Below are 144,179 nucleotides of genomic sequence, written 5' to 3'. Positions count from 1 at the left end.
TGGAAGACATGAACGGAGAAGTACTCAAAGGAACGTTTTATTTGCCCGAGTTACAACGTGTCACCAAAAAAGAAGACGACGTGTACGACATCGAAAGCATTCTCGAACGCAGAACCCGTAAAGTGGGCAAACGACGTGTCAAAGAAGTCAAAGTACGTTGGAAAGGATATCCACCCAGTTTCGATTCTTGGATCGACGCTTCGCAAGTCATCGACTATAAAAAGAAGAAGTGACCATCATGCCCTTTCACACAGCAGACGCAGCTACGTCGACCACTCCTCCTTCACCCAGTTCTTCTGTGCAAGATTTACAAAAACAACCCTTGTGGGTGTGGTGTGGAGAACGTGTGCCTAAAACGCAAATCGTCTTTTTCTGCCAAATCTTCGTGGTGTATTGTGTCATCGGGGCAGCCATCGCCAATTTGAGTTTGCAACAAGGAGACAAACAATTGTGGACCATTTTATTGAGCAGTTGCATCGGTTACCTGCTTCCCAATCCCTCCCTGAAATTCTCCTCGAACGGGAACGTTGTGTCCAGTGCCAGTGTCGGTGCCAGTCACCACTCCAACAACCACAACCAGAACCCCATTTTGGGCGGAGACACGCCTCTGATATCCAGTAATATCCCCTCGGACAGCCACAGAACTCTGGAATTATGAGTCACCAAAACCAATTTTACTTAACCTTACCCAGTGACAGTTCCATGGAGGTGTTTCCCAACAACACGTTGTGCTGTTACACGGCCAAATTACCTCAAGCCATCCAGTTAGATCACGAAGCCCATTGGGAAGTGGCTTTAGTAGAAATGATTCACCCGACCCAAGTCCACAATATCACTGCCCAGCAAAATTGGTTTAAGGTGGAAGTTCATGACAAACAATTGCAAGAGGAGTTGGATAAGATTGGCACATCTACCAATAAAACCTATGATGACAAAACTAAAACGTCCACCTACAACTTGTTCATTCTCCCAGGCTATTATTTCAGTGGTCATCATTTGGTCAGCGCCATAGCCTCCAGGTTTAATGGCGTGTTCCATAAAGCTTTGAGTAATGTCCAAAAAAGTGTCACCCTGGAATACCACAAAATAGCTCGTCGCTTTCTGATGAAATTTTCTGAGGGGTCCAAAAAATTCATGTCTTTCTTATTTTGTCCTGAATTGTTTGACATATTGGGCGGTGACACGGAGATGAGAATGGTCATGATGAAGAAAAACGAATTGCCAGTCATTTCCGACAACGATATTTTTGCGAGGTATTTTCGTTTCCCGGTAGAACTGAACCAAGGACTGAATTTGATCTTTGTGTATTCCGATGTGGTGGAATACAACGTGGTGGGACACACCTCCGTGCCGTTACTGCGTGTCATTCCTTTCAAAGTGGATTCTGCCACAAACGCTGACGAGGAAGGTGGAAACACTTATCACGTTCACCGCGAATTTGTCCATCCTCACTATTTGCCGGTCAGCAAGTCGTATTTGGACACGGTCAACATTACTATAAAAGGAGATTTGGGACAAAATATTCCATTCACCAAAGGAAAAGTCACGGTGAAACTCCATTTTCGAAAACGGTTCTCTCACGACTCGTAAGTCATGTATCCAGTGTACCGAGGGGTGGCTCAGCAGCGAGGACACGGTTTAGGAGACATGTTAAAATCGGCCTTTCGTTCGGTGGCCCCGGTGTTGAAACCGATGGTAACACGAGGATTGCACGCCTTGAAAGATGCGGCACTGACACAAGGCAAAGAATTTCTCCAAAATGTCATCATCGACAAACAAAACCCTAAAGAAGCCTTCATGAGGGCAGGCAAAAATGTCTTGCTGCAAACGGGTAAAGACATTTTAGGCCGACGAGACACACCTATAAATGCCCTGCACGCAACCGAATCAGGCATTCAGCAAGGACAAGGCAGAAAGAGACGACGCAGAAAACACCCTTTCACCAGACTTCAAGCGAGAAAGGCCAAGAAAAGAAGAACCGTTCGAGACTTAGACGTTTTCGATTCTTGAGGAAGAACAAAAAAATGATGCACCGAGAGTCTTGTGCTTGTTCCAAGACGGAACTGGATATGTTTGCCATGCCCCCCACCATGATGACGATGCAAGAATCCCAGTGGGTGGAATTTCACCCGGTCTCCTCATTGACCGATTCCGCTCCCATCGAGTTTGAAATCAAAGGACAGACCGAAGATTACATCGATCTGAATAGCAGTTACCTGTATTTGAAAGTCAAAGTGATCAAAACTGACAACACCAATCCTGGAGCCAATGATAGGGTAGCGCCCGTCAACAATTTCATGCATTCCTTGTTCAGCGAAGTGGACTTGTACTTGAATAACAAACTGGTCAGTAGCAGCATGGATACTTACCCGTATCGCGCCTACTTGGAAAATCTCTTGACGTACGGAAAAGAAGCCAAGAACACTCATCTGGATGCTTGCGTGGTATGGAAACCTGACACGGCAGGTGAGAACACGTTTAGCGATACAGCCCTGACAGCAGATGACAATCTTCACAATGTGGGGTTTAACACACGTAGAACTAAAATTCTGCAAGGGCGAAGTTTAGAACTGATGGATCGTTTGCATTTGGACATGTGGTTACAAGAAAAGTATTTGCTGAACGGTGTGGATATCCGCCTGAGACTGAATCGTAGCAGTGCCGCTTTCCATTTGATGACCCATGCCAATGAATACAAAACTGTTATCCAAGAAGCCAAGCTCTACGTGCGTCGCGTAGAAGTGTTACCTAAAGTGGGAAACGATATCAGTCAAACGTTAAGCAGAACAACTGCCAAGTATCCCATACGACGCGTAGAAGTGAAAACGTTCACCATTCCTGCTGGACAGCGATCCATGATCGAAGATCATCTGTTCCAAGGACAGTTACCCAAGCGTTTGATTGTTGGTATCGTCAAGAATACAGCCTTCAACGGAGTCCACAACGAAAATCCTTTTGAGTTTAAGCATTACAATGTGTCCAAGATCGAAGTCAGTCGCGATGGCAAGACCTTGTGTACCCGACCTTTCGAGCCTAACTTTGCCCAGAAGAATTACTTGAGATCGTACTTGTCCCTGTACGAAGCCACCGGTCAGTTAGGAACCAACACCAGTCACGGCATTACGTACGACGATTATGACGGAGGCTATGCTTTGTGGGCTTTCGATTTCACTCCAGACCAAGGCAGCGACGAGGGACATTTCCACCCTATAAAATCTGGCCAGATTCGAGTGGAAATTCAGTTTGCGAGTGCACTGGAAGCAGGGAACACAGTGAACGTCATCCTGTATGCAGAATTTGATAATACGATAGAAATCAACAGTTTAAGAGAAGTCATCCTAGATTACTAGAAGCCATGGAAGACTGTTATCCCTCTTTACCTAGTGGAGAAACTTTGGACATGAAATGTGAGGAGACTGTGGAAGAAGAAGTGATCATGATGAAGTCGAGATGGCCAGAACAAGAAGCCCATTTAGTCTCCTGTTTTGCCAAACACTTGGTCGACAAAATGACGGAATTGATCAAGAAAAATTGTTATGGATGTCAAAACGATCATCCCAGTCAAATTCAACATGATAAATGCCTGATGTTAAGTCAAGAAGAAAAATTGGACGAGTATCTGGACGAAGCTTGGAGCCTCATCTCGAACAAAGACGTGTTGTACCAGTGGTATAAAGACTTGCGTGAACATTCTTGTCCACCATTAACCACTCAAGAGATCCATCGTATCGAAGCTCTCCTGAATCAGAGTGAGGAAACAGAACGAATAACCGTTTATTCGTCAGACATTTTCAAGCAAAAAGTCAGAATCGAATTGACAACTTATTATTACCTGTGAAGAAAAAAAACACACAGACGCAAATCAATGGATACCTGGGAACTGTATTACCTTTTGAACCACAGTTCGTATACGGCTTCTTGGAATCCTGTCGTCTGTGCTAAAGATGAACTCCCTCATCGCAAACCTAAAGACCATCAAGCTTACGTGATCAACACGGACGAAAGTCATCTCCCAGGAACCCACTGGGTAGCCGTCTACTTTCCTCAAGAAGGATGTGTGGAATATTTCGATTCGTACGGATTGCCCCCTTTGGAAGACGATATCATCGACTTTATGAGAAGAAATGCTCAGACTACCCGATTCAATAACGTGAAATTACAAGGCACAGATTCCTTGGTGTGTGGACAATATTGTGTGTATTTTCTGCATCATCGCAGCCTGGGCTATTCCTTAGAACATTTAGTGACTCATTTTGATCCTCGTTCTTCTGCTAGAAACGATGTGAAAGTAGATCGATGGTTTTGTGACCATTATGCTTATCTTTTGTCTCAAGCTAGGAAACGTAGTGTCCATCAATGGCCTAATGATTTCCAACAGTGGAAATCACAATTTCATTCACAACGTTGTCAGCCCTGTTCAAAGTAGTTAGTAATTGAAGAAAAAAATGTTTGTGATTTGAAAAAAATTGATTGATGTTATAGTTTTGGATTATTGTTAAAAATGTTGTTGTTTAGTGTTAAGTGATTTTTGAATAAAAATGTTGTGTTTAGAAAAAATGCCTTTGTCTTTTGTTTAGCTAGAAGAATGTTGGATTGATGCTCTTTCATTTCTTACTATCCCTCTCATGAACGTTGCGGCTCAAAAACCGTGTGGGGATGTTTTCCTTCACGTCCGCGCTTTAACTTTAAGAACAGGGTTGTTCCCAGTCTAGCCATCCATTGTCGACTCATCCTCCTAAGAAGATGTGCTCCAAACTAGCTAAGCTCAACGAAGCCTACGTGAATCTGCATAGGGTCAGACACAGTCTGATACCGAAACCAGAAGAAATAGAGAACGTGAGAATGTTAAAAATCACTGAAGACCTGATAGAAGAGCTCTTCAGAGAAGAAATGAACAGGGAAAAAGAAGAATGGACAGAGAAGTACAGACTTCAGAGACAGCAGCAACAGCAGCAACAACAGCAACAGCAGCAGCAGCAACCTGAAGCTGACAGAGGCTTTGTCGATTGTCGTATCGACACCAAAGAATTCTTCTTCTCTTTCCGAAGAAGCAGACCTATCGCCAGAAAGTCTATCCTCAGAGGACATCGCATTCTTAGAAACTAAAAAAGAATGCCATAGCAAAACAAAAAAAACAGCCCTTTTCAGGGCTACCCAATACTCTAGAAAAGAAATAACGATCGATTTGCCAATGTGTGTAGATAGAGTAGTGTGAAAATAAACACTAACTCTTTTTTAAAAAAATATGAGGGTATGTGTTTGTGTGATTGTGTTTGTAAGTGAAAAAAATAGGTTGGTGTGGATAGTAGATTAAAATGATGTTTGTTTTTTTGGGCTGTTAGAGGTATATATTTGGGGTTAGATTGGATTGCTTTGCGTATGTGGATAGTCTATTGAAGTGATTTATAAAAATTTTACAATAGTGATGGGTAGCATAAAAAAGTGAGTGAGTGTTTCTTTTAGGTCCGCGCGTTGTTGTTTCTTGGTCATGATCTAGGTAAGATGAATTTTATGTTTTTAGGGGGATGTTTTCCTTCACGTCCGCGCTTTCAGTATAAATTGAAACTCGTTCGGCAGTCCAGCTACCCTTGTTGATTGATCAACACAGACAGAAGAATGACTAGCAGAATAGTGAAACTGTTAGAACTCCAGATGCACCTGGAATATGCCAGGCGGATAGTAAACGAACTATCAGCGGAGGCTATAGTAGAAGAAGCAAGAATAAAGAAGGAAGAAGAGGAGAGAAGACAGAGGGAAGAGGAGGAAAAGAAAAGAGAAGAGATGATGTCGTTTAATATTCCTGAAACAGAGGATTGGGGTGCTGAAGCGAATCATCCTCCCTCTGCGCTCCCCAGAAGAAAGGTGAAAGAAGACTGGGGAAGAAGATGCGTGTGCGGCGCCAGGCCAGGAAGGTGCAACCATTAGATAGGTGCGTCTGGAGTTTAAAAAAACAGCCCTTTTCAGGGCTACCCAATACTCTAGAAAAGAAATAACGATATATTTGCCAATGTGTGTAGGTAGAGTAGTGTGTATATAAACACTAACTCTTTTTTAAGATAGTGTGAGGGTATGAGTTTGTGTGTTGGTGTGTTTGTGTTTGTAAGAGCTCAGGTATGTTTGTGTGAATAGTAGATTATGGGTTTCTTAGCGTATGTGAAGAGTAAAGTTAGGGTTTTATTATATGAAATGAGAAAGTAGGGGGATGTTTTCCTTCACGTCCGCGCGTTGTTGGGTCATGATCTAGGTAAGATCCATTTTATGTTTTAGGGGGATGTTTTCCTTCACGTTCGCGCTTTTCGTATAAGAACCCACAGTATTAGTTGTTCAAACCATTCTGCAAAGAATACAAAGAAGATGGCGTCAAACCAAATGGACAAATTACAAACCTTGCAAGACGTTTTAGACAACTTAGGAATAATGGAACAGATGCTATTAAGACTGGTTGAAGACCATTATTCCTATAGTCCCCATCGTGTGAAGATGGAAATTAATAACTTAAGGAAAGCAAAGGACAAAATTAGTGGTGTCATGAAAGAGATCAAGGAGGAGAAGGAGGATGAAGAGGAAAGAATAAGAATACGCAATTGGAACGAAAAAATTGAAAAAGAAGAAGAAAATGAAAAGAAGAAGAAAGAAGAGGAGGAAGAGAAGAAAGAAGAGGAGAAGAAAAAAAAGAAAGAGAAGAAGAGTGTAGGAGATAAAATAAGAACTTGGTGGAGGAAAAGAAGAAATTAGAAGAAGAAAACTCAAAGGCCCTTTTCAGGGCCAGCCATATTTCTCGAAAAGAGATAGTCTTTGAATTGCCTACCCCTTTTTTTAAAAAAATTTTTTTAAAAATTTAAAAAAAAAAATCCCATGTTAAATTCCCCTTGTCCGTAGATTGTCCCACGATTTATTCCCATGTTAAATTCCCCTTGTCCGTAGATTGTCCCACGATTTTTCGCCATGTTAAATTTCCATTGTCCGTAGAGTGTCCCAGGGGTGTTTTGACTGGAATTTCCATTGTCCGTAGGGTATCCCACTTCACTACTTACCCGTCTTCTCGTCAGGCTTCATATACCCACTGGTGACTCACTGGGCTTGGTGGCCTGGAGGATTGCTTGTCCAGGGAATGGACTACGGAGGCGAAATTGGGCGGATGGGATACCAGGTTAGTTATAAAACTAGCTCCAGGTGGAGAAATTTCTTTAAAGGCAAAGGGAATTTGTAATTATGGCAACACGGTCGTTATGATTCCAACGCACGTGAGTCTTAATATTTTTATTATTTGATTTGTTTGTATTGTTTAATTTTGCATTTTATATTTTAGTAAATATTCATGATGAAATTCATTCTTCATTCCCTTCTGTTACTCTCTGAAAAACGGAACAATTGCCATTTGAAGGAGTACTGAGTCACGCAGTTGCATGTTCAGTTAAACATGTGCCTGTTTGGGTCATTACAATATTATTTCAGATGAGCAAAGCAGAAACTATACCATGTAATTAATTAAACTATACATTGTAATTAATTAAACTATACCCTGTAATTAATTATACTATACATTGTAATTATTGACCTGTACATTGTAATTAAACTATACATTATAATTGTTAAAAAATACATTGTAATTAATTAAACTATACATTGTAATTATTAAACTATACAGTGTAATTATTAAACTATACAGTGTAATTATTAAACTATATATTGTAATGACTAAACTATACATTGTAATTAATTAAACTATATATTTTTATATACATTATAATTATTAAAAGTGATAACTTTTCCAATGTTACACTATTTTAACTACAACAATCACACTCTGAACATGAGTGCTGAATGATTTTGTTTCGGTTTACATTTTGCCCATTTTGTCCCCTAATGGGTACAGCGGATTACATCTTGTTCTTTATTTCTCACTGGGTACAGCAAATTGGTCCATTAGACGCATTGTGTCAGTTTGCATTGTGCTTATTATTCACCTGTTACGACTCTATGTCAAAAACTGAGTAACAAAATGAAAAGAAACCAACAATTTAAGTAAAATCAACAAGTTCTTGATTGTTCTAAGTTAAAATGTGTAAATATAGGAAACGCTAACAATATTGTGAAATAAATCCTAGAAACAATTCCTAAATGTCCTCTCATAAGTCCCAAAGTATAGAATATTCTCAATGAATTCCAATAGTCTCGAATGTCCTGCTGTACCACGATGATGTAATCCAGAATGTCTTTGAATCAGTTCTCAACAATCCCAAAATAATGTCTTAATCAAGTGAATAAGCTCTTTATTAGTTCTAATGAGTGATGGACTAGATAATTACTCTCGAATTATATCTGAACAAAAACTGCAAACGGTGATGATAGATTCCCAAGGACTGATATGAAACAGGAATGACTAAATTTGTCTGTAAAGTCTCTATTTGTTTACTTTATACTTAACTTAAGACGCAATATGAATGTTCTGGAATTCCCCTGATTTGAGTCATTTCTAACTGGAAATTTCCATCAAATTGTAAAAAAGTTGTTTCTATATTATTCTGAACTCCAACAGCTATGTCAACATCTTATTTGCAACTTACAGTCATACGCAAAAGTTAGCTATGTAAATATGCTGTTTACCGTGACCATTATCTTAAAGTAGAGTATACAGTCATGGACGAAAGATAAGTACACACTATATATATCCATAACACCTCCCCTCAAAATAAAGAAAGATTTATATAATAAACCTCCTCTTTTACATAATAATGAAATACATGATAGTGTAGTAATTAAAATTACATAGAAAGATCTTTTATGAATGGCACAAATTATACATAAAGAACTACAGTACTTCTACACACATGAGAGTGCATCTGCAGTCATATTATCTTTTCCCTTGATGTGCCTAATGTCAATGTTGTATTCATGCTACATCAAACTATACCTCAACAATCTCTGATTTTTGTTTCTCTTTTGGTGAATAGTAAACGGTTGGGATCACTGGAAACTATAATCAGAGAAGTAGCTGAACTAAAATACACTTCAAAGTGTTACAAAGTCAATATCAAAGGCAAAACTTCCTTCTCGATTGTGGAATGATTTCTCTAGTACTTGTTTTTTTTTTTTAAACAGTAGCACACTGGATCATCTACACCCTTTTTATTGACTTCAATCAGTACTCCCCAAACTCCTATATCACTGGCATGAAATGTAGAATTGAGCGATCGGGTGCACCTTTAAGTATCTTGAATATGTCCTGTAATTTATCAAAATAATCCTGACTTTTATCAGACCAATGAAACCTAGATTTCTTACACAACAAATTTATCAGTCTCAGAAATTTTGGAGAAATTTGAACAATATTTCCGATAATAACCAGCAATACTCCAAAATCGCATCAGTTGCTTTTTACTAACAGGCATTGGGAATTCAGAAATATCTCTGACCTTAACCTCGACATGTTTAAATGTGACACAAACACAGCAAAACTCACTTACCTAAGTTAACTGTCAGATTTGCATCATTGAGCCGATCAAAGAATTTCCGAATGGTTTCGAAGTGATTTTTCCAGGGATCGTTGTAGATGACAACGTCATCGATATATGCATTACAGTTGTCTAGACTAGATGTTATCATGTTCATTAAACACTGGAATGTTGACGGATAATTTTTTATACCAAATGGCAACACAAGACTGATAAAGTCCATATAGAGTTGCGAATGCTGAAATGTCTTTTGTTCTTTCCGTGAGAGGAATTTTGCCAGAATCCTTTTGAAATTTCAGACTTGTGATTTATTTTGCACTTCCAATTTTGTCAATACAGTCATCTATTAATGACATAGAAAATGATACCTTTTTGGTGACACTGTCGATTTTTGCACAGTAAGTATACATGAGGAATGTATTATCTGGTTTCGGCACAAGAAATATATGGAGAACTCCAGTTACTTTTACTCGGTTCTATAAAATCATTCTCCACTAAATACTGAATATCGTTATTGTTTTTTTTCTTCAAACATTTCTGCCAGAGAGGATTCATCCTGTACAAACATAGAATAATAACTTTTTTTAAAAAAAATGGATCATGGTATGGCTCCAGGATACATGTGGGTTTTGATTCTGCCAAGTTTCAGGAGGTAAGTAATATACAATTTCGTGATAGAACAAGCTTCCAAACATGACAGATCTATACCAAAGTTCATTTTTACCAAAGTCTTTTGCAGAAAGGAATCTTCTCCCTGTGGAAGTTGGAAACAACCCTTCGTTGCACTCTTTTAAATCATACCTAAAAAATGAATTGAGGAATAGCACAAAATATGCACACAAGACTTCAACTTCGCTGTAGTTTATTAAACGAAAATCGTTTCTAAAGTCACCTAGAAACTGAAACTGCAAATAATTTTGTGTTAGACTATATACAAACTAGGTTACTCTCAGAAACCAAACAATAGGAAAATTGTCCCATTTCACAGATATAACATGGTTATTAACAGGTAGCCCCTTCCTTTGTTGATTTCAACGAGATGTTCAAGGCGGCCCATAAGTGCGTAATTACATCTAAAAGATGTGTTAAATCATTAATGATGTCTTCGCGTTAAGCTCTTATATCCAGGGTATAAACATATAGCTCTCGACCTAAAGTTATAAGTCCTGTATCTAACCTCCTCATTCTGTAAGTGCAAGCATCCTTATAATGTTATTTTTTCTTTGTTGATTTGCATGCATACAGTAACACGCAAACAATTGTTAGTTATTGTCCAACATTATTATAATACCGTATTTACAATTTGTTACTTTAATATCTTTATTATCATGATACTGTTCCGTCGTATTCACATTAGCCACATCATAACAATCAATATTGGTAGTGAGAGGAGGGCTGGAAATAAGATTTTGATTGTTGCTCAGTCCTCTATATCTCTTGTTTAATTTGATGTACATTCTATGATGGCATTTTTGGTAAATAAATATTGTTTAAACCTATCTCAGATAGAACTTATTCTTTCGTGTCAGTAGATCAGGAAAAAGTGCTCATATTCTCATAATAACTGTTATAATTCATTATTATCCTGTGCTTGTTGATATAAGGACCCTAATTTGCACTAAATTATAAACTGAGAAATGTGTGGCTTCAGTTTCGGTTCAATTTCTGTCCAGTTTCCTCTGATTCCTAGACCTGTCCATATGCCTTAGGCATCAACTCATAGTATTCAATTTCTGTCCAGTTTCCTCTGATTCCTAGACCTGTCCATATGCCTTAGGCATCAACTCATAGTATTAAGATATATTTCTTAACCACATCATAATTATCAATTTGTTGTACCGACAGTGAAGTGCAGAATTCAAGAAATTTTCGAATAAGTACACTTTGTAAAATTAAAGTCCAATGTTCTCTTGACCATTCCAAATTTCAACAGTTTTCTAATAGTTAGGAAAATATTGAACTGCATAATTTTCTTTAAAAAGGGGTACTAACCTAATATTAATTGGTAACATCAAAACTTGAACTTGTTTGCTAACTGGAAGAGTGTTCTGCCCCTGCCAGTTCTAACTCTTTAAATCTTAATTGCAGTTCCCTTTCTTCCAATCGCATTTGCAGTTCTCTTTCTTCTTTCTTTCTCTCTCTTTCTCTCACTCTTTATTTCCTTTATCATTATAACTACCAAGATTGTTAATCAGTCAAAGTGCAGCGAATATATAGCCAGTCTAACAGTCGCTTCATATATTTGACAGGACTTTTCGGGAAGTGGGGTGGTGCACACTGTAGGGGGCATGGCTGCATTTGTTGGGGCGGCAATACTTGGACCACGAATTGGCAGATTTGATCCTGTTACTGGAAAAGCAGTCCTTATCAGAGGGCATTCTATTCCTGTAAGTTCTCAATTTATTCTAGTCCGGTAAGTTCTCTCAGTTAACACATTCGTAGTTTTGAGTTGGATCCCCGGGAAGATCTCAAAACTACTAAACAATATTTTTGCAATGTGTTACACAAAAGGACACAGATAGACTAAACCTAGTATTATTTACAGGTATGGCTGATTCATTGCTTTCAACTGTTCATATTAAATCACTTTTATTTGCCACGTTAATCGACCCTTACGTAACTAACTTATCTGCATGCATACAAAGATGTGCATGTTTTTAATAACAAACATGTCATTTGTATTGCAGCTTTCAACTTTAGGTGGTTTTATTTTGTTTTTCGGCTTCCTGACTTTTAACGGTGCCTCCCAGATGTCCCTTAGTAAGGCGGGTGACGGCGAAGCCATTAGTCTCGCCATCGTCAACACCATGATCACAGCAACCTTCGCCTCCTTTACAGCGACATTCGTCTACCGTATTCCCAGGTTTGGATCTGGTGCCTGGTGTATTACTGTTGCCAGTAACGGCGCAATTACCGGAATGGTAAGATTCAAAACTTGGTTGATGCTCAGTTTATCTTCATGTTTGCTTATTTGTGCATTTGATGTTTTTTCCATATAACCATCAATAACCCATTTTTTCTGTCTAATTTATTCTACTATTTTCTTCTTTACTATTCATTTCCATTCTTTAATTTCAGATATATATTCATTCATTCGTCCAAATATCACTTTACTTATCTCTCTCTCTCTCTCTCTCTCTCTCTCTCTCTCTCTCTCTCTGTTATAAGCTGCTACCCTCTCCCTTCGGTTATACCTTATCTGCCTCAATATGTATGTATGTATGTATGTATGTATGTATGTATGTATGTATGTATGTATGTATGTATGCATGCATGTACGTGATTGATGGGTATAAAACGTTCAAAGTTAGATAGGTCTGTGCGTTTAAGTGGGCATAGGCCAAAGAAATTTATAGTCAAATACATATTGTGCGATAAAGGCTGTGAAACGAAAGTAACTTTAAATAATATATTTCCTTACAGGTTGCATCTTGTGCCGGATGTAATGTTTTCTATCCGTGGGGTTCATGCGTATTGGGTATCATAGCAGGCATCACCTACCTCGTCTGGTGCTGGATTGTCCGCATAGTCCGTGTAGATGACCCAGTCGATGCAGTGGCCAGTAAGAATATTTGACAAAATCAAACTTCATCATTGCAAGTATTAATATTATTAAGTAAGCTTTCTGTTAAGAAACCCCACTCATTTTTATTAAACATTACTGTCACCGTTTCCTCAGTCGGATGTAATAGGTCCATATTTACAAGTATTTGCTTTTATAACGAATTCGTTATACAATCTTGATGACATAATATTGATCAGAATTTGTAGTGTTACAGGGTCATTTGTTAAATTTAGCCTGAATAACATTGGCTGGAGACATCACTTTTCGACAAAGTTTAATGTTTTCACGTGTTCTTTAAATTGTTGCATTTGCTTTGAATAAATATGTATCTGTGCATTTGGTTTTAGAAGTGCAACTCGTCGTCATCAAAATCGGGTTTAAATAAATCGTTTTTCAAGCTGCAGTGATTCCGCCAAACCTTTGGCTTTTCATTTCAGTCTGATGACTTCTTTGGCCATAGTTGACACGTTCACTCGTCATGTGGATGAACAATCGAATTCATGATACATAGTCACGGTGACTTGTCATTAGGTCCCTAAAACATATACTTTTGGGATTATCTTAAAGCAGGCGACTGATGTCATTGTTTCTTGGAACTCTTGGTGAATACCTACACAGAATGCTGTCACCAAGAAATCTCTTTCCAAAATGCTTAAGAAACTTTGTACAGACTTTAGCTGCAGAATCAATTCGTTTCAAAACGAATGTCAATGCTTTTAATGTCTGATATTTTTACAATTTCAGTGAATTTAGGCGGAGGAACACTAGGCGTGATTGCCGTCGGCTTTTTGGACCGGAATAAAGGCATCCTCCTTAAATGGAATCGGCAGTCAGGACTGGTTTGTTTATTTATTTATTTTATTTACTCATCATAATTTTCACAAAGGAAGTTCGGAGATTATCTCTGGAAAGACATATTGACATATGAGCTTCAGATTTTTTAAAAACCAAAACAAACGCATTATTTGTACCTAGCTACGATTTGCGCTTTACGGAAAAACAAAATATTTCTACGAAGCAATTTGCTTGTAAAGGTGTGTTTCTGAAATACTGAAGCGAGCAATAGGACTTTCAAAGTAGGAGTAGCCATTTAATCATGACCGTCTCAAGTGTTTTGTATTTCTTTATTTAAGTAAAGAGTACACATCATTGTAGCTGTGCAACTAAGACTAGTAAAATGGACAAAGAAATGGAAAACATACATGTATGCGTAAGCAATTCAATTCATGCATGCACGGATCTGAGAGTGTACAAGAAAGGAAATGATATAGTGTTAGAATGACAAACGAGGTCTTCATTTTAAGGTTTTGTATTAGACGGATTTTCCTCTTCTCGATAACAGTTAAGACTCTGACTGATTCATTTATTTATTTATTTATTTAATTATTTATTTATTTATTTATTTTTTAATGTTCTTAAAATGCATTTTGATTTCAGTGCCTGGCCTGGCAGTTGGCCGGTATGGCTCTCATTATGTGCTGGACTGCCTTTTGGAGTGTGATTTCGTTTGGAATAATGAAATGGATGAAGATCCTAAGGGTACCAGAGGATATCGAACTCAAAGGTGAGGCTCTCGATATTGTACAAATAATTTTTTTTAATTTTTTTTTTTTATATAAAATAAAATGCACATGTCTTTCTTTGATTCAAAATTATATGAAGCAACACCCGTTTTTGAAAACTTTTTTAGGTAAAAACTTCAAATCAGCCAACACGTTCCATCAATGTCACATACAATGGTCAAAAATGAAACATGATTTTGTTGTTTTCTTATTCAATTAAAATAAAGACAGAACAAAGTATATAAGAGTCTAGCTAACTAACTTTAAAATTTGGAGTCTTGTTTATTTATTTATTTATCTTGATACTCAAAAAAGCATCTGCGCTGAAATTGGCGAAACATTCAGGAAGAAATCAAGGTCCAGAAATAAATACCGATGCGCATTACGTTTGCCTTCCCTTGTAATATTGTTCTATTAATCTCAGCACACACCTCGCATCAAAAATAAGAAAATGTTTATGTGTGTAATGTCAATGACGTTGTATATGTCTCACATCTTGTCGAAATAAGTTATATTAAAATGTTGGTAATTTTGTAATTGTCGAATATGAAATTTGTAACATCAACAATTATGGTTAATATTTTATGAATATGTTAAATTCCGTCATTTTCTTCGTTGAAAATTTTCACTCTTTGTCTTTAGGTAACTTCAAAACTGTAGCTTGAAACACACACACACACACACACACACACACACACACACATTGTAAAGAGAGTTTAAACTTTTTCCTTATTCTTCACAGATTTACAGTGAGTTTAGTCGTTCAAAACTGAAATATGACGAATTGTGCATTGTTTAAACACTGCATATGTACCAAATAAAGTGACTTATATGTCTGATCAAGTTGCAAACGAAATAGACACCGACCTGCCATCGTATAATGTGCTGGCAGATCAGGATATAAATTTTTATGCTGATTTTCCTAACAGTTCGCATAGAATCAGATCTCCCGACCTACGCAGTTTGCACTCTGACCCGACTTATGAGCTAGTTTGTAACGTGTCAATATATTTTTGTTATATCACAACACAAAGACTTTTTCATTCACATCCTTTACCTCAAACAATAAATATCAGCAACACCAACATTAAATTCACACAGTCAGTACGAAACCTAGGTGTTACTCTGGACAGTACTCTCACATTGCACCAACATGTCATGAACATATGCAAGGCTGCATATATTGAACTGAGACGCATCAGCTCCATTCGCAAATATCTTTCAGATGATGCCACTAAAACACGTGTGTGTTCATTAGTACTTTCAAGACTGGACTATTGTAACTCATTTCTGTCTGGTTCATCTCAATATCTACTCCAGAAACTTCAAAATGTTCAAAACACAGCTGCTCGGATCATATTTAGAGTACCACGTTCAGAGCACACCTCCCCGCTGCTCTGTACCCTACACTGGCTATCCATTCGATCCAGAATCAAACACAAAATTTGTTCTCTGTGCTACGTTTCATTGACGGACTCCAGTCCAACATACCTATCCAACCTCACCCATGTGTACACACCAGCAAGATACTTACGCTCCTCGTCTGACGATCGTATACTCATTATCCCCACTATGAAAATGAAGTCATATGGACAACGTTCTTTTGCATACCAGGGACCAGCAACGTGGAATGACTTGCCCACTGAACTTAGACACAAAGACACAGTGATCACATTCAAGAGTGCTCGTAAAACTCACTTATTTCGACTGCAAGAACAAATTTAAAGACCTAATAATGTTTCCTACTTTAAATATTTTCAGCATATCTTTTTATTTATAATTTCATGGTGTTTGTTTTTGTAATCATATCATTATATATGTTTCTTATGTTATAGGTGTTGTCTAATGTTGTAAAGCGCTTAGAGCTTCTAAAGATTAAGCGCTATAGAAGGTCCCCATTATATATATATATATATATATATATATATATATATATATATATATATATATATATATATATATATATATATATATATATATATATTGTACGCTTGTTTATCTGACATTGTTGCTTCTACTTTCAAGAACCTTAATATGTCCATGTATACAGATGGGTACTACACAGCAATATAGAAGATGACAACGTGATCAACGTTTTCAGGCTCGCTGGATTGCTTCAGTCATTTTATAATTACGAGCAAGTTCAAACATATGATGTCCGCGTAGTATCTTCGATAGGTCTCGTGTTTCTATTTTTTCTTTTTTATCTTCAGTCTTAATATTATCTAAGAAACAATTATAGAGTTTCTGCAGACAGTAAGAGTAAATTTATATGAGCCACGTTTAACTCCCTGTTGCCTAATTAATAGAATACCATTTGGTCTTCACAAAAATTTTCTCTTAAACATTAATACTCTGTCACGTTTGCTCAGCTCCAGTTCGTAAGTCGTGTATAAACTAAGGTATTATTACAAACCAAGTTTTACGTCGGAACATTGCCGCAGGCTAGAGTTAATCTCTTACGCAAGATTACCGTGACCAGAGAGAAGATACGTCATCTTGAATCGGCACAGGCGTTAGATAGCGTAACTTCACACCTAGGTGTTACAGCTTTGTCCTAGATCAGAGGAACCGCGAGGGAAAGGGGCATGTTCTATATCTGTCCCCACGTGGACAGACAGTGAGAAGGACATTTTCCGCTAAGTTTGATTGGATCGGGTCAAAGCGACATCCAATTGGAATTAGGATAGAGGGTGTGGTAACAATTTCGATCCGAATTATAACTTCTAGCTAGCAAGCGAAAATTTAGCTTCGCCATGGAAGATTGGTGTGCAATATAGGGTTATTCGGAGAGAGCCACTCGTAATTTGGCGGTAAAACTTAGAGAGGCAAGACAAAGAAAAGACAAAGCTTCGTAAAGGTCAGTTAGTTATTTGCTCGATTTTGGCAGAATATTACGGCATTGTAATTGTAATTTTGTGTAGTATGTATACTTATTTACTAGGATCGTTTAGTACGTAGAATTACCTTTGCATTGTTAATTTACATGCGTATTTGAGAAATGAACTTTGAATATTATGTAGAGAATTGTGTAGATTGTTAGCTTGTGGTCAGAATTAATTTTGCCATTCGCTAATACGTTACTTCTTAGTAAACTAGTTAATTTATTCATGTGATACATTAGATTTTACACATGCTTGAATTGTGAATTTGGAAAATGGTTGAAGTGTGTAAGTTTAGTTCATATGGATGTATGGATATATCAGAGTATGGATATTTCAATATTTGTGTACTTTGTATGAGTTGTAATGTAAAGAAAACCGTCTGATTGTTGTGATATTGTTTAGCATAATGGGAATAGGAATATGTACTGTTATTAAATGCTCATTTATTTCCCCGTTAACTTTAAATTGTCAGAATCGTGCAATATTACCCGATATTGAACCCGCGCGACAATACACATATAGCATTCACGTGCATAAAGGAACTATTTTCTATTGTAAACAAACAATGGACGCAGACGCCAACACTTTTGATTTGTACACAAATAATGTACACTCGCGTAAGATGCTCTTTACGGTGTGGTTGTTTAAATTTATTTCTGAATGAACTAAAACAGATGTTTCGTGGACTGCCACAGACCAGCTGCTTTGGCATATTCCGCGTTGATACAATGTTTCGGATTTAGGCTAGCTACAGTATATAAAAGACGCAAGATAAGGTCCTTACAAATAACATACAAGTGACAAGTCATATACTCTCTTCTTTAGCTGGTGATAAGAATGGCAAAATAAAATATACCTACAGTTTTACACCCTGAATTTCCTCAAAATTTATTTTCTTAATTCTGCAAATCCGAATTACATGAGCCATGTCATAGGTTCTCAATCTGGATTACACATTTCGAAACTGTACTGTAATTTCGATAAGTGCAATTACATCCTCCTTATTGTACTCAAAATGAAATAAGCATTAAATTCCATAGCGTCTTTTTGATAATTGCAATTGAAAGACTTCATATTTTTCCCACATTATGATTTCAAACATTCAATGACAGAAACAGAAACACATTTGCAGATGTCAACACGCTTCTCCCTAGCTTCTTCAATCTGATGTATTGCATGTGGAACTGTCACATACAAATCCAGTCCATAATCATGAAATTTCCTAGAATCGAGAAAAATACCAAAATCTATTCATTCCAGATCAAATGGAAAAGTTGTTGCAATGCACATTCATTCACAATATGACTCCAAATTTCAATTTTAACAAGACACGCCATTTTCTTTCGAAAGTTATGTCGAGCGCGCGACTACGTTCAAATTTATCTGGGCAGAGTTATGTGCGCAGTAATAATGTTGATTTGTGTAATGATGAATATGCGCTTGTGTATTTAGTTTGGCATGCGACATACATTCATTTACGTTGTTTATTGTAGTGTATTTTGTTTATACAATTAAGCCTTAGGTAGAAAAAAAATGAGCATATAATGAAAAGGTTACTGCATTTGTATGGGAAAATATGAACTCGTTTTGTCGGAAGAATATACTTCACTCCCAAGGTCGTGCAGTATTCCATCCAAAAAACTCGTTCATATTTTCCCATACAAATGCAGTAACCTATAAATATGACGCAATTTATTGATGTATGTACGAAAAGTAATTGATACCGTGCTTTTATTACGACGTTGTTTTACCGTACAAGAACGAATGAGTCTTTTGATGTGAATGAATACGTGACTGAACAAATTTAATAGCCGTTATCTGATGATAGGCTGGGTGTAGTGTGAGATGAGAGGGATGAGAAAAATATTGTATCGTCCTTGTGTTTTCGCAGGAAGCTTTTTGGGGGACAGAACTTCCGGTTCAAGTTATGTCCCAAGTCTCTATGAGGGGAGATGGAAGTGAAACTATCAGAGCAGTCGGAGTCGAAAAGTCTAGTCGGTAGAGAGAGTCGATGAAGAGGAGGAAAAGGAGTCGAGGAGGAGAAAGTGGAGAAGCAGGAGGAATATAGAGAAGAGGAGGATTAGAAGGAATTTGGAGAAAGTCGCGAGGGAGAGGAGAAGGAATTGGAGGAATAGGATAGAAGAGTACACAGATGAGTAGAATACAAGGACAGGTGGAAAGCTATCTCACACTATAAATCAAATGATGCAATAGGCTGTCACAGGGTCGAGCGGAAGGAGAGTACTTGTGAAATTTAATCAGTTGACTATTGAATTGTCATTAAATTGTTATTCGTTGAATTTCACTTTTTTTTGTATATTCAATCATTTAACCGTCTACATTGCTGACTGGGGGCTCGGAGCTTTTGATCTATCTTTCACTCATTTAACTTCCAACCAAAATCAAGCCTGGGTGGGTCTTCTACAATAATCTAAATAGAATATTGGGAGCACCCCACCCCAACCATAACACCTACCATTAGTGGTGGCATAACAACCCCCACGCCACATCCTCAATTCAGTGGATTTGTAACTTGTTTCTTTTGGTTCCAAGTGTTAGATATTTTCTTTGTGAGCAAACATGGCTAAAACAGAAACTAATGTAGAAATCATACCATTAGGCGATATACGAGAGTAATGATTGATTTCCATTAGGATTGTACTTACATGAGAAATCATACTATTAGTCGACATACGAGAGTAATGATTGATTTCCATTAGGATTGTACTTACATGAGAAATCATACTATTAGTCGACATACGAGAGTAATGATTGATTTCCATTAGGATAGTACTTACATGAGAAATCATACTATTAGTCGACATACGAGAGTAATGATTGATTTCCATTAGGATTGTACTTACATGAGAAATCATACTATTAGTCGACATACGAGAGTAATGATTGATTTCCATTAGGATTGTACTTACATGAGAAATCATACTATTAGTCGACATACGAGAGTAATGATTGATTTCCATTAGGATAGTACTTACATGAGAAATCATACTATTAGTCGACATACGAGAGTAATGATTGATTTCCATTAGGATTGTACTTACATGAGAAATCATACTATTAGTCGACATACGAGAGTAATGATTGATTTCCATTAGGATTGTACTTACATGAGAAATCATACTATTAGTCGACATACGAGAGTAATGATTGATTTCCATTAGGATAGTACTTACATGAGAAATCATACTATTAGTCGACATACGAGAGTAATGATTGATTTCCATTAGGATTGTACTTACATGAGAAATCATACTATTAGTCGACATACGAGAGTAATGATTGATTTCCATTAGGATTGTACTTACATGAGAAATCATACTATTAGTCGACATACGAGAGTAATGATTGATTTCCATTAGGATTGTACTTACATGAGAAATCATACTATTAGTCGACATACGAGAGTAATGATTGATTTCCATTAGGATTGTACTTACATGAGAAATCATACTATTAGTCGACATACGAGAGTAATGATTGATTTCCATTAGGATTGTACTTACATGAGGATGCTTTAGCGCTTACTGCCAGTTTTTCACTTCTTGATTTGGTCGTTTGGCGTTACAACTAAGGTCCATAATGTTATTAAAGTATGCAGTATTCAGTTTAACATGCAATTCAAAAATAAATATTTAAAACGTGTGATTTTCTTCCTGTCCTTTTGTAGGCTTGGACATCCCAAGACACAATGAGCCTGGCTACCCAGTTGAGTCCTACGGACACGGTCATGTCGAGAGGATTATACAAATACTCGAGAGTACACCAATGGAGGTCTTTCAGGGTAAGTCAAAACTATAGGGATATGCCATGATAAACCTGGATGTTTCACCTGGTCAGCTAAGTAAATACAACAATTTAATCCGTTGTGTCAACAACAGCCAACTTTCTCTAGACCTAGTAACAATTACGATTTTATATCAACCTCTGTGTACAACTCATTCGCCGGTTACCTCACTTTCAATTATTTAGCGTCACCCTAGAAACAATGAAGTCACAAAGAGAAGAATTCCATATAAATTCAAAACATGTATATCTATTTGAATATTTACGATATTTGCACTTAATACATTAATATGTTCAATTGTTAGGACTCTATGTTCTTAAACAAAGTAACAAAAAAACAGCGAAAACAAGTTTAACAATATTTAACAAATAAGTTATTTCCCCCAATACACAGTGAAAAGTTGAAAGGAATTTACAGTACTATGCGTTAAATGCTACCAAAAATATAGAGTTCTCTGAATTAATTCAACGTGTTGATGTGCCAATAGTATTGAATGTGACAATTTACTGATAGTCTTCATGTCTCTCCATTATATAGGCCAGAAAGTCCTTGAATGAGTTCAAAATAATTCCAAAAATAGTGAATTAGTTCAAAAGTTTTGCTGAGCATCTTGTAGTTCAAATGAATCATTTAAATAAAAATAAAGCAGTAAAAATTATGATCGAACACAGCTAAAAAGTTGATTCGACTAGACAGATGCTAAAATAGGAATAAATAATTCTGTTGATCACGACCTTTATATATAAACCGAAGACGCAATAAGAGGACCTGGACGAGAGTCAAAAGTTAATTTCCAGAACATTCTAAGTAGTAAACAAGAGCAGGTTTTTACTTAAATTTTCGCAAATGACATGACAAACATCAGGTAGACCAGGAATTTCTAAGCTGAAACCTAATCTCCTAATCTCAGATCCAAGAAAACATATTTACAAATATTATCTTAAGATTTAGTTTAAACTCATGGAGAATAGTTAATTATATAATATGTTGTTTAAAATATCAACCATACAATCTACACGCATGGACAAAAATTTAACACACAATATAGATCTACATTAGACAAAAACAATTGAGTCTTTTAAAATTATACAAATGTTAGAATGTCAGTGTTTGCTTCAGGAGATATTTTCTCACTCCATTCCTCAATTACTGATACAGTTAGATGTATATATCATCACTTTTTCACAGGTGTTTCTTTTTCTATTTACCCCATGTATACATTATTATGCGACTACTAACGCTTTTTATTCTAGGCTTTTGTCATTTTATAGCCCTGTAATACATTCCTGTACATAATGCCTCATTCATTACATTACTGTTATGACTCTATGGTCTTAAACCAAGTCACAGACAAGAGTTAAAACAATTAAGTTTAGTAAAATTCAACAAATAATTTATTTCTGTAGAATACAAAATGAAAATTTAAAAAGAACTTACAGTATTGTGAACTAAATCCCAATAGTCCTAAAAGTTCTATTACAAGTCCAAAAGATCATTCCAAATGAATTCCAATGGTATTCTGAATAAATTCAAATATAGAATTTGCTATGTTCTAATAGCCTGGAATATTGTTGATGTGTTAAAAGTCTTGATATATCACAATGATATCATCCAAAATGTCTCTAAATGAATTTACAGTCATCCCATAACAGTGATTTAGACCGAAAGTATTAATGAGAACTTTGTATTTCCAAAGAATAATTTAAATAAAACAAACTCTGAACACAACTAAAAGAATGATTCCACTAGACAGATGTTATGATAGGAATAAATAAATCTGATGTAAACAACCTTAATATAATAACTTAAGACACAATAAGAGGACCAGGATAATGGTCAAGACTTCATTTCCAAAACATTCTACTTCGTAAACAAGGTTAGGTCTTTCTCTTAAAGTTTAGTGAAGAACATGACAAACATCAGGTGGACCAGGAATTCCGGAGGGGAAAACCAATGTACTGAACTGAAATTCAAGTAAACATGATTACCTGCAAATAATGATAATAATAAAATGTAATTTACAATCAGAGACACAAAATTAAGATTGTAATATGTTGTTTACAAAATTACCTTTACAACCTATATTCATGGACAAAACCCAACACATGATACATATTAAATATGCATAACAATTACAATATACTCGTGATTCACTCTTTGCTAAAAGACTTTTATTACTTCAATAAAACGATACATAAATCCAATATACCTTAACGCCCAATGCCGCCGTTACGTGCAAGAAGTCGTGAGCATTCCTTATCATGGTGACAGGTTCCAATGATTACACATATACAAATGTATATATCGCTCGATTAAATTATCAATTGCTATTTGATAGAAATACTAAACCACTTCCTACATGTGCCAGGATCTTTATATTTCCCCACTCAACAAAAACACTATGGGTCTACCACAACGGCAAGGTAGAGAAAGCCATTGTTTGGGACAACCACACGGCGAATCCCGAGTTTATCGTATCCCAGCCAGTTGTCGTGTCCATATAGCTTAGGAGCTATACTTGTCAATCAAATGGTTAGCTCATCAGATGATTAATTACCAGCAGTTTTTAATTGGTTACAAAAGGCAAACATGAGTAAAAAGGAAAGTATATTGTTTTGCGTGTGCGTGCACAAGAAATAGCCACAGATTTGCACTGCAATTTTCAATTACAGAGAATCATTAAATACTGTTACAGATCATTCCAATATTTCTGGCATTTACTGTGAGATGCTATTCAACCCTTGAATAAATTATACATCAGTCAGTCAGACACAGTGGGCAAGTTTAGGACTGTACGCGACATAATTGGTGTAGCACAAAAATAGACTTAAATAAAATCGGATATAGTGGATAAAGCTGTCCCTTCGGTAAATATGGAGTCAGTACACAAACACGGTATTTACATGAAATTACATATATAATTTAAAACAGCAGACAAAACGCCTGACTAAAGGTGACCAAAACTGTGACAAGTTTTGTGGCACATTTTTACACGCAGTGATAAAGATATGACGAAGGTGGTAAATAATATAGATGTATTTGACAATTTATCCAACCAAAGTTTTCTATATTTAGGGTAATGTCATAACATTCTTTAATCACCTGTTATCTATTCTAGCATTTCCTTAATTGACCTCAACAACTTTGTCTAAATAAAGTTTGAAAATATAACAATATGTGTAGTTCCTGATAAGCAACAAAAATGATTGGTTAAGAAATAAGTCAGCTGAAGAAATATAAATAAGCGATACTAGATTTTATTTAATTTTAGTTGCTGCCGTTGAAACGTAAACACATAAGAAAAGCTGCTATGCTGAAAAATTTACACAAATTTAGTAACACATGAATCATTTGTCAATTTTCCTTGTATCAAATTGATCGTGCAAAGTTTTGAAGAAAAGAGTCTTCCGATATATATATATATATATATATATATATATATATATATATATATATATATATATATATATATATATATATATATATATGTATGTATATATACTAATTGTCTGTGAACCTAAAAATCTCTGAGAATTTTATTGACAAAAATTGTGTCGATGATTTATATTTGCATCGCGAATATCATTTCTGAATAGTGGAAACAATATAAATATTCGATTTAAATATGAAACATTTTTGGATTCACTAGACATTATTGTATTAAATTATACTTTCCATTCACAATAAATGTCAAAATGTAATTATGTATTTGCCATCAGGCTACCTATTATTACGTAAATTAGAAAAGCTAAATAAGATTCTATATCACTGCAATATAAGTCATCATGATGAAACACGAAAAGTCTACTTTATTGAAATTGATCCCCTAATTAATTATAAACAGTCTGTTCTAATTCTTTGTAATGAATGATGCCTTTAAACACGTGATATTACCCTGGTGATACATTATACTTTCAGATTTGTAAATACTAATTTTAATATTCCATTTAAATATAAAACATTTTTGGATTAAACTAGAAATGACTATTAGATTACACTTTCTGTTCACAATAAATGTCATAATATATATATATATATATATATATATATATATATATATATATATATATATATATATATATATATATATATATATATATATATATATATATATATTTGTATTTGCCATTAGGCTTTCTAATTATAAACAATTTCAATTTGTTCTAATTCTCTGCAATGAATCATGCCTCTACTCATGTGACATTACTGTAGCGATGCATTATACTTTCAGATTTGTAAATACTAATATTTTGCTGATGGTTAACTTTTTGAACGTGCGAAATGCAAATTGTATTATGCTACCTAATTTAATTAGCTTCGGTAGGGCTTGATCTATTGATTCATTATAATTTTTCGTAATGAATCATGCCTTTCACTGCTAAAATTTATCTTCGTCAAATATTCATTTTAATTGTTGCATATAACTATTTTTCGTCGTCTAAATTTCATAATTTTCTTTTGCATGAAAATACAATTACCTTTCATTATAAGGCAACATTATTATTGTTATTATTATTATTATTATTATTATTAACGACAACATTTTTTTGTTTTTTTTGTTTTTGTTTTAGGTTACACAAATATGGCGATGACATTCCAAGAATTGAATGACAAGGGTCCATATGAACACCCAGAAATTGCATCAGAAAGTAGAAAGAACAGCATTGTCAAACGTGACAAACATAGGGATTCACTAGTAAGAAAGAACAGCATGTCCATTCATGAGCTAAACGAGAAGGGTTCATACGAGCATCCAGAATGGAGACCACCGCTTAGTCATCTACCGAACCATACCATAACTGAATTGGATCAAAACAGTTTAAACGACTTAGACTTCAGAATGATACATACAAGGAAAGGAGGTATTACCTATGAACTTGATGTTTCCTTCGAAAATCCTGAAGAAAAAGGGAAAATGACAGAAAACGGCAATGTTAAAATGAACGACTGCAAGACAACCAATAAGCGGACTGGAAATGTGAAAGAACTGGATTGCAAAGATTTATATCAGAACTCGGGATTGAAGCCAATTATATCACCTAACACAATAATTAAGTTTTAGATTGATTCTGATAGCCTTATTTTACCAATCCAGATCTTTTAGATGGATTCTGATAGACCGATTCAACCAATCAAAATACTTTTTAATGACAATGTTATTATTTGCAATACGAATATCTAATGAATGGAATGTTTGTTAACAAAACGTGAATACAAGATTCTTTGGGGTCTTCTTCTCGCTCCCATTTTTGTAAATTTAAGTTTTTTGTTGCACATATTCATGCGTATAGGTACGTTTGATGTAACAAGAGATATTGCAAATGTCGTGATTGCTATTGCGTCCTAAAACAGCCAGTAGCCGATTGACTGGCCATGACATTTGGATATATTTTACACAGTCTATATGGGATAGTACAGTATATATGGCATGTGATTTTTAAATTGAAATAAATAGTTTAAATCATAAAACTTTGTTATATTATGCCATTTTTAGCCATCTAACACAAATTACAGTCAAAGGACAGAAGTCGGAGGCTTTGATGATGCTATAAAATCGCCTTCAACACTTGAATAGGGCATTGGTTTGAGTCGCGTTGCAATTATTGACGTAACATACAACAGAGTAACCCGTTTTAAGCACTCAGTCATTTTCTCTAGTGTACCACAGCCATGGTGAAGGGTCTTCATCTCAATCTCAACAGTATGATGCCATGTTACCTAAAGTCTCCCACGCTTCCGTCTTCCCTTGTGTGTCCGTGCAGTTCTGTCCTTAAACCTGCTAATCTGCCTTCTTTCTCATAATATGCCCGAGCATCTCCAGCATCTTCTCATGACGATAGTGGCCTTTTTTCTTGGTGACATCGAGCAAGCAGGCCATCGTTGGAATTTGTCCACGGCCAAAAGATATGTTGTATCCTGCAAAGGCCAGTGGTGTGGAAAGATGAGAGCTTGGCAAGATCATAAAGATTATAAACCAGCACTCTGAGCAATACAGTAACGTTGGTAAGACACAGCTTTGGTACAGATTAAGCTTGGTGTGGGTACAATACTGTTTTGATTTCCATACACAGTTCATACTTCTGAATAAATTTCTAGCCTTGCTTAGTCTGCTCTGGACGTCGTTCTTGGAACCTCCATCTTGTCGGATGTTGATTCCCTGGTATGCAAAACTGTTAGTTCTGGGTAAGTCTACATCATCTGTCCTGATTGTTGTTGTTGAGTCTATGTTGATATATATCACCTATGTCTTCTGGCTTTCTCTCAGTCCCACCTTTTGTACACAAGCACAGAGGCGTTGTGTCTCATCTTCATTTGCCACACCCATCAGCCAATAGTATGTGTATTATTTTCATAAAAGTAGTAGTTTCAAGGGACATTTATTTAATGACATTTCAGTGCTAATATCCTATGGATGGGTTTGTACTGTGAGATGAGTCATGTATAATGGGTTCATGGATCTCATTCATAAGTTTAAGCTTAAGTCGTACTGTTAAGGAAACATCACGTGATCCAACAAGGACATGAGTTCTTGAGAATGGTGGTAGTGACTCATGACCTATTTTATCGATTAGCCTGGGTAAATCAGCTATGTAAGGAGTGTTTCAAAATACGTCGATGATTCATTCAAATCCTATGTGGTGCATTTTCGTTATTGCGCATTGTCGTTCTATGTAAGTAAGCTGTAGCTGTATTGGAATTAACATGAATTTGTTTAAAGACAAATAAGGGGCATGTCAGTGGTTTATTCTGTTCTGTTGACACATTGGTACAGTAGTAACATCATTAAAAATAACTTTGGAACTTTTTCGGATTACTCGGAACTATTGAATTGATTGAACATCTAGGAATTTGTTCACTATACTTTAAATTATTGTTAATTCTTTCACTTTGTATTTTAGGGAAATAAAAAATATTCAAATGTTACAAAAAAATTTGGTGGATATTTGCTATTTTTGTTGCTTTGTTTATGACCCTACCATCTTAACAAAAGAGCTGAGGTTAATCGTTTTTGGATTCGAAATTCTTTTAATGTTTCAGAAATTTGAATTTGATTTGAATATTTGAGAGGTTAGAATTTATCTGAATAGTTTCGAGAGTTGGATATTTTCGAGAGTTGAATATTTCGAGATTTCAATAGTTCAGATTGATTACAATTGTTTTGAAATTTTAGTTTCACTATGGTTTGAAATTTTAGTTTCACTATGGTTTGAAATTTCCTTAGTCTCTGATATTTTAAATTTAGCAACAGCTTTCACCATCACATATAAAGTTGAGAACATTATTGCAGATCTTACCCAGGAGGGGTTCGAGTCCTTAAAAAAGGAGTTGTTTGATGTTACTAGACATATTAGGATAGTATCCCAGAAAAGAAAGTGGATTAAGAATTTTTTCATTTTCAGAAAGTTGCTTTTGGTATGAAATGGCCAAGGAGGTACTGGACTGTTATTATAAAGTGTATATATTGGTTGAGCTAGCGATCTGGATGTCATTCCTTTATCTGATACATTTATGGGTCAGTCTTGTAATGACGTCGGTTTCTCTCCTAGTGTGGATCAGTCAAGATGTATTGATCACAGTGATCCTCCTTTTACTTCTTATTCTTTAATTCCAATCATGTTTATAAAAGACAATCACTAGTTGGATCTTGGGAAGCAGATCATGAGATCTAATGAGTGTTTCACATGGCTATTAGTGAAACTGGAACCCCACAAGTACCAACTTGTTATTTTGTGCAAAATGTGGTCCTTATGAGGAAATGGAGGCCACCTGAGGTAATCGCTGGTAATGAGTGCTCAGTAAGTTATCAAACTGTTGTTACTAGATCGTATCGACAGGAGATTCTTAGTTTAGCCCATGAGCCTCCACTGTCTGTTCATTTAGAAGTCAGTAAGACTGATTACAAAATCTTAAATCAATATTATTAGCCGATAATTAAAAGTGATGTGCCTAAGTACTGTAGATCTTGTCCTACTAGTCAAATGGTGCGAAAACCAAATTAGAAGATACCTAATGCTCATCTGCAACCTATTCCTGCATTTGACGATCCATTTAGTAGAATAATGGTAGATTGTGTTGGCCCCTTACCCATGACCAGGTTTCGATTTTCTTTCTATCAATGGAATAACATGCACTGTTAAACAACGCCATATAAACCGTTGTTGACAAATCACACTTGGGCATTGGCACCAAAATTGGTATCGTCAGCCCATATCAGTTTCACCTCAGCTTGCCTAACATGAAAAAAAAACCTAGACGTGTCCTGTACTAACAATTCCATTTTTACTTAATTGGGATCTCTGGCCAGATACTATTGATACTGAAAATCTCGTTTACTTCGATCAATCAGCACAGATGCTCCGATGTCAAATGCTAGATCACATATATCTTTGAACTGAAATATAATGAGACTTTAATTTCCACTTATACATTATTGATTTTCTTTAATACTGTTGCGTGACAGCTTGCTATCCAAATACATTCCGCATTGCAAGACCTGCAATCATTGAATATTACATTTTCGTATTTGAGCTGCTTTACTAAAGAATTTACGAACCGCAGACGGCATAGTTTATGCTGATGGTAACACTACTGATTGTGATGGTGCTCTTGTCACTTATCGTCGTACTCGATCTCCAAGCGATTGAGTCGTCTGCAATCCCTGTTGTTTCATTAGATCTACAGAGGTATTTTTGATGCTATTATAGGCTAGTATTGTAATTTGCTTGGCGATTAGTGCATGGTGCAATGATAAGGCTGAGAGGACCTTAGATGCGTCCGTGAACGATCCACGAACAACATCATCGAGGCCAGTTCAGTAATATGTCACATATACCGGGTTTATCTTGTTAACAACACGCACGGGTCTTATATGTCAACGTACGACTGTCCTTATTAATTTTCATTGTCAGGGCGATTTTTAATGAACTATTTTATCGTAAATTTTACTGCGCAGATCCAGAATAATGTATCAGCCAGTTATTTTTGGCATGGAAGATGCACAGGTGCTGCGGGCGTAATCTATATCAAATCACCTGGTTCCACGGTTTGCGAAAAACAAATAGAGTATAAAACCCTGAACAACAAGGTGTTTCGTTTCAGACCTGCTTTCATAACTACAAACAAATTGCGTTGCAAGTTAAATTGACTTGCGTTGTTGATGTAATCCTAACAATGTCATGATATGAAATCGAGGCCCATTAGGCCCTGCTCTCAAAATTTGGTTATTTTTTTTTTACATCATTGTTGGGCCAACCAAGAACTGTTCTCAACGCCGATGTTAGATCAATATTGCGGCGATTCAATGAAGATAACGTAGCTGAGTGTGGGTTCATGTTCACGTATAGAAATGTTTGAGCCCTTGCCAGCCAACCTCGAAACTCTTCGTCGTATCTCATCATTGATTGAAGTAATATCGTAAAAATGTAGGAAGTTCTATAATACCTGAAGCTGATTAACAATCTGATTAAAACACAAATGTTTTTTTCGCAGTCAGACCATCAAACAGTTTTGATTGGTTATTAATCACCTGTAACACACTCGCAACGACGCTAGTTTGATCTCAAGTTTACGCGATTCACCAACGGTAACATGAGCAGAAAAAGTCACACTGAGGTTTGGTTTCGTTGATAAGATGGTGATCATCGCGGTAACGCTTCGTGTTGTATTTACAACAACCTGTTGCATCGCAGCATAAATTTCGCATAGCACACGCGCCGTCTCAATTTTTTTCATCGGTGTTGTCGTATACATCATGAATATCTGCAATAAGTTGAAGCATCAGCGCACAGTATGAATCTCTCTCCATGATGTCGTTGGTGAGCAACCGCTGACAAATCGATGCGGCCTGATTAATGACTTTGAGTGCATTGTTGCCAGCACAAACTGATCCACTAGTGTTCCAGTCGATCAGAAAGGTCATTAGGGTCATACAATCCACCAAGGCCTTCTCCTTGCTTTGTGGGTGTACGTCTTGTAATCGGCTGCTGTGCCAACCTTTGTACCTACTCGTCTATCTATTGTTCTTAATGTGTTTTTGCAAGTCTCTTTCGTTTACTTTTTACTGATTGAGGTACAAGTTTTGGTTGAGGTGCGGATGCTTGATCCGAATATCCTTAGCCTCAGTTTCATGATCAACTACTGGTTGGTCCAATTATTCTTCTGTCGTGTTTTCAAATGTTTGTCGATACGAATATTCTGTCTCAGTTTTATAGACTGGCTGATATATTCTCCTCTATGAAGTAGTCTCATAAAACATTGTATCGCTTGAGCTGCTTCATTGCTTTTTCCAGCTTTCATCGAAGCAAGTACTTTATTATAAGAATCAAACACCCCACCTGAGTATTTTAGACCAAGTAAATTCCCCGTATATCCACTTGACCCAAACATTTGTTATGTCCTTTGATGGTTCTTTGATTACTATATCTTTCTAGCTGGTTTTTAATTTACGACTGACACGAAAGCGGTCTTTGATCATCCACTGGCGACCTTCTTCATTAAAATTGTGTTTCTGTTAATGCATCAATGATCGGTATCTAGGTGGAGTGGAAATGTTTCTTTGATGATTCGCTCTTTAAGTTCACTGACTTCTTCTTTTGTTAATTCAGCCACCATCTCTGGCAATAACCTCTGCATTTGCATGTGTTGATTTTTTGATAGCCTTGGTTCTTCGTCTGTTTCAGAAAGCACTGCCACTTGTTCCATTGTGGCCTTTGTTGCCTATTAAATATCCTCAGCATGTTCGCCAGTTTCCTTCTGAGTTTATTCAACGGTGAAAATGTTTGTTCAATACCGACTATGAGGTCTTCTCGCGCAGTCTGTCGCAACTGTAACATATATTGGACCTTTAAGTGGCCTTGTATAACAGACCGCTCCGGTGGCCTAGTGTTTAGAGCATCCGCCTTGGATGCAGGAGGTCGCGGGTTAGAACCCCGGCCGAGTCATACCAAAGACTGAAAAAAATAGTACTCGCAGCTGCCTAGCTTGGCGTTCAGCATTAAAAGGCTAGTGATAAGACTAGTCGACCTGGTGTCAGGTTAATATGACTGGTTGAGATATGATGCTACATGTCTGTGGCACGATGCCCCAGTGCTAAACGTCACTGTAACTCTAACACTGCAGACATCGTAGCGATATGACATCACTGACCGATATTTTATATAATTGTGTTTTTTAAATGTTAAAATGGCACGTGAGACACATCCTTGTCAAAACTCGCGCGATGTTTACCCCTGCAAGTTCCAGTCAAATCAATTGTGAGAAAACTACTTGGATCCTTCGTGATAGGAGCAAACATTTCACGAAATTCACCCCACATGTTGTCGGCGGCACACAAAATCCAGTGAATGTTTCAACGACCATGCGCTTCAATACCTAGAAATATCAACATATTACAGTTGTCGTTGATTACGTTTGGTACACTGGGTATCGCTGAGTCAAATAGATGACATCAGTGTTTTTGTTTCGGCCTCGTGAAAATATTTTTGCGGGACTCACTTGGTTTTAAAGCATCACATCGTCTTTCATGATTAGATTGTTTTTATTAGCATGTTTTTATTAGCATCCAAATCGTCAATGGTAGGTGCTTCGTTGTGTGTGGAAAAGAAATCTAAATCAAAACATCATAAGACGGTTGATCATCAGCCGATGGCGCAATCATGTACAACCGACCCAATGTTAACCATAGTAAAACCATATTTAACAACAGTTACATTTTTCCTGATCCAGCAGGGTCAATGATTACAGTTTTGAAACAGTTCTATGACTATGCTTGGACGGTTTAGGTGTTGCTTGTGAAGGAAAATCAGTGACGTCGAAAGCAGAGCTTTTCAAATCTTCGTTTTTACCTAAAGCATCTGTTAATTTCCTTTGTCGTGATGCCATTGAATAATGCACGTATTATTCATACGATCATGTCTTCATATTGTGTGCGATGTGGCGCCAAAACACGTATTGCACATCCAACTCGAACTCAGCAAGCTATTATTGGTACTTGCGTTCGATGTGGAGTAAAGAAGTTCGCGTTCACCGGGAAATCCACAGGGTTTATAAAGAAAATGCTGGCGGCGGCGATATCATGGCTGCATTAACAAAGTTGCCAGGAACACCACTGAGTAAATATCCTGGTGAAAAACACCTTCCATGATACAATTACAGCGGGTTTGGTACACCACTTGATATACGACTCGATTCTAACAACCATCCAAAGCCTATTGAGACACCTATCCACCGCGTTGATGGTGCGTGTTAATGACATGGCCTTGCTTGTAAAGCATCCAATGATATCCGTTCACGTCAAAGCAATCACATGGATCTCGTTCACGGTTTGAATGCTATTAATCCAACACTGGGAGAACGAATCGCAAGATCAGTCGTCCAAGGAGGTATGAAAGCCAAGATTGCACTTGGTGGTGGGCTAAATTCCACTCGTTAAAAGTAAATTATATTGGTATAAACAACAAACAAACAATGCAAACCAAAAGATGGACATTAGCCAAAATATCCTACAGCCGTCGTGGTTATTTGGAGAGGTGAAAATGCCGTGGAAAAGTTACCAGCATAGAAAAGGTCACCCATGTGAATGCTCGAACATGGTTGGCCAAACAGGCGAAGTGGCAAATTTACCTACCAGTGCCAAGAAATATTTCACGTGGTTGCTTCGATGTCTAAATACCTAATCAGGTCCATCAGGCTGATATGTTGTTTCTTCCACATGGTCATGTCCGTGATCGACAAGGTAAATTACGCCTAAGCAAGTACGCGTTAACTGTTATCGATGTTGCCAGAAAATACAAAGACTCGGAGCATGTGTCGCAGATGCACTCGATTGCATTTATGCACGCAGGTCACTCACATTGCCTTTATTGTTACAAGTGGATCCTGGTAAAGAATTTCTCGAATCTGTTACTGCGCTGTTGACAAAATACCGTGTGCGAATACGTGTCGGACGTGTCAATGTACACCGTGACCAAGCTATTGTTGAACGAATTAATCGTAATTCTGCAGAACGGTTATTGGGTCATCAGTTCGCGATGGAATTGTTCATGAGATCAGGGCAGTCTCAGGAATCGGTAACATAACTTCCTTTAATTACAACAGCACTGAACAATGAAGTTACACTCACGACTGAATTAAAACCCGCCAATGCGATCCGACAAAAGACTGTCAGGAGATGCCCGGCTCCAATCATAAAATGATTTCGCAGCCACCAGCACCATTGAAGTCAGTCGGAGACACGTTTGTTCGGTATCCGTATGCACCTGGAGAGTTAGAAAATGGACACTGTCGAGCTAATGACCTGGTATGGTCCGTGGACATGGTTAAGATTTCGGAACGGACAGATCCACAACCATCCAACACGTTACCACATGGGGCCGTCACCATGTGGTCTAATACCTACCAGCCGAGCATTTGTGTGAGAGGAATTACAAGTCGTTCTAGCAAGAAACGGAACTGCCACCATAATTTGTGTTACTGCACTAACCTATTAATTGTACGTTGGTTCACAACAGCACGTGCTGTTTGTGATTCCGTTGGAGGGTGTCCATCACTTGGTATCAAGCGGGTACGAACTCAACTTGGTGCATCGACAGACACCCATGCGATGTTTTTGACATTGCAAATTCACGTCAGTCTCGAAGGCATTCCATATACAGTTCGTGTTTGAGACTTTTCTGCACAATCACCCGTGAATATTCAATATTTTGAAGCTACCAACCACAAACGAGTACATTTTAGATCGCAGTCCCACATACTCTTCGATTATTTTACCCGACCCTTGGTCTTTGAACTTACCAACATCCTTTCTATGAGTGTTGCTTAACAACTGATGTTCTTTCGGATACTCGTCTGTTTCAAATTTGTTGACCAAACTTGGTTGTACACATCATCGGTGGTGATATGCATTGGTAACGTGTCAGTGTCGGTGTTAAGCATCCTGATCTTGTTAAAACAGAAGTCATACATGAGCAGCTCCGACAATTCCAACACGAACAATCCAACAGAGATTTGTTTTTGTCAACATTCACGAAGTCCGCCATCAAATATTTGTCTGAATTCAAAGGACGGGTCAGCGATGAGCCTTTATAGTTTGTCTTGCTTACGCGGATTCGTTTGCGCGGATTCGCCAGTTTAAAAAAAAAAACAGCATTGTTCATGAGTTTGAAAAAATGACTTTTCAAAGTCATCTGAAAATACAGTGTCATCCAAGTTTGCTGGCGAAATTTAAGCAGTCGATGGATCTTAGTTACACGCATACCCAATCGCAGATACAACTGGACGTTTCGCACGTGCAGTACATAATTGAGTTTGGTCGTAAGTCTTGGTACCAGTTTGGTGCATTCAGAGTATTTATGTCGGATTCATCAACGATTCCGCACTGATATGGGGACAGCCACACACCGGGCACTGACAGCGATCCCCAGCAGTTTTGTTGAAATCGGTCAAAAACTGTACGAGACATCTTGAAAACAATTAACAAGAGCACCGCCTAACAGGGCATTATATGTCAACGAATACCAACATTCAGCATAATTGGTATCTAAAACCTTGAATCACTTTTCAGTTTTGAGTGGCTAAAGATATCAATCATAACCAATAGTTTCACATGTTGCATTTCAGTCACAGATCAATATAAAACATGACCCAATTGCATGTCACTCTATCAATGGTACTCTTAGGTCATGCTTTTAAGTGTTAAGTGGTGCACACAAAAAAGTGAAATAAACAAAGAATGTAATTAAGAGTTATCATGTGAGATTTACCTGGTTAATTACATGTTAGAATTTCCAGGTTAATTACATGTGAGAATTACCTGGTTAATTACATGTAAGAATTTCCAGGTTAATTACATGTAAGAATTACCTTGTTAATTACATATTATTTGACAGTTTACAAAATATTGAAGGAAGAATGCAATGAAAAAATAGTATGTGGTCTGGATGACCACATAAATTCAAAAGGCAAATTCTCTGATTGTTCTCTGATTTCCCTGACTGAAATACTTTTCCCTGGTTAAATTATTAGGGATATACGACCTCCATCCACACCGTAAAGCGGCACCATCTCCATCAATAAATCCAAGTACACGATTAGTATTCTACAGGAAATAAACTATTTTTATTTTGATAGTAAATTTAATAGCTAATAAAGCACATTACATATAATAAAAATAACAGAAACTAATCTATTTGTTACAACTGTTTCAGCAATAAGTGTGGGTTTTGCTTTCTAAGTTTCAAACCGTATTACTGGAAATAAAAACCCTTTTTAGACGTTACATAAATGATTACTTAACATGTACACAGATGGTTTTGACTGGTGTGACTTTACATGTTTCAACTATTGTTTTGCTGGGTAGATACACAAATCTTTACAGTAAGTTCATTTATGTAACAGCTAGATGTACTGAGAAGAAAAAAGAGATGTTTTTCACAGAGCAACAGATTTGTCAAATGCAAATATTCAAAGTCACATTGTTAACTCTTAACTTCACTCACTCTTAGCTTGATCTAATTTTCAGTTCCTCAACTTACTTGGCCTGTTTCTTTACTCAGCCTAATTTTCAGTTCCTCAACTCACTTGGCCTGTTTCTTCACTCAACCTAATTTTCAGTTCCTCAACTCACTTGGCCTGTTTCTTCACTCAACCTAATTTTCAGTTCCTCAACTCACTTGGCCTGTTTCTTCACTCAACCTAATTTTCAGTTCCTCAACTTGGCCTGTTTCTTCACTCAACCTATTTTTCAGTTCCTCATCTTACTTGGCCTGTTTCTTCACTCAACCTAATTTTCAGTTCATCGACTGACTTGGTCTGTTTCTTCATTCATAACGCAAGCTTCTTTGATGATACAGTACATTAGTTTTGACAAAGTTAGGCTATATTACTTTCCTTATGTACAATAATGTGAGTCCCAAGCAAGATGTAAACATAAAACGTGCATGGCCGAGCTCCGGGACAATGGTTGCTCATTTCCATTTTGCCTTCTCATGCAGTTTTTTCATTCTGAATTTGAAGAGTGACGGGGTTGGGGGGTTTGGTTGGGGTTCTTTTTTTGTGTGTGTTCTTGTTGTTGAATTGTGAATACTCAACTCAACCAGTAATTGATTTGCATTATCATCCAGAAGAAACAACCAGTAGGTATTTACCATAATAAGTAATAAAATAAATATATGTTGGATTGATCATTATGTACTCTCTATATAAATGAAATTTAGGACAAACGTTATTTGGCTCTGTGAAAAATTCCGTTTTTTTTACATTTTTTTTCCCGTCAGATTCTATGATTTTTTTCAGACAGGGTTATTCTTGCCAAATTTCCTCTTTTTCCAGATTGTGTGGCCACATTGTATAATCTGGTGGAGGGGAGGGGGCGAAACCAGCCTCATAATTCAGTACATTGGAATGTTTACTAAAAAGTAAAAGAACCGTATGATATTAACTGTATCGGGGATTAGATGCTCGAAGTAATTTGAAAGAATATATTGATATTAATATTATTGATTTAAATTTTAAGAAGTTATTGTTGACGATTTTTTCGCCTAGAGCTGTGTACAACTATCATAACATGAAAAACCTACTACTATTATTATTGATAAATTTCAAATTATTCTACAATAAAAGAATGTTATAACCCACAAACTATTTCGCACAGATAGAGCAGCAGGAGGGGGTCAACTGATGTAAGGGGCGCCAGACATGGGTGAAAAAAATGACGTACAAAAATTAATACATGGAACTGTTGGAAAGACCAACGCATGGTAATATAAACTATATGTGACACATCGTGATGTTTTTTATGTGCTATCAAATGTGAATATTTATATGAACAACATAGCAAGAGGGAGGGGACAGGGGAATATGGTGGACACACCAAGTGAAAAAAATCATGCAGAGTATTAGCATTTTCGCCTTAATGCTTTAATGCTTTTATTAGCATTTTTAGCGTAATGCTTTAATTAGCATAATTGCTTTAATATTTTAATGCTTTTATTAGCATTTTTGAAGAAAAAAAATGGAGGATTGTCAGCCACGCGCTTTACGGTCAGGATATTTTCTAATTCTTGATAATTATTTTACGCCTGTTCTCAACGAAATCCCCAGGCTACAATACCCCAATCCTTTTCTGGGTTGAGGCGAACTATCAATTATTAGTGAATGTCCGGTTAACGTTTGGTCTCGGCTGAAACCCCCTACTAAATAACTTCAGGTTAAACCCGCCAGCAATATGCCGGTTCCGGGGTTCGAACCCATTAAGTATACCAGTAATAGTTTGGGAATCCAACGAAGTTACCACTAGACTCCGCAGATTCGATAGATATTTGTTAAAACCTAATATAAATGCCTGCTGCTGCCAATAAATCAATAACGTTTTAGATAATTTATAATTATCCCGTGCTGTAGAATATTCGGCTGAAATAAATTACATAAAATATGTTTTTTACAATATATATATATATATATATATATATATATATATATATATATATATATATATATATATATATATATATATATATATATATATATATATATATATATATATATATATATATATATATATATATATATATTTTCTTACTACGTATATTGCCGAGAAGGAAGAAATTCGTATATGTAGTCCACAGTTAGTCAAGCAAAATAAGTATGATTTTTCAATAATTGAGAATGTTTCTAAACAGCTTGTGGGTAGTTTTCACTGAGAATATATCAGTATAAACAGTGTTATTTACGAAAAATAATGTATCTGAATTCGTACTTGTATCTGTAGTCCACAGGTAGAGTTGGTCAAGAGAATAAGGCCTGCAATCACCATAACCGAAAATGTTCCGTAAAGGCCTGCGACAAAATAAGGTGGTTTTCACAGCGAATGTAACAGTATATTATATTAGTGAGCAGACAGATACACATATATATCAGAAACTGAACATGCCCACGCATTTCAATCGTATAATATCAAATATCCTAGTATTTTAAAATTTATGTTTAATGTAACAGAGTGTACAAGAATCGATTTTCGGTTGTGTAAATTTCGAAGAGTTAGTAATAGCGCATATAAAAGAAAATGTTACAGCGATCGAGGCAACACAAAAAGCTATTGAGACATTACTTACTGATATTGCTGGCCGTCTTCAACCCCAACCACCACCAGTTCAGCCACCACCTGAGTTAGAACCGACATAACAGATACATTTACTGGGAAAGAGATTGTTAATATCAGGGATCAAGAACAAGTATTTGAAATTGCTGCATTGAGAGTAATCAGAATGTTGATTTTGGTTTGCATTTGCAGATATCCCAGCGTGATTTCTCAACGCTGTGTTCAAACTATTATTTCTCATTGGAACACTTGGATTTGTTTAGACTATCTGTCGTCGACATACACTTCCTAGCTCGTGTAGCCCGATTACTATCTGATGGTTACAGAGCAATCGCTGTTATACTCTCAGACAAAACAATGTCGCTTGAAGGTGTTGTCTTACGAATGAAAATGATTGTTGCACCCGTAGAAAACACGTGAGTATTTTCCGAAAATGTGTGTTTTCCGAACATGTAATTGGATCGCACGCCATCTGTAATTAGATCATGCATGATGTTATAATATCATATCAGCATGTCAATGTTACTCTGACACCTGGTCAGATTATAAAGCTATAATCCGCATCGAAGAAGAATTCTGGGATGAAAATAGCTCTGAAATCAGCAGCGTTGCAGGGCCCAAATAAATTATCGTTGACCGAACGTCAGCTCAAGCACTACAATGACGCCGAGAAATCCAAATATGGTGTGAGATTTGATCTTCCTGCAAATGCAAATGCAAGAAAAACCGACTGTATATTTCCGTTTCTAGCACCATTACCAGCGCTATTGGCATCAGCGGGTCCAGCTGTTGCAAAGGCCGCTGCACTTGGTGTCGTTAGAACAGTTGCCGGTATGGCGCTGAAAAGAATCAACAGGACATGGTATAAACACCTCAAAAAGGGACGGGGTCTAAGATTACCAGGTATTCGGTACGGTCAAGGTCTTCGACTGCCGGGGACACTTCTTTAGAGCTTCCCATGTCCAAGTTTGATTTAATTGATGCTGCTCGGCGATTATACATAAAAATACTTCATAGGTGCTTTCATGTGTGATCAATTACCGGAAAAACCAAATCGTGCTGAAACCTGTATCATTAACACCGATGGACGTTCTGGTCCAGGTACTCATTGGGTTGCATGCACGGTTGATCTACGTGGAGTTGTTTATTTCGATTAATATGTATTGGCACCACCAAAAGAATATTTACGATATAATGGCTTGGCCGGTGACATACCAGTCTAGTATTCAACATCACCAACAGACAAAAACGGATCCACCGATATGCGGCCCAGAAGTACTTGCTACTTGCGGTACTTAATGCAGTGTCTAGGTCATCCGTGCCGCCTCATAAAGTAGTACGTGAGTATATCACCAGATGGCAAAGCCGTCCTACGTCGCTTTAAACGGATTAATAGTTTATAATGGTAGTATTTATGGAAGAAATGCTAAAGACAAACCCCAGGGTGCATTGATTTATCCAAATATGCAACACGAGATGAAATTGCTGAACTTTTGCGTCTAGCCGATGTTGACCAAAATGAAGTTGTTGTTTTTCAGGATCAGCAAGGAAAGTTAAAGACGAGCACTATGCAAGTTGACAGATGTTATTCTGCGAGTTCCAGGCGCGACCGAAGATAACGGTTTTAACTATAACCGGTAAAATTAAAGAATCGAGAGATTCAGTTCTAACAGTCTTTGCAGAGATTAGTGGACGTATCAGATGAATCGGAGATATAATATATGGCGATCTCAACATTAGCAGAAATACAATTATCAATGTGGGAGAACCAAACTCATATCATGACGTGGCAACAAAAAATACGTGGACAAGAACAATCACAATCAGTAAATGTGTTGTTAAAACCAGAGATGCAGTGACTGGTGATCTCAATATGAGCTGGAATAGAATTGCTAATTTGAGAGAACCAGAGTCAAACGATGAGGCTGCAACGAACCAGTATGTGGACTACAGCTTACATCCCAACGATAACCTATTTAATGACAACCAATGATGGAATGACCACGTTCAAATCTGAATATACTAATCATGTAACCGAGTTTGCAATCTTTCGTAAAAACATAAATAGAGCCATAGATAATTTCTTTGGAAATCCAATCTGAAATTAATGCTCAACTTGTTGATCTAGTCAATGTTAAAACAAAAATCGAAATTTTGAACAATGATCTCACCAACATCAACTCAAGAATCAATTCGATAAACATTGAACTCGATAAAATCAAAAAGATTGCTGATGGTATAATTTGCACGACTCCGCTCATCAACATGGTGTACACAGTAGCTTCTGAATCGGCAATATGGTCACAACAAAACAACTATATCGAATATACAGCTGATGTCGTCTGAATGTACATTTTCTCCGTGTCAGGCCAATCTAAATTCGAGATATATATGAGAAATCCATTGGGGTAATTCCACTGATAGATTTTCCCAAACCATCTCAGTCGTGTTAGGTCAAAAGATTGAGACAGTATTCATAATGGATCCAGAAAAAAAACTTACTACAGCGAGATATTTCTGTTTCTGGAATTCATGTGACAAAACACCTCAATTATTAGCGTGGCATATACCATAATGAATTCCGCACAATCCTTTCGGTAGAATCAAGTCACTGAAAGAAATATTCGACGCGCATATGACAAAATAAAATAAAATATCGTAGACGATTCATAGTCATCGACAATGTTGTATACGCGGCTTCTTCGCTGGTCGCTAGAACAGCATCGTTAATCGGCACATTACCAGCGACGCACGTGGTACCACCTGCGGTTGAAATCGATGTTTCTGTTGTTGTTGGTGTTGCTGGTAAACACAATATTATCGCAAAAAAGATATCTGCATGAACCAGTAAAAAGAATGCATGAGCATACAGAAATAACTTATGCTGAGACATATGCGTGCATAAATATATCATCGATACTAGTAGCTTGGTTAAATGATGGTACAATAGCGGACAATGAATTTGATACAATTAGGGACATTTATTATGGGTATCACAAGAACCCCAACACACCGTTGCCGTCATTACCAGCGCCACATTAGGAATCTGTCGCATAGATAATAATGACCGCAGAAATAACCACAATACTGGAGCAGATCAGTGCTAACACAACGCCACCGACGACCACAATGATATCAGCAACGTCAACACAGCCGGAATTCGATATTGGTTTTCCAACTCCGATGAAAGGTCTTAATGTTCGGTCACTTAAGATCGCACTAGCAATATTATGACTTTATCCTAGCTGGCCAGATATCAGAGAAACATCATTTGGTAGATTAGACGCTAATAATTAACCGGTATTCTCGCATAAAACTACCACTGAAGAAACTGCTGAGCCAGTCCCAATCTGGTAAGTCGTTACCATCCCAACAGAATCATATCAAATCGAACAAATAAATGATGAGCTTCAGCGTAGAACTAAGTCAAAGATTTCTCTCAAGGTACACTAGAGAATGCTGAGCACCATCGTATAAATATTAGCGGGGGGTTCTGCGGAATCCAGTTACACCGTTGACATATATAACTCATCGATCAGAACCGTGTTGGGTTGGTCACTGGAAGCAATGATTTATACTGGATCACCACAACCTCAACGATCTGATTATTTAACAGACACAATTTTTTTAAAATAATGTATATGTCGTATGTATATCAACCGCAATGGTGTGTTCAGACAAGGGGAGAGATAACGACTCTGATGCGGAACTAATTCGAAAATCTATGATAGAAAAAGTAATTAAATATGGTGATAACATTAAGACCAAAAGCAGCGTAACATACAAAAAGCTATTTCTTTATTATTTTAAGATGACCGAAGGCCAACTGCCTACGTTTAACTACTTTGGTTTAACATCTAAAAAATGCAGCAGGGTCTCGATTACATAATTGACGAATAATTTCCGAAGATCATTGCCGCATGAGAGAAGTTATGGGGCTCGCCAGATATTCTCTGACATGGCAACGATCCAACAGGTGATGGTCGTCATGTGTCGCCGGATATTCTCAAGATCACGTCGAGGATTTCTAAAAATCTAGTGTGTGACGCAGTCGACGGTAGCTATACTGCGTCTGGGCAAGCATCAAAAGGGCAGGCCCAGCAGAAATATGGTCTTTACAGCTTATCTCCAGATGCCTCGCCGGGTCATTTGATTGTGTCGGTGCCCACTAATCCTGTTTATTTACGATGTCTTAATACATCGCTGTCACGAATACGTTTTCGTCAAACCGACCAAGACAGTAATTTATTAGACCCCCGGAGTGAAGATTTGACCGTTAATTTTTATGTGTGTGACAGACCATGACGGCACACCATGATGAAAAATATTAACATTAAAAAAAAACAATTTAATTTTGGTCGTTAATTTCTTTTGTTTTGGGTTGTGTTTTTTTTTTTTTGTCGTTTGGGTTATTCCTCCTTTGCGGATTATGCGGGAATCTGAATAGATTCCAACACAAGTTTTTTTAATTGTCTCGCACGTGCACGTACAGCCGCTCGAATTTCATATTGTCGGGACAACTTTGATCGTATTTTCTCAATGGCGCTTGCCAATGGAACAAATTTAGCTATATCATCACGTCGCTGGTGTATCATCACAAAATCATCGCTGATTTTTTTCAACATCGAGTTGAACTGCGAGACCATTGCTGCAATTGTTCGGTCGTGGAGATAATCTCGTTAATGTTTCCCTGGTTAATTGTAAAACGAATATATTTCTTTAATAAAATATTTTATCTAAACCAATTTGATAACGTGTTGCTGGATCGTGTAAAATGATTGTGATGAATCCATGAGGGGTTTTCTGAGGTTGTGCGAAGAAAATTTTAAACTTAACTATGTCCATGTCGCCTGGACACCATGTCTGATGAATACTTCGAAGCGTATGTGTGTCAACCTCGTTAAAAATATGCAAAAACTTACAATTATCTCATGATTGTTTGGGAATCTGGGTATACCACTGAGTGAGGTAAATGACATCTGTGTTTTTATGTCTGCGCCATGACAATATTCTGGCTGGATTTGCTTGTTTGTCAAGTATTACATCATCGTAAACCACTAGATTATTGATATCCCCATTAAGATCCTCGACGAACGGCGCTTCATCGATGTCTGTGATAAATTCAATAACATCATCGTCAGCCTCCGCAGATTCAATAAATTCCTTTAGAACATTAGAGCATCATTGGTCATCCACGGATGGTGCTTCTAAATAAAGTTTGTCGCGTTTGAGCCACCTCATTATCAGATTGAGAACCAACTCAGTTTTATCCCACCCAGCTGACAAATTATAATAGCTCGAATTGAATTTAGTAACACTGAATGATGCTTGACCGGTGCATGCTCACGTGTTGCTGAAAAGTCAATCACGTTCATATTGTACCTATATGGTATTATTTATAATCATGAGTTTATATTGTGTTCGATGCAAGACAGTCAATGTACACAATTTCTGAGAGCAACCACATTGAGAAATAACGGTTGGCAATTACAGGTAAATGTCTAGAATGCAGCAGGCAAAAATATAAGTTTGTGAGCATTCCTGTTGCAAAAAGGATGGCAATATTGCTAAGACACTCGCTGAAAACATACGGAACACCATGGGCTAAGTATCCTGGGGAAAAACGTCTTCCAGGATATTATTATTGTGGTTCTGTAACTTGTCTTGATATTAGACTTGACGAAAAAAATCAACCAAAACCGGGCTAATTTCCGGTAAATGCAATGATGAAGCGTGCCATGTTCATGACGTCGCGTATTAAAATCCAGAATTACAACAACGACATTTTGCTGATGTCAAGTTAATTCACGCGCTGAATTCGATAAAGAATAAAAGCATACGAGAATCGCTCGAAAATTGGTTGATAAGATCGGCGATGAAAGATAAAATAGTCATAGGAGTGGGTAATTAAACGCCAAACAGTTACTTAATGGATTCTATTTATTATACTTCTAGATGATATTGGAGAGGTACAGTAGAAATTTAAAAAAAAAAAACTCCCGATGTAGCAGGTGTCACACAAGCTGTAGCAGCAGATTGGTTGTCACGACAGGTCATATGACAGATTTATCTTCCACGTCCCAAAAAGTCTCAACATGGACGATCTGATGCCAGCACACCCAACGAAGTCCATCAGGCAGATATCTTGTTTTACCACATGACTGAAATAAACGGCTCAAAATACAAATACGCGTGGACTGTCGGATATATTGCAAGTAGATACAAAGAGTCTAAACCATTATCGTCAATAACAGCAACTGAAGTCGCAAGCAGCATTTGAACGAATTTTACAATACGTCTAAGGATTACTGAGCGGAATGCTGCAGGACGGATCTCGTGAATGGGTTGCTAGACTACCTCACGTGGTGACCGTGTTAAACACAGAGGTCACGAGTGGAATTAACGTGAAACATTTCGATTCCATTATAAAAAAAACACATACCACAACCAGTTTTGGGCAGTAAAGTAACAGTGAGGTATTTAAATGAACCTGGTGAACTTGAAGGTAGTTCAGAAGAGCAACTGATACCGTGTGGAGTGTAACAACACATACAATTTTCAGCGTGGTAAGATCTACTACGCAGCCACCAGTCTATGGATTCGATTCAATAGCTCCTCAATGTGGATATGTACTTGAACAATTACAAGTAATTTCTGAAAACACCAAGTCAGCACCAGATTGGATACGGCATCACAGGCGCTAGTGCGGTACTCCCCCCTCCCCGCCACCGCATGCCAAGCAAAAACGCTAAAAAGAATCATTCTCTTTGAGGAACGAAGTTCCTTTGCGTTCGTTAGATTAAAGATATGTCAGCAAGACATTTTCGCGTGTGTGGCCGAGACTACTATCGATTCTGTCCACGATAATTTGTCTTACGTCATTAGGAAAATATTGCCACAACATTATTGTGTTACAGCAGGAGCAGTGATTATTTTTTGTCATCTCGCGTATAACCAGCTAATTGTTTCTTCACTGCGCTGATAATTCCTGGTGACGCTGTTGTTGTTTGTGACGCTGTTGGCAATTCCAACACGTCGACAACCCTGTGTAACTGATATATTTTTTGTTACTCTATACACAGCCAGATAAACTACATTAGACCATTCAATGCGATCATCGACAATCCAAATAGTGGCATCTGATATTGTTAATCCCCGAGACGAATGAATTGTTATTGCATATCCCACAGTCCAGCACGATGGGTTTAACGACAATGCATGTTGTACAGCCTCTACTGGAACCTCGACGATATCAGTAAGAACGAGATTTTTGTTTTGCGGACACCTTCGGTGTCTGCTGCCGAAATGTCAACGAGCATATTTTGTCTGCGTGTATATGTTGGTCGATAACATAATGGAACTAGTTAATCAGGGAATGTTTCCTTGTGAAGCTCAAATAATTTACGCTGGAGTGAATCACGGACGTTTATTCTGGATACAACTGTTACATCATTAGGGCACCATATGTTCCAGAAACCAGACATTGGCGTCTCTGGAATTAGAGTACGTATTTTTAAACACTGAACTGTGTCAGGTTTTAAAATGATTAACGATTTCAGTTGTTGTAGTTGTTCATCCTGTGATCAATAGTCGTACAAAACTTCTTCATAGTAGATATCTTAGTTTATCAACCATTCATGTGATGATTCACCTGTAAACGATGCAGGCTGTCAATGATCGCTACATATGATTAAAAAAAATTGCAGTAAAATTTTTTAATAATCAATCAATAAACATTTTTAAAACATCTTTGGATACTGTACAACTCTCATCCCAGATAATTATTCTCAGGATATATTTGTCACCCATTCCTTCGGGTTCCATGCTTCACCTCGCTATCTAAAGAAACTACTCTACGCGCATGCGCTGACACTACGTGGTCTCATCTCTCTGGCAAGCCGGTGACTTGGCGTCAACACAATCATGTCCAAAGTTTTTTAAATAATTCTGTCGCAGGTGTTGTTTTACCAGAACCATCTAGACCATTCAGATAGACCGTGATTTGTCTCGTCATTGGATCATTTACTGAAGTTGATGTTGAAATCTGTGATAAAGTATAGTTGCGATAATAAACATCAGGTGCTTTAACCTCAGTAGGTTTTATTCGCAACGACCCCCAATGGCATAGTTGGCGTTGTCGATAAATAAACGACTAATATAAAATAAATCTGTGGCGAATTTACCAACGTCATTAGGAAATCTGTTAATCATCGATAATATATTTATTGACGAGGATGCCAACATAGATGATCTCAAATGAGTAAACTGAGGAGAATTGCCCTAATAGTAGATAACTATAGTACCAACATTGTTTCCATCTTGCATGATAGCATTTATCTGTGACACCAACAAACCTTTTGCCGCTGTGTCCTTGATAATAAAATCTAATTCGGGGGATCCATAATTAATTTTGTATAACGACATGCATTATTAGATGATGAACCTTGTTTGAACCTACCGATAACTGTTCTGCAGATATCTTTCTCGTCTTGTGGTAACCAGACAGATTTTTTATTTGTATGAAATTATCACAGAGGTTACAATTAACAATGCGACAATCTTAGCATCAAGCATATATCGTAATTGCACCATTGGACCCCAACCACGCTGATTTTTTTGCGCAACAGTCGTAGAGATTGACACTGGTATCCGGTTTATTAAAGCGTCTACCAAACAAAACTGGTATCACAGAATGAATACTCTCTGAAAACTCGAATGATACAATCTCGCAAGTCCAGTTAGATCGATGTTTGGTAGTGCCTCGTTATTGCAACTCGAGTCATTTCTTGTGTTGGATACCCGAATCGCTTGAAATAACTATGACACTCGCCAAGTCAAAGAAAAACCATCTGATAAGCAGCGACCTTGTCAACAAAAATCATATCGAAGGAGTCATATTTTGTGTTCCAACGACAACCATAGCCAAACTCAACAAAATATTGTGATACATCATAGAGAAATTCTTTTGGAGTTGGACGCCATTTGTTTTTGTTTTGTTGGGGGGGGGGAGGGCTATATGAACCACAACAGACGACTTTGTAAACAGTTTTCGAGTAAATCATCTTTGTCGCCGCCCAATTTTACCGCAATCTGTTTCATGTTGGAGTGATCCCTTTCGATAAAGAACGCCAGATAGCACCAAAAAAAACCAAAAAAACAACAAAAAAATTGATCGAATGTTGATTCATCTGACTCAGAGTCTACTCCGTGAATTAGCTTAATTATATTGTATAACTCCTCAAAAATATCGCCATCATAAAATCGTAATATTCTCTCCCTTGGAAATGTTTTCACTGAGTCGGTCCACGCATGTGAATTATGATCATATAAAATTATTGGAGCGCTTTTACTGCAGTATTTACCAGAATAGTACAAAATCATTTTGGTTTAATTGTTTATACAATTATTGGAATATTCAGTGTTTTTTTTTAAATAACCACGTCATCTATCTTAGCTCCGTTGACAAGAGATTTTTCCTATTGTGCATGTTTATATTCTTGATTCTGTATGTCTATTTCCTCGACTCGAGTTTACAAAATGTTCTCTGACATGTTGAGCCACGCAATTTAACAAGCCCGTTTTCATTGGTGCAAGAGCAGCTATGTCTGATTCATTTAAACGATAAATTGCGTAAACAACTGCGGAAACTGGATATGCGTTATTGTAGTATGGTTTGTCGATTCCGGTGAAAATACCTGGTTTAGAATTTTTATCCGTTGTGATAACATGGTTATGTCTCCTTGATTACTTAACAGGGTCGAGTTTTTCACGAATAATCCAAGTCGAACCATCTTCGCTGATATGTTCGACAATAAATTTTATTCTGAATATATACTTGCTGTCATCAACAAAATTATTAGTAATAGTAACCGCTAGTTTGTCATTCATGGTGGAATCAACGAAAATGCCGTCGCCATCTATGTTAAATGATGTGGAAAAAAAACATGAGACGCACGATCGTTGATAAATTCGTTCTTTGATTGTTTGATAAAATCATGCAGTTGTAACTCAAATGGTATTTGTTTTCTGTCACCTGGTACTCTGTCAAAATCTGATTTGGTGATGTGCTCTGGTTCAATCGCAGATTACCTTGTAAACTCATATTGTGTTGCTTCAAGTGAGCTGGTGTACTTTTTTATCATATTAAAATCTGTTTTTTTATATAATTTTGGTAATGTGATTTTGTTCCCGGTGAAAACTTGATATTTTTGCTGTATTAATCTAGCTTCATCCCACCGGCCCATGCTATACAATTACAATTCCTTTAAATGAACTTGTTTTAACTTAAATAATATAAATAATGTACAAATGTCACAAACTAAAAACATTTGAAAATGGTTGATGGTTAGATCATTCGAAAAATGTGGAATAGATGTGGAGATTACTGCGGGGTTCATTCATATTGTGTTCGACAAGGAAGTACTTGGCCGAGACCTTGCATGATATATGGAATCGGAGTTAAGAGAAAAACTAAAATATGTGTAGCATGTGGAGGAAAGAATATAGATCACTCAAGCGATATTTCGAGATAACAGATACTTCCGATGATGTAAAAATAAAAAATGAACAAGATTGACCAAGACAGTGAGAAATCTCTTGAACAAGACGGTGAGAATTTTTTTTAACAAGATGGTGATGATGAATCTGTTGCGCAAGATGATGATGAATCAGTCTAAACAATGATGAAGATGATTTTAGGAAACATCCAGTGTTTTCTACCTAGGAATCAACAGAGCCGGTATTGTACGATATTGTATAAAGAAATGAAAGAAAAAAACACTCAGAAAGATTAATAATCAGGGTCATCTTACTGTTGGTATCAGTAATTACAATGAAAAAATGAAACATCGTAACGCAGATAGGTCCATATATGAGTGTTTCATTGGAATAATCGAAGATCGACTAGTCATCGATCAGATAAATTCAATAAAAACAGACAATCGCCTAGAAAATCTAAAAGCTGTCACGTACAGTGAAAAAAGCAGACGGGCTAAAGATGGCAAATACAAAACAAAAAAAAAAACAAACAAAAAAAAAACAAAAAAAAAAAAAAAAAAAAACACTACGACCAGTACAATCAATAAATCTAGATACAGGAGAGGTAACTGAATTTAAATCAATGACAGAGGCAGGAAGATATTTTGATATCAATACAATGTCTGTACAAAGAGTAGTTGATGGTATACAAAATTCTGCTACATCGAAGAGGCTCAGTAAAAAGTAAAGATCTTATTTATCATCTAGTAAATATAACAATATTCTCAACACAGTTAATTATAAATTGTAGAATATATTTTGGTGTCTACAAGTATGACAATAACAATTCCGTCATAGCGAGATTTACCAAAATGGATTGTTCATTTGTTGAATTTGATTAATTTTAAATGATGACAAAATATTCACATTTTATGGCACATAAAAAAAAACATCAGGATGTGTCTCATATAGTTTATGTTACTGTTCGTTGGTCATTCCAACGGTTCCGTGTATTTTTTGGGTGGTGCGTCATTTTTTTCATCTGTGTCTGGTGCCACGTAGGTCAATTGACCCCCTCCTGCTGCTGATAGAGGTATTATAAACCAAATGAAATTGATGTAGAAACACTGATTTTGTTTCAGCCTTGTCATGTATATATACATCAGACATAATGTAATACCCAAAAGTAAAATAAAATTTTTGAAAATTATTTTTTCCTAAAATATAGGTAGATTACTATTTCTAGTATGAAGTAGAACCATTTTCATATCAGGCTGTTAGTTGTATTATAGATCTATATTTTAATCCATTTCCTCCATTTTTCTGTGAGACTGTTTGTTGTAATATAGGTCTCCATTTGTTTATGAAAGTTCAAGCAGTCAAGATCTGTGCCAGCAGTATGAGCTGCCGCTGTTCAAGATTTCTCTTGTAACGACTGTACCATGGGCTATCGCTGTTCAAGATTTCTCTTGTAACGACTGTACCATGGGCTATCGCTGTTCAAGATTTCTCTTGTAACGACTGTACCATGGGCTATCGCTGTTCAAGATTTCTCTTGTAACGACTGTACTATGGGCTATCGCTGTTCAAGATTTCTCTTGTAACGTCTGTACCTCTGTTAATATTTTTAAAATTTCTTTTTCAATGATTTCCCTTCATTCATTTATAAAGGTAATCTGTTATAGATTTTTTTTTTTCTAATTGTATCTTTAAAAAAATACTTTTATATAGACTGTCATCTGATGAACGGTCTCTGATCGCACTGCTTTTCACGCGGTCAATACTATCAAACGTATTAATGGAAGATGATCCTTTATCATGATATTGAAAAACTTTGTGGCAGCTGACAACTTTCTTTTAAAGATTTTGAAAGATGTCCCTACCTTTTTGCCACTAACAAGCATGTAGCTATTCCCAAAACACACTATCCAGCTGCCGTTTATGCTCATACCGTCTGAAACTGTAACCAGGACGGTCTCGAACTAACTATATTTCTAACACGACCATCCGCTTTCATCTTTCTGTCCAAATCATTGATGCTTTCTTTAATTTTTGCAATCTAAAGTTAAGACCAGTTTTATCTATCAATGGTCCAGGATATAGATGTTCTATTCATATACAAGAAGAAACGAGGTTAGATATTTTGACTTGTAACCCATTGTAGTGAACACCGAGTAGATGCCCAGCACAGATAGAAGTGGAGGTAGAGTTGTTCCAGATGGATTTAACCAATATAAAGAGATACCATTCAGTATGAAAAATTCTCCATCAACATCTCAGCGTCTATTGAGCATGTTAACATCTGTTATAAATGGCCGTGATGCGTACATCGACGCTGTCACTATATGCAGCGACACCAGGAGAGATCAACCAGGAAACTATCCATAAATTCCTTGTTCGACCCATGGCAAATATGACCATTAATTGAATTAAAAGTGAGTTTTGCTGAGCTTGTGTTACATTTTTAAAACTACGTGTCGGTTTTACTTCTTTCTGTTCCTTAGTTTTTTACCGCAGAGTCGTAACACCAAGCATCCTGTGATTCTAGCAGTTTAGTGTGAAGGATTCAATATCATTTCATCTTCCTTGTCCAACATTTGGTGCAACCAAAACTGAAACTCACAAATGAGATGCAACTTGTACAAGACACCCGAGAACAAAACTATTTAAAAGATACTGTCACGTCTACAAGTCAAACCATAGCGCCAAAGAGGAACAATGAAACAATTTACCAAAGAAACAATGAACAATGTTACCATACAATGTAACAGCAATAAACCTCTCAAACACCTGGAAATTAATAGGCGGATGCCTGAAAAAGTTTGTAAAATCAGTTTGATTATGGGAGGTTTAAATGACATCTTGTGTACAGTGCTACAGTGAATTAATGACCATTAGGTAGATGGTTATACACCTTGTAGTTACAAGGGAGCTAATTATGTTACATCCCAAAATATTTTCCTTAGATGCTATTTTTGGAAGTCTATATAAGAAAGAAGTTTATGACCACTTGTCTTGATGTAGGAGATGGTGGAAGATATTTTCCTAAACATTAATGTGATCATGTAATGTACCAGATAAAGAAACATGAATGGGTCCAGAAATAAGGTGATCAGTAGACACAGTATCAAACTATGCATTGTGCAGCAAGTTCATCTTGAATGTGCATACCATGCCAACATCAATTAGTATTTTACAAATCATGTAAAGCAACAGATTTTGTGTTTATATTATATGCACAAAGTTGTACTCACCAACATAATTAAATGGTCTACAGACATATCGGTGTACAAAGACATTTATATAAGGGAAGCTACTCTAATATTGCCCACATGTTATTAAAAACATTATTCACGTTAGTCTTTCCCTTTATACTTATATATATATATATATATATATATATATATATATATATATATATATATATATATATATATATATATATATATATATATATATATATATATATATATATATATATATATACAGCTATGCGACATTATAGTAAAACAAGTAATTTTTCTAGTACAAAGTGATTACTATGAAGAGTTACAAGTTAAATTTTACCTATAATTATTTTGAAAATAATGGCAAAATATTTATAAGTATTTAAATCCATTCTAAACAATTTCCAAGCAAGAAATCTACAATCTAGGTGGCAATAAAATGTCACTTATGACATTCATCTTTAACCTATCAAGCATGCAAATGAGTGACCCTGCTGATCTTGACATTTGACCATTGACCTCATGGTTAATCTTTTGCTTGGACTTTTTGATGTTCGATGATGAACTTGCATGGAGAGTCAGATAATAATGTACATAATACTGAAATGTCAACTGGATACAAAATGTTTTATACGCAAAAAAGGACCAACAGTAAACGGCTGAAGGCAGAATGTAAATGTTTCATGAAACTGATACTGCAACAGTAACATAAAATAAAAGACTGGCTCCTGCATACAATTTTAATTCTTATTTTTGATGTTCATAAATCTAACCTTTGAAAGAAATGTCACTTAGTCTATCAAACATAACAGATTGTTACAAGTCTATGCTCTTAAATAATTAACAGAAAAGAGTGAAATGCAACAAGCGTTGTAAAATTCAACAAATAATTTATTTCCCTTGAATACAGAGTGAAAATGAGACAAAGGAACTTAAGGAATTGCAAATTAAATCCAGGAATAATCCAAGAATTACAGACACAAGTCCTAATAATTTAAAGTCCTGAATAAAATTCTATAGAAATCTAAAAACTGAAGTGATAATTTGTCTGTGGTAGCTTATTGAGTGTTGATGAATCAACAGTCTTTTGTTGAATCACAGTAATATAATTCCAGGTTTGAGTTTGCTATATATTCCAGGGAATAACTCTGTTCGTGAATTTTATCAGAGTACTTTTGTATTTCCAGAAAATATAATCACTTGAGTTCAATAATTTGAAGAATAAAAATTACCAGCCCATAATGAAATACTGGACACAACATACAATCATAGAATGCAACTTGAAAGTGCTAGATCTTAAAGCATGACTGAAAAACACCTCTCAGTTACAAGATTATATAGTTCTCTACTTGACCTCAGGTCACTTTCAGCATTTTATGAAGAAAAAATCCATTACCTAATGGAAAATAACATTCTAGAATGATCCTAATATTTACAAAAAGGGACCCATAACCTAGATTATGTGAAGTTCACTTAGGAAATTACAAAACCTAGACCTAGACCCAAATAAATATATTTACTTCTATTAATAATAATACTGATTTTAAACCCATGCACATAGAGAACAATTTAGTTATGTGCAAGAGTGGTGCCATTTGGGTCAAAGGGATGATTTTTTTAAGCATAATAAATTTAATATAACTGTACCAGTATCAAGAACCCAAAATGGAGAATGTCATCATTTTTTAACTTCACTCATATATGTGTTCTTTATTTATTAAAATATAATAATATATGCATTTGATAGAACACAGCAGAGTGTTAAGTAGGTATTTCAGTGATCTGGACAATGGAAAAGGACCACCAGAGTTCCGAATGATTTCCAGTGGTGTTCTAAATGAATTCCAATCTTGGATGTGCATACCAATAGTCCAGAATGGTGCTGATGTTCTAGCAGTCTTGATGTATCACAATGATATAAACCAAAGTCTCTAAATGAATTGCATTTTGTTCGTATCACCATTTTTGTTAACTTATCCCATCATTGAAAATAATGACCAAAAGACACATAATTGAATGTCAGAAAAAGCATTTAATTAAACCCAAAAATAAATTTTTTGAAATTATATTTGAAGTCAAGAGGCTTACAAAGGAAAAACTATTCTAAAATCTGTTAAGGAAAGCTTGCATAATCAAAACATAATATCTTGAAATAATCACCACAATGATTTTACTGAATGAAGCCAAATAATGAATGGTTGATTTGTTTATTGATCTCAAACTACTAAAATGGTTACCTAGGTATTAGCATCACTAAAATTTAGATTCATTTATCAAATTCTGTGATACCTTCTGCATAATTGATTTCTCTTGATTGCACAGACAAGACTAGTGTTTTTAGAGATTGTTTAAAATTACTTGTATGTATTACTTTTAGCAATATGTATGTATGATTATATTCTATGTATCATTCTCTGTAAGTCTGAAACCACAACATTTTCTTTAGAAAAAATACATGAACCTAAAACTTAAATGACAGTGCCGTATATACCTCACTATATTTGTTTTACCCATGTAGTATAATCATTCTTGAAATTAATTTATCTCTTCCATGTATCCCTTATCACAGATTTAGCTTCGTTGTATCCTTCTGTGAATTTTCTATCCAAACAAAGGTTGTCGCATTTTGTAAATCTTATAATCTGTCAACCATTCTACTCTCTGATTTTCAATGCAGAATCCAGCTTTAAATAAGTTCTTGGGGACAGTAACTGAAAATTACAACCTGGGATAAAATCATCTGAATGAGCATGAAATCAGTTTTGATTTTCAATCAATAGTAAATTAACGATTTTAATGGGGTTTTTCAAGTGTGAAGCTTAACTGAATGACTGAGTGGACATACTTTTATGTGAAATTAAACAAATCATGCATAATGATTTACACAGTAATGATTTACACAGTTTACACAGTAATGGTTTACACAGTAATGATTTGCACAGTAATGATTTACACAGTAATGGTTTACACAGTAGTGATTTACACAGTAATGATTTACACAGTAATGATTTACACAGTAATGGTTTACACAGTAATGATTTACACAGTAATGGTTTACACAGTAATGATTTACACAGTAATGATTTACACAGTAATGATATCATGCATAATGATTTACACAGTAATGGTTTACACAGTAATGATTTACACAGTAATGGTTTACACAGTAATGATTTACACAGTAATGATTTACACAGTAATGATATCATGCATAATGATTTACACAGTAATGATTACACAGTAATGATATCATGCGTAATGATTACATAGTAATGGTTTACACAAAAATGATTTACACAGTAATGATTTACACAGTAATGATTTACACGGTAATGATATCGTGTATAATGATTTACATAGTAATGATTTAATAATGATATGTGACATTAAATCAAGATTTAAAAGTAACGAAACATGTTTCTAAAAGACAAAATCTCAATTTTATGCCAATAAACATGCACTGTCAATCAGTGGAGCTAAGTAGAAATTTGCTGTGCATTGTGACAAATGGTTACTTCTTGTTTCTATAACCAGAACAATATTTAAAGACTTTGTTTATATTGTATAATGTATACTTTTTTTCTTGCCTGTTATAGGAAAGTAGAGGTCAATAATGTAAAAAAGGTTTTTAAAAGATTCAAAATTACTATAATGGCCTGAAAAGCGAATCTGGCCATCTAAATACAAATAAGCTTACCAAATTTCATTTGTCAACATGAATTGTTTTTTCTTAATATGTGAACAGGGTTTAATTTAATGTCAAAGTCCAACAGGTCAAAAATGTGTACAAAATGGAAAAATTGTAGTGTCCTAAAAATCTAATCAAGTCATCTACATAGGAGTACAAATATGCTAGCAAAATTTAATTTGTTTACATTCTGTGGTGAAATCGTGCTAACAAGCTTCTCTGGAGAGACAGACTGATATGACCAAATGAAGAAGCCCCTGCTGCAATAAGTGGGTGCTTAAAAAAGGATAAGGCAAAATTATCTATTCAGATAGCTTTCATAAGTGGTCATTTTCAAGTTGAACTTTTAGATATTTGCAAACCATTAACTAAAACTATACTGTATATGTAGTCAACAGTTATGGGAGTGGGTGTTGGCTAAATAAACAGGAAAATGTATGTATGTATAAGGAAGGGTAAGTACAAAGATAGTTCATTGGATCTGAAATTATAAGGCATAACTTGTGTGAAATTAAATCCATGATACTATACCTTGTGACAGTTGATCAACATGATGCCTTTAAAATACTTGTATCCAAAATATCTCAATAAAATTTTATGTTTCTTTCATTTTCTCACTTGTTGTTTTTGTGCCCACTACACTTGAAGTATCTGAAATATTTTGAAGCTGATGGGATACAAGTTGAAGTAATTTGTTCAAACTACCTGCTTCATGTCCTATTAATTCTTTTTCAACTATGTGCTCTCAACTCCTAGGGTAAATTACCTATGAATTTTCACAGTTTATCTACTAATACACATTGTGAAGATCTATGTGACCCACTGTTATGCGTTGAGGTGGGATGCTCCCAATATTTATTTGAATTACTGTGGAATTCCCACCCTGGTTCGTTTTTGTAGGAAGTGAAATTAGTGATAGAGAGAGGTAAAGTTCCGAGCCCCCAGTCAGCAATACCGACAATTAAATTATTAAGAACACAAAGGTGAAATTCAAAAGAATAACAATTTAATACAAATTAAACGATATTAATTTCTCAACCAATCTTCTTCCTCTCGACCATGTAACAAACTATTTCATCACGTGAATATAGTGTGAGATGGCTTTCCCCTGTACTTGGTTTCTACTCATCTGTGTTTACTCCGCCAATTCCTTTCCTCCTTCCGGCGTTCTCCGTACTCCGATTCTTCCTATCCTCTTCCCCTTTTGTCTCCTTTCCTCCTCCTCCTTCTCTCTCTCTTTCTCCAGCAACGAGGCTTGTTCTCTGCCTACTTCTATCCTGTCTCTCTAAGACTCGGGACTTGACTACCCGGTAGTTCTGTCCCAAAGCTTCCTTTACGAAGCTTTCTGTCCTTGAATGTACCAAGGTTTTCCCGCCAAATCACGAGTGGCTCCCGGAGTTATTGCTACAACTTGTCAGCACGATGTTTCACAATGACTAATTCGTTCCCAGCCCAAATGACTATTAAATTCTGGTTCGAATTGATGGCCCCACCCTTCCTCAGTTCTGATTGGATATCAATTCTACCCCAGTCGGTTCGCTTAACAGACGAGCCTCAGGCCATCTGTCAAAGCGGGGAGATTTACAACAGCATCGAGGGTCCTTTGTTCTTAGAACAAAGCTTCTAACGTCTACATGCAAGTTTTAACATCTAACGGAGCGGGTCTTGTACAAACGCGAATCTCCACAACAGTGCAGGGTCGACATACTCATTGCGCTAACCCATTCCTTTGTTCCTGACTACCGTAATCGCGGGCAGGCAAACGTGACACACATTTGTAAAAGGAAGCAAGCTCTGTTACATGTAATAAAGATTTACAGAGATTGTAATAAAGATTGTAATTTCAGCAGTTTTAGAAAATGTAGCTCTTATGGTCTTAATTCCTAATGCTATAAAATGGTGACCAGCTCATGATAGGCTATAAATGGAGGCCAGCTCAAGATATGCTATAATTGGAGGCCAGCTCAATATAGGCTATAAATGGTGGCCAGCTCAAGATAGGTTCTAAATGGTGTCCAGCTCATGATAGGCTATAATTGGAGGTCAGCTCAAGATAGGCTATAAATGGTGACCAGCTCATGATAGACTATAAATGGTGACCAGCTCATGATAGGCTATAATTGGAGGCCAGCTCAAGATAGGCTATAAATGGTGACCAGCTCATGATAGACTATAAATGGTGACCAGCTCATGATAGGCTATAATTGGAGGCCAGCTCAGAATAAGCTATAAATGGTGACCATTTCATGATAGACTATAAATGGTGTCCAGTTCAAGATAGGATATAAATGGTGTCCAGCTCATGATAGGCTATAAATGGTGACCAGCTCATGATAGGCTATAATTGGAGGCCAGCTCAGGATAGGCTATAAATGGTGGCCAGCTCATGATAGACTAGAAATGGTGGCCAGCTCAAGATAGGCTATAAATGGTGGCCAGCTCATGATAGGTTCTAAATGGTGTCCAGCTCATGATAGGCTATAAATGGTGACCAGATCATGATAGGCTATAAATGGAGGCCAGCAAAAGATAGGCTATAATTGGAGGGCAGCTCATGATAGGCTATAAATGGTGACCAGTATAATTGTTGGAGGAAGAACCTAGGAAAACCCCAGTAAGAATCACTGACCCACTGGAAGCTACTGGCAAGCCTTCTCACATATCCACATTGGCCGATCCCTGAGACTCAAACCCACGTGAACTGAGGTGAGATGGCATTGAACGATATGGGAAAGCACTTTAGACCACTTGGCAACCTGATGCCCATAAGAAAATGTAATTTTTATGATTGTTATGTAGCAAGTATTCTAGGATATGTGAAGTTTAGGTATTTCAGTCTGCCAAAAATATTGAAAACTGCATCTACAATACTGTAAATACATACTGTATTTTAAAAGCATTCTATGAATATTCATATGGGATGTGTTATATTTGACTTAATAAGGCAGTTTGTGATGGGTTATTTTGGGCTGAATCAGACAATTCAGAGCAGGTTATGCTTGACTTAATCAAATAGTCTTGGATGGGTCATGTTTAAATTAATCAGGTAGTTCAGCATGGGTTATGTTTGGTTTAATCATGCAGTTTGGAATGTTTATTTTAACTTAACCATCAGTCTGGGATTAGTCATATTTGTCTTAATTAGGTAGTTTGGTACGAGTTTGGAATGGCTTAATCAGATAGTTTGAGATGTGTTATGTTTGGCTTAATCAGGCAATTTGGGATGAATTATGTTTGGCTATATCAAGTTGTTCACGATACATGTTTCGTTATAATTTGGGACAAGTTATGTTTGACCTTATCTGGCAGTTTTTTTGAGCTGAACAAATATTCAAAACGGAATACTTGTTGGCAATTATCTTAATTGGAATTTCTTTACTGAATATATGCTATATCATTTATATGTATGAATGTGTCCAGTTCTAATACACCCTCCAGAGTTTCTCACACACTGAAACGGACAATCACAATATGTAATGTCAATTAGTGACTGTACTGTAACAGAATTGAAACCGAGTGGGTTTTGGATTAAATGAATAACACAAACACAATATGTGTGAATGGCGAGACTTGTGTATTGTATGAAAAGATGATGGTATAAAACAAAAAATGACACAATCTATGTAATATCCTACTCTTGTACACACCCTACGCACACATTCACAAAAGAGAAATATCTGTATATATGTATATAGGGATAATGACGATTGAGATAATGACAACACAATGCTGAAATTCCAATGATAATGATGACGTCGGTTCATATAACTGATATACTATATATAAATATGACAAAACAAAATGTTAGTTTCCGATACATGCCTGGTGCACTCTGGTTCAACTTCCCAACACAAAATATCACAGTTCCACTTTCCACCCTCCACCAGTTTTGTGGCTCAACTACTATCCCCCTAGTCTCAGTTTGGCGCAACAACACCTCCCACCTATTTCCATCTGGCGCAACAACGCCTTCCACCAGTTTCAGTCTGGCGCAACAACACCTCCCACCAGTTTCCATCTGGTGCAACAACACCTCCCACCAATTTCTGTCTGGTGTAACAATGCCTTCCACCAGTTTCAGTCTGGTTCAACAACACTTCACCCTCCACCAGTTTCAGTCTGGCTCAAACTACACCTCCCCCTCCACCAGTTTCAGCTACAAATAGATGAAACTGGTAGCGTACAATACAAAATACGCTATCACACAAAATACTTAAATGCTCAAATACATGTATATGAAATGGATACATATCCAGTCTACAAATGCATATAGTCCATTACATTATATCAATGTCCCTAATGGTTTATACAAACGAAAAAAATACATTAAACCCGCACTCTACATGTGACTTTCTACTCAGAGTCCTACACGTGAAAAGGAGCAAATTCTAACAGTGAATTGTCTGTTAAACATGGTTATATTCTCTATCTAAGCTTTATCAAATTTACGATAAGAGTAAAATAAGTATGTCACGAACACACTGGGCATCACGCTATGAGCGACCTACAGCGAGATGTACTCATTTAGTAACTATATGTCACGGTAATAAAACGAGCTACTCTAGTATGCGTCGACAAAAATCAAATATACATTGTCATCGTTTAATGCAAAACCGAATTATTTTCTTGCCTTATTCCGTGACAGTACCTCTCCCCTAAAAATACAATGGACACATTTTGCGCAATCAAGGAATATGAGTAAAAGAAAATCATTACTAATCTTGATTTAATAGACTGGGTAAAAATTTATCAAAATTTCCAATCATGCCCTACTCAAGTAGTCTGCCCCTACATTTTCAGCTCTTCTTATTGCCTCAACACAGAGGCAATAAGGTTGTAGTGTCAGCGCCCAATGCATCAACTGAGCGTAGCGACCTTGGCCTTGTTTAAATACAATAGGGGTTGGTGATCAGTCTCGAGAACGAAATCTCTCCCAAAAAGATACGCATGATATTTCCCAATTCCCCACACTACGGCCAAACACTCTTTCTCAATAACGGAATAGTTTTTCTCCCCAGGTAGCAATTAGCAGCAGAGGAGGCGAACAGACCGACTTTGGAAGCGTCCAAAAACCGAAATAAGCCTTCCTAAAAAAAGGGATTAATAACCTTAAAAAATTAAAATAACTAACTACAGAGGCTGCTCTCAAAGAGTCCCTAGAGTCCATAGGTTATTTTGCGATGGCGAGTATATTACAAAAAACGAACCAACTTGAGGTCACGCCCCCCTCTGCTGCTATAATTAAATTATTATGTTATAATAAAATGGTACATCCGGAATCTCATACTGCAAGGATAGCTCGAGAACGATTAGAAGCAATCAAAAAATTTCTTCCTGTTAGAGATTTATTCAGAAAAAAACTACAAACGCAGCAGGAAGCACAAGTTGAGTACGAAGAAGACACTAAAAAACTATTTAAACCCGTCACTACAGCTACTGAAAAAGCCGCTGCAGCGGGTGCTGAAAAAGCTGCGGGGCTGTTGAAAAAACTATATGGGGTGATATTAAGGAGGAAGATGAGAAGATGAAAAAGGGTATTTTTCCAGTATTAAAACAAACCGCAGAACAAACTGAAAAAATAGCAAGAAGAACCAAACAAACAAAAAAGATTTTACGAGACCTTCCAACTAATATAGCTGCAGCTCAACCTCCACCCGTTGGTGAAGATATTGGAGAACTTCATTCTGAAGTCGCCGACGTGAGAAAAGAACTTGCATCTGAACCCGAACCAGTATAAGAAAACGCAAAATTGATTGCAAAATTTAACGAAGGGTTTGTTGAAGATATTAGAAATTCTAAAAGAGAAAAATTACCCGAAATAATATTATTTGGTATATTTAATAAATCTAATATTTAAAAAAAAAAACATAAAAAAGTAAGTAATGATAATCTTATTAAATGGCTATATCGCGTATATAGAAACAAAAGACAAGCTAGAGGTCCAGAATACAAAAGTCTTGATAAAGAAGTAAGAAGACTTTATAGGGAGAGACTGGAACACCTAGAGCAAGAACAACTCTCCCAGCATGAACCTTCATATCAACTTCCTCCACCGCAGCAAGAACCTTCACCGCAGCAAAGGTTGATGTCGGCACTTGAGAGGTCTGAGAAGATACTTGAAAAAGCAAAAGAAAAAAATCACCCTTAGGACTATTTAAGAAAACAATAGAAGAAAGAGAACGGATGTTGGCAGGGGAGGATGATGATGATCCTCCGAGCGCTGTAGGAAGTGGTTTTCTGACTGCATTAGGAGAAAATAATTTTGTTTGTCCTAATAATATCCTCAATGACGTGTCACGGTTAAAAGTTCTCATAGGGGGAAAACGTGCCGGAAATAATTCACCAGAAATAATCAATGAAGCAGCTGATATTTGTGAGCGATTATTTCGCGGCGGCATCATGGATATTGGCGATTACCGGGAACTTATTGATGAGCTCGTTGATGATTAGTCACCGCGATTAGATAAATGGTAAATAAAATAAGATGATCGTACACAATAATCATCGTAAATCCGTACAGGTCAGAGCGGTAAACTCACGATTACCAATCTATGGAGCAATTTACGGAGATGGACTTGGTGATGTTATTCAGGGATTATTTACAAGGATAGCTCCAAACGTAGCACCTGTTGCAAAACAATTATCGATGAAAGCTATTGACATTGTTCGTGAAAAAACTCCTGGAGCAATTGTCAATGTTGCTGGTAAAGCGTTCTCGGCGATCAAAGATAGACTAGCACGATTAATAAGACGAAAACAACAACCAGTATAATTACCAAGTACTGAAGTGATACCCGCAGATGTCAGCAAAATAATAAATCAAGCTGCAAATCAAAAACTAGCAGCGTTAGCAGATCGGGGACTGGGTGAATCGGGAAATAATATCTCAGGTTTAATATCCGGAAGTGGTTAACTTCCCGAAGTGGAATTTCCCGAACGCGGTCATCAACGTGTTAGACGAAAATAATTACAATAAAATGTTCAAGCGCATGTCCGACACAGCATTTGACATGGAAGCACCTGTCCTTAAAGATGAATCGGTACGTGATTATCAGTTTTATTCTTATGACGCACGAACTCCAGATCAACGTGGAAGAATTGAACAACAAGTTCATGACACAAGTAGATATTTTCTACCCGCTGACGCTTTTATTGAGGTAGAAGGTACAATTATAAGAACGGATAATACTAATTACGCAGATGCAGTAAAAGTTGGTTTTGTCAACAACGGGATCATGGCATTATTTGATAGCGCCACATATATGATCGATGGAAAAAATATTAATCAATTCAGAAAGTTGTAGACGTTGCTACAACAATAATAGGATTGGCAAGATATTCTGATGATTATACAAGATCAGCAGGTACCACAATGATGTTTGTGAAAGATAATTCTGATAACCCTGAAAGCGATCAGTATAATATAAGACGAGCAAGAAACAATCTCAATAACGCCGATGCTGATGTGTGGCCAGTGGTTCATGGTTCTAACCCAGATTTCAACTTGGGATTTGCAGCGCGTAGAAATATGTTGCTAGAAGCCAATAGAAGATTTTCATGTACAATTCCACTATCGCATATTTTTGGATTTTGTAGGAATATTAAAAAGGTTATTTTTGGAGCTAGACACACGGTTGTTCTTGTAAGAAATGGTAATGATAACGATGCTCAATGGAGACCTCTTTGTGATGCTGATAAAGTAGTACTATCGAAACTTTCACTGTGGATGCCGGTAACGACTGCAACGATCGCAGAAGAACAAAAATTGATTTCTTTCATGGACACAGGTGGTAAATCCTTGTTGTCATTGTTAACAACAAGCACGGATAGTATGCAAACTAACGTTAACGGTCAGTTTACATGGCATATAGCATCACAACAAGGTGTTTCTGCACCACAGCATATTTTTATTGCGTTTCAGCGCCAAAATCGATTAGGCTCACAAACTCACTCTCATATGATATTTGATAAACAAGGTATCACAAATATTTCTTTACGGATAAACGGACAACAAGAACCAAGAGAGAACATGCAACTAAATTATGAACAAAATAGTATAGGACGTGTATATCATCGTTTGATGTCATTCATGGGACGTGATCAAAATGTAGATATGACTTCAGAACTTTGTATCCGATTTATTATTTTTCACTGGAGCATCTTGATCTATCAAAACAATCTGTCGTTTCTATACATCTTAAAGCAATGTTAAATACAGGTGGTGTTGATTATAGAGCAATCGCGGTTATACTCAGTGACAAAGCGATGTTACTTGAAGGTGGTAGTGGTCGAATGAGAGTCGTTGATGATGCACCAGTGGAAAATCTTTAATCATTATTTGGAGAGTGGCAAGTATTTATCATAAAATGCCATATCATCATGTTAGTGTCAGTCTGACTCCTGGTCAGATTAAAAACCTTCAATCAAATTCAGCAAAAGACTGCGGAATGAAAATATCACTAAAGCGAGATCAGATCACGGGTGGTCAAAATAAACTATCATTATCAGAACGTCAACTTAAACATTTCAACGACGGTAAACAATCAAAAACAGGCGTCAAACTTAATCTCTCTGCGGGTGCGGTTAAAGACTCAATTAAAAAAGGCGGTATTTTTCCACTTCTATCGGCTATTCCAGCTTTAATAGCTGCTGCCGCTCCAGCCGTAGAAAAAGCAGCCGCGTTAGGTGCTGTTGGAACAGCTCCTGGAATGGCTGTAAAGAACGCAACAGGAAATGGATATAAAAAAGGGACGCGGCCTAAGATTACCGGGATCTCGTCGAGGCTTCCAGGATCACTTCGTTAGACGCTCCAGCATCAAATTTTGATTTATTTGATGCTGCTAAACGATTAAAAATAAAAAACCTCAGAGGTGTTTTTATGCGAGATCAATTACCGAAACAACCAAACAAACTCGAAACAGGTATTATTAATCTTGACTCGAATTCAGGACCCGGTACTCATTGGGTATCATACGCGGTTGATCCACGTGGAATCGTTTATTTTGATTCATACGGGTTAGCTCCACCCATTGACTTTATCAAGTATGTTGCACCACTTCACGCGCAAGTTTGGTATTCAACGCTACACAAACAATGACAGATCCGCCAATATGCGGCCGTGAAGTAATTAATGTACTTAACGCTATATCAAATTCATACAAACCGCCACATAAAGTCGTGCATGATTATGCTAGCAACCGCTTCATTTTAAACAGATCTTAGATTATAATGGTTGATATTTACGGAAGAAGATCTTCTTCTACAGTTAAGAAAAAGTCCGATGACATTGATCTGTCGAAGTACGCGCCTAAAGATGAATTCGCTTATATTATGAATCTTGCTGGAGTTGACCCAGATGAGGTTGTTATTTTTCAGGACCGATACGGAAAATTAAAAACGAGCAATATCAAATGGAATGATATAATTCGACGAGTACTTGGTGCAGTTACGGATAATATCCCTGTGTTTACTCACAGCGGCAGAATCAGGGATTCAAGTATATCGTTTATAACCATCAGAGATCAAATTACAGCAAGTGTTGCTAATCGCGTGAAAAATACCGGTGACACAATGACAGGTGAACTCAGCATGAACGAAAATAAGATAGTAGTTTTGAGAGATCCAACATCCGACGAAGACGCAACAACAAAAAAGTACGTTGACGTTAACTACAACACCGTAGATGGTAAATTATCCACGTTGCGAGCCGAGTATGACGTTCACACAAACGCGTTTACAAATCTCCGTAGAAACTTTAGAAAAAATAATGAAACCGCAGAGGAATTCTTCGGTACTCCGCAGGCTATTGACATAAAATTCGTTGATATCAAAACTAACCTAGACACGATCAAACAAACACAGCAAAACATCGTAGTGGGGATTTCTGAGATCGTTAATAAAACCAGTTCGATTAAAATTCCCGGCAGGGTTACTCCCGCGCATATTACTAACATCGTATACACAGTATAATCGGGATTCGCAACATGGTCGCAGCAAAATAAAATTATCAAATATACTGCAACAGTCACTGGTGTGCACAGGTTGTCTGTGTTTAGTGCTGCAAAATTTGAAATATTTACAACGTATCCATGGCGTCATTCAACTGATAAGTTTTCCGGGGTTGTATCTGTTATATTAAATAACGGAAACGAAGAAATATTTATTCTGGAAGCAGCTGATAAGAAATTAACCGCAACATCTTACTGGTGGTGTTTGGAATTTGTAGCTGAAACACCTCAATTGGTTACTGCATAAAATATAATGAGTACCTCAATCGACGTTGCATCGCAACATTATAGGTACAATCAAGCGCGTGAATGGCAGGCAGCGTTGAAAGATCGAGTCGAGTAATATACAGTAAAAATAAAAAAGTATCAACGACGATTAGTTATCATTGACGTTTCTGTTTATTCGATATCCGCTTTGTTGCTGGAGCTCGAATAATATTATCCGCGGTAACAATGATGGCACCAGTAGCTGTAACTATTTGTATTTCAGCTGCAACAATGATTGCAGGTGTGCTCAATATGATTGCAAAAAAAATATGTACATGGACGAATGAAAAATTATCCGATTACATGATAAAATTACACATAGCAACTGTCGCATACTCGAAGCTATCTTCGTTGTTATCAGCGAGTCTCAGTGATGGAATTATATCCGATTTTGAGTTTTTTTTATAGATGATTAAAATATACAACTGCGCTGGTATTAAAGGTACGAGTATTAATAATGACGGAATTACTCCAGCAGATCGTGGCAAACACAACCCCGCACAAGACCACGATGATCTCGGTAAGCTCGATTAATCCTGAATTTAACATCAATTTTCCAACTGCAATTCGCGCAAATGAAATTGCAGTAGCGCACTTACGAGTATACCATAGTTGGCCAAATATCAGATCGGATCATTTAATGGTACATCAGCAAATAATTCGCTTGTATTTGCTAATAAAAACAAACCCGATGGAACACCTGACTGGGTTGTTGTTGGAATACCAACTGGCAGTTATAAGATCGAACAAATCAACGATGAATTTGCTCGTAGAATAAAATCAATAACAGGAAAAGAATAAAAATTATCGATTAATGTTCATGAGCCGACGCTGTCTTCTGCAATTAAAATAAACTCTCCTGATTACGTCGTTGATATTTATCAGTCCACGATAAGATCTGTACTAGGTTGGCCGGATGTTCCCCTAGTGCATGAAGGACCACCAGAACCAAAATTAATTGATTTTATCACGGACGAAGCCAAGTTTATAATAACTCCAGAATACAGAGAAAAATTTCCATGGAATAGAGCCGGTGGTTCGTATCGTCCTTATAATTTCAGTGATGATATAACCTATATGAATGTTTTTAGATTGTATTCTAATCCCATTAATTTTGAGATCCAACAATCAATTGACAAAATACAAAATATGTTTTTCTCGTTATCGCAATATTATTCTGAGGATATAAAACAACAAATTATTGAGTCAATACAACATCTAAATTAAATAGGATCAGATCTCAATTATATTAATGATATTTTTGCTGAAGCAGCACTTAAAAATGCTCTTTCCTTCCCCCGTCCTAGAAGACCATTTCTTGATAATTATATAATAACAGAAAAGGAATATAAGGACCGGGTAATCTCGAATTTATAGTACCAAAATATAGAAATGATAAAATAGAGAGAATTATCAACGAAAACGTTCCTAAAATACTCGATGCATGGAAAAAAATAGCTGCACCCGAGCCTATCCTCAGATATAATAATGATCTACACGGCGGCGGCAGACATGTATCTCAGGGAATCGTTAATATAACATCGACAATCGCAGTCAATCTTGTTTGTGACGTAATCGATGGCAGCTATCAAATAGATCTTGGAAAATCAACTCAGGCTCAACAAGAATACATTTTATACACGTTCACACCACAAGTTCCCCCTGGGGATTTGATCGTGCAAGTACCAACCAATCCTGTTTATCTGCGGTGTCATAATACTATGTTAACACGAATAAATTTTAAAATCACAGACCACATAGGACGATTAATTGACCTACGTGGGGAGGAATTGATTGTCAATCTACATGTAAAGTCTTAAAGACTTTTATCGTAGATCTTCGTCTTAAATATTTTTATCATAATGATTTTTGATCATAGATCTTTGATCAGAAATTTTTATTTTATTTTATCATAGATCTTTCATCTTAATATTTTATTTTATTTTATTAGAAATATACCAACAATTTTAGTCAAATTTGTTATTTCTAGTCGATTTGTCAAATTACAGTTTTTCGTCAGGTCAAACCTCAAGCGGTTCTCTAATTGATTTATCGATAAATGGTTAAAAATCCTCATTTTTTCGAAAATTACTAGAAAAATTAACAAAAATCGCATGAAAAATCTCATTTTTTGAGCTAATTTTACTGATTTTTGGCGATTTATCGATAAATCAATTAGAGAACCGCTTGAGGTTTGACCCGAATGATACTGGAAAATTCGTCAATTTTCTTGACAAATCGACTAAAAATAACAAATTTGACTAAAAAATATTGGAATATCTTATTTTTTCTGAAAAATTGATCATTTTACATGATTCTGAGTACCAACTAGCCCATCAAAATTACGAAATTGATTGGTTTGCATGATTCTAAGTACCAACTAGCCCATCAATTTCAGAAAAAATAAAATATTAAGATCATTGATCTATGATGAAATAAATATATAATATTTCAGAATAAATAAAATATTAAGATCAAAGACCTATGATAAAATAAATATATAATATTTCAGAATAAATATATAATATTTCAGAATAAAAAAATATTTCAGAATAAATAAAATATTTCAGAATAAATTAAATATTTCAGAATAAATATATAATATTTCAGAATAAATATATAATATTTCAGAATAAATAAAATATTAAGATCAAAGATCTATGATAATATTACACGTGGTCAGCGTTGACAGGGACCCCACTTACCGAAACTTTCATTTTCATTTTCACCAGAATTATTTTGTACTACTTCACCAACGAGGTTACTTTGGATCGTTTCACCAAGGAGGTTACTCGCTAACATAATTTTTCTTAATTGTCTTATACGAGTACTAATTATTTTCTTTGCCTCGTATTCGTGGGATAACTCTAATCTAATTTTTTCTACTGCGGCAGAGAGAGGAACGAATTCCTTCACTTGATCATTTTCTACAGTAGCTAGCGACTGAAACATCGCCGCCTGAATCCGTTTCATGAACTTGTATTCAGATGATAGTGTGTGTATTCCTTGGTTTTTACGTTCTTGTAAAATTTCAAAATCAGAAACTATTTTTTCAGGACTTAGTTCATCGGATATATTAATTCCATCTTTTTGCAATTTTTTAATAGCAACAATTACATCATTAATATTTTCGTAGTTCATTATTTAGTATATATATGCTTAAAATGAAAAAATATTTCCCCTATGAACCCCTATTCGAGTCTTTTAGCAAGTTCAGGAAGGGGCACAGTACAACATATACAATGAATGATTGAACCTCTAGTCGAGTGTTTAAGCAAGTTCAGTAAGTATGCAATGAATGAATGACAATCTTAATTAAGGACGGCACAACCCAGAACTCGTAGCTTGCCACCGCATTCTACCAAGTTCAACGGGCACACGAAACACTACCCCCTATGAGAACCCCTAACCCGTCAAACAACGGTCTAGAGGCCCAAGAGGGAGGACAGCACAAACATATATAAATGACATGAATGAACCTCTATTCGAGTGTTTTAGCAAGTTCAGTAAGTATGCAATGAATGAATGAAATGAAATATATACAATGAATAAAATCTTAATTAAGGACGGCACAAACATATATGAGGCCATTTTCTACGCTCAACAGAACACACCCCTAATAATCAGCCCGTGGGTGATACAAAACATGTATCAACCACCAGTGACGTGTGGTTGTATAATTCTGTTGAGCGGAGGGGGGCTGGCGGTGCCCCAATTAATTATAAAAATCGCTGATATGCGAAACCACCGACCAGTTGTCAGTCATGGGATTCGATCCTGCGTCCTTGAGTATCACGGCCAGATACGTTATCAACTGAGCTATCGATTCATCTAGCAATATATGTTTCAAAGGTTATTATATAGCTACAACATCGGTTTAAATATTTCTGCATTAAAACAGCGGTTTCTCAATAGATTTAAATTTCTGTATTAAAACAGCGGTTTCTGAAGATTGTAAATTCTTGTGCATTAAAAACAGCGTGTTCTGCCAAGATTTCTCGTAGCAGATTGTAAATATCTTGCACTAACAGCGTGTTCTGTCTATTTACATACTACCACTGCACCATTAAACGTTTTACCACCTACAGATCGGTTTAAATCTTGTGCATTTCTGAACAGATTGTAAATATCTGCATTAAAAACAGCGTGTTTTGCCTCGATTTCTCATAACAGATCTAAAAATTACTCTCTATATTGTGCAATGTGGAATACGTTTATTTTCCTATTTTGTAAGTTAGAAACCATAAATATCTTTCTTTGGTATAATTACTGATATTAATTACGACATAGATGATTAATTAACCAATTACGACCATAAAAATCGGAAATCTACGAAGAAAACTATATATTACAGAATTATCTCCCTTTCGCACAATAGAAAAATAAGTAGTTTACGATTATACAATACTGGGTCCCCCCAAAAATATATATACAATTTAAGGTAGTGATGATAGTTTATCTCATTAACAATATTGGAAGGTGATTTTCTGTTTATATTTCTTGGAAAGAGTGGATTTATATATATTTTTCGCGACAAATTGTACTGAAGGCGGATTAATATCAAAATATTTCGCAGCCGCGTTCATTGATTGAAATATAATCTCTTCGCCAGTTTCTATGTTTGTAGATTTTACCGGCCTCCTTACAATTGTTTCACATCTCCCAGTATTACGACGTGTATTATTCTCGCTCTGTGTAACATCTCGAAGATTGGATAAACTATTGTCAATTTTCACCCCGTTGATATGATCGATCACAAGACCGTCTTTGATCAACCCCTTGTGACACTCGTATGTGAAACGATGACAGAGATAAGTTTTCTTTCCAACAGTAAACAATAGATAACCATGATTATTAATACAACCAACTGGTACTTTTTTCTGACAATTTCTGATCATACCATCAATATTTGATTCGTAGTTTGTTATTATAGGATGTGGAATAAACTTATTTTGCTCCATTATGCAATAATATTATTTGCTTAAAATGATAATTTGTCTGAAAACTTAGCTAGATAATCCTCCACGGATTTTATAGCGTTGTTATTGACATAATTTTTTTCTCATAATATCTTTTAAGCTCTCTGTATCGTTTACCACCACAACAGGCACACAACTGTGTTTTTCTTGGCACTCCAGCACCACATCGCAGACATGGTATTGGTCCTAAGCTTCCACGGTTAACGCACTGCATGTGTTGTCCGCAGAATTCCTTTTTACAGGATTTATTACAACGAGTCAATGAACCCACCATGAACCACTTGCATTGAGACATTGTATACATAATATTTTAATTTAAATATTTGTTTGAAATATAATATGAATGAATTCGATAGATTATCCCGAATAAAGCCTTGGAAAACAAGTAGATTTAATCTCGACAGAATATCTCCTAACCTACCGATGCAAAATCTGGTTGATCCGAAAAACAAAGGTTTGATTAATAAAATTCACGACGCCAAGAAAGAATTTTACACAGATGGTGCATCTCATGTCTGGTCAACGTTCAAGATTATACGCAACAAAGATATCGACGCTATGATGAACGACAAACGAGCAGCAATTATCATTAACTATCTTGATAATCGCAAATATGTTTTCAGAATAAAATTTGTCGTGTTGACAGAAACAGATTATTGGATTATCCGTGACAAATATGATCCTGTCCACGGTAATAAAAAAACTGTCGTACTAAGTAAAGATTCCAAACCATGTCTATTGACAGGTATTGACAAACCGTATTATGAACAAGCATATCCTGTGACAGCGGTTATTTATGGAATCTATGTGATAAATGAAAAACCCAGCGTTGATAAACTGGCGCCGATGAAATTTTCAAAAATAAATTGTGTGGCTGAACGAGTAACAGAACATTTTACCGTTTCGACTCGTGGAAACGGTCTAACGGATAAAAGACGTAAAATAATAAACACGTGGGGAGAAATGGTTAAAGATACCGGTGCGTCTATCAAAGATGTCGCTGAGTTAGGAAAAAGATTAAAATTTCCAATAACCGTAGCGACGATAACAGGAGAGATTTTGTATGAATCAAAATATAGATCAAAAGGAGCTTCGATCGAAACTATTGATCATAACGCACACGCGTGGACTAACGCAGTAACAATATTTCCACGAGATCGAACTGTTAAATGTTATCCCATAGATAATTCTGATGGAGGTATGTTTGATTTTATTAACGAAATAAGTAAAAACGATCCTGTGTCAGTATGGTTATTTCAGTCTTGCGTGGAAGAAAAAAATAAATTTGATCAGGTTGTGAGACCAAATGGTGTTATTTATCGAACAGATCTTCTTCACGACAAAATGAAAAATCTTGCACTGCAATATACTGATGATACTGACGAACTATTGAGCAACTGTTTTACTGTTCCGTTAGTTGCGGCTCATTTTGCTAGAAAGAAAAATTCGTGGAAACCAACTAGGTTTGATTTTCTTGATGACATAGTATCCAGTTGTGTCGAATATGGACACGGCGGATTGTGTAATACTAAATACGATCACAGAGATGTTATTTCAGTTGATATGGTCGCGTGTTATCCCGGGAGTTTTCTTGGATACGGAGATTGTTCTGTATACTTTAAAAGCTTCGGTCATCCGACGCACGAAATGACGCGAGTATCGATAAATGGACCATTACCGGATTTTGACCTGACTGGATTTGCTCGTATCGAGTCATTCGAAATGTCTAAAGGACTTCATCCAATTTGTTATGTTTGGTTTGGAAAACATTTTTCAGAAAAAATGTGGACACCAATAGTACTATTACGGTATATACTCGATTGTGCGATGTTAACACGGTTGATTGTAAGTGAAGCAATTATATCATACCGGGAACAAACCGAAGTTTGGTTACCACAACAAAAGGAGTATTCGGATGAAACCGATTACGAGAATAAAATTACAAAAGATCTTGGTAGAAAAATAATCGGCAAGTTTACCCAAGGAGGAGCATATGATCACAGACGACATTGTACAAGATTGATTATGGATGATGCTGAGTTAGATTTTATAATCGCTGATACAACGAACAGAAATACGTTTATAAGTCGAGAAATAGCTTTCTTGTCAAATGGAACTAAACTAGGTACAATTGTGAGCTACATGGACGGTGAGTCACCTCAGTATACTCATTTAAGATCATCGATGCTCGCGTACGTTTCAATAAATCTATTATCGATGATAAATAAGGTTTCTACACTCGCTGTCAGAGTCGCTACTGATTCGTTTTATATAAGTAAAAACATTCAATGCTGTTAGAAAGATTAAGCATAGGCACTTGTGCATCGTGGGGTTCGTGGAGAATAAAAGGGGAATATACACTCGATTATTCCGAATCCGCTGATGTTGCGGTTAAAGATATTTACCTCATAAAATCAGGCAGAAATAATCAGATATCTTCTGCACCACCGGTATACGATGCAATAACTAGACACAAAACGGGTTATCTAAACGGACCTGGCGGTTCTGGTAAAACCACTCGAGCTATTGAACTATTTTAGAATTCAGATATGATTGTGCTAACACCTGCACACAGACTCGCGCGAGAAATGAAACAACGAGGAGTACAATCATGTACTTATCACAGCTTCTTCCGATGGAAGGGTGATACATGGACATCTTTAAGGATGGGCGAGAAATATATTCCAAGGATCATAATATGGAATGAAATATGCACTGTACCGCTAGAAACATTAAAAATATTTCTTGATTGGTTGTTAACAAGAAATACTGCTGTGATAATGTGCGGCGATCACGGTCAACCACCACCCGTAGCTGGACCATCTCCACATTATTGGCTGAAAAATTTCGCTGATTACTATGAAGAAGTGGCTGATGATCATAGAGCACTTGATGCAACGTTGAGGGAATTTAAAAAATTAATCAGACTACAACCGAATAAAATTCAGTGTGAAGTAATGCGCGAGATAATTTCAGAAACACCCATGAAAGACTTTTTGCGCGAGTGGAGACCAAACGATTTCATAGTTGCAAGTAGAAAGATAGTTCGTGATACACTTCAGCGGGAGTTGTTTCAGTTACAACGAGAAAAGTTTCCAACGTTGCCAGTGCCGTTGTGTTATCGACCAGCAGATACGCGACGGCAAAATATTGACGTTGATATACCAGGACAGACTGAGTCAAGGAAACAGAATCTTGTGTTGAATGATATTGTTGCAGTTGATGTTGATGTTGTTGAAGATGCTCTACGTGCTGATAAATCCCCGTGGACGCTTGGATACGCGATGACGATTCATTCACCTCGGGGATTAACTAATACTGATACAGTTGTTTGGATCGTTGATGATCGTATCGAATGGTCAAACCTAGTTTATCTTGCAGTGTCTCGAGTTAGAAAAATATCTCAACTGAGACGAATCGTCATGGACTCGTCAGTGACTAGTGATGATATTGACGAATGTCAAAGCGATATAATAAGAAAAAAATTATCTGGTTATAAACGAGGTGACAAAAAAAAAACGCGATTTTGATCTTGATGCTGATTTTATTAATGCGCTGAAACAACAACAACAGAATAATCATTGTGCAAGTTGTAATTGCATAATGTTATGGCGGTATCTGAAAAATGATCCAAGACAGTTTACCGTAGATAGAAAAAATAACAATCTTGGTCATACACGAGAAAATATCATGTTGACCTGTCTTGAATGTAACCGACGTAGAGGTGCTAGTTAAGTAATCGCGGTGGTAATTGTGTGTCATCGGGAATTATTTGTAATTGCTCACGTACAAATCCACGTTGAGGAGCAGTTGAATCCAGTCTGTAGATTGCGGGTCTACCTGAGGATCTTGTCACGGTGGATATCTTGTGCGTCGTAATACTCCAAATAGGATCAGTCGCTCTTTTTTTACCACCTTCAAGTTCACCGGGCTCATATAAATACCTGACAGTGATATTACCTAATAATGGTTGCGCTGAAAAATCATGTCGTTGTATTGGTATGTGCGCGCTTGCAATTGCATGAATAGGTTTCATGTTGGTTGTTCGAGTAATCTCATTATTTAACGCGGTTATCACGTTTGGTAATCTTGCCACCCATTCACGAGATCTTTTATCTTGAATAAATTTAGGTAGGTTAGGTGGCGGTAGGTAAATGTGCCATATTGCCTGTTTGGATAACCACGCTTTAGCAGTAGAATGTTTAACCGCTGCTGCATCAGCGAGTTTACTAATTGCTGCTTTACCCTTCCAGTATCCAATTGGGGAATAATAAATCGATTCCATTTTATATATTACCAGCCCCTAGTGCTAATTTACCTTTCATCGCGGATCTTACTAACCAATTAGCTAATTTTTCTTTGATATTTTTATTTTTTATAGAATCTAGCGCATGAACTAATTTTACATCTGCAATATGCCTATGTTGTAGGTCATTGCTTTTGTACGCAACATCATGAGCATGGCATGCTTTATCAATAGCATTTATTGGTTCCTCGCCTGGTTTTGGTTGATCCGGATTATCAAGCCTGATATCGAGTCGAGTACCAGGACCGCAATAATTATATCCTGGTAGGTGTTTTTCTCCTGGGTATTTAGCCCACGGAGCCCCGGGTAATTTTGTTAATTTTGCTGCAATATCACCCCCGTGTTGCTTTTTATTTAACGCTGACTTTGCCCCTGAATTATCACCGGGAATAAATTTAAACTTCTTTGTACCACACCGCGTACACTTACCCGTAACCGCTAATCTGTTATTTTTTGTGGTAATAGTTGTTAGTGTATCCGTCGGGGTACGCGTCCTGCACTTCACACAATATAAATCCATATATATTTTATACAGCATGGATATAATTTATTTCTCAGCGACAAGAAAACGAGAACCTGTCAAGCACCATCCTGCGTTACCAAATTTCATCAGAATGATAATAATAGGACCATCTGGAAGTGGAAAGACACAGTTGTTACTCAATCTTATAATGAGATGGTTAAAGTGGGATAAATTGTATTTAGTAGCCCAGTCAGTTGATGATCAACGATGTTATAATGTATTTAATGATTTTAATGAAAACGAGCGAATAGATAAAGATAACGATGTTATCGAGTTTATAACCGATATTGATGAAGCACCATCAGTTGATTCCATAGACGGATTTATTAATAATTTAGTTATATACGATGATGTGACGCTGGACAAACAATCAAATCCAGCTAGGATTTTTTTTCCCGTGGTAGACATAAAAACACTGATGTCATTTATGTTACTCAACGATACACACAAATACCAAAAGTGATCAGAGATAACTGTAATATTTTAGTTGTGTTTAATGGAGTTGATACACATACGTTGCGAAATATTCATCAAACCTGGTAGGGCGGTGACATGGATATAATTAAATTCAGAAACTTCTTTTCACGAGCGCAAGCTACTCCACACGGGTTTATAAAAATAAATTTGCACGATCCTAGAACAAGATATCGTATTGGACTTGATAAAATATTTGGATAAATTAATAGCAGCGGGGGGGGGGGGCGTGACCTCAAGTTGGTTCGTTTTTTTGTAATATACTCGCCATCGCAAAATAATCTAGGGACTCTAGGGACTCTTTGAAAGCAGCCTCTGTAGTTAGTCATTTTGATTTTTTAAGGTTATTAATCCCTTTTTTTTAGGAAGGCTTATTTCGGTTTTTGGACGCTTCCAAAGTCGGTCTGTTCGCCCTCTTTTCTGCTCAATTTCCTACTTGAATAAGCTACTGGTAACTTATTGCTATCTTGCTCTTAAAATAAAGGGTTTACTAACATCTGGCAATTTTAATATGGGTGCACTGATTAGTTTCTCTTTCAGCGCACAAAAAAGCTCTATCTTGTGGTGGTCCCCACTCTACTCTCTTTGGCTGCCCCTTCTTTGTCAGATCAGACAGTGGGCCAGCAATGGCTTTAAAGTTTGATATAAACTTTCTATAAAATCCTACTAGACCTAGAAATGAACAAACTTGCGTCTTGTTGTATGGCTTTTGTACATTTCTAATCGCTTCTACTCGCTTGGGGTGAGGTTTCAACTGTCCCGAACCACTGACCATATGACCCAAACAATCTAAATCTGTATAACCAATACTACATTTAGTGGGTCTCACTGTGAGGTTCGCTCTGCAGAGTCTATTGAAGAGTTCTGTCAAGACGAACACGTACTCACTCCAAGTATCCGTGTAAACGAATATGTCATCTACAAAGCTATCAACGCTTGCTAAACCCTTTAGCAACTTGCGCATCAAGCGACAACACGTAGCACTAGCATCTACTAACCCGAATGGCATTACCACGTACTGAAATAATCCTTTCTGGGTCGCAAATGCTGTCAATGCACGGGACTCTTGAACAGTGGGAACCTGCCAATATCCCTTGGACAGATTTGGAAATCGATCGCTTGCCCGACAACTTCGCAAATAGACCCTCCATATCTGGCATTAGTTCTGCATCGAACACCGTGATTTTATTTAACTGTCGGAAGTCGATACAGAATCGGTTCATCCCCTCTTTTTTTTCAGACTAGCACTATGGGAGAAGAATATGGCAATTTAGAGGGTTCAATCACCCCTAAATCTAACAGTTTACTCACCTCTTTGTCCACAGCTTCTCGTGCATTGTATGGTACCAGATAACCTTTGATTCTAATGGGGTCAGATGTATTCAGTTGAATTGAGAGGTCTACCAACTTTGTACAACCTGGCCTGTCAGTGAATACGTCCGAGTATTTATCCAAGACTGTGTTAATTTGTTGACGCTGGTCTTTGGTCAACTCCGCACTCACATTGACTTGATCTACCCCTTCCCTTGCAACACCCAAAGGACACTCGAGGGAAACCTTGATTTCTTTGTCTACTATGTCATCGTCGATGACTGCCATACAAACGACATTTAAGGTCCTTTTTCTACATTGTCGCTCTGTCTCTTGATGTACAACTTAAGCATGTTAGCATGGAATGTCTTTAAATTACCGTCTCTGTCAATTTTATAGTCCATGTCACCCTTGACCTCTTTAACTTTAATGGGACCTTTCCACTGAACTAGTAACTTGGTTGTGCTAGTAGGAAGAAGCACAATCAATCAATCAAAACCTGATCTCCTACAACAAATGTCCTATTTCGCGCTCTGCCGTTATAATACTAAGCATATCTGCGTCCTGATTTCATTAGTCCATCGCGTGCCATAGTTTTTCTCGCAGATCTAACACATATTGGTAGGTAGTTTTTATTTCTTCGTTCGTGATGTCACCTGTCCAAAGTTCGCGTAGTATCCGCATCGGGCCTCCAACTGTTCTTCCATACAGCAATTTGAAAGCTGAAAACCCTAAACTTTCTTGCGGTACTTCACTGTACGCGAACAGAACCACGTTCAAATAGTGGTCCCAGTCTTGCGGACGTTCCGTGCACATTTTTCGTAACATATGCTTCAGGGTACCATTAAACTTCTCCACCAGTCCATTGCACATCTGATGGCATGGTGTAGTGTTCAGCTGTTTGATGGACATCAGCCTGCTTATTTCACCCATGAGGTCAGAGAGGAATTGGGCACCACAATCCGTGAGGATTTCTTCTGGCACCCCTACCCTACTAAAGATGTCAACCAATGTTTCAGCCACCCGTTCTGTTTCAATAGTTGGTAATGCTACGGCTTCGCGATATCTGGTTGCGTAATCCACACGAGTAAGAATATACCTGTTCTTCCTTTTGGTAACAGGTTGTATTGGTCCTACAATATCCACCGCCACTCTTGTGACCCTTCCCTTACATACGGCTTTCTGGCATACGTCGCAAGACTGACAGAACCGTGTGACATTGCCATTAACACCAGGCCAGTAGAATTCAGCAACTACTCTGCTGGTGGTCTTCGCCTTACCCAGGTGTCCTGTCATGCTAGACTCATGGGCCACCCTAAGTACTTGAGATCTGTATCTCTGGGGTACGACTACTTGCCAATACCTCTTACCCTCTGGAGTGGTAAACCCCCTATGAATTAGCTCGTTCCTCCGAACGAATCTCGAGCTGCCCCCACCCATGCAGTGTTTACTTGCGCTGGTCGTGATTTTCTCGACAATAGTTTTGATGGATTCATTGCGTTCTTGCTCCAGTTTGAACTCCTCACGCGAAATTCCGGAGATCGACTCAGTGACTTTTAATTTCTGAAACACATTTTTCTCTCGCCGGGTTTGCGCTCGCGTTTCGACTGCCTGGGACAAAGGTGTCCTGAAATCTGCCATGGTTGGAATACGGGAACCTTCAACATTACCGATCGTCAGATCGTAAATAGGGTTTTCTATGCAAAGGGCATCAACAGTTCTGGTTAGGAAAGGTGTTTCTACCGTGATACCGTGCTACGGGGATGCAAACGATCGTCTGATTGAGTAGCATACATGGGGTTCTCCCACCTGAGCATTTGGTTATCCAGCATGAGACTACGTTTGATCACTCACACGTGCAACCAGTGTCATGTAATGCTACGACTTCTCGTCCGTTCACAAAACCTTTCGCAGTTGGTATTCGTACTTCAGGGAAAAGATATGTACCAAGTGAATGAATACCTGGTTCTACCTGCGGAAGAGAAGCAGACGTACCTTTACTCTGTATAGTCACGGCTACCTTATGTGTAGGTCCTTCCTTTTAGGACATTTTACTTGAATATGACCCCATTCCTTACACAAGTAACATTGTACACCCTGACGACCTGAGTCCCTAACTGATCTACTTGCCTCAGCTGATTTTATAAGGTCTCTAGGCATCGATCTCGTAGACTGGTTTCCAAACTTAAAATCTTATGATAATATATATAAAATGAATTCTCAGGAAGTTGGCGACCGGATAGCAGCCATGGACAAACAACACAACACTGTATGGGAACACTGACCAGGGCAGAAAATAAAGGCACAAGTCAAACTTATATCTGCCTTTGACACATGACTGCACTTGCCGCAATAACATCTTAGGAGGAAATCAGAATTCTGCTTGTTGTTAGAAATGGTGAAAGTTTAAAGTTGTTCAATTGCTTTAGTCTCCAAAGAATTGACTGTTATAGCCTTTTTATAAGCAGTGCAGGCTTGGAAAAGTTCAACTAACTGAAACTTATTAATCTTGAATATGTACTCAATTTTTAAACAGCCATGATTTGAAAATTACAAAAAAAATACTGCATATGACCTAGTTTCCTAAACAATTGTCTACATATTTGGCAGTCGCACAATGGAGATAAAAAAAATTGAGTTGAGTATACACAGTATGTCTTAAGTTTAATACAATCAGACTAAAATTGCAGCTTCCAGAAGCTCAGCCAATCAGAATAAAGATCATCTTAAGAATTCACTTGCCATAGATAAAAATGATATGAGCATATATTCCAATTTTGAAAGTGGTAATAAGATCAGCCAATCAGATGCAAGATCACTTCATTAGTATGCACCGATCTTATCTTACTCAATATCAAATTTTTCCTAAAGTTTGATGATATTAGCATATAGTCTAAACAGGATCCAATAGGATCAGAAATACAACCTCCAGACTGGCCATAAACTCAGCAGATCGGATGCAAAATGACCTAAAAATATTCATGGATCATTATTCAACTCATCCAAGATCCTAATGACATAAGCCCATATTTCAAATCTGATCAATACTTGATCAGACAAGTGGCTTCCAGATGCAAGATAACCTAATTAGTATGTGTCAGTCTCACTCTTCATCAAACTTGTCAGAAATCTTAATGATATAAGCATATACTCCAAGTCTGATCAAAATTAGATCAGAAATACAGCCTTCAGCCCAGCCAATCAGATGAAAGATCACCATTAGTATGCACTGGTCAGCCAATTAGAGGAAGGATCATCTATTAGTATGCACTGGTCATATGTTCACTCAATCATATGCAAAATTACCTCAAAAAAATCAAAGAATAAATTCTGATATTTATCACAATCTGATCAGAAATTATGACCTCCATGATAGTAACAAAGTTAACCATACAGATTGAAATTCACCTCATTAATCTGCATGGCTCCCTCTCATTATCAAATATGTGAGAGTTTGATGATATAGAACCATGACTGAAATTGGATCATACATCTCGACTTCATTGTGGTAACAGGCAATTGTTGATAGATGGACACACAATGCATGACAGTCCTAGGATCATACCATAAGCTCATTTAGCCTTATTGTCAGATGAACTAAAAATAAGAGTTATTCTGTTTTTCTGTTTTAAAAATCGTTGTTCATTAAATCTGTTTCAGAATCTATTATCATTTTCCACCCCATGAAGCCTGATTTTACTTTGTGAAAGTCACAGGCTAAGAGTAATCTCAGAGTACCAGTCAGTATTACATGCAAAGTTTGGAGTAACAGTCAGTATTACATGCATAGTTTGGAGTAACAGCCAGTATTACATGCATAGTTCATGCGTAAGTACTTACCTTGATTAGCCACTACAGCTGAAGTCTCACGTGAAAAATATGAAATATAAAGTCCATGCATCTAACTCCTATGCTCATTCAATTGTACAATACACAGTTAACCCGTTGATGGTAATCAATAACCACACAATATTGTTGATGGTAATTAAAAACCACAGAATATAATCTGTTGATGGTAATCAATCACAATATACAATGTATAGTCATTAATATTTAAGTTTATTATTGCTTCCAAATGCACTGGTCAGAAAGAGTCTTCTTTGTAGACTAGGATGTATAGAAAAATCTGTGTAATCATGAGCTCAATACTTAATCCAAGCTGTCAATCATAACATGTCTTTTAGAGACCTTTTGTTGCAAGAGTGTAGTACTAAGAGAGATACATCCAATGATCAAGTCTCATGATTTGAACATAAACAGCATTAAATAAAGGCCATCTTTTTGTAATGTGGGGGATATAGTTCATTAAAATGTATCCTCTAGTTTCTTGCTTTAAAATAAGATAATACATACAAAGCTAAAACCTACTGAGTCATGAACTAAATGCAAAAACTTAACAAATGTCAGTAGAATGTGACTGACCTTTTGAAAACAAATTTAACTTGTCAGTTAAGTATGAAATATTGATCACAGTGACCTACTTGTCATAAGGAGTGTACTGCATCCCCTGACAAAGGTTTCATGATTCTATGTATACTGGATGCAAAAGACCCCTGTGGTCATGAGCTTTGCAAAAACATAACCTATGCCAGTGAAATGTGAAATGTATGCCACTGACCATTTTTTATTGTGAGGGTGTGGTACTAATAAGAGGCATCCAATTATCTTGTTTGATGATTCTAGCAAGAACAATGATTGAGAAAAAAACTTATATATACCAAATTTGAGCAAAGTCAGTGAAGCAAGAAATGTGGGTCACAGTGACTTAGTTTTGTGATGAGGGTGTATTAATCAATATTTATTAGATCACCAAGTTTCATGATCTCAGGTATAAAGTATGAATATGGTGTGCAAATGATCTCATGTATAACGGTATGTAAAGTGTGCAAATGACCTCAGGTATAACCGTATGTATAGGGTGTGCAAACTATTCCAGGTATAACAGTATGTATACGGTGTGCAAATGATTCCAGGTATAACAGTATCATACGGTGTGCAAACTATTCCAGGTATAACAGTATGTATGTGGTGTGCAAATGATTCCAGGTATAACAGTATCATACGGTGTGCAAACTATTCCAGGTATAACAGTATGTATGTGGTGTGCAAATGATTCCAGGTATAACAGTATCATACGGTGTGCAAACTATTCCAGGTATATCAGTATGTATGTGGTGTGCAAATGATTCCAGGTATGTATGTATATGGTGTGCAAACTATTCCAGGTATAACAGTATGTGTACCTTGTGCAATCTATTCCAGGTATAACAGTATGTAGACAGTGTGCAAATGATCCCAGGTATAATAGTATGTATACAGTGTTCAAACTATTCCAGGTATAACAGTAAGTATATGGTGTGCAAATGATCTCAGCTAAATGGAAATACTTAGTCAAGAATACATACATAATGAAACATGATTGTACAAAAAAGCCTCCACAAAGGGTTGGTGCTATGTCACCCATCTGAAACTGTTGCCTAGGAAGAAAGAATGGTTGAGATGTATATGCTTTTATATGAGGGGACACTGATGCCTGTTGTACTACTTCATTTGGGTGATCTAAAGATTCAGGAAAGAAACCTAATGTATCAGTATTTGTCTACTTTAATTATATTCAAATAAATCTGTACAATATTTAAGTAGCTCTTTGATCAATGAGCTAGATGCACATACTGTAGTATATCAAGACACATTTTTAATATAAAATTACAGTACATATAAAATGTATAACAATAATTACATATTTAAAATGAGGTACAAAATTACGAACAGTATGCATCCAATGCAAGTGAAATATTCTAAATGTATACAATCTCTCCCTCGTAGTTTACTAATTTGAAAAAGTCATGATTTTACATGTAATATACCCTACCAAGGGAACAAATTTTAGCCTGTGTTTTCTCATGCCCAATGGCACATGCCAATCAAATTCTAAACATGTCATCCATTGATTTAGTTTCTTCCATTCAAACTCTGTGAGTTGGTAAAGGTCAAAGCTTCACTGAATCTGGAACATACAAACAAGTGCCTTTCCAATCTATTTTGCAAGAGAGTATTATTATCTTCTTGAATTTTCTCTTGCTTATGTACCATTTCTAGCCTATATGATATATAACAAGATACAGGTTTCTGGGTCAGTGTGTCCCTAGCATAACAAGATACAGGTTTCTGGGTCAGTGTGTCCGTAGCATAACAATATAGAGCTTTCTGGGTCAGTGTGTCCCTAGCATAACAATATAGAGGTTTCTGGGTCAGTGTGTCCCTAGCATAACAAGATACAGGTTTCTGGGTCAGTGTGTCCCTAGCATAACAATATAGAGGTTTCTGGGTCAGTGTGTCCCTAGCATAACAATATAGAGCTTTCTGGGTCAGTGTGTCCCTAGCATAACAATATAGAGCTTTCTGGGTCAGTGTGTCCCTAGCATAACAATATAGAGCTTTCTGGGTCAGTGTGTCCCTAGCATAACAATATAGAGCTTTCTGGGTCAGTGTGTCTCTAGCATAACAATATAGAGGTTTCTGGGTCAGTGTGTCTCTAGCATAATAATATAGAGGTTTCTGGGTCAGTGTGTCCCTAGCATAACAATATAGAGGTTTCTGGGTCAGTGTGTCCCTAGCATAACAATATAGAGGTTTCTGGGTCAGTGTGTCCCTAGCATAACAAGATACAGGTTTCTGGGTCAGTGTGTCCCTAGCATAACAATATAGAGGTTTCTGGGTCAGTGCGTCTCTAGCATAACAATACAGAGGTTTCTGGGTCAGTGTGTATAACAATATAGAGGTTTCTGGGTCAGTGTGTCCCTAGCATAACAAGATACAGGTTTCTGGGTCAGTGTGTCCCTAGCATAACAAGATACAGGTTTCTGGGTCAGTGTGTCCTTAGCATAACAAGATACAGGTTTAAGGGTCAGTGTGTCCCAGTGTATAACAATATAGAGGTTTCTGGGTCAGTGTGTCCCTAGCATAACAATATAGAGGTTTCTGGGTCAGTGTGTCCCTATCATAACAATACAGAGGTTTCTGGGTCAGTGTGTCCCTAGCATAACAAGATACAGGTTTCTGGGTCAGTGTGTCCTTAGCATAACAATATAGAGGTTTCTGGGTCAGTGTGTCCCTAGCATAACAATATAGCGATTTCTGGGTCAGTGTGTCTCTAGCATAAGAATATAGAGGTTTATTAAAAAATCTTATAAAGAGAACCTTGTTACTGAACAACTTTCCACAGAGGTTAATGCTACATACAAGAACAGGAGTTCAAGTGCTCACTTGACAAACATCTGCCTAATAGCTGAATGCGAGGCAATGAAACATAGGTCTGTAGTATACTTTCCGTAGAAATGTCTTCCAATGTAGTTCATTGCTTATGTTATGATCAACCATTTCAAAACTTCTCTAGCTTTTGTATCTTCATCTATATATGATGGTACATCAGCATCAACTGTCCAATAGTGATAAAACTAATAGGACAGTTTATATCAAAGATGGTCAAATTATGTTACATAGGTCCTTGTGATAAAGCTGTGTAAATATTTTCTAGTTTTAGAAACACTGACTATATTTGATCATGGATTGGCACAATTTAAAAGGCCTTTAAACCAGGATACATTATGTCAAATTTGGTCAAATTCTGATTGTTCTTTACGATAGTCATTAAACGTTCTGTTTTAAGTTAAAGCAGCCATACTTGATGGCAGATCTACATCTTTGTAAAACCTTCAAAGCCATCAAGTTAGGACGTTTTCTGTCTGATTCACCAAATTTCTGTCATGTGACTTTTCAGAAGTCATTTAAGGATTTTTATTTATTTATCAATGGTGACCAAATATTTAAGTGAATTTGTATCATTTGAAAATAAATGTGAAACCTGGTAATGGCAAAATGGTTTCTGGTCCCACTGTTCTTAATAGTCTCTGATAAGTTGTTTTTTTACAAAATGGCTATTTTAGTAATGGCAAGCATATTTAATGGTGGAGCAGTATCACTTACATCAACTTAAAAAGACTTTCATGACAGGATCTAATACAATTTGGTTCAATTCTCTTAAGTTTTGTTTTTGAAGACTTAAAGGCGTTTCTATTATTATTATTAATGACAGTCATATCTGATGATGGATTGACAGCATTTGTATAAAATTTACAGCCTTCTAGATCTCCAAAAAATATGCTTCATGCCAACTTTGATATCAACCCATTAAGTCTTTCAAAAGTTATTCTGAACAGAAATAGTTTGCCATAATAAAGTTTGTCATGGATGTGACAGACATGGATAAAAATAAATTCTCTCTTCAAAGAATGGGCATATATAAAATATCATATGTGGATATGAAGATTTTAACAGATATGTACTCCATGAGAGCACCTGTTATGGACAATAAACAATGTAAATATGCTACTCAAATGTAATCTTGATATGATGAAGAAACTAGTGACTAGAATGTCTACAGACACACTATACTTGCCTTTATAAAAAGTAGGCATTATAAATATAAATATAATATTAGACAGCAATATTCTTATATATGCTACCTGATCTTAACATGTAAGTAACTCTTTATAAAAGTTGGCAAACTATTCTGTTTAATAAATAAATGCTCTTGTAATACAATGATTTTTCCTAGCACTGGAATATAGCATTTCTATTTTCTCTCATTTGCAGACATATATAGGTGGTAATACTGTAATAAATGAAGATTAAATGGTCAGTAAATCACTGGATACAACAAAAAGTAAACTTTGCAAGAATATAACCACCCACATATATCAGCACAGACTAACCATCCATATACATCAGCACAGTATAACCATCCATATACATCAGCACAGTATAACCACTCATAAATATCAACAAAGTATAACCATCCATATACATCAGCACAGTATAAATACCCATGTAAATCTACATGGTATAACCATTCATAAACATCAACACAGAATAACTACTCATAAATATCAACACAGTATAAACATTCATATACATCAGCACAATATAACCACTCATAAATATCAGCACAGTATAACCACTCATAAATATCAACACAGTATAACCATCCATATACATCAGCACAGTATAAACACCCATATACATCAGTACAGTATAACCATCCATATACATCAGCAGAGTATAACCACCCATATGCATCAGCACAGTATAAATACCCATATACATCAACAGTATAACCATCCATGTACATCAGCAGAATATGTCCACAGATAAATATCAGCATACCTAAAAATATACCACAGTTATCACTATTCTAATGTAATTTGGAAATATTTTTTTAAAAAGTAGCTAAAAATTGAATTATCCATTGCACGATGGCAAAATAAAAGTCATAACAATGCTATCAAAGTTTCCAACTGTATATTGTAAATTATAGTCAGAAAATTTGATATTCCACCAATCAGAATGAATTTTACATTCACATATGTATTAGAATATTTGCTTGAACTCCAGTCCAGTCTTAATCTTACTTCTGTTTATAAAACTATCATTTCTTTTCATGGTTCTCATAGCTCGTACTCTTTCAGAATATATCACTGCTGTTTAGCTGTTTTGATTTCAGGGCCATTAAAACCTTAGTTCATTATCTCGGCCCATTAGTACACAAGCGCACAGTCTCAATACTACTGCACCTCTCTGTCAGATCCCAGACTGAAATTCAATCAAAAATGAGGGAAAAAAGAACCAGACTATGTATAGCAGCTTAGATGTGCATCATTGTCCTGTCTACCACATGCAATCTTGTAATACTTCCAGCCCTCTGCTTCATCAGTGCAAATAAAGAAATCCTGACTCTTTCCACCTATGAAAAAACATCACATTCTGTACTAAAGCCAGTATAGAGAAACGTTCACATCAAATGCAATCCAAATTGAGTGTGATGCAGTTATCAAAGCATATTTTTTATCTGGGTGGCATTTTACCACCAAATTTATAGTGTTGCAAGTGTATTATTATCCTAATAATGATAAGTAATCCACTGGGATGTCTTTCTTTATGGAACATATGCAGCATATTTTACCACTGTAACAACAACGAGAGATAATATGAAATAAATATGACCAACCTTTATGGAATGTTTTAACCTGTATGATTCATCAGTGGCTTGGGATATTGTGGAAGATCATTAAAATTACTTTCAAGACATTTGGGACGATAGTCCTAGTATAGTCCTAGTACTGTATTTGCATTAAAATGGCAGAAATTCAGACTGGTATTCAGATATATATGGCATTTAAAATTCATTTAGAAAGTTATTCGGAAACCAAACAGAACTTCTGATCTTACTTCAATACCAATTCAACTCTAAAACCAAATGCTGAAAGTTCAAAGTCTCTTGTAAATAAATCTTAAATTCCGTGTTTTGCAAAATATTTATCCCAATGCTTACCTGTTCTGACCTCTGCCTCAAAGGTTAAGCTTCTTGGGTAGGGCCCAGGATACGTGGGTAAGACCATATGTAGGTATATTTGCCCAACTATACGTTATGTATGTATTGACAGAATGTATCACAATATCCCTGTGCTTTAAAGAAGACTTGCGATAAAATAAAAATGTAATGACCTCTCTCTAAATACCAGTACAAACATTCCATATACGCAAGTCATACTTTTTTTCTATCTTGTGTCATTTCTCTTAAAAGCCATGATATTCTGCACATGTAGAATGATGTAAACATATACTGGCACAATTATAGAGATTACTGCTGGCCATTACAAGTCGTATTTGCTTTTTTAATAGTCTGATTAATACAATGATTTCTGCAATAGAAATAGTCTATAATGAATTAATGAGACATATCTGCATTTAATCAGTGTCATCATCATCAGATGAGGAGTCTCCATCTGACAAATCGGAACTTGATTCCTGAACTAATGGACCAAATATCCTAGCATCATATTTCACTGCTTGTAATTGATGACGATAGGCAATTTTGGGTGTTTCAGCTGAGCTAGAACGCTCAACAATTTGATATTTGTAGTCCATATACGAATTGAGAGTTGGCACCAATGGTCTGGAAGGTTTTATTCCGGTTTTATTCCTTGAGACAATTGCATAGCCATATGCTCTGGTGTTTAGGATGTGTAGTTCTCTTTTTGGCTGTATGTTCTGGCCTGTTCGAGGCTTGTCATTTCCATTCTTACTTTTGACATTTGCCCCATTCTTTTCTAGAGAGTTTTTCAGTTTCGAGTTAGTTACAATAACTCCATCTTTTTCTGTCCCTGTAGTACCAGTTTCATTTACTGTTCTTTGTGAAGTTTCACTATCTGCATCTTTTTCTGCCCCTTGTATATCTGTTTTCTGTGTCGTCAGCCCATACTTTTTCAGCACTCTACTCCTATCATCTGATGAAATTTCCAATTTAGACAAATCTGCAAGATCTAAACCTCCATCCTCTACCTTCTCACCTTTGTCAATATTCTCTGTCATTTCTGTTTTAACATTTTCAACAGTTACAGATAATGCATCTTTGCTGTTTTTATCATCAAAATCTTTTTCTTTCTTGGCAACCACAGAAGAATTACTCAAAACACCATTTGAATTTCTGGTTTTAGATTTAGCATTTTTCTCATTTTCTACATCTTTTTTCTTCAAACTAGCCCTATGTTTTATTACACCACCACCTCTTCCACTTTGTTTATTATGTTGGCTTGAAGCACCATTTCTACGTGTTGAGAGACTAACATCTTTCCTTACATTATTCGTCTTTCTCCTGCTCTTACTTTTTCTAGTTTCATCTACTGAAGAGTCACTGGAAGTAACATCACTCTCACTGTCAGACTCTGATGTTGAGCTTTCATATACATTTCCCCTTGATCCTACAAATGCATTTTCTCTGTGAAATGAATTTGTGTAGTTATTTGTTGTCTTTGGCATGCTTGCATTTTTTGACACCGTCACAGAAGACTGCAAAAGAAAAAGAAAACGTTCACATTCATAGTCTTGATACTTCCATTGTGTAAGTTCTTGGGTAGAAATAAAGCAAACAAAAAAAAATCAAAGTGTACCAAAAAGAAAAAGAAAACAACAAAAAGAAGCAAAACAAACTGAGCTATCATGTTTCTAGATAGTGCAGTGCTGATGCAATCACTTTGCTCCTCTGACATCCGGAGCAAAATTCCTGAATCAAACATACTGTAAAAAGCAAGTTGTCACTTTCAAGACAGAAACTGTGGTGACCATATTAGATATCAGATAAGCACTATTTTCATTCAACTAGACATCATAAAAGGTTTTCTGGAAAATTCCCATTATCAACATTATTTTTTCTTCTCAGGAGGAGCAGTGATAACAACATTCTGAAGATGGTAGCCATGGCTGCCATAATGAACAACCATCAGACCGGCATCATCTTCATTAAGGACCAACTAGACATGGTAAGCCTTTCAGTGAAAACTCCATCTTGATATGACCATCCATTCTCGAAGAATAGTGACAAGCTTTTCCAGACGTCTCTGTGACCAAGTAGACCATGAGATGAATATATGTGTAACGTTTCATGGCAATCCTCCAAGTAGTTTAGAAGGGGTACAATAACAAACTTGTGCTAATGGATGGGTGCATACACAATGGACAACACACCATCCCTGATGTTCTTCTGGTCTATGACCACTTGAGCTATAAATAACCATGATGATATGACTTTTTGTTCAGAAGGAGTAGCAATAATAATTGTTTCAAGATGGCTGCTAAGATGGCCAAAACTGGATGTCAGACTTGCAACATTTGTATTTAGGACCAACCTGACATCATAAGAAGTCTTTTTGTGAAAACCATACACTGATACGACCATCTATTTAGGTGGAGTAGCCATAACAAGATTTATAAAATGGCCACTGTGATGACACCTATTGAATGTCAGGGCAACATTATTTACATTTAGGATCAACCAGACATCATAAGAAGTCTTCGGGTGAAACCACATGTCAATATCACTTTCCATTCAGAAAGAGAGTTTGCATTCTCAAGACGGCTGACATGGCAGCTATAATGGACATCAGATGAGTGCAATTTTAATTTAGGACCAAGCACACATCATAAAAGGTCTTTTAGTAAAATCTCCATGCTGATATGACTGTTATGACATTCAGGAGGACTAGTGATAACACGATTTTCAACATGGCCACTGTGGTGACCATCATGGATCTCCAACCAGCAACATTTTCATTTAAAACCAAAAAATCACTGGGATGAATGTGTGTGTTAAGTTTCATGTCAATCCTTGAAATATTTTAAGATAAGTAGTGACAACAAACCTGTTTTTAAGTGATGAACATTGGATGTCAGACTGTGGATGACAGACAACAGGTTTTTCTATGCAATGACTCTTACTTGGGGATAGGGTCATAGTGTCCTTCTGTCACAGTGACCTTGCCCTCAGAACTTTTCATCCCAAATTTGATTCAGTTATTCCTTACCCCAAGTGCAAGCCATCCACAATATTCGGTAACTCTGGATGGTGGAGAGCTCAAATGTGCAGAAACTATTTTTCTTATTTCAGCCAGTTACCTTAACCTTTGACCTTTTGACCTGGAAATCAACAGAGTTTTTCCTTACTCCACTTGCAAGTCATCCATAATGCCTGGTAAATGAAGATGGTGTACAACTTGAGTTATTATGCAGAAACAAGACTGGTAGCATGGACAGACATCATAACCTATGACAGGCATACAAACACAAAAACTATGTGATAATGAGATTTTTGGAAGAGATGGGCTAATTGAACTATGGAAGTGATAGAAATGCACTAGATAAATTGAGCATGCTGTATCACTGTGCCATATTCCCAACCTCATGGTTAATTCAAATTATAGCCAATGTGCTTTTCAATTGATGGATACAACTTTGTATTACTCACAATTTCACTACACTAATGGACAACACACATGTACAAATATCTTACAATTTTAAATGATCCTTCCTTTTGCGTGATGAGCTCTATCATGTCTGTTTTCCATCCAATCATGCATGAAAACTTCTGTATGCTTTCTATCAGGTCACCTTGAAATAAGCAGAGAAATATACCATTATTCGTAATAGTCTGCATTGAGGTTTTCTAAATGGACACACCAAATTCCTGGCAAGGAATGAACTCATTTCTGCATTGCAAAAAAGATAACAAACAAGCAATTTACTTAGTGAAAAATGAAATCTGAAGAATGCTATATCCTGCATGTTCCAACATGGCATAGTCTAAAATTCTGCATAGTCACTAGAGAAAGAAAAGCAGATCATTATGATATTGACAGTGGGTCAGTGAGGCAATAAATGCAAAAATGTCTTTAAAAATTTCTCGATCATGAAAGTAGGTCACTGTGTCCTACTTATGTATATGGTGAGTAAAATAATCAAAGATAAATATGCAATCAAATTTTGTAACTGTACACACAATGTCGCCTGAGAAATTAGGCTAAATACACTGAAAAAAGATCCCTCTGAGAAGAAAGGTCACTCAGAAAAAAGCCAGAAAATAATGTCTCTAACCTCCATGCCATGGCCTGAACATGTCAGTCTGGGAACAGATGAACTCAACTGCCCATCATCTCATGAACTGATATGTATATGAAAAATCATTTGGTCAGGAGTTAGTTCCTTGCAGCTGAGCATATAAGTCAACAGATCCAAAACAACAGAGCCTGTGAGAAAATATTTTTTCTTCATTATTTGAGTAGTAAGAACAAGCAAGACTTCCCTCTAGTGACTGACTCAGGACCCTTCAGGTATGAATTCAATGCCCTGAAGGAATCCTGCAGATGTCAATGGAAAGATGGGTCCAAAGAAGACAGTGGTTTCAAGATAAAGGACTCATTTCCTGATAGTTTGGGTTGACAGATAAGGCATGAATTTAACTGATTCTGCCAACTGTACCTAGTTACTAGGCAGCAGGTCTTGTATGAAAGGGGAGCTGATCAGGCTGGAATGGTGCTTTGTTCAATCACATTAGAACCCAAGGTATGGTTTATTACCAACAATGGGCCATGCCCTTTAGATGAAACAAGTTGAACTTAGCTAAAATGTTGGAGATATCTTTGCCTTTTTTCCTCCCTTCCAAGATGGTGAAATAGGTCACAAGTCATGGAATGAAAGCCCTTGATTGAGATTAAAGCTAACTTATTCTCCCAAAAAAAGCCTTAGGAGGAAGTTGGCAACTTGTGGTATTGAAATTGTGAAGGGATTTGTTTCTCTGCTAGTAACACACTGAAAGACAACTCTCAATCCCCTTCCTCCCATAGGCTTTCAAAGTGATAGACTTTCTTGCTAAGTAATTCTGTCTGCCACTTGTATTTTCTGAATGCTTATTTTAAATAAGCCAGGCATGCAGGTTCAGCATTTGCATTTGGATGGAAAGTCTACTGGTGCAGCAGTTTCAGGATGGGAAGAAAAGGCAGGATTTTCTTAACTGCTCGATTCTGAAGGTTGCCGACTCATGATTTTTTCCATCTGAGGAAGGCAATCAGAATCAGTCGGCCATCTCATTCTCTCACTTCCTGCAAAAGATTTTGGGAATCAGATGGGTTGGGTGAAAGGCACGTGCACTGAGACCATTCCAGTTCAGTAAAACTGTGTTCAGCATATACTAGAATGTCAAACAGGTAGTCTGATGTCACAGATGAGGAGGTGATTCTTAAGAGTTATAAGATGTTTTTGACAATTTCCGTGAAGATCCAGGGACAGAGATTCAGAAGATATAGGAGTACACTAAACTGGTATCCCTGTATATACAAACTGTAGGAATCTGGGGGAAGTCATGTGCATGGAAATATGAAGGTATGCATCTTGGAAGTCCAGACTAACTGCAAAATTTCCCTCATGAATGACACTTAGAACTGATCCTGGCCTCTACATTCTGAACTACAGTGCCTGAATGTGTGGGATGAGAGATCTATGACTGGTTGGAACCTGCCATTGGCCTTGACATCTAGGTAGTCAAGGCTAAACTCCCAGCGAGTTATTGCTGTGAATTATCACTTACAACTTTTTGGGAGGATAGAGTTGATTTCCTGATGCAGTATGTCAGCTTTACACAGGTCCCTTGGGACATATGTAGCGAATAGAGCTCTAACGTGGTAGATGGTACCTGAATATAATCTCAAGGCCCTTCAAGATGATTTGGAAGACTCATGGGTTACTGTGGCTTGCTTTAATAGGGTCCATCTCTGGTCTTTCTTTAGGGCTGGGCTCTGGTATGCTGTGCCTGCATGAGGTTTATCTCCTTGGCAGCCAATTTCCTAACCTCGTCTATGTGGCCATGGAATAGAGGCCTTGTGATGGTTTTAGCAGCATAAACATGGACATGTCTGCAGCTCTTTATCTCTTTCTGCAAACTGGAGATTAATGGAAGCAGCTATGGCATTTAAGAGTAAATTCTGAGTTGCCCTGTTGAATGTATGAAACTGACTTCCAGGCATATTTTTCATCAGGGTTCTCAACAGAGGTATCAAGGCCATACTTTGATTGCTGGAATTACTTCAATGTTTGTGCCAGCCTCGTGTACATACCAACTTCAACCACTTGACAATAACTAAAGAGTACAAAGAAGAATTACAATCACACATCCACAACTGGTAAGCTAAACAGGTAATAAAGGCCATAATGGAATAATATGTTACTGGTAATAATCATTATACTGTATTAGTTAAAATTGAAACCTCGTTAATCAAGCCAATTCACGCTGAATGGATAATTGCAGCTCACATGACAATGATTAAAGATTGGACCTAATTATCAATGGTTGTGATAAAGGTGTGCTTGCATTATTCTTCAATTTAAGGTTTAATTACCTGACAAGCATTTGCATGTACCATGAAACTAGAATGACACAATGTTGATACAGTGGGGTTTGTCCAATCAGTGAATCCTTAACAGTCTGCTGTAATTAGTATCGATACATAGTGTTTCATTAATAATAGTGCTTCAAGCAATAGTAATTTAAAGGTTATTCTGTAAATAGTATCGATACATAGTGTTTCATTAATAATAGTGCTTCAAGCAATAGTAATTAGTATCGATACATAGTGTTTCATTAATAATAGTGCTTCAAGCAATAGTAATTTAAAGGAGGTTATTCTCTTTGATTAAAATTGCATGGATAAAATGAAATTTGCCTTCATGAGAATTTAGATATTTCAACAACAGTTCTATATGAATGAAGGATATTATATTTAATTTTCATACACTAATATTTTTTACTAATCTTTCTTTCATATTCAGTATTTCTAGTGAATACTTTGTGGGTTTTTTCTCATTTCTCTTTATCTTTACTTTTTTTGCATATCAATTTAAGGCAGTGGATGGAAATTACAGCTACTGGATACCTTACTGATATGTGTGCATTGACATAATCCAAAATGCTTTATAATTATTTTCTTCTTTCTTACCGAATGTGTAAGTCATCCACAAAATCTGATAAACCAAATTTTTTCTGCAGAAATCATTATTCTTGTTTCCATAACAGTAACTTTGACTACTGACAGTTTCATCTAACTTGATAGGGTTCTCTCATACCCCAAGAGCAAGTCATATACAAAAATTGGTCTAGGTCTGTTATTGTACTGAAACCATTTTTCATCTTTCAGTCACAGTGACTCTGACCTTTGACCTATTGACACTGAAACTGATGGGATCCTTTCTTACCCAAAGTACAAGTTATCCACAATATCGATCTAGGTATGTCATGTGGAACTAAAATTACCGAACAGATACCATTTATTTTCTTTTAGCTATAGTGATTACTACAGCATATCTTTTTCGCTATAAATGCAAACCATCCATAAAGTCTTGCAGCTGTAGATGGTGGACAATTTGAGCAGAACTGAAACTGGTCTCAGACATACAGACATAGTAATGTTCCACCTTATGGTGGGTATATTTAATGACACTTTAATTGTTTATAATCAACTATGAACAATTTGACCATTTGATTTTTATCAATCAACTTTTCATTATTCCAGTTAATTGTCACATTATTTGTACAAATATGGTTGCAAAGGTACAGGTGATCTAATAGGCAAATATGAGACTAGATAATTATAAATCAGATCTCCACAATGTTATCTGGAAATCTGATGACCACTACTATGAGGACATGTTATGCTGACCTTCAGACTCACCAATCAAATCACAGCTCTCAATTTTCTGAAAGTGACATGCATCATTTGGGACATCAAAATGCCATGCTTTATCTAATATATACTAAAAGAATAAATGGACCGGGAATTCCAAAGGACACCAAAACATTAACTTTTATCAGTGTCTGTCAGACCTCCTTGTAAGACTGGAGTGAATCCGACAATATCAAAGTCTATGGTTTCTGTGACTGAAAAATTGAAAAGATTTACCTTCTGCAACAACATCCTGTGACCTTTTACTGTATCTGAATGGACCAACTGCTGTCATATTGAACAGTACCCTGGGAACATTATATCGCACATTATCAATTATACCTGCAAAAGGCTGGACCTAAAAAGAAATGAATTACGTCAGGTGCATAAGAATAATGACCCATCAATAAATCACAGAACTGTGTTTTTAGAATACAGATCTCCACCATATAAATCACAGAACTGTGTTTTTAGAATACAGATCTCCACCATATAAATCACAGAACTGTGTTTTTAGAATACAGATCTCCACCATATAAATCACAGAACTGTGTTTTTAGAATACAGATCTCCACCATATAAATCACAGAACTGTGTTATTAGAATACAGATCTCCACCATAGAAATCACAGAACTGTGTTTTTAGAATACAGATCTCCACCATATAAATCACAGAACTGTGTTTTTAGAATACAGATCTCCACCATATAAATCACAGAACTGTGTTTTTAGAATACAGATCTCCACCACATAAATCACAGAACTGTGTTTTTAGAATACAGATCTCCACCATATAATTCACAGAACTGTGTTTTTAGAATACAGATCTCCACCATATAAATCACAGAACTGTGTTTTTAGAATACAGATCTCCACCATATAAATCACAGAACTGTGTTTTTAGAATACAGAACTCCACCATATAAATACAGAACTGTGTTTTTAGAATACAGATTTCCACCATATAAATCACAGAACTGTGTTTTTAGAATACAGATTTCCACCATATAAATCACAGAACTGTGTTTTTAAATACAGATCTCCACCATATAAATCACAGAACTGTGTTTTTAGAATACAGAACTCCACCATATAAATCACAGAACTGTGTTTTTAGAATACAGATCTCCACCATATAAATCACAGAACTGTGTTTTTAGAATACAGAACTCCACCATATAAATAACAGAACTGTGTTATTAGAATACAGATCTCCACCATATAAATCACAGAACTGTGTTTTTAGAATCTCCACCATATAAATCACAGAACTGTGTTTTTAGAATACAGATCTCCACCATATAAATCAAAGAACTGTGCTTTTAAATACAGATCTCCACCATATAAATCACAGAACTGTGTTTTTTGAATACAGATCTCCACCATATAAATACAGAACTGTGTTTTTAGAATACAGATCTCCACCATATAAATCACAGAACTGTGTTTTTTGAATACAGATCTCCACCATATAAATCACAGAACTGTGTTTTTAGAATACAGATCTCCACCATATAAATCACAGAACTGTGTTTTTAGAATACAGATCTCCACCATATAAATCACAGAACTGTGTTTTTAGAATACATAACTCCACCATATAAATAACAGAACTGTGTTATTAGAATACAGATCTCCACCATATAAATCACAGAACTGTGTTTTTAGAATCTCCACCATATAAATCACAGAACTGTGTTTTTAGAATACAGATCTCCACCATATAAATCAAAGAACTGTGCTTTTAAATACAGATCTCCACCATATAAATCACAGAACTGTGTTTTTAGAATACAGATCTCCACCATATAAATACAGAACTGTGTTTTTAGAATACAGATCTCCACCATATAAATCACAGAACTGTGTTTTTTGAATACAGATCTCCACCATATAAATCACAGAACTGTGTTTTTAGAATACAGATCTCCACCATATAAATCACAGAACTGTGTTTTTAGAATACAGATCTCCACCATATAAATCACAGAACTGTGTTTTTAGAATACAGATCTCCACCATATAAATACAGAACTGTGTTTTTAGAATACAGATCTCCACCATATAAATCACAGAACTGTGTTTTTAGAATACAGATCTCCACCATATAAATCACAGAACTGTGTTTTTAGAATACAGATCTCCACCATATAAATACAGAACTGTGTTTTTAGAATACAGATCTCCACCATATAAACAAAAAACTTAACTAGATGCACATGCAGTTACAGACATGCACTGTCTTTGAAACATGTTTTCTTATTTAGCAAACAACATACACTCGCCTTCTCCCAAAAGCTAAAAGCAATGAAAGATCAAAATATTTCCAACACATCAGTTAATATGAAGCAGTAAAGTTTCTAAGGGTGCTTACAGACTTTTTAAAAAAATCAAGCTGAATTCTCCAATTAACTGTTTCAACAAATTTTCAAGAAATTTCTTCCCAAAATGGGCCGTGGTAAAAAGTAAACTATAGGACATCTACACTACACATATAGCTAGTTGACAAAATTTTAATAAAATCTACCAAACTGGAAGGGAGGAGAAGCAATGACAAACTGAATTCTCAAAATCAAAAATGTTCAAAAAAAGTTTTAAGTAATTTAAACAAAAACAGGACAGCAGAGAAAAGTAAACTTATTTCACAGCAAACTATTTATCTAGATTCAACTAAATTATCCAGGCAACTTTTCATCAAAATGTCCCCCAAAAATGGGCAAGAGGTAAAACGTACAATATTACTGTGCATCTACATCAACACATATCAAGCCAACAAAGTTTCATTATCCCACCCCATGTGGGAGAAGAAGCAAAACCCTAACTTTGTCACTGAGAGGTAGATGAATGTATGGTCAGATGGATGAATAGAAGGAACAGAGTGATGCACCAGGGCAATTACAATATTCACTTAAGTGTATGGATAAGAAATTCCTCAAGCAGTTTAGAAGAAGCTATGACAAATTTAATTCTAGAGTTCCAACACTTTTGAAACCCCAAATTCTAGGTCTTTTCCATGTTTTTTCTTCTTTGATGAAATTGATCTGTTCAAGCTATGACAAATTTAATTCTAGGGTTCCAACACTTTTGAAACCCCAAATTCTCGGTCTTTTCCATGTTTTTTTCTTTGATGAAATTGATCTGTTCAAGCTATGACAAATTTAATTCTAGGGTTCCAACACTTTTGAAACCCCAAATTCTCAGTCTTTTCCATGTTTTTTCTTTGATGAAATTGATCTGTTCAAGGTAAGACAAATTTAATTCTAAGGTTCCAACACTTTTGAAACATCAAATTCTAGGGTTTTTTCCATGTTTTTTGCTTTGATGAACTTGATCTGTTCAAGCCATGACAATTCTAGGATTCCAACACTTTTGAAACCCCAAATTCTAGGTCTTTTCCAAGTGTTTTTCTTTGATCTGTTCAAGCTGTACTTATGGTTCTTGCTAATTAACTAATTTATACATTAAGTCCCACTGCAAACAGCAAAGAACCAGATCTGCCATCACATGATGTGTCAACATATCTAGGTCAATGCAGACTGTTAAGATTAAATAGTAGAACTAACAACATTGACCCTGACCTGCTGGTACATTAAATAATGGCAGATGAGGGTCCATTTCTTTTGCAGTTGGACTTAATTTATAGATGACTATATATAGTAAATTTGGACAAAGAAATCATGCATTAATTCAATCAATATCTACTTGATATTTTAAGACTCTATAACAACTGTAATTAATCTTATCATAAACTAACACACAGGCTGTATTGACCGCTCTGGTGATCTAGTGGTTAGAGTGTCCACCTAGGAAGCGGGAGGTCATGGTTTCGAACCCTGGCTGAGTCATACGAAAGACTTACAAAAATGGTACTAACATCTGCCTCACCAGGCGCTCGGCATTAAGAGGTTAGTGTTAGGACTGGTCAGCCTGGTGTCAGGATAATGTGACTGGGTGGGACATCATGGTACATGTCTGCGACATGATGTCCCAGTGCAAGACATCACTATAAACTGCCACACTGCAGACATCATAGCAATATGACTGAAAAATTGTTAAAGCTACGTTAAAAATCCAACACACACACAGAGGCTGTATCATTACAAATGGGTATAACAGTCCTGAAAGGAAAATAATTGTGCATGTCAAGGAAGTAAAAAAAAATTGAAAATCCAGTCATCTGTAGGAAATCAGCTTTGAAAACCTGGTTGCCCAAAAGATCTTTTGGTTGCCCATTAAATTACTGCAAACGCCCATGATTGCTGTAATCAAAATTATTCAATAACTTTTGTCATGTAGATAAATAACACATAACATCATCGATCCTACTAATGGCACATTTATTTAATCTGTTTGCAATCAGTTAATATATACTAATTGAGCAATTATCATTTTTTGATGGAGTTCTGCAGTCTATAAATCAGCTCACAAACCTGTAAAAGTATTTAATGGGCAACCAGATTTGTTTTCTTTTGCCCTTCGTTTTTCTAACAGTTGGCCATCCTTGATCAGAAATTTAACTATTTTTTAATGTTCATCTGGGTTTGCATCATTACAGTTAAGTGTTGTTAATCCAATAATATTATCAGTGTATCTAAAATGTAAAGTAAATGTTACAGGTGGGATTATTGTTTGTTGGCAGACCAAGGTCCATGCTGTTTATTCAGTCATTAAATTACAAGCCAATATAGTATGCAACAATTGTGACTGATTTGATTCTGTATCCTTGCCATAGACCTTTAGCTTAAGTTATCCATCAGTGTCACATGCTCTATAGCAAGTGCCCATGTCTTCCACTGGCCAATGGGAAAGCATACAACTAGATAACAGGCACTGAGTATGTCAAGTCAAAGATGAAATACACCACAACTGTATGTTGGTGAATTGATAAAAAGATGAGTATCTACTAGTCTTATCTCTTTACGGGTTCACTCCTAGGAGCTAGTAGTGATATTAAACCAGGCAATGAATAGCCAGCACAGGTTGATTAATGTGGCTTCTAACCAATATAAACCAAACAACACTCAGTTTGGGAATTACCAAGAGAAAATTTGTACTTCCAGCTTAAGGTACAAAGAAAGGCAATTTAATTACTGGATGTTTGTGGCTTGAAAAAAATATAAAATTCTATTATAATTTTTGTTATGATCATTTTTTAAAATGTTTTTGGGATTGCCCAACTGAGGTTTCGCATTGGAAACATTGGGGCGTGGGACTGGAGAGACAAAGATGGGTAACTTGTTGATTCCACCTCATCACAAAAAGGTTGATTATCAGATGCCCCCAAAAGGCAAAGAGCTGAATGAATGCCAATTGATGGAAAGACCATTCCATGTGAAGGACTTGACCTCTCCTGGACAGAGTGTCATCCAAGATACTCAGTCTGCCAGGAATGGGCCTCATTTGTATGCAGATATGGAGATTGTTGCACCAATGTAGAAAATGCCAAATCAGAACACACAGGTAGGGGATTTTGGTGTCCTCCTGTTTGCTAACAACATCATCTGTAAAGTGTGCAATAAAAGATGGCAGAGTGGGATCAAGACCACTGCTGCATGAAATCCAAATCCTATTGGAAACAGACTTGACAAGTTTAACAATTCTGATTACACAAACACAAGCAAGCTGGATCAGATTCAGGATGGTGAAAAACTCCATGTCCAGATGAGCAAAATTCTGAGATGGATGGAGATGAGACTTTTCCCACATCACTAGAAAGTCAAGATGATCTAAAAGTGAGAGATCATTCCTGCCATACCAGGTACACAGTTGTCATTATAGATGATTTGATCAGAACAGGGTGAAAATGCAATCCATAACCTTGGTAAAACCCCAAGGGCTGATTCTGAGACCAAGGGGAAGGACACTGAACTAATAAACCATATCATTGTAAGAAATTTCTGTGACATGGGATGGATAGGGATGTGAAAATATGCACTGGTCAGATCGAAACTGATGGCATACTTTTCCTGTTAGATGGAGAGATGGACTGATCTCACCTTCTCCATCTTGAACTGTGGAGGTGTAATTAACTGGTTGAGGTGACTCTAGTCAATAATGGGCCTCAACTTGCCATTTGCTTTCCAAATAAGAAACAGCCAGGGGGAAAAAACCAGATTGTGATCTTTGCTCAATCTCCAACACCCATGTTTTGATAAGTGACTATATTTCATGTTGTAGAAAGGCACCCTTCTCCTAATCTGATAGTACGTCTATGAAAAGGGGAGAGGAGGAAAGAGGAGGGGATTGGATAAACGAAACCCAAAGCCCCATTGAAATGACATGGATTACCCAATCTTTTTGAGGGAATAGTAAGATCAAGCGAGACCAATATTGCAGGAGTCAGCAGCCCCCAGTTAGAATGTCTGCATGAGGTGGGGAGGGGAGGTCAATGCTTGTGGTTAAGAGGCCTGAAGGCAGAGAAATTTTGTTTCTTACTGCTTCTGTAGGTTGGTTAGACTTGTCTCCTGGCACTGGTCTTGGAGCATATCTGACTAAAAGGATCCCCCACCCCAGGGTTGCTTAACGTCCCTTTACACTGGTGGAGGCTGAGTGTTTCCAAAGGCCTGTGAGAAGTGAGTTGGAGGAGCAGTTCCTGAGCCACATGCCTCTAACTTCTTCAATTCTATCTCCAAAAAGCAACAGTGACCCAAATGGGGTAATCTGTACAGCAAGGGTGTGATAAGGTTTGAGCAACATGGACTGCAGACATGCATCACATCAAATCAGTTTTGGTTAATGACCCTAACAATCCTGAATGTTGCCTTCCTAGAGTGGCTATAGTCAGATTTCTCCGCTAGTTGGAAGATTGCAAGTTAAACCAAATCTAAGAACTAGCTTAGACATGGCACAGAAAACACTTTTGTCCACTATATAATACAGTGGAGCCAACATATGAACTGTCGCTAAATTCTTGTCAAGGGCCAGATCAGTACTGAAGGTGTCCGAGTTAAGTTTTATGCCAGTGAGAGGAGAATCTTGTTGGGACTTGGCTTTCTGAGAAGAATTTCAAGTAGAATTAGGGACCTGACCAATTCTGTGGCTTTCTTCTCAGAAGCCACAGAATTTCCCAGGTGCCCATATTCTACCAGAAAGCTGGTCACTAATCTCCTGAATTTCTGCAAATTGGGGAAGGAGTCAGAAGGACGATGTCTCTTCCTCCTTGCCAAAATCTACAGATGCCATGACTGTATAGTTAAGTAGCGGCAGGTGGTAGAGGGCATTCTGAAGTGGCAAACACACAATAAATTTCCCTGATTGCAGCTTCAAAAGCTGAATTCAGTAAATTCCATGGTCGGATCTGAAGATAGTTGATCTGACAGAGCTTTGCCATACTCACTGAGTGCCGAGTCCCATTCTGGGTCCTTTGTAGCTGAGTATAAATCATGCTGGGTGGTATCAATGACCCCAGCTGGTCATGTTTGAAGATGTGACTAAGGAATCAGACTTCGATCATGTTGTTTTCGATTCTCACCCTCCAATACTAGCACAGTTGATCTACGTTTTGGTGTTCCACAAGACTCTGTTCTTGGCCCTATTCTCTTTGTTCTATACACTGAGCCACTTTCAAGTGTCATAGATCGACATCCTGTTTCAACAAATGAAAGCTGGTGATGCTCAAATATGCAAATCTAGCTGCCCAAAGTTGAGGCTCCAAAGAGGAGTGAATAATTTGCTTTAATTGGAGACTAAGAGTCCAATAAAATGAAAGCAATAGAACAGCAGCAGATCATGTAGTACTGCTATTTTACTGCTCTCTACTGTTGATATTCATCTCTTGATCACCATGTTTGAAATTAATGACAGTATGCATAACCTGGATAACCAAGATATGGCTCTGTGGTTAAAGCTTCAACAAGCACCCAGGTAGCCACCTGTTGATCATAACCCAGGTAATAAAATGAGCAACCAGCCAAATAAAACAAAAAAATATTTCCAAATAAAACAACAAAAAAATATTTCCAAATTAAGATCAAAGACATCAGCAGCAAGCACAACACAGATTAACAATCACATTTTGAAGATAGTGTCATGTGACTATTGGCTGCAATGCATTTATCCATCATTAAATTTCAGCCTAATTTCCTTATTTTCTATTTATAGTAACTGTACACGAAACAGTTCCAAGGAAACAGACGGGTTTCTTGAATGTGAAACGATGAGCCACAGATTTTTTATATTTTTACACACACATGTAGAGGACTAGTCTAAACTGAAGAAAAATGGCGCCAGATATTAAGAGAAACGGGCTTTATTACTGTGATTCATGGATGTTATATGACTAACAAATGTTAGAGGAAAGGGATTTTGTAAAACTTGAAGCATGTTGCATAAAAAAGAACAAATCAATAGTACTTTAAAAAAATGTAAAGAAGAATTTGACAGTGATGTAATACAGCATTCATCATCTATGGACTTCACAACCATTCAGCAAAAGACAAGCCGACTATTTAAAGTGAATGTTGTGCATAAATAATTGATCACTTTGTTTTGTGCCTATACTCTCATACTAAAGACTAATCCACATGGATTTAACCAATTTTTGACAAGAATTTTAACTGCAGATAAAAGTAAGAAACAAAAATAAATGTATTTTTTCATACAATTTTCTGTAATTATGGCATGTAATATAAAGATTGTTATTTTTATGCTCAGATTACACTTTTTTGCCACTTATATTTGTAATAATTACACTTATACCTCTCTTGGGGGCTTGGCATGTATGAACCTACAACAGAGCAATTTAGGTTCACATTTAATACAATTTCCTTTGATCGGTTGCCCAGGTAACAAATTGTTAGGACTGACAGCTATCCAGTAGAAGTTTCCTAAACTTTTGACAGCTTTACCTAGGGTCAGATTAACCAAACTCTAAACTCCACAAATATGCTTAATTTTCTTTTGTACAATGTTTTTGTAAAACTTGAAGCATGTTGTATCAGGGAAAGAACAAATCAATAGTACTTTAAAAATTTTGAAAGAAGAATTTGACGAGTTGTGTGAGTGTGTGTGATTTGGATTTTTAATAGAGCTTTAAAAATTTTTTTAGTCATATTGCTACAATGTCTTGAGTGTGGCAGTTTATAGTAATGTCTAGCACTGGGGCATCATACTGCAGAGATGTAGCATGATATCCCATCCAGTTATATTATCCTGACACCAGGCTGACCAGTCCTAATACTAACCTCTGTCTTTGAGTCAACAGACTCTTTACTTATGTTATGTGACTACTGGGATTGGGATTATCATGTGTGTGACTATTCACTTTACCTCTAGTGATGTGCCCATAACCAGCACCAGATCTGTTTGCAACATGTCTTTCATGTAGCAATAGAACTTTTGAGGTAAATCTTCACCAAAGAAAACAATGTCTGGCTTCACAATACCCTGAAAGAAATGAACATGAAAATGTAATTTTTGTTATTTGTTTTTGTTCATTAAAACATATATCCATCCAAAGACAATGCAGCAAACCTAAAATACTGTCTTGATCATTTAAAGTTTTTACACACTTTTTTTGATTTTAAATGTAAAAAATAATTTGACATAAAAATAGTAATTTTCTATTGATTTTTATGTACAAATTTTGTATATTCTCTCTAAAGTATGCTATAAGAAAATTAAAGTATGTTTTTAATTTTTATGGCTTGCAGGTTTAAAAAATGTAAGGTTATGAAAAATTACAGCCAATGCAATACCTGAAACAACAAGCAAATTCAGGGTATTGCTTTCCCCCAATTACTGTGGTGAGGCCACCAAAAGTACACATCAATGAAATCTGACTGTGCTCCTTGTTGCAAAGCTGACAACTTACTACGTAGACATGGAAAGTAACCAAGTTTTAGGTCTCTATCTCAAAAGGTATACATGAAAAATGGGAACAAATTAATCAATGACCTTCACCTTGATGATAAAGCCTTGACTGTGATACACAAGATGCTGTCAAACAGAGAAACATAAGTGTGCCATGGTTCATCACTGAATCTCAAACAGCTTTTAAGATACATCATAAAGACCCATGAAATATACACAAGTGATCTTATTTTGAAGACAGGACCCCAAATATGGAAAGTATCAGATATTCTAGTGATAATATACAAATATATAAAATATCATACATTTATTTAAAAAATCTCATAAGTGATAAATCTGATGGGAAAATGTTACAGAACCCTAAAATATCGGCCTTGCCCTTGATGATATATTTCCCACCGTCCAAAAATCTAGTAAACAAAACTGTACATTCTACCCTTTATCTCAGATGGCTCTATTGTTACACAAAGGAAAATATCAATGAAGTCTTAAAATACTGATGCGACCTTGACCTTGAAGATAGGATCATGAACACACCTGCTAAAGATAATGTTTAAGTACATATTTTCAATCCCAAGTCTGGCATGCAACAAATGTGCCACCACAGTTCCTGTCATTTTTAATCACTTCTTATGACATACTGTGACCCTCATCTCAAAGCTTGCATGGGGAGGTCAAATGTAAGATGTCATAGAGAGATCAAAATCCAAAAGCTAGCATGGCAAGGTCAGAGGTCAGACATCATACTGTGATCCCCATGCCAAAGCTTGCATGGACAGGTCAAAGGTAATAGATCATACAGAGATCCACATACCAAATCTTGCATGCTGAGGTTAAAGGTAAGACATCATACAGAGACCTATATCCCAAAGCTTTCATGGGGAGGTCAGAGGTAATAGGTCATACAGAGATCCACATACCAAAGCTTGCATGGAGAGGTTAAAGATATCATATAGAGATCCACATACCAAAGCTTGCATGGAGAGGTTAAAGATATCATAGAGAAATCCATATCCCAAAGCTTTCATGGGGAGGTCAAAGGCAATAGGTCACAGAGAGATCCATATACCAAAGTTTGCATGGGAAGGTGATAGGTAAGATGTCATACAGAGATTGACATCCCAAAGTTTGCATGGGAAGGTGATAGGTAAGATGTCATACAGAGATTGACATCCCAAAGTTTGCATGGGGAGGTCAAAGGTAATAGATCATACAGAGATCCACACACCAAAGCATGCATGTGGAAGTCAAAGGCAAGACATTATACAGAGATCCTCATCCCAAAGCTTGCATGGGAAGGTCAAAGGTAAGACATTATACAGAGATCCTCATCCCAAAGCTTGCATGGGAAGGTCAAAGGTAAGATGTCATAGAGAGATCATAATCCAAAATCTAGCACAGAGAGGTGAAAGGTAAGACGTCATACAGAGATCCAAATACCAAAGTTTGCATGGGGAGGTTAAAGTCAAGATGTACAAATATTTCAGTTACAAATGACATTTTCAAATATTTTTGCTAGACACTGCAGTCATTGCTGGAAGCTGCATCATTCATATGGCATAACAGTACCAATTGCGCCAAGTCCAGGTGGGCGGAGCTTAAGGTGTAGGGAACATTGTATTTTGAAATAAACAACAAAGCTAGCTGTGATTGGTGCATTATGTAAGAGTTGTACTTTCTGTTAGGCTTAAAAAAGTTGTGCCTCCTGGAAACATGTGAGATTATATTAATTCCTATCTAGATGATATTTTGTAATTTTTGTTTTTAATGTGGTACACATGTCTGAAACTGTGTCTGTTGTGACTAGATAACTCTTACCCCTGTCTAGTTTCAGCAGAGTATCTCTTAAATGCAATGGAGTACCTGGTTTTGTCCTTGTCAATTTGACAATCTAACACTGCTCTCTAGAAAAGTGTGTGACATGCGTAGGATAGAAAATATATTTATTTCCCCAAACATTAGCATTAAGGTCTATGGAAAAACAATTGGTACTGTGATACCATATGATACACGTTATGAAGTTTGCATTCTAACTCCAGTGTCAATGTTTGGGGTGTTGGGTGGTTGGGGTAAGCAGTTAAAAGTATGGTAATTTGGTAAAGGTTTCTTTTGAAACCACAAAAATGATGCTTTTAAAAAATATATGAATGCACTGCATTTCAATGCTTTTTATCATAACCCTTTCATGTCTAATTTACTATTAAAAACCCCCCAAACATTCATATAAAATAAAACAGAGAAAACCATTGCTTTCATTATCATACTTATGAATGTTCATCTAAACAACTTTAGTAACATGTATTCATCTGGTGGCTGCAAATTAAAATTAAATTTGTCATGACTGATGGAAACTATAATCATAAACTTTTAAAGTTTGAAAAAACTTATAACTATAGAAATTTAGTTAAATTATCAAGTTTTCAATAATATAAATTATTAGTTAATCTCTCATTCCTAATATGGTTTTCTTTCTGGTGTCTGCACAATGAAGAAGATATTCTTAAAAGCCACTCAAGAAAATAAAAAAATATGACTATTTTTCATAAAGTAAACTCACCATACATCCCCGGATTTTGCACTTTGGTATTTTGTCAGCAAAAATACTCTCCTGTACATGAAAATGTATCAACTTTAATTAGGTAATTTACCTCTCCATCAATCTCAGACACAGGGACAGAAAGATCTATGTGTATTTGAGAGAGAGAGAGAGAGATATAGAAAATCAAATAAAGATGTCAATGTGTGGTTTATTAAAACAAGCTCTAGTAGGTCTTACATTACTCATCTAACTGCAGTTGATCACATACATAGACACAATTTTACAGTGTAAATTCCTGTGTAAATAATCTTGTCTTAGAAGGCTAAAATAAACCCTATTTTTGGATTGATGCATTAGGATGCTTTAAGCGTTGTAAATAGGTAATTAAGTAACATATATTATTTATCAAAAACTTTATCTAATTTTCACAATTATGCAATACTTTATTAATGAATTACTTTCTCAATATATACAACTCTCTATCAAAAGCTAAAATCTGATGCCAGACCATCAATCAGCAAATGTCACTTACAATCAAACAGAAATACCATCTCTTAGCAGTTGTGAAAACTCAAGTCTATGCCCAAAGTGTGTGATCCAAAATATTCTGTTGAAATATAGCCTCTAGGATGGTAACAAGCTCAAAAATACCACATACCACATCACTCCTAAATATGGACAGATATTGTTAAAAATCAAATTCATCTGAGGCTTGACAACAATAGCCTATTTACTGAGTCTGATAGTTACATTTGGGTGCGACCTCTGCAGGTCAGATAAAAGATCACATCATTAATATGTGCAATTGTGTCAATTAGATGATACAATGCATCAAAACAATAAGGTGGTAATAATGCAATCTTAATCATAAGTAAGTACTATAAGAAAAAATATACCTTCACTTCCTCTGACTTATGCTTGGCCCCACAAACAGTGCAGGTGGCTGATGAAAATGTTCCATGAGCTTCGACTAACTTCTCATCGGGTATTCCAGCCCCTGAAACGTTTGATAGGAAAGATGATGGAGTACTGAGAATGCCTGACAGTGAAAAAAAAAAATGATTAAGATGTGTCCTAAAAAAACGTGATTAAAAATTTATCTTAAAGAAGACTCAACATTTTCTTTTATAAATCTGTTCGCTGAACATGGCTGTCCCACCACAGTACCTGAAATGATCTAAATACCAAAACCTAACCATAGTGTGACAGAGGGACAGATGAACAAGGGTAACACTAAATTAAATGCCCATAGCAGTGTCATGGTGGGATATAAATGACCAGGAATTTTTCCAAAAAATAAATGATCTAGATACACCTCTCCCTCGAAAACTCATGCACATTGGGGTCCAAAAATATAGACCACACTATAAGCAAGGGCTCAAGTTACCAAGGGATCTCCCAAAAATAAACTAGACATCCAGAGAACCACAACTTTGGTGGGGGGGCTGGGCTGTTTAATGACTAAATCTTCGTTTTACAATCGTGTTGAAAATAACTGTCAATAAAGCGCTTTTTCTGATGAAGTTGTTAATTATTCTGTATAAATTACATTTACTTTTAAAATGTCCAACATCTGAAAGATTGATAACATGATTCCAACTGGTTTCAACAACTGACATGGTGTGCAAAAACATTCGTGTATTATGTCACAGCTTTTTGTATGTTGATTAGTCTGGTTCCAGGAGTGTTGTGTGTAGTATTTTCCGAAAAAAAAGGATCTTCCAAGCAGGAAACCAAACTAACTGTTGATACACTACCAAACAAGATTCCTTTTTATATTTTAAAAAAACGCAACATTTCGTGAAACCATCGTCTACATTGAAACTCAATTTTTTTTATTGTTCAATTAGTAAGATACTGATGCCTTGATTTCATTGCAAGTAACAGTGAAACTTCTAATCATCCCTGAGGATTCCTGTTCGTGTGAATTCGGGAATTCTCTGAAACTTGTTTTCCCCACAACTATCCGTATCTGTGACACAAAGCTCTTTATTTTATGAAGTACTCATTTCGCTTGGTTGCCTTGCTATCTTTAATCAGTTATGACTGAGTAGGTTAATTTAAGGTAGTTTAATTAGATTACATACACAATAACATTTATAACAGTGTTTGATTGATCGACTGAAATGAGTTACCCAACATACAACTGGGGTCACTGGTTCTTAAGCATGTAGGATTTGTATGCCTTTTAACTTTTTTGTTAATTCCACCTCCTTTGATTCAAAAGACGTAATTAACGTGATAATAGAAAAGGAACCCATTTTTTATTTAGTGCAGCAATACAACAAATGCTTCCACTAGTCCAATATCAAAACACGGTCAGCATTTAATTAGGTTCTCAGAGAAATGCTTGCGGACATAGCTGTTACGGTAAATTAACATTTTTTATGTTTAATTACAAGAGAACACATTGCACATATGATGATTACACTTAAAATGAACGAAAATATAGAACTAAAACATAAATTTCAGTAATATAAAAAATATTTAATTGGTATTTATTTATTAAAGCACTGCCTCCACTAGGCGTAAGTGATACAGTGTGACCCAGCTATAATGTGGTCCGTTATAATGCGAATTCGGATATAATGTGGTCGTGGCGTGGCTCCCGAAATTTCTTATACATGTATTTTTCTTGTGCACAAAAAATTTCTTAAAAGGTACGAGAAAAAAAAACGTAAAAAGTTGCTGATCATTTTGGGATAGAGATCGCGTATGAATAAAAAATGCACGACGATCGTGGCTTGGCTCCTGAAATTTTATATGTATTTTTCTTGTACACGAAAAAGTATTTATCTCATACACAAAAAAGTACTTTTTTTTTTTCTTAAAAGTAAGAAGAAGAAAAAAACGCACAAAAAGTTTATTCTGGGATCGCATAGGTTTTTGCCAATGTCGCAAACTTGGATTATTTTTCTTTACTGGCTGCAAAATATACTATGTGGCTTTTTTTATTTGTTGGCGACATTGTTGGCTGTTTAAACTTTTATATACAACCATTGGTTTGGAGTGCAGAAATTCAGAGGCCCCATGAAAGGAAGCCGCAAACTGGATATAAAATGCACTGAAATTTGTCTATTGTTACATAAACAAATTCTTTGTCTATACTGATAAGCCATCTAAACAGTGCATTGTTATATCATAATCCGCTTATCCTGACATCTAGTATGAGTTCTGTATGTTGTGAAATATCCGCTTTTTTGTTGTTGACATTTCTGGTAACAGAGATCAACTGGATGAGGCATTCTCTCGTAATCTGTCTTTCATTGGATTTTCGGCCGCTCGCCAGTAATTAATATATTTACAAAGACTGGCATTTGTGTGTGGATGGTAAGTAAAATTCCTCTTCTTTTCACTCTGAATTAAATCCTTCAGAACACTCATGTTTTCTGTAATAATCCATGTCATCAGAACACCTGCGTCTCTATCGTCCGTTGACCCTTTGTTAATTTTCAGACGCATGCATAGAAGGCAGCATCACGCTGCTACCACAAAAAAAGAAAAAAATTCTTATTGGTTTATTCAGCAGGCATGGAGGGACAGTAACTAGAATAGTCTAAACGACGGCCGATTCTTTTAAAAATATATCCAGATAAAACAGTTTGCTGAAATTTCAAAGGAAACAGATTAAGAAATGGGCATTCATTTGGTTCTCAAAAGCTGTTCTTTAGCGGCGACTTCAAAAGCGCATGCATCCTTCATCAAAGAAAGCCGACTACAATCTTTCAATAACAGCAAAGAAGTTTTCTTCAAAAGGAAGTCAGTACCAAACTTAAATAAAAGTGATGGAATCTGATGGATTTTTGCATTTTCCAACGTGACTGGAAAACTTTAACTGTGCTGTGAAAGTTTACTTTTTGTAGGGAAAAAGTTTATGCCAGCGGCAGCTTAAAACGCAAACTAACTTTTACCGACTTCGAACGTACTTCAAAGTAAATGTGCTTCGTCATTCGTTACGTGATTGTGCTATGTTTTTCCACTGAATTCAGACCAATATGACCTGTTACAAAATTAATGAATATTTTAAAGCTGTGTATGCATATTTTCGATGGAATCACTTGTATTGTGGATTCAATGTATATGATGAGGTTCGCAGGTGAGTACACTGCGTTGATACTCTGATCATGCAATACATTAGACATTTATATATGAACAGTATTCATGTATATGTGCCAATTCATGGTTCTCTAAATAAAGTAAACTATTATATGATGTCTTCTCTCTTTTCACTACAGGTGTATTTCTCATTTAATATGCATTAATTCAAGATAGCAACTGTGCCGACGAAGCACGTATTTTACCGCCCGCATTTATTACCCACCCCCCATTTTTTTGGGGGGAGTGTTACATTTTCTTCAGCTAACTGACTTGGTTGCATATAACATGGTTCGGTTCATAACACGGTCAGATTCTATGGCTCCCAACTACTGTGTTATAGCGGGGTCCCACTGTATTTTCGTTGATCAAAATTTCCTTGAATATCGTTAATTACGGTGTACTAAGAATGTTGTTTGAAAAGAAAATGTAAAAAATTTTATGACTTCTTTATAAATCTGATATATCCTAATGTTGATTAAAATTTTCAGGTCTTTTAGATCTACTGTTTTTGACGATAAAATGAGCAATATATCAAAGTTTCCATTACCTATTTTGATCGCGATTTTCTTCAAGTTCAACAAATAGGGATCAGTTTTGGGGTATTTTCTGAATTTAAAATGGGATCCACGTATGACCCCATGTTATAAGTGGGTTCATGAGTTATCATGGTGCAAGTTATCAAGGGAGTGGTGTACTGACATTAGTAAATGCAGAAAGGTGACTTGACTTGGAGTCACATGAAATTGAGAGTATCTGGGTGGAAATTTCTCAAAGTAATGGAAAATCATTCCTAGATGGTTTCATTTATAGGCCACCTTCTGCCAAAGCAATTTGGAATGATAACTTTTTGAAAAAAATGGAAAATGTTCTTGTACAGGAGAAAGAAACATATATACTCGGCAATATAAACAAGGACCTTCTCAATATTCAAATAAGGAACAACTGGATGGAATTTATTGAATCATTAGGCCTAGTCCAGCTGGTAAATGAGCCCACAAGAGTAACAGAAATATCAAGCTCTCTTATTGATCATATTTATGCCAACCTACTTGATAATGTGGCTTGTGTTAATGTACTGAATATTGGTCTTGGTGACCACTATCCTACTTTTTTAAAAGAAAAAAAAACACACGAAACTATCACTTACAGATTGTTCAAAATTTTTGATGAAGAACAATTTCTCGATAATCTATATAAAGTTCCTTGGAATATGATTCAAAATTTGGATGACATAGATGAAGCTCTGAGGGTGTGGACTGACTTATATATGGATGTAGTCTCTAAACATGCACCACTGAAAGTACACCAAGTAAAAAATTAAATCCAACCTAATTAGCTTACTAATGAAATCCTAGATGCTATGAAAACACGAAACCAATTTAAGGCTATGGGAAACCATGCACAACATAAAGAATGGAGAAATAAAATAATAAGTATGATTAAAAAAGCTTAAAAAAACTTATCAATCATTGCTTGAAAACAAAAAGATCAACACAAACTTCATCTGGAATGTCTTCAGTGAACTCACTGGAGGAACACACAAAGATCAGACAAATAAAATTCACTCACTTCTGGTAAATGACACAATAGTCACTGATGACACTAACATTATAATGTTTTCAAAGATTTTTTCACCAACATTACCACAAAGTTAATAGAACCAGTGATAGAAAACAACTTTAATGAACTGAAAAAGTTCTGCAGCAGCAAAATCTCTAAGGAGGTATGTTTCTCTATCCCATCAGTATAAAAAAAACTTTGTTAAAAAATGTCTGCGAACTTGATACCAAGAAAGCTACAGGACTTGATCAGATTGGTCCACGACTCATTAAATCTTCTGCCTCTGCTACTGTAGATAGCATAACATTCATAATCAATTTAAGTAGTGCAACCTCATCAGTCCCCAAAATATGGAAAACTGCAAAAGTAACTCCTATTCACAAATCTGGTTCTAAGGATGATGCTGATAACTACCAGCCAATCTCTATACCACCAAACTTGTCAAAATTGATTGAAAAACATGTCCGTGACTCATTCATATTTAACCAAACACTTGCTGTTACACCCTAATCAATCAGGCTTTAGACAGAAACATTCATGTGAGACTGCCTTGATCTCACTAATTGATAAATGGCTTCAAGCACTTGACCAAGGTAGAATAATAGGATCTGTATTTGTAGATTTCAGGAAAGCTCTTGACATGGTGGATGATGAAATCCTTCTGAAGAAACTGAAAATTTACCAATGTGATGAAAGCACAGTTAAATGGTTTACTTCATACTTAAGTGTCGGAACACATGTTTATATAAATATGTTCTGTCTGAACCTGGAAAAATTATATATGGAGTACCACAAGGCTCAATTCTAGGTCCATTACAATTTATTTTATTTATTGATGATCCACCACTTTTACTAAGGGACTCAATATCATCTACAGATCTATATGCAGATGACACAACATTGTCAGACATCCAAAACACAAAGCACGAACTCGAGAATTCTTTACAGGATGCCCTAAACAAACTGAACAACTGGTGCACATGTAATGGCATGGTGGTAAATACTTGTAAAACTAAAATATTACTTATCTCAACAAGGCAAAAAAGGACAAATCCTGAGAGTGATACTATGTCTGACATGGAAGGATGAAAATTTGCAAATGGTCTGTCATGATAAACTATTTGGTGTTTTGGTAGATGGACTACTTAGTGTTTTGGTGGATAATAACCTATCATGGACTGAACATATCAAACATATCAGTAAAAAAGTCAATTCTAGTTTGTGGCTTCTTAGGAGGATAAGGCATTTTCTCCCTAAAAGGCACAGAAAACTATTTTATAACAGTTACATACAACCCTATTTAGACTACTGTAGTACAGTATGTGGTAATTCAAATGATAAAAACATAGGAAAATTGGCACATCTTCAAAAAAAAGAGCATTTGGGCTAATATCAATCCAGAAAGAAAGCAAGGAAAATTTAGCTGGTAAGTTAAAAATATTACCTATTAAAGACTGAATCCACTTGAGAAAAGCCAAATTAATGTACAGGATATCCAATAATAGTACTCTTGAATATTTACAATCACTATTCCAATATAGGCTACCTGGTAATACTCCCCACCTGCGATCCATGTCTACCAAACAGTATAAAATTCCCAAACCAAATAAGGAATTATTTTAAAAAAGTTTCCTATACTCTGGAACTTTGCTCCTGAATAGTATTCCAGTTGAGATTAGAAATGCCCACTCTATTTCCTTCTTCCAAACCCAATTTATCCAGTGGCTTCATAGATGCAGCTAAAACAAATAAATTCCTTTGTATGAGGGCCTCAGGGTAGATTAGTTCTAAGCTAACTGTGTTACCCTCTTTAAATAAAGTCATTATTATTATTATTATTTTATTATATCGAATTGCCATTATGTCAGGATGCCATATGGCAAAGTCTGTACAGCCAATTCTGTGATAAAGTTGTGTAAATGTTTACCTACTTTCAGTGCTGGATTTGTGTTATCTATACAAAATTAAAGCCCCCTATGGCAGGATGCTTTTTGCCAAATTTGGTCAAATTCTGTCAAGCAATTTTTAAAAAGAAATAAGAACCCATGTAAATGTTTTTCTGATTTCTATGATACTGTGATCATATCTGATGATGGATCAGCTCTGTATGAAAATACAAAATTAGTATGCATGATGCTTTCTGTCAAATGTTCTGGTGAAGTCTTTTAAGGAATTTTCTTATTTTAATATTGGCAGCCATATTTGATTGTGAAACAGCATCATTTAAACAAATTTACAGGTTATCATGCCAGAATGCTCTTTGTCATGTTTGCTCCAATTCTGATCATCAGTCTTGGAGAAGTCATTTCAAGAATTTTTATTCTTAGCGAGAGTGGCCATATTTAATGGTGGATTGGCATCATTTGTATAAATATAAAAGGTCTTCATGCCAGTATGTAGCTAAGATGTTGTAGCCTCAATGTGACCCTATCTATACCTTACAATTAAGTATTTAAAACTATTATAAAAGACAAAATGATGACTATACTACCTAAGTCGAGTTATGTTTTTCTGAAAGTCTGGCTAATGATAAAGTTTTTAAACCTAAATTATATTGGACTGTTTATGCTAACCATACCTTGTTCACCATGACAGATAGTGTGAGATTCTTGCATTAATTCATTTCCAAATAAGGCATGATATTCCATAGTTGGATATTCTATGATATGTTCTTTCAGTGAGGAACATGTTCACATTTTTTTAAAAGTAGGCTGAAAACGCACCAGGCATGAATCACATTCAGCTACTCAATTGATACACATAGGCTTATGTTAGTACCACATCCACAAGGTAGGGGTACTAATATTAGTACTAGCCATTTTTTTTTTCTGTCAAATATGATCAAATTCATTTTAACAGTTTTGGACAAGTCACTTGGCCAAATCTCATGGTAGATCAGCATCAGTCATATAAACTTGAAATCATTAATAGCCAGCCAAAATCATCCCTATCAAATTTGGTCAATTTCTATCAAGTGTTTATCGGAATCACTTAATTCACAGTAACTGCAGCAAGAGTTGATAGCAGATCTTGTGCCTAACTTTAAAGGTCTTCATGCCTGGATGCCTGCTATAAGTTCTGTCAAAATCTAATGTGATTTTGTGTAATTAGATGTTTAAAGGTTTATCTAATTTTATTGACAGTGGCCATATTTGATGGCATAGTGGCATCAATTGTGGAAACTTGAAAGACCTCTAAGCCAAGATACTCTCCATCAAATTCTGTTCAGTGGATTTGGAGAAAAAGTCACTAAAAAGTGATTTTTCTTCTATTTTTAGTAATGTTTGATATTTCACGTTACACAAAGTTGAAATTCCTTTATGTCAAGATGCTTTTGGTCAAGTTTGGTCTAATTCCGTTCAACAATTTTGGAGAAGTTGTTCTTTCAAGCTTTTTCTGCTTATAATAATACTGGCCATGTCTGATGGTGGATTTGCATCAATCTGAAAGGTCTTCATGCCAGGATGCTTTCTGTCAAAGTTTCTGGCCACATCTGATGGCAGAACAGCATTAGTGGTACAAATCTGAAAGCCCTCTCTGGCAGGATGCTTTCTGTCAAATTTGTTAAAAATTCTATTATCGGTTTTGAAGATCTCGTTTAAAGGTATTTGTAGTTTTAATAATGGTGGTGATATATGATTGAGAATTAGCATCATCTATAGAAATTTTAAGAGTCTTCATGCTAGGAATTCGTTAATGTTTCATCAAATTCTATTCAATGGTTTCAGATAAGTCATTTAAAGCTTGTTTTAGTTTAAGTAACAGATGCCATATCTGATCATAGATTGATATCATTTGTTCAAATCTGAGAGGTCTTCATACCAAGATGATTTCTGTCAAGTTTTGTCAAATTCTACTCAACAGTTTTGGAGCAGAAGTCATTTAAATTTTCAGTAGTAGTGGACATATTTATCGTGGATTTGCATCATCTGTACAAATCTGAAAGGTCTTCCTCTCAGGATGACCTCTGTCATGTTTGGTCAAATTCTATTCAGCAGTTTTGAAAAAAATAGTCATTAAAGTTTTTATATTTTTAACAACTGCCATATCTAAAAGCAGACTGGCATCCTTTGTACAAAACTTGGATGGTAATTTCAACAAATTTGTTTATGTCCAGTCGTTTTGTGAGACAAAAATCTTTTAAAGGGTTAATATTTTTATCAGTGGTTTGATTTCTTTCCAGTGTCTTTACTGGAAAAATTTGCATGCTTTAAAGTAAACACATACAAGCACTCCATGGAATGTAATTAATATTTTGCTGTCGATGGCAATATGAAAACAAGGCATTTTTGTTTACAATAGCATAACAAGAAACTCGGGCATATCAAGGTAGATGGTAAATTCAGACATTTCATCAGAAAATTCAAGCATTTTCAAGTTTTAAAAAAATCATTTTCAAGCAATCCGCACTATAATTAAATGTACGTAATAACTTGTAATAATACAGTTTGTGAGATTTCTTTGACAGGTGTGTTTGGAAAGGAGCAACAATTGTTGATAATAATTAGCCACTTGGATATCTTTAAAAGCTTGATCAATCTAATGAAAATCTAGCATTCTCAAACAGTGTTGATCATCTATAATTTAAGTGATAATGACAGATATCTATTGTTTTATCAAATAATTACATGGAAAAAAAGAAGTGTTTTCAAATCTGTCTCAAAAATCAGCTTGCCAAAGATTGTTTGATGCATGATACTGATTTCAAAGTGACTAAGCGATTGTCAATTATATGGAGAAAATGAGTGCTTGCAAACTATTCAGTGGAGAGTATAAATAAATTATCACAAAACAGTCAAGATTTCATTATTGCTGATGTAGCTGAAGAGATGAATGTAACATATCTAGGCACAAAAAAGGAAACTTCAGTAAATTTTTATAACAGACCTAATGAACCTGTTTCAAAGTAAAATAGTTGTTTAATTTTTCAGTTCAGGTTTTTGTTATTTAACAGCTTTTGCTCTCTTAAACACAACCTATTTCCAAAACATTTATCTATATATCCATTTAATTATATATATGTTTCATCTACATGTATTATTTACATCTATCTTTTTTGATACTTTAATTATTTGCAAATGGTTTTAAGATGTAAACAAAGATTAAACAGAAACAATATTTGTCAAATAAATTTTATGCAAAATTCCGGTATCTTTTATTTTATCTGATAGCTTAACTTTAGCTGTGATATTATGTTTTTATATATTGGGGCAAGCTGAATTTTATAAAATTTATAAAGTTCTCCTTATAACACAGCACCTATTCATGCAAACATCATCAGCTGGCTATGATCCCAAATAAGGCAACCAAGAAGTACAATTCCAGGACGACCAGATTTCTATCTTTTTTAACAGATATTTATTCTCTTGATATTTATATTTGTTTATTCGTGGAATGATCTGGTTTAGAAATTCAAGTACTTTAATGGACCACTGAACATTTTCAAGTACTTTTTTAAGTTAACATCTATATAAGCCTTTCAAAAGTAACCAACAAAATTCAAGAACTTTTCAAAATTATGCAACAATATTGTATTACTATTATATTATGGCTGAGTTCATGAAATCGTATAGAAAACATCTGACTTTCAAAATCATTGAAAAAAGATTTTTAACAGTGTTGGCAAAGAGGTCAAAATTTCTAAAGTTGCCAGAAGAGTAGCACTATGGCTTGGCATTGTCCAACAACACAAAAATAATCATAATTACATCTTTCCAGGCCATCAATATTCTGTGTGTACATCCTGAGAAGCTTGTTTCGGTCATGCAGCAACTTGATGAAGTAGTGAATGTAGTTAGGTCGATATTTTCCTGTGGGATACAGCTCCTTCGCCAGGGTGAAAAATGGTCGAGGATTGTGGCAGAAAAAGTCTATATCAAATATGGCTTCTGGGTAGGGGATCCGGTACTGCTGAAGGTTGTCATACAAGCCTGTTCCTGGTGACCTAGAACAATGTTAAAAGTTCAACACTGTAGGCACGAGATTGACTCAGTGATGATTGAAACATTTATTTTTTACCACAGGGTGGTTGGATATGGATGCTCAGACATAATGCATACCGGAAGGTGTAAGAAGGCACATTTTCCAAGAGTGCACCATCCACCAGATTCAAATCAGAGTGGACAAAAGAGAACACTTGGATTAATATGGCTTACCCACCACCCAAAAGAGAACACTTGGATTAATATGGCTTACCCACCAGCAACTGCATCTTTAAAACACTGGGTTAAAAAAATAAGTGTCTTCCACCACCTTTCTCTGTAACAGAACTCAGCAGATTTATTTCTATGTTTCTTTTTCATTACCAGTTTATATAACTTACTTTCAGTTCATTTATTTATTTACAGAAAAACCTCTCTTAAAAGATCCCATTCACATGACTAAAGAAAAGCAGTTTTGTTACATGGGTGGTCTTTGTCATGAGGTCAACTCTATAATCATGCAAGAAAGGACCACAGTAGTCATTATGCAGAGGTTTAGTGTAATCTCATGATTTTCAACCTCAAGTGAAATCATTATTAAATGATTGTTGAATAGTACTCCACAGCACAATAATTACATGTAAATGCATTTTAAAATCTTTAGTGTAATCTCATGATTTTCAACCTCAAGTGAAATCATTATTAAATGATTGTTGAATAGTACTCCACAGCACAATAATTGCATGTAAATGCATTTTAAAATGTTTCAATCATAAAATGAATATACAGCACTACAACAGAAGTGTAAATTGATGACTGTGTATTATTATCCCTAATGGAGAAGTAAAGATGATAATGTAGCAAATATACCTATGCCATATTATGTTTTTGCAATAGTGACAACAGCCTTGCAAAATATAAACAATTATCCTCAATAACTCATTGATAATGGGGTCCATAAACAATAACCAAAGCATAACCAAGGGTATGAGACACCAAGACTCAATCTGGAGGTTAGGTTAGGTTGGGTTGTGTGTCTTTGCATGCTAGCAAATTTTACTGATACCACTACATCAGAAATTATAATATATTTTGTTCTATATTAATATTCATATAATAGATTTATTAATAATGGATTTTAGATCTTAACAAGTCAATTAAAGTTTATAAATTGATGAGAGACTTAAGATAGATCAAGCTGACATCAGCAAAGGTTTGAGTTACCTCCTGCTCAATATCAATGCATGTACTTAGAATTACACATGAAATATTTATTAGCGAGGTTGAATGCTCTAAGGAACTTCAATGTGAATGATTGTGCAATAAATCAAATGAAATATTAGTTAATTTAAGAAGTTTGCAACCTCGGCAAACATTGTAAACATAGCTACATGTAGTGAAGATGAAAACTGACAGTCAAACTGTAACAAATGAACACTCCACCAAACATGACAATATATATTAACAAGGATTTACATACTGCATCACATTCTTATGTATACAGACATTGCTGGATATGACAATACACATAGCAAATGACTCTGATGATGCATTAGAACTGTACATATCTAACTGTACATTATTCTCTCATTATAATACCATCCATGCCAGCCAAAGAGTACTGGTATACCACCTTACAGTAATACAGTAGAACCTGTCTTGAAAGACCACTTCATCTGCCAAAAAAGTATGGTCTCTCAAGACAGGTGGTCTCTTGTAGCAGGTCACAAGGCTATACAATCAATAAATTTGTTCACTGATAATGTGGTCACTCAAGACAGGTGGTCTTTCAAGGCAGGTTTTACTGTACCACCTCACAATCAAGTATATGATAAATACAATTTTACAACCACTTAATGAAATGGGATCCATGACCATACTCACCTAGTAAACAGGAAATGTGTTATAATGAAGGGCCTTATAACAGGAACTGTGTTATAATGAAGGGCCTTAGAGTGAGGGAGTGCTGTATATTTGGCAATGATCCTTATAATCATTATATATTTAGTTTATCCGACTTTGAAGAGACTTTACTGATTATCAGTCTCAAGTTTCTTAAAGCCATATTTCCATTTTTAAATTAATAAGACAAGTTTCTTAAAGCCGCATTTCCAGTTTTAAATTAATAAGACAAGTTTTTTAAAGCTGCATTTCCAGTTTTAAATTAATAAGACAAGTTTCTTAAAGCCGCATTTCCAGTTTTAAATTAATAAGAAACTTGTTTGCTTTACAGCTCATAACTATACAAAACCACTATCTTACCAGCATAATTCACACAAACTGGACACTTTGTTTTTATTTAAATTTTTGGGACACCCCCACCTCCCATATTTTGGACTAAAAGTAGCAATGACTGCATTAAGTAATGTGGAGGTTTTGAAAACATAATTTGTTTTTCCTTGAACTATCAACATGCACTGTAGTCTGCTGACTGTTGAAATTTTCCATAAGAGGTAGGGCAGGTTTTAGCAGAAACTGTTGGACAGCAACAATGGGACACTGTCAGCATGTGCTTTACGTTCTGCTTAGCAAAGCCTCAAGTTGGATGTGTACATGTGCCACACTCTCATTTTCAACTGGTTTGTTTGCATTATATGCATACATTAGAAACAACTGTAATTAACCCTAGCTTATTTACATACTAGTAAGTGATAAGTTAAAAAATAACAGAAATATGAAAAAGTCACTGTCTGTGTAATTTAAACAAATAGATTACAACAGCATTATTTACAGCATTAAAGATATAATATTGCAAGTGTATTGAAAATAAACTGATTCTGTATTATAACAATGCAGTAGAAAAATACATGGAAATTAGTGCATGATAACTGTACACTGCATATTTCCATCAAAGAATGTGTCAATCAAGTTACACATGACTGTGCAAATGGGACAGGTAATTACTATGTCCATCAATCAAGTTACACATGACTGTGCAAATGGGACAGGTAATTACTGTGAGCAAACAAAGATATACTCAACCTGATGAAAAAATGACTGATACACTGTGTTGTACTCTGTAATGAAAGTAGAAGCAGTATGAGCCCAGTTCTAAAACAACCTAACAGTATCATATTATGTAATATACATCCATATGGTTTATTATTCAATGGTTTTGTTCAATAGGAACATTTCCTAAATGTCCAAATAAAACTACAGTCTAGCACCATATTCATTCTACATAACATTCATGACATTCAAAGCTTGAATAAACATATAATGGTTTATATAAAATCCCTTTACGATGCACAATTACAACATGCACACACAAACATTACAGCTTTGCATTTAAACCGGTTTGCTCTTTAAAAATGAGTTCTTACTGTATGGCATGAAATGATGTGACCAAGTACATTATGATGTCAGTGATATGATGTCACTTTTTACAGAGTGTATCACAGTGCAATGAACTCAGTCACATGAACACTAATATGTATGTATGTATAGACCATGACCTGTGAAGTTCACAGCCAGCTGTTTCAAGACCCCATGAATGCCTAATATGAATGTATAGACCATGACCTGTGAAGTTCACAGCCAGCTGTTTCAAGACCCCATGAATGCCTAATATGTATCTATAGACCATCCCTGTGAAGTTCATAGCCAGCTGTTTCAAGACCCCATGAACAGTGATGTGTCAAACAGACAATGACTCATGAGATTCAGTCACCTGTTTAAAGACCCCATGAACACTAATATGACTGTCATGTCCAAGTCCATATCCTGTTAGGTTCACAACCATCAATTTAAAGACCACACAAACGATGATGTCATATAAACCAAGACCTGTGAAATTTCATAGCCACAAATGCAAGTGCTGATAAAAAAATGTATAACCCAATCCCAACATTTAATATACATTTATTCCACGCATAAAATGAAAAATTATTTCGGGTAAGTGTGAAAGGAGTATTCAGTGCTATGTAACGTAAAGGAATAAAATGTATATGCCCAAACACAGGCTTATCTTCCTTTTTCCCCCAATTTTTTTTAAACAATCGGGAAAAAATTAATGTGAAATACCGAATGCTGTCTTTAGAAAAATAGAAAAAACAAGAGTACAGTAAATGGCATAATATACAGTCACCTGTGTTTAATTGATCTCTATGTGGACACTAGCAGGGTAATGTCCATTCTGGATACTATTGACCAACGAGTTTCAATGATGTTGTATACAGTCTTGAACTTAACTTAATATTCAGAAACCATAATTTTCTTTTTCTTTAAACCTCAGAATTGACAGGTTTCTTTATTACCCTAAGTGCAAGCCAATCAAAGTTGGCCAAGGAACTTCTTCTGAAACAAAATGTTATTCTGCAAAACCAATCTTTCTTTGAGCTACAATGGCCTTGAACATTTGACGCCAAAATCAATAGGCCTCTTCCATGTATTAACCATTAAAGTGCAATATAATTTGGTTGACCAGCAGGTAAATCATTTTCAAGCTTGAAATCAATGGTATTTCCAGTAACACTTTTCCAGCTCAATAATTTCATCTACTTCAAAACTTTCAAATGAAATCATCATGTTTTAACCATGCATTCATAAAACTTCTCAATTAAATGTATGGTAAATGTATGACAGAATGCCTGTTGAAGTGCTTATCATACCATTTAAATTTATTTTTTTCATGACAAACTGAAGTATTCAGGCATGTAAACAGCTGTATACATAAGAAACAGCAAATGCAACAAGAAGTGCCACAGGATCTCTAACATTCATGTCATTCCCGTGACGAGCACTTTAAGGGTTAAGCTAAAACTCTCCATAAACTTTGGTCAAGGCATCTGACTGTGAACTAAAGGTATTATATTTAAAAAAATCACTTTCCTTTTTGCAGTCCAGTGACTCTGACCTCTAACCCCAAAACCAATAAAAGCTTCTTTCATACTGTATTTACCGCATATGTTGGGACACAAAAACATAATTATTTTTTTTCCTGTCCCAGAACTTATGGAGAAACATTTTTTTCACTTTGGTCATATGTCCCAAGACTTAAGAAACAAAATAAATTTGTATTGCATTTGTGCTCCCCCCCCACAACTGCACATCGCAATAAAATAGATAAATAAAACGCTTAATTGATAATAAAAAGAAAGAAACTAACCTTGTGTTGTTATCATTTATTCCTTTTTTCAACATGAGCATTAAAGAATAAAATATTTCCACGAAATCCGTATAAGTTGCGTAGGCTTCCATACTGTAGCGTGTATTAATTATGTCCGATACCACACACCATGTTGTTTGTTGACAAGAACACAGAAACAATTGTGTGTGGTTGTGCTCAAAGGTTTGAACATGTTATCCGACTGAAAACTGGAGCCAACAAAATCGCATACAAGAGGGAAATAGTCAACTGATATCTTGAAGATGCCATTCACGCATGACACGGTGTTGGGTGCAAAATAATCAAGATTGAATTATATCCAGGTCTACTGTATGACAATATCTCGCAAATAAAAATCATCATTTGAAAACGCATTCACTTGAGTGCAAGTGACAGTCTTTTCACCAGCTAGGGTTACATAATTATCCTTACTATACCAAGCACATATAAGCCCTGGTGGTGAATAAACACGACTGGCACCAAGCAGTTAACTCCTTCTTTGAACCTACCGACAGGACATCAAAGACAAAAGGTTATTTTTATTACAAAGCAGGCAATCTCAGAAGCTGACCCCGGTTACTTTATTTTATAAAGGATATCAATACAAAGGTTATTTTAGTGCACAGCAAGCCGACATCGGAAGTTGACTATGGATTCTGTGAAGTGAGCCGATTTTTTTGTTTTTTTGAATATACAACGACGCCAAGATATGGAAGCATACTTGGGTTCCTTTTCAACTGTATTCACAGGAATTTTGAAAATAAATTGAAACAATGGAACAAATTTTAAAGTGACACAATATAGTGCTTTGTGCACAGATGTCGATGACCCAGCGTCACCCAGAATATTTGAAGAAAATAAAATCATGTGATGAATTTGTTAAGGACAGAAGAGAACTATACTGTATGCCAGTATCTCGCAAATAAAAATCATTATTTTAAAACACATTCACTTGAGTGCAAGTGACAATCTTTTCGCCAGCACGGGTTACATAAGTATCAGTAACATTTACCCGCAGACATCAGTGCACCTTTGTATTAATTATTACTAAAAATGCCAAGCACATATAAGCCCTGGTGGTAAATAAACACAACTGGCAGCCAGCAGTAAACTTCTTTGAACTTGCCGACAGGACATCAAAGAAAAAGGTCATTTTTATTACAAAGCAAGCAGACGTTGGAAGCTGACTTTGGACAAAGAAGCCGAATTTTTTTAAAGGATATCAATACAAAGGTTATTTTATTGCAAAGCAAGCTGACCTCAGATGCCGACTACTGGATTCTTTTAAGTGTGCCGATTTATTTTTTTAGCTTTGAATATACAAAGACGGCTGAGATATGGAAGCTAACTTTGGTTCCTTTTCAACAGTATTCACAAAAAGTTTGACAATAAAGTAAAACAATGGAACAGTTTTTAAAGTTGCACAATATAGCACTTCATGCGTGAACATCGATGACCCAGCATCATCCAGAAGATTTGGAGAAAATAAAATCATGTGATGAATTCGTGATGGCCAGAAGAGAAACAGATCATTTCGCCGACAATATGATCATTAACATGGATGAAACTCTAGTGTACTTTGATCGCATTCCTGGATGGACTGACATTAAGATGGGCATCAAAAGTGTGAGAATTAGCAAGACTAGTGCAGATTTGAAAAAAATCTTCCTTTTGTTCTTGCAGTTTCCACTTCAGGTGGTGTGTTGCCTCCAACAATTTTTCACGGTATGAGAAAGTTAAAAAAGTATTCATGTACCAAAATAATAGACCGTATGTGTGCAGGAGAAGGGTTGTGTTGATGAGATGCTGCTGCAGTGGATTAAAGAGTTTTATCTCAAGTACAGTTTTATATTTAAAAAATAAAATTTCAGTTGGAGTGCAATTTCTGACATGTAATTTTCGAATGATTTAAAAGGTGTCCCACAACTTACGACTTAAAAAAAACGATGTGTCCCAAAACATACAGTGCACAAAAAAATTACTTTTAAAATTAATTTATGGTGTTCCAACAAATACAGTGTCCCAACATATATGGTAAATACTGGTATGTACAGTCATCCAAAATTATGGTAAACATATATGGTCCAAGAACTTGAATTTTTGTACAGAAACCAGTTTCTTCTTTCGTCAGTAACCTTGATCTTTGACCCACAAATCAATAGACTTCTTCCTTACTCCAAGTGCAAGTCATCCCCCAAGTCTAGTACCTGTAGATGGTAGAGAACTCTAGGCATTGTGCTGAAAGTATGTTCTTTAGTCTGCTAGACTTTGGCCTTCCAAAACTTATAGGATTCTCCTTATCCCAAGTGCATCCCATTCATAAAGTTTGTTAACTGTAGATTGTGGAAAAAATGGACAGATAACATCACAATATAATACACTTGGTCTTACAGTGGGCATATAGACACCCAATGGTAACCTGTCCTGGATCCAGACTGAAACTACACACATATGTCTATTTATCATTTCCATGTCACATCTGTCAAGATACCTCATTATTTAACCAGGCAAATACTTGTAGGCTAAATGTTTAAGTCAAGGTTACCCAAATAAACCATTACCTGAAGTCTGGTATACCACTTGATGTGCTGATGCCTGCCCCTGCCACAACAACAATATTCTGAACTAGGTCTTCCTTGATTAAATTGGCCACATCTGTCAGACTTTTGACACTGGTTTTGCCACTTCCATTGGCTTTGCCAAATACAGTCCGCCTGATCAGAAAAAAAAAAAAATCACAGTATCATTTACAATTAATTTATGAGAAAAGAATGTTATTAGCTAAAAATGAATGAAAATTCAATAAATGTCTATGTTGAGCGTACTGAAATAGAAACAATGACACTTATATTTTGTACAATGAAGAGTAAAAACTATCTGAATCATAATAAATCCATGACAGTCTACATGAACTGAAATAATGCCATGATAGTCCATATGGTTTGTAATAAATCCATAATAGTTTATATGAACTGTAATAAAAATAACACAGTCTATATGAATTGTAATAAATCCATGATAGTTGATATGAACTGTAATAAATCCATGATAGTTGATATGAACTGCAATAAATCCATGATAGTTGATATGAATTGTAATAAATCCATGATACTTGATATGAATTGCAATAAATCCATGAAAACTAATAAATCCATGATTATCTATGTAATAAGTACATAACAGTCTAATTGAATTACAATAAATTCATATCTATCTAGAAGTGGAAACGGCAAATAAACTGGTACATTTATGTTTAAAATAATACTCTGCATCTTTATAATGCAAAGCATGTCGTTCGAGTAATAGCTTCCATTGTCATGCTGTTCAAGTAATAGCTTCCATTGTCATATTGTTCAAGTAATAGCTTCCATTGTCATGTTGTTCAAGTACATGTAATAGCTTCCATTGTCATAATCAAACCATGTTTATAAAACATCTTAATCTGTAACCATTAAGACCATAACCTGAGTCAATTTTTGAAGAGCAGGCACATTTTCTGAAACTTGAACACATGTCCATTTATATAAATAACTGATATTAACTTATTTAACTATTAATTATAGTTAGCAAGAAATACTTAGACACTGCCACAGCACCATGATCAGTCTGTGATAGGTAAGTCTAGAGAGCTACCTGAAAAACTATGTGGAAAGCAGACAGTGACTTACTTTCCATGAGCCCTGCCCTGAACATAACAAAAAAAAATCATGTTTGAAATTTCGTGAATATCCTCCCAACCCTGCCCAGGACAAAACATACATCAGAAAAATTGCCTAGCTACAACATACATCTCTGTTGATCAAATACAAGTACTTTTTAGTACATACATGCAGAAATTTACATAATGTTCTGCATAGAGTGATAACTTTTATGTTCTTTCTCAACAAATTATATTCATAAAAATACTTGTATTGGTTCTTAATAAATCTGTTTTAATTTCCCTTTTATTTCCATAATATTCCTTAAAAAAAACAACCAAAGCCCCTTCTTATCACAAATGCACAGGATGTTCATGTAAGATAAATTTAATTTATTATTGGATATAATTTATTGTAATCGTCATTTACGTAAGACTTAAACAAGTATCTATCAAATAAAAGCTTAATTAAATTAACTTTTCAAACTGAAAATAAATTTTAAGGCTATTAATTATGACCAATAGTAATTACTAATGAATGCTAGCCATACAACAGTCTGGGTGTCTTAGGTGCTAGAATTTGCATATCACTAAATCTAACCTGTCTGTGTTGGTTTGAATCTCGGGCTGGGCCAATGCAGTTATGCGAAAGCTTGCCAGTAGCTTCCAGTCGGTTGGTGGTTCTTCCTGGAGTTTTTCTAGGTTAGGGTTAGACCAAATACATCGACAGTCATGCACTTAAAATATGGAATTAAACCAATAACCACTAACTACTAATAGCATAATGATGTGAATGGGACATAATGACTTGCATGTCAAAATTCTTTCTAAAGTTTATTGAGTAAGAATAATGTGGCATTGTATTTTGGTGTATAATCTGAAATGATGTGTGTGCTATGCTGTATTTCATCAAAAGACTTAGAAAATGACACTGTTTTCTGAATGTGTGACAATTTTTAAATACACAGAATACATCTACATTTTACTGTACTCTATCAATGACTGTTCATATCATCAAGGAAGTGATTTCAGGAAAAAGTTGTTTTTTCTCTCAGTACCTTTATGTGTTATCTATCATCAGGCACCTGGACTGTTCTGGTGGCCTAGCGGTTAGAGCATCCACCTCAGATGCAGGAAGTTGTAGGTTTGAACCCTGGGAGTTATACCAAAACCTTATAAAAATTTTCAAACAGCTGTATCGCTATGCACTCAGCATTAAAAGGTTACTGTTAGGACTGGTCGGCCTGGCGTCAGGATAATGTGACTGGGTGGGATATCATGCTACATGTCTGCGGCATGATGCTCCTGTGCTAGACATCACTGTAACCTGCCACACTGCAGACATCGTGACATGGCTGCAATTTCCTAAGCACATTTATTACAAGTCTTAAAACACTATGAGGCAAAGTGGGCAAGGAAGTTGCCAGAAACAATGTAAACTTCTTCTAAGAAAATTGAAAATGACTTGATCCGGTTATATCTGGAGATGGGGTCCCCAATTGGCTGAGTGGTCCAAAGTGCTCACCATTACAGATCACTGCCATCTCAACATTTCCACATGGATTCAAGTCTTGGGTTTGGCCACTGTAGGTACATGAGAAAGCTGGCCTGTAGCTTCCCATGGGTCAGTGGTTCTTTCCAGTGTTTTCCTGGGTTTTTCTATACCAGATATACTGGCTGCCATATGTAGCCTATCTAATGCTGAAAATGGCGTTATACTCCATAACAACAACTACAACATATTTTTTATGTACATTGAGTGACAATAGTTTTTGGCTTTTGACATGCTCCCTTGATCAAGCCAAGTGGTTGTAGTCCTGTATCCGCATGCTGAATGTACTGCAGATTTTGCAGATGTTTTCAATGGCTGACAAAACAAATTCTTACGCCTACACAGATATATGTTTAAATAGCTGAATGACCATTAAAACTGACTCCCACCTCAGTGATTTTCTGCTTCCCAGATCAAAAATTGGCATCCAAATACATGTAATTAAGCGTTTCCAAGATCTCTGTGTCCATTGTATATCTGATTGCTCTCTCTTTTAGTCATTGTTATTAAATTCACTGAACCATTAAACTTTTAAAGTAACGAAATAGTCTCATGGAATTCGCTGCTATAAAATGTATTTTTTATTTCTAGCTATATATATTTGTGAATCCTTTTTTGTGGAAGAGTCTTTTAATTTTAAAAAGCATTGTGTACCACTTAAAAGGAGCATTCTGCACTGTCTACTGTAGCTCAGCAGACATGCAAATTCCACAAGATGTAGTGGATGTACACTGTTACATAATTATATTGCTGCTACTTTCCAATGCAGGCAATAAACTTAATCCACCCACTACGAGCCACGACAATCACTACTATAGTCTGTGATTGACATCAGCATGGATGAATTAATTTCCTGCACAGAAATATGGATTTTCCAAAATAGATTATGCAAGTGTTAGTAATGTACCTACTTGTGGGACCTTTACAAAGAATAAACCTATTAATAAACAATTGCCTAAAGTGACATTAATTGCATAAAACTCAGTTCTGTAGGACCCTGGTTTTAGGGTTTTTGTCTTTCTGAGATTTGCACCGCTGAAGAAAAGAGAATGATCTACACTGGAATTGACCAAGTCATTCATGTACGATAATCCTATGTACTTATCTTCTGAATCTTCAAAGTTTTACTTATCAGATTTTCTTACTTTGTTCTCTGGTCATTCAACCTCAGATTTCTTGTGGCATCCAAAAGCTGTGTTTCTGATTTGGTTTTATAGACTGGACTGCTGTTAGGATGAAGAATATGTATACTGGCTCGTGGTTGTCTCCCCTTTGGACCTGCTGATGGAATTCTCTCTAGGTTTGGCTTACCTAAAAATATAAATTAAAAAACCTGAAAGCAAGCAATATCTTCTGAAACAACAAAACTCAGAACTCTAAAGAAAGGTTGCATGTTCTCAATATTTTTAAAATTTTAAGCATTTATTTCAAAAGTTGTCCATAAAGCTCCTGCTGTAAATGGTCAATGTTTTATGGTGTAAATGGTCCATATTTTTAATTTATGATATAAATGGTCTTTGCTTTAGGATGTAAATGGTCCAAGTTTTATGATGTAAATGGTCCATGTTTCATGATGTAATTGGTCCATGTTTTGTGATGCAAATGGTCCATGCTTTATGATGTAAATGGTCCATGTTTTATGATGTAATTGGTCCATGCTTTATGAGGCAAATGGTCCACACTTTATGATGTAAATGGTCCATGTTTTATGATGCAAATGGTCCATGCTTTATGCTGTAAATGGTCCATGCTTTATGATGCAAATGGTCCATGTTTGATGATGTAAATGGTCCATGTTTTATGATGTAAATGGTCCATGCTTTATGATGCAAATGGTCCATGTTTTATGATGCAAATGGTCCATGTTGTATGATGTTGCATTTTGATCAATGTAAACAATGCAATCAGGACAAGTCCCAGATGTTCTAAGAACAGTTGAAATGATAACCATGTGAATCCTCACTCCAGCAGAGCCATTTAACAGAATGCACCCAGAATTAGTATGTTATTATGAAACACTGTATTAAACAGTATTCAAGTTTTGATACTTAACACAATCTGGTATCACAAGTCTGTGTTTTGTGATGTTCAACGAATACCCCATGAACTTTTATGAACACATTTAATTTCAAACCAGGGAGAAATGTATTTAGTTTATTAAATTAAGAGCCCTGATAAATCAAACTGAAGCTCAAAAGAATCATAACTTGTTCACTGAAATGCAGCTAAATACAAAATACAAAGTGTGGTCAAAATTCACTTACATATGTACAAGTCACTGTTCATAAGCTCAGTGAGGTACAAAACATGCAAACAATGATTTTGAATTGACCCCAAGGTCAGTTAGGTCTGGTTTTCAAAACAAATTTGTGGAAATGTTTCTGATCTGATCTTCACCATTTTCATTTCAGAACCAATTAAATATTGCAAAAGTGATTTAGTGAAAACCCCACAATAATGCCATCATTCAAACAATAACATAACAACATTCTCAAGATGGCCACTATGGTGCCATGTTGGAGGTCAGATGAGTGCCTTGAAACGATTTACAGGACGGCCATCAAGGTAGCCATGTTTGGGATTAGATCAGCGTCTCTTTAATAATGGAATAACTATACATTCTAAAATAAAAGTTTTTAATGTCAGTAAGGTTATCAGTTTTAGTAAAGTAGCTGTTACAAGATGTTTGAACTTTTGGGATATAATCAGTTTTATTTAAAACCAATTAAATATATAATATTTGGTGAAAACAATGTTTGGTTTGGTCTGGTGCCTTAAAGTAAATGCAACATAAGTATTTAGTACTGAAGCATTTGGAGCATAGTGCCTTGCCCAAGAACACGTCATGGTACCTGATCCATGCTGGTCTGAGGTAAGATTCAAGCCTGTGCCCATTTGGTATTGAATCCAGCACTCTAATCACTGTGACACCGCAGCTCCTGAAAACCCTTTGTCAATACAACTATCCATTCAAGGAGTAGTAATAAAAAGAATTCAAAATGACCTCTACTGATCAGCACCACTTTCATTTATGATCAACATATCAGATTTCCATGGGGCACCATTATCATTTAGGACCAACTACAGATTATAAGAAGTCTTCTAGTAAAAGTCCTATGTCAGTATGACAATATACTAAAAAGTAGCCATAACAACAGCTTCAAGATTACCACTGTGGTAGTTACACTGGATATTTGATTGGCAACATTTTTATTTTGAACTAACTAGGTATCACAAAAAGACTGTTGAAAACTCAATGCCAATATGACCATCCTTTCAGAAGCAGCAGTGACAAGACTTTCAACTTGGCAATCACAACAACCAAATTGGTATAAGACTGGCAACATTTCAATTTCATTTAGGACTAAAAAAATGTCTTTTAATAAAAACTCCATGTCAATATGACCATCCATTCAGGACGAATAACAAAGGGGTTTTAGGTCCTGGCATGAACTCAGAAGTCACCCAATTTCAAAAGGATTAAAAATGAAAATGAAAAAGCACATACTCATTATTTTAATACATATCATGATTGAATTCCTAGCCATTTAAAATATCACATTAAAACTAAAATATTTTTCAGTAAATAGAATATTAAACATACATATAAATTTGAGGGTTTTCTTGTACCCACACAGCATTACTAAAAACAAAAAATAAACAAACAAAAAAACCATCAACAGTTTATTTCAATCTGTTCCTCTATCCCATTTTTAGGGAAATATTTTGGGCAAATTCTGCTATTCTGTATCAAAGATTTGATAAAACTTTCATGAGAATTCAACTTGTCTTGGCCTCTTCTCTTAAACTAGTTTGACGATTATACAAAAACCTTGTTGGCTAAATATGTTTAGTGTTGATGTGCAAAAATATTGTACTTTCATCCCCATGGGGGAAATTTCTTGATGTTGTCAAATAAAGGGTATTTTTCATCACTTCTGATACTCAAAATAGAGGATTTTATTGAAACTTTGTTGGCTACGTGTCTGATTTGTGCAGATTTGCAATAAGAGTTTAGTTTGAAGGCATGTCTCAATCAGCCATGGTTAATGTTATGTGAAACATGATGAGATCTCACCATGACAATAAATATTATTGCAACTCTGCATATATATCAATCATGTTACTTTTTCAAAAGTTGAGAAAGCCACATTCCACACAGCAAAAAAAAAAAAGAAAAGAAAAGAAAAAATGTTGCTTGTTTGTAAGAGATCTTTTTCAACCACATATATGGTCTCCTTGAACAATTTTTAACGAAAAGGGCACTGGACCAACTTCTTTGATGAGGTAAACTGAATGTCTTGGTACAAAAAAATACCAAAATACACTCAAAAACAGAATTGCACAAATATTTGTTTTCTGTGTCTCGATCGGTGCAAAAACCACGATTATGATATTTATTTTTGTTTAAAAAATAATAAAAGACAAAAGAAACCTTGAATTAAGCGATTTTGATACGATTTACTTTTCACCAAATTCATAAACAATTCATGTAACCATTCATAACTTAAGCATTAATGATAAAAGATAGTATATGCAAGAGTGAGATTATGATTGTGAGAAGCCTGATTGCGTGTTTTCATATATCTCATATACCTATCTGCTTTAAAGTTTAAAGTTGAAAAGAACAAAGTGTACAAAACGTTATGTGTATTTCGTTTGTTTGGCGTACGGTGTGTTACCCCCTTAAGGTCACTAAATTTAATTACCATTCATTATTAGCTTCCTTATTTTTTTAAGAGAAAATTAAAAAATAATACCTTTATAACACCATTAATGTATATTATATAGTTAATACTACAAAAAGTGATGACTGCATGAAGGGTAATTACAAAGTTTTCACCTTGGTTTCACTCCAACATACAGAGATGCAAAAAGTGTCAAAATTTTGTCAACGTTTACCTTTCCTAACTGCAGCCATAATGCAAGATAACCGCATCATATGGTCCAGTATATCACTAGTTTACTATCCTGCTGCAAGTAATGGTGTAGACTTCATTCTACCAGAACTCATGTGATCATCATATCAAAGTCAACAGTTTACCAAGATCACAAACAGACGCCATATTTACCTAGAAATAGTCTGGTACCCTATATATCTTCGTAAGCGATGCGAGTAGGCTTCGATCATAGGGGTACCAGACTAATGATGCCCCGACATCAATTCCTCACACAACATTAGACAGGATCTATGAACCATCTGTGATCATTTTTTTTTCAAACGAAATGCCTCGAGATACCAAATACATATCGGAGTCGTTTCGTCCCTAATTGTTTCATCCGGGTCGTTTCGTCCAATATGGAATTCTTTTTTTCGTACCAAACATAGGTCCTTTTGACCCCGGTTTTGTTTAACAGATCACTCGACTCAGTTAACAGTGTTTATGTTATTTTTTTCTGTTCAATTTGTTTTCACTCCACCCACCCGCCCCAAAATAACTGAAGAAGTGCAACATACTTTAGAAAATTTAAAGTCGGGAAAATAGGGTCGTATTGATGACCTTTCAATTTATGTTTTAATGGCAAACGAATAGCACATTACCCATTTTAGTTTCTATTTTCAATACATTTTTTTGTAAACCTCTGATACATTCCGAAGTGTTGGACAACGGTTGTTATCGCACCCATACACATAATGTACAACATAAATATGCCTGAAAAGTATAGAGGGATTAACCGCTCACCACTCCACAGCAAAATATTTACTTTAGTATTAAATGAAAAAATAGCTAATCGGATCAAAGAAAATATATACTCAAGGCGAAGAACAAATTGGTTTCAGAAGTAGAAATTCCACCGTAGATAAAATATTTACCCTAAACATACCGACATGTAAATTTCTGAGCAAACAAAAAGGCCGGTTTTTTGCTCTTTTTATTCATTATGAAAAAGTGTTTGACGATATTGACATGCGCTTACTTTATACTAAAAAAAAAAAATAGTAAAGGAAACTATTAGGAGTAAAATGCATACGATACTAAAAGCCAGATTTGCAAATGTCAAAACTTGTGCCTAAACGTCAAATGGCTTGACCGAAATATTTAACTGCATGACCGGGGTAAGGTAAGGCTGTATTTTATCGCTTATTATATTTTCATTTTTCTAAAGGATTTAAAGACACACATTTTTGACAAGAATAACTGTGTAACATTAAAATTTACTAAGCTGTTTGCAGTGTTGCATGCAGATAACTTGGTTGCCTCGTCTGAGACTGTTATTAAACTTCAAAGATTTCTAAATCAACTAAAGAATACCGAAAAAATCTGAAAACGTAAGACAGACATAAAAAAAGAATTTTAGTTTTTCGAAAAGTGGTATAGTTGAGGGGGATATGAAAGCTGGTATTACGGGGATTGCCTCATATTGTAATATATATCACAAACCACACTTCATACACTTGTGTCTATAACGAGTTAGGAGAATGTCAATGCAAGTAGCAATATATGATACAATTCTTAAGTACAAGTTCAAATTATAAAAAATTCCCAAAACAAAGTATTAACTATTATTGTTCATTAATGGAACCTTTCCTATAATGGTAAATATAGGTAGGTTTAAAAAAAAATCCTATGTTGAAAGACTTTGTCCATTTCGTGCAGGATGAATTTCACTTTGCTATTAAATGCCCTATGTATGATAATATTAGAAATGCCTAATTACCTTCATGTGTTCATAGTAATACACATCACATAAAATTGTACAACTTCATGCAGATAATCAATAATAATATTAATAACCAACATAATTTTGCTCTTTATCTAGCAATATCTATGAAAATTGGAGAGTCGGTGTCTTAATCCTAGAATTTTTATGTTTCGTGGTTGTACCATACTCTTTTAATACATTTATGTAAAACTGAGCCAGTGGCCTATGTCACACGAAATAATGATGGTGATTATTATTATGAGTAGCAGTAGTAATAGCAGCATTAGTGATGTTGTTAATCTCTGTATCGTGTCACCGATGACAGCAGTGGAAGTCTTCCTTATCAGTCATTTATATTAAATTAAATATCACATTTTATGTTTACAGGTGAGGATCCTTAAATATTGTTTATTCGTTTATACTTTCCACCTGCCCCGCAGCTTGTAACGCACTACCGATTTGAAAAGCGAAAAGCATTAAGGATCTGAAAAAAATGCAATGCACGAAACTTACTCATTTCATTGTTTTATGTACAGTTTTTAACCAAGCGTAAACTAACATTGTCACCTTCACTGCGGAAAATATAGTGCTGTTGGTGTGTGTGTGTGTGTGTTGTGGGGGGTGGCAGTGAATAGATAAAGACATGTCTTGTTTCATCAGCATTCACAGATGAAATCATACACTTGGCAGTAGTGATATGAGACACTTAGCAGCATATTTCCATTTTGGGTATCTTAGTGGCCCTAGATAAGGACGTTTTGATTATTTTACACACCAAGTATCCGTACCTCTCGGGCAGCGTATCATCTACTCCATCTATCTAGCAGTAGGGAGGGTGGACCCTGTAGCCTCGTTTTGGTATTTATTTTTGTAAAATCACTACTTCTACACGTATTTGTACGCTATTGTCTGTCGACATGTGTATTTACAGCCTATAGACTGTTTGTTTATGGACCTCGATACAGACTGTCGATATGTGTATTTACAGCCTACAGACTGTTTGTTTATGGACCTCGATACAGTCAACAGTCGGTCCTCCCTCCCTGCTGTTCTATGGGAACCCAAATTTTCCAAAACTGTTAAGTGAAATCAGAATGCTTTGTACAAGCTAGCAAGCTAACTAAACGTGCCGATCCCTGGTATTGTATATACTGTATTAATATTTTCCCACGCGCCAAGTGCGCCCATTGCCTGCCCGCCTTGCGTGAGAACAAGGTTTGTTTTACGTTTAGTGTAGTCGCGCTTGCTATTGTTTGTGAATTGTGTGTGAAGTAGGGGTGACAACTCCTTCGGCCTTAAAGTGTGTGATTTTTTTGGTTGTGATTGCAGTGAGTATGACAGATTTTTTTTTTTTTAAAGGTGAGCAATTGTCTGTAATTAAAATCATTATTATATCAATTAATAATCATGAGCGACTCCACACTGACTATGGAGTCTCGCACAGCTAAATTAGATCGACAACGTTTAGAGACAGCAGCAGAGAGGGTGAACAGACCACTTAAGGGAATGGTCACCCTTGTGTTTAGACCAAAAAAAAAATAGTGACCCTTCATAGAGGTCAATACCATGTCTACGATTATTGTTTGTCCCAAACAGAATTGTAGACGAACCCTCTCTGCTGCTATCAATCTTGGGAATCATCATCTGAATCATGGGAATCTTCATCTGAATCATGGGAATCTTTTGTTTTGTTCTTCAAGTAATATTCAAGTTCTGATGGTGGTTTTTCTATTTTTGGATTTATGTTCTTTCTTTTTCTGTAATAGTTCATCAAACTTCTGTATCGATCTCCACCGCAATTTTTGCAAATCTGATATAATCCTCTAACGCTGTTGTTACATCCAACACATCTTCGTGAACCAGCATGAGGATTTTTCTTTAAAATATAATTATGTTTTTTGCAATATTCTCCACGACACCTTTTGTTGCATTTATTTGTTGTTCCTTGAATTAACCACGCACAATTGTTCATTATATGCATGATATCTGTTTAATTAAATTTACACCCCTTCTGCTGATATCAATTACAAAATTGTTATATTTAAAATAATGGTACATCCAGAATCTCATACTGCAAGAATAGCACGAGAACGATTAGAAGCAATTAAAAAATTTCTTCCTGTCAGAGACTCATTTAGAAAAAATCTACAAGCGCAGCAAGAAGCACAAGTTGAGTACGAAGAAGAAACTAAAAAACTGTTTAAACCCGTCACTGCAGCTACTGAAAAGGTTACAGCAGTCATCAATGAAGATCTTCTTCCGGTATCAAAACAAACAGCAGAACAAACTGAAAAAATAGCAAGAAGAACTAAACAGACAAAGAAGATTTTACGAGATCTTCCACCTGGCATAGCCAGGGAAATAGCTGCGGCTCAACCTCCACCTGTCGGCGAAGAAATACTTGAAAGTATTGGAAAACTTCGTACTGAAGTCGCCGACGTGCAAAAAGAACATGCACCTGAACCCGAACTAGTAGAAAAAAACTTAGAATTGATTGCAAAATTTAGGAAGGGGGTTGTTGAAGAAGTTAGAAATACTAAAAGAGAAAAATTACCCGAAGCAATATTAAATAGTATATTTAATAAATCTAGTATTTTAAAACCCCATTATGAAAAAGTAAATGATGATAGTCTTATTAAATATATATATATCGCGTATATTACAACAAAAAACAAGCTAAAGGTCAAGAATATAAAATTATTAATGAAGAAGTAAAAAGACTTTATAGAGAGAGACTGAAACAACCATCTAGAGAGAAAAGGAAGCAGATGGCAAAGGAAATGAAGCAAAAAGCAGAAGAAAAATGGAAACAAGAAGAAGAAATATTTAGAGATATAGAAACTAAACAACAGGAGAAATTACGTTCACTGGGTAAAGAAAGAGATCCTGACGCTGTAGGAAGTGGGTTCCTGACTACATCAGAAGGAAATAATTTTATTTGTCCTGATAATATCCTCAATGACGTGTCACGGTTAGAAGTTCTCATAGGAGGAAAACGTGCCGGAAATAATTCACCAGAAATAATTAATGAAGCAGCTGATATTTGTCGGCGATTATTTCAAGGCGGTATCATGGATATCGGAGTTTACCGAGAACTTATCGATGAACTTGTTGATGACTAATTGTTAGATAAATGGTAAATTAAAAAAGATGATCATACATAATAATCATCGTAAACCTGTACAGGTCAGAGCGGTGAACTCACGATTACCTATCTAGAGAGCTACTTACGGAGATGGACTTGGTGATGTTGTGCGGGGTTTATTCACAAGGATAGCTCCAAAAGCAGCACCTATTGCAAAACAAATATCGATGAAAGCTATCAATATTGTTCGTGAAAAAGCTCCTGGAGCAATTGTCCATGTTGCTGGTAAGGCGTTTTCGGCAATCAAAGAAAGACTAGCACGATTATTGCGACGAAAACAACAACCACCAGTGAAACTGGCAAGTACTGAAATTATGCCCGCAGACGTAAGTAAAATAATAAATCAGGCTGCAAATCAAAAACTAGCGGAATTATCTAAAGAGGCAGAAAGAAATATAACATCAAATTTGATAGATCAAAGACTCAGTGAATCAGGAAATAATATTTCAAGCATGATATCAGGAAGTGGAGTGTCCAAACCCGGTTTTCGTGTTAGACGAAAATAATTATAATAAAATGTTTAAACGTGAATCCAATGAAGCATTTGATATGGAGGCACCTGTCCTTAAAGATGAATCGGTACGTGATTATCAGTTTTATTCTTATGAGGCACGAATACCAGATCAACGTGGAAGAATTGAACTACAAGTTCATGATACAAGTAGATACTTTTTACCCGCTGAGGCTTTTCTTGAGGTAGAAGGTACAATTATAAAAACGGATGACACTAATTACGGAGGTGCAGTAAAAGTTGATATTGTCAACAATGGGATTATGGCGTTGTTTGATAGCGCCACTTATATGATCGATGGAAAAAATATTGAATCAATTCAGAAAGATGTCGACGTTGCTACAACAATAATAGGATTAGCAAGATATTCTGATGATTATACAAGATCAGCAGGTCCTACAATGATGTTTGTGAAAGATAACTCCAATAACCCTGAAAGCCATCCGTATAATATAAGACGACCAATAAATTTTGCCAATAACGCTGATGCTGATGTGGCCCCAATGGTTCATGGTTCTAGCGAAAATTTCAACTTGGGATTTGCAGCACGTAAAAATATGTTACTAGGAGACAATAGAAGATTTTCATGTGCAATTCCACTATCGCATATTTTTGGATTTTGTAGAAATTTTAGAAATGTTATTTTTGGAGCTAGACACACGGTTGTTCTTGTGCGAAAAGGTGATGATAACGATGCTCCGTGGAGACCTGTTGGTGATGCTGGTAAAGTAATATTGTCTAAACTTTCACTGTGGATGCCGTTAATGTCTCTAACGATCGCAGTAGAACAAAAATTAATTTCTTTCATGGACACTGGTGGTAAATCCTTGTTGTCATGGTTAACAACAAGCACAGATAGTATGCAAACTAACGTTAACGGTCAGTTTATATGGCATATAGCATCACAACAGGGTGTTTCTGCACCGCGACATATTTTTGTTGCGTTTCAGGAAACTAATCGATTAGGCTCACAAGTTCACTCTCATATGATATTCGATAAACTAGATATCACAGATATTTCTTTACGGATAAACGGACAACAAGAACCAACAGAAAATATACAACTAAATTATGAACAGAATCGTATAGGACGTGCATATCATCTTTTAATGTCATTCATGGGACGTGATCAAAATGTTGATACTGGATTGCAAATATCACAATATGATTTCAGAACTTTGTATCCGATTTATTATTTTTCACTGGAACATCTTGATCTATCAAAACAATCTGTCGTTGATGTACATCTTAAAGCAACATTGAATACAGGTGGTGCTAATTATAGAGCAATCGCGGTCATACTCAGCGATAAAGCCATGTTACTTGAAGGTGGTAGTGGTCGAATGAGAGTCGTTGATGCACCAGTGGAAAATCTTAAATTTTTCTGAAAAATATTATTTATATAAAAATGTCGTATAGTCATGTTAATGTTACTCTGAATCCCGGTCAGGTCAAAAAACTTCAATCAAAAACCACCAGCAAATGCGGAACTAAAATATCACTAAAACGAGATCAGATGGGTGGTGGTCCAAACAAATTATCGTTGACAAATAATCAGATTAAACATTTCAATAAAGCCCTAGAATCAAAAACTGGAGTTCAATTACGTCTTTCTCCGAGCGTCATCAAAGACATGGTTAAAACGGGTGGTATATTTCCACTTCTTGCGGCTATTCCAGCGTTAATAGCTGCTGCCGCTCCAGCCGTAGCAAAAGCAGCCGCGTTAGGTGCTGTTGGAACAGCTGCTGGAATGGCTCTAAAAAAGCGACTGGTGGACGATATAGCAAAAAAAAGGGACGCGGTCTAAGATTACCGGGATCTCGCTGGGGAAGCGATCTGAGGCTCCCACGTTAGATGTTCCAGCATCAAATTTTGATTTACTTGATGCTGCTAAACGATTAAAAATAAAAGCCTTTAGAAGTGTTTTTATGCGAGATCAATTACCAAAAAAACCAAACAAACTCGAAACAGGTATTATTAATCTAGACTCGACTTCAGGACCCGGTACTCATTGGGTATCATACGCGGTTGATCCACGTGAAATCGTTTATTTTGATTCATACGGGTTAGCTCCACCTGCTGAATTTATCAAGTATGTCGCACCACTCCACGCAAGAACCAGAGGTTCCAAAGTTTGGTATTCAACGCTACCCACACAAACAATGACAGATCCGCCAATATGCGGCCGTGAAGTAATTAATGTACTCGACGCTATATCAAAATCATCCAAACCGCCACATAAAGTCGTGCATGATTATACAAGCAACCGATTCGTTGCGCGTAAAGCGTTTTAAATAGATCTTAAAATATAATGGTTGATATTTACGGAGGAAGATCTTCCCGCGTTAAGAGAAAATCCGGCGATGTTGATTCGTCGAAGTATGCGACTAAAGATGAACTCGCTGATATCATGAGCCTGGCTGGAGTTGACCCAGATGAGGTCGTTATTTTTCAAGATCGATATGGTAAACTAAAAACGAGCAATATCAGTTGATATGATATAGTTCGACGAGTACTTGGTGCAGTTACGGATAATATTCCCGTGTTTACTGACGGTGGTAGAATCAGAGATTCAAGTGTATCATTTGCAGCAATTAGAAATGAAATTGCAAGAAGCGTTGCTAATCGTGTGAGAAATACCGGTGACACAATGACGTGTGAACTCAGCATGAACGGAAATAAAATAGTAGTTTTAAGAGATCCAACATCCGACGAAGATGCAGCAACAAAAAAATACGTCGACAACGTAGATGGTAAATTATCCACGCTGCGGGCCGAGTATGACGTTCACGTGGGCGTTTTTGCAAGATTTCGCAGAAACCATCAAAGAACCGCAGAAGAATTCTTCGGCACTCCGTTGACATGAAACTTTCTGATATCAAGACGAACATCGACACGATCAAACGAACGCAGCAAGACATCGTAGAGG

General features: G+C 36.1%; 2 protein-coding genes across 3 annotated transcripts in view; one reads left to right on the top strand and one right to left on the bottom strand.

Moving 5' to 3' along the window:
* LOC149784885 (putative ammonium transporter 1) overlaps positions 1 to 26,466 on the top strand; it is a 67,146-nt gene extending 40,680 nt beyond the window's left edge. The window contains exons 4-11 of the mRNA XM_089931262.1: positions 7,050 to 7,150; positions 11,705 to 11,842; positions 12,143 to 12,376; positions 12,879 to 13,017; positions 13,765 to 13,859; positions 14,458 to 14,584; positions 21,156 to 21,269; positions 25,844 to 26,466. Of these exons, the coding sequence (XP_089787388.1) occupies positions 7,050 to 7,150; positions 11,705 to 11,842; positions 12,143 to 12,376; positions 12,879 to 13,017; positions 13,765 to 13,859; positions 14,458 to 14,584; positions 21,156 to 21,269; positions 25,844 to 26,334 (1,439 nt within the window). The 3' untranslated portion in view covers positions 26,335 to 26,466. The remainder of the gene's footprint in view (positions 1 to 7,049; positions 7,151 to 11,704; positions 11,843 to 12,142; positions 12,377 to 12,878; positions 13,018 to 13,764; positions 13,860 to 14,457; positions 14,585 to 21,155; positions 21,270 to 25,843) is intronic.
* A 57,744-nt stretch (positions 26,467 to 84,210) lies between these two features.
* LOC149784884 (uncharacterized) lies at positions 84,211 to 136,040 on the bottom strand. Of its 2 annotated transcripts, XM_089978461.1 has the most exons (10): positions 135,852 to 136,040; positions 132,095 to 132,260; positions 128,322 to 128,474; positions 120,441 to 120,676; positions 109,971 to 110,071; positions 109,093 to 109,143; positions 105,993 to 106,109; positions 96,963 to 97,083; positions 92,528 to 92,625; positions 84,211 to 90,531 (listed from the first exon to the last, which is right to left on the bottom strand). In XM_089978461.1, the coding sequence occupies exons 1-10, from the start codon at positions 135,889 to 135,891 to the stop codon at positions 89,431 to 89,433; spliced, it is 2,184 nt and encodes a 727-aa protein (XP_089834587.1). In that variant the 5' UTR covers positions 135,892 to 136,040; the 3' UTR covers positions 84,211 to 89,430. The 2 variants fall into 2 exon arrangements, with proteins under 2 accessions (XP_089834587.1, XP_089834588.1); XM_089978462.1 differs by lacking the exon at positions 109,093 to 109,143.
* Positions 136,041 to 144,179: the final 8,139 nt, after the last annotated feature.

Source organism: Sinohyriopsis cumingii, chromosome 13, assembly GCF_028554795.1.
Source record: "Sinohyriopsis cumingii isolate HCF-2022 chromosome 13, ASM2855479v2, whole genome shotgun sequence".
NCBI classification, from domain to species: domain Eukaryota; kingdom Metazoa; phylum Mollusca; class Bivalvia; order Unionida; family Unionidae; genus Sinohyriopsis; species Sinohyriopsis cumingii.
This window is presented reverse-complemented; position numbering and strand designations above follow the sequence as displayed.

Bases quoted from the DNA above. Each gene is read 5' to 3' on its own strand.
- LOC149784884 (XM_089978461.1), bottom strand. From the start codon at position 135,891: ATGATGCGGTTATCTTGCATTATGGCTGCAGTTAGGAAAG. The intron at 110,072-120,440 runs GTAATTATGATT...CAAACGTTTCAG, and splicing joins TATTGATGGCCTGGAAAGAT to GGGCTGGAATACCCGATGAG. The intron at 106,110-109,092 runs GTGAGTTTACTT...CATTTCTTTCAG, and splicing joins GCAAAATCCGGGGATGTATG to GGTATTGTGAAGCCAGACAT.